A 113,993-nucleotide genomic window follows, 5' to 3' on the forward strand; every position below is an offset into this window, starting at 1 on the left:
TCTCGGTCATAATCAAGACTTACTGTTTGTTTCTACATGCAGACACCATGTTGTCTAACGTCTTCTGCTGCTCTGGAGGAGCTGTGTCAGGTCTGTGGAGATGATGATGACCTCTGATGATGTCATCAGGGTTAAGCCAGGAGTACAAACTGATTGTGTCACTTTAAACAAGACTAGGTCAAAACTTGATATATGTCTGGACCTATTGTTAAATCCTGAGAGAGAGGATGACACACAGCAGAGGGCCACAGGCTGGATTCGAACCAGGGCCGTCGCAGCAAGGACTAAAAGTCCAAATGTCACGTGCTCCACCAGGTGAATCAAGAGGCCTGAGACAGACTGTCTTTGTTATTCAGTCTCTGACACAGAGCACAGCCTCCGTCTGGATCCACGATAGTTTATTCTTTATTTACTTCAACTCCAGAACGTCATAGACTTTTATTAGAGGCAGGTCTTTATCTATAACTCCCTCTGTTTGATATGTAGAGTTGGTCATAGCAGTTACTACAAAGTCTCATTACTGATGACTTCTCTCTCTCCCTCCCTCTCTCCTGTTCTCTCTGCTCAGTGTGTCTTATGTTTAGTTATTCCTCTAATGATACATGTAATGAAAGTAGTTTATTTGCTGTAATGGAGGCGAGGCTCCATCTCAGAGAAAATGAAGGTAGAGGGAGAATGGGCAACGACATGCAACAAAGGTCTCCAGTCAGACTTGAACCTGAGATACAGCCGTTCATGGCCCTCGGCCACTTGGGTCCTCTTGGAGCACTCGCAGACCTCAGCTGGTCTGTAAGTTAGATTCTTTTTTTTTAATATACTAGTGGGTACACCACTGTTCTAAAGAAACTGTCCTCCTGTAAGAAACCAGCCCACAGGTCGTCTGTACAGCAGGTTATTATGACCCATAGTTAGGTTTTGTTGCTAGGCGACATCTAGCGGTCGTAATAATGATGACGGGAGCAAAGGGAAAAGTGCGGTGACGTAGTGTAAAGAGAGACAAAGTCCACGTCAGGAGGAGGTTGTGGTGGATGGATGAATATGAATATTATCCATGACTTTTCAACAAAGTTAACTACGTTGTTATTGTTGCCTGTTTATTATTGTATCCAAGACAACTGAGGTCCGGTACGCCTGCTGCAGTAGTGGTGCTATTTCAGGAGATGCTCCTACGGGAGGGTTGATGGATGTTCAGGTTCTACATACGCTTTGACTACGTCCCTTCTGCCAATGTTATTGTCACTTCAATCATTTTTGTGACTTTGAAATTTAGGAAAATGTCTAATATTTGATCTCTAATGTAATGAAAGCACATAACAAGTGCAGTCTTCCTCAGAAGAGTCACGTGATATTGCTAGGCCAAGGTCATTCGATCAGAGAGCAACAAGCACCACCGTGGGATTAGGGAGGCTGTTGAGATCGGAAAACCGACCCAAAGGACAGTGAACCGGGACGAGGGGGCATACATGCTGTCCCACACCTGGGCTGCTGTTCTGAAGGAGTGGCCGAACAGCAGGGGGCGTGGTCGTCCTGTCAAATCTGACAAATAAATAACCTTAAAGCACAAATAAATAAATGAGTCTATTTATTTAACTGTAAAACACCCAGGTGCAGAACACATTTAAAAATAACTGAAACTCTTTAGGTTCATTCCCCTGCAGAGTCAGTGAGGGGAGTCAGAGGAGCTGTGTGTTTAATATAGATATGGGTCAGGGGGGTTTATAGCGGGGGGTTCAGGGGTGTATAACAGGGTCGAGGGGGTGGAGCGCATTCTTAAGACGGAAACACACATTTACTGCTTCTATTTCCAGGTCACTATTTGCCATGTTAAAACCCAGTTCACTGCTCTAACACATGTACACCGATTATTTTTTTTGTATTTTACCAATGCACGCCAATATGACTTACAGCCAGACAAGCATGCTGTTACCCACTGCCTGCGGTCAGCCAGGAGAGAGCAGTCACCTAAACCAGCCTTTCAGTCCACACAGAGGCGACGTGTTATTCTGCCCTACCTGCCTGTCAGCCGGAGGCCGGGGCTGAACTGACCCACCTCCACTCACACAGGCTGTTCTTTAGCTATCATGTGCTAACTCAAGTGAAAACACCTTTGCCTGTCAGTCAGTCAGTCAGTCAGTTAGTCAGTCAGTCAGGCAGTCAGTCAGTCAACCAGTCAGTAAAGCAGTGGGTAAACTGAGCTAATCTGCTCATGAGGCAGCTAATCTGTGTAAACCATCTGTTTGCCAGCTATAAACAGTTAGAACAACCATGTGGCTGATCAGTGCGACAACCATGCGCTCATTACCTCATCATTTTATTTTCTATACTGATTAATCTCAATTTCATATGGATTGCAATGCAGTGAATGTGTTCCACTGTTATGAGCAGCATGTTCACCAACACGCAACAGCAATGATGCACGTGGAGCCTGTAAAGTCCTGAAAGATGATATCTGTCCTCCTGAATGGACAATGATGCAGGACACTAGTTCACCAAAGACCATGGAAACATGTCAAATTGAGAGATTAAAATCTGCAAGTTTTGCACTTATCTGACAAAAGGTGTGTAGATTCATGCACACACACACACACACACTCACACTCCTGCTCACTGCTCTAATCCTACAAGTATCAGTCCTCAATCCTCTATGGAAGAATATGAGTAATACACTGTGATGAGGTCACTTCATTTCATTCCTGAGGATAAACACTGAGTGTGTGTGTGTGCATCTACAAAAGTCTTGAAATAAGACTTAACCTGAGTGAACAGAGGTGAGTGGAACATTAAAGTCAGAGCTGTTAGCGTCCAGGAGGCTGGGCGCTCTGACCCTCTGACACAGGGACAGGCAGCAGCTCGGAGAAACTGAAGCTTAAACAGAATTAAGGACTTATCTCTTTCTGTTTGTCTTCCTGTGCTGCTCCTTCTCTCCTCAAGGCTAAATGCACTTCACCAAACGGAGTGTGTCAGCTCACAACATTGTTATTATTTTAAATACACCACATCTGTCCACATAAACCCAGTGTGGGAATAAGATGCTCAACACCAATCCTCCACAACTCTTCTTCTGCAGCTGATTTATCTGGAGTTATAATGAGGCTGCAAGGTTGGAAAACTACAAGTTAACAGTTGGAGGTGCAGGTGTTACTACAGGTGTAGATAACCGGAGAACACGTCACACTTTACGTTAAAATAATAAAAACAAAACATGCACATAACAGTGTTCAGTTCACTTACCTCACTCTGCTGCTGGACGCTGTTTGCGCCTCCGCACTGTCCCGCGGGAAGCTCGAGACCACCCAGAGGCAGGTGTAGATGGGCGGGGCTCTCTGTGTGTCGTGTTACAGCTGATTGACAATTTGATGTCCGCCTGTCAGCCAATAGCAAAGAGACCAGTGTCGCCACTAGAAAGTCCATTAGTCTGCATTTTTATTAAAACCATCAGTTACGTCATCACTGACTGCTCTGCCTCTTACATACATTTGTTCTTGTTGTTTTCCAAGTTTGTTTTTTCTAATCGTAAAAATAGGTGATTTTTTTTTTTTTCAGGGTTTTTCTTTGGTGAAACTGTTTTTCTTGTTTCACAGTTTTTCTCACCTGATTTCACAGGTGAGAAAAAACTAACTCTGGAAAACTTCACTTGCCTTTCAGGGCTTCTGTAGAAGTATTTAAATTTTTTTATCATTATTGTGATTCTCAGAGTTTTTTTTTTTTCTACATAATAACATAAAATACATTTACAATTTTACATTTGATGTAAAGATATTTTAAAGAAAATATCTTTAAAAATCACATTTAATTTGCAGGGTTGTTTAAAGCACCATTTTTATTTTCATTCTTTCTCCCCCCTTTTTTTCTGATCCACAGAAACTCAGACGTCATCAACAGAGAAGTCAGGGAAGAAGACCACACGTCACAAAAAAACGACTGTATCTGTTTATCATACTCATGTATAAAGAAAGTCATATTTACATCTGTACACAAGCACTAGAACTAATTCAAAAGAGACAAATATGTTTTCATGTACACAGCAGATCAAGAAGGAAACATCAAACTACCTGATGAGTCTGTGTCTGACATCATTTACACATCATTTATTATCATGTATTGATTATATTTATTATTATGATTGGAGTTTTCAGATGAGTGGCAAAGGACAAAACACAGTGTATAAAAAATAAAAAGGTCAAATATCTTTGCTGACCTGTGAGATTAAGTGAAGAACAACATTATACTTTATAACAGTAATAGATGATATGTAATAATATAATATGGTAATAACAGTAATTTACATGAACAAGAAAATCAGGTAATGTACTAAGGACAAAGAGAGGGTGGGTGGGTGGTTGGGGTGAATGAACTCATGATACACAGTTTTAGTGAAGGTCAGCGTCTATTTGTTGCCTCTAAACACAGGTTGCACATCTACCATCATTCACAGTGTAACATACAGCGCTATCGTAAAAGTTAACCAATGCAACAGTGGTTCAATTTTCAAATTCAAAACCATTGAATGTAGAATGTAATTTGAATGCTTGGAGTAATTATGCTAATAACTCAAAATTCACTTGTTAATTCACTTGTTAATGATTGGTGTATTCTCAAACATGACAAAAAGCAGCTTAAAACAAAAGTGGGAACAACCTCCACATTTGGCTGTTTTAGGAAAAATAAAGGTCCAGGTTTGACGTCGAACAGGTGATGTCCATTTCATCCAGGTTATCTAGTTGTGTGTGTGTGTGTGTGTGTGTGTGTGTGTGTGTGTGCGTGTTGGGGGGGGGGGGGGTGGGGGGGTCATAGTCATGTGACTTCTGTGATGGATCCTGGGCTCTAGAAAACCAAGAAAGAAAAACACCATTCAATTAAATCTCCATATTCTCCTCTTCTCCTGTATTTTATTTGAGTGTTGATCCATAAGAAGATATATTTGTGGTTTTACTACTTTACTACTTTAATTGACTCCCATCCCAATGGAATCTCACAGGAGCCTCCAGGGCATGACTGACAGTGGTGACTGCTTTGTTGTGACATCACAAAGTTCCAGAAGTGACTTACAGCTGGTTTTAAGGCTCAGTGTCTGAATACAGGCTGTGTGCATTTCTCTGTGGACTGAGGCTTTGATACTTTCACAGTATTAATATAGAACTTAGACCTGCTTTATAATCAAACTACACATGGACAGAGACCTTTAGACTGTATGGACCTTTAAAAAATTGCCTCTAAAATAGAATTTTTACTCTGCTGCAAAAAAAAATGCAAATACATAATAGCTTCCACATGTAGTTGGGTATATTGTATAATCATGCATGAAAAAAACAACTTACAGGTGTAAAAGTGAAGTTACCTGTGTAGCAACAAATTTGACACTGGTTGCCATGGTGTGATTCATCTGAAGTGACGCCTCATCAGTGTTAGCTGTCCCATCATCAGACGGACTCTGAGGAAGTCCAGGTCTCTTCTTGAAATACTGAACCACGAACACCACCTGCACAGACAGAAACAGTCACACACACACACAACGGACGAGTAAAGAACTGTATAAAACGGTGACTGGAGGGAGACAGGGTTTTATCATTTGTGTTTAGATTGTCTCCGTGATCCAGAGCGACGCAGTCAGTCGTGCATGACTTGTTACGTAAAAGAAGAATTCAAACTCATGTAGGCTGTGTGTGTCCTGCAGCTATTTAGTCCATTAGGCCGGCTGTCTATAAACCTACATTTATTTGGCCAACTGTAGACTTGACAATGTACAGCTGCAGAGTGGCTGTGTGACTCTGAAAAGATGCTCTGGATGTTTTTTAAAACTTCTTAAAAATATAAAGAATGAACGTAATTTATTTTAAAAGAAATAATCTCAATTAAGTTGAAGAAGTGATGAATTTGAGGAACAGGGAAGGCAAATGCAAAGAGTAATTGATCAGAATACTTGGTACTGACAACTTCTAAATTGATTATTAAAATGATTTATTGATTTTACTAAAAAAGAACTTGTTATATACCATTATTTCATCATATTAAATGAATTTCCCAGTTGTGGGATAAATAAAGTTAATCTAATCTAATATTTGTTTTGAATACTGTGCCTTCCCTCTATGTGAAGTTTACAGTGGTTGTGATGTTACCATAATACATTACATTCACCTTCACATTTATATGGAAAAGTTTAGAGAGAGTCCATGAGACTGTTGTTGGCTGGACCGCAACAGCAGGGTCAGCAATATAATCTGACTGACTGACTGAGTGAGTGATCATATTTCCACTATTGCTCAGCTGAATGCCACATGACTAAGTTGGTGTCTCCCCATTGGCTGTTGTTCTTTCAAAATCAACTGGCGTAAACACTGGCGTTAACAGCCCGCAGTGTTGCCGGCTTACGGTGAGAACACGAGTTTACAGGTCACTGGAATGTTGTATTTCTTTTCATTATAAATTCATTTCTGATTCATTTTTAACAGAAAAAGTCACTAAAATGTCTCTGTCTTCACATGCAGCTGCTGAAAATGGTTAAAAAATATATTTTTCATGTCGGTGTCATATCCAGATTCAGTCTAGACATAGAAATTATAGTGGAAGGAGTCAGTTTGATGTGATGTTGCTGCTATGATGTCACTGTGACATCAACAGGTCTTTTCTCTGCCTGTTTCTGCTGAGAGATGAATCTCCTGTGAAAAATACGCAAAACATCAGTCTCTAGATCACATGACAACTGTGATGTGTGTCGCTCTAACCCACTAACATGGGCACTGAAATGAAACCTAGATGTTTCGCAGCCGCCATGAACACACCACACAGCTAGTGTGTTCCTGGCCTTCACTGTGCATGTTCTGACACTTAGCAGAACACAAATATGACACAATGATGTCAGTTGTTTACAGCAGTTTCACAACAGTTTTCAACTACGTCCTCAATTTCGTACATTCAACATAAGAGGTCCATGCAAATTTTCAGGTTTAACTGGGTCTTGTCTGACATATCTTTGCAAACATCACTGTGTCACATCACTGCCACGCTGACGGTGATAAACTACAGCAGAAGGTAACGGTATGCTGGATGTTGAGCCACCCTAAAAAGTAGAGTTGATCCTGACAAGCTGAGCCTCAGATGCTCTGATCGGTCACCACACCAAACCAGGCTGCAGAAGAGGGACCTCCCGAAAATGGCAAAATTGACTTAGGTAAGGTTAGGAGCATTTTAGCTCCTCCTGTTCCCTGGTCCTGAAGTCTGTGGTTCTTTGAATGTGTTTTTGGTAAGATGACTTAAATAAGGTCTGTGTTAACACATGATCAAGACATTTTCCTGTTTTATTCTACAACATAAAATACTCCAGTCCTGATTTCTTGAAGCTTTCACGTCTGTTAAAAAAGGCCGGTTGCTAACAAGTGTGTAAATGAGACTACAGAGGTTGTCAGGGACGTTAAACATCATCATCACGTTGAACATGAAAACTGATCTACTCACCAGTTCACCTTTACAGCCTCCAGTTTATACAAACTCTCACTAACTGTGTGAGAGGAAAGGCAGTGGCGTCTCATTACAGGAGATGTGAGGGAACCAGCAAACAAATGAACGTGAAACATGTGAGCTGGACAAATTGAGTAACGAGTAAAACGGCTACAGCTCATTAAATGAATAATTACTGACAAGAAAGACGGCGATAGCTCCCCCGATGACTTGTCCTGCTATGATGTCGCTCCAGTGGTTTCGGTATTCGGCCACTCTGTTGATGCCTGTCAGCACAGCCAGACCGACCAATGACATACTCAGGAGGGGGCCTGTCAGTCGACCTGCACTGGAACCAACGCATGATGTGATGTACATCTGCAGGGAAAGGTTATTCAGCGACAGTATGGCGAGGCATGTGCTGGTGATGAAACTGCTTTCTGCCTCCGCTACTTTAAAGTGAACCACTCACTGCCAGATAAACCGCCGTGTACAGACTCAGTGCAGCCTCTTTGGAGGGAAACGTCTTCCTGGCTCTCATGACGTCATCAGGGTCGCCGGTGCAAGCGTCTGATAGGCTGACAAAGTACGCGGTGTCCTGGCAGCTGAGGGCGGTGTAATTGGGCTGGCAAACAGACAGGAAGTAAGGAGCCAGACTTCCTGTGACCAGCTGACCTGCGTTGACGAAGATGTCAGTCGAAAACAGACCAAAGACGTAGACACCTGCAGAGACACACACAGGTTAGATGATTTAAAAGCAGCATGTTACTGTACACTGACATAGAAAGATTCAGATTTTAGTTGAAAGTGTATTTGAAATAAATCAGTCACATTAATGCAATTTAAATGTTAGCACTGAGGTCTCTGGTTCTGTAAATAAGATTTTAAACAACAATAGTAAACAACTATTTTCTATGTAAAGATAGAGAGGAGTTATGGCGTCCTGAGCAGAAAACTAAGCCACACCCCCTCTGTGTGTGATGTAATCTGAGCTTTTCTGGTCTGTGTTTTGGTAGCTGGCCTGGTAGCATGTGCAAGTTAGTGCACATACGTGTGTGTTAGTGCATGTGAGTGCATGTGAGTCCCTCTTCGTAAGCCATGGGTCCTCCCATGTTTAGAAACACACAGGCTCCGCCCACAGATGAGAAACAGTGCAGTACGCTGCGTTCAGATGAAAGTGACCTTTAAAATTTCCCCCACTGAAGAAGAAACCACGTTTTCCTTTAAAAAAGACTTCAGGCACAGAAACAGACGAGACCAGAGTGCAGCTGGACTGGACATGTGGACTACTGTCGGCCCGTGGACCATCAGAACATCTGTAAAGTCTTTACCGGCTCCATCAGTCTCATTCGTGCAGCCGACGACGCATTTGTTTTGGTCTGAGATGTTGTTGGTCTAGTGTGACATCTAGTGGCAGTGACAATGGATAACACAACCACATGACAGTAACACCTCAGAGTATTATCCCTGCACAGAACACATATAGTCTATACTGTGATCTTCTGCACATCAACACTTTTGTAAATAGTTTTTTTCATAGTTTTACTTTTTAATATGTGTATCTATGTATATTTATCTTTTTGACTGCTGCAGTATTTTACCTTTTTATTGTTATTTTCTGTTAATATGTTTATTGGATACTGCACCAAACACCAAGCCAAATATCTTGTAAGTAAAAACCTACCTGGCAATAAACCTTATTCTCTGATTCTGCCTCTGTGATGATGTCATCATCCCTTCCTCATGCTGCTGTAGCCTGACACCCATGTGTCATGCAGTATCCCCTTGCCTTCATATTTTTATAGGTAAATAAAAACATACTGTTTGTATTACAAGTATTCATAATTTGTTTCAGTGCTATCAACAATTTTAGCTATCAACAATAAATGCACATATAAATAATAAATTATAAGGAACATGGGGAAAACAACAACATGATTAACTGGACGGGGGAGAAGAGGTGAAATGCTGTGGAGCAAGTAGCACGATCTTATACATTACACCTTTAATATAGTGTTTCAGTGTTAGCATGAATCCTGACCTCACACAGAAAGTGACATTAACAACCTCAGTGACACAAAACAGAGGCTGTTGGTTGTGTTGATGTTACATATTGAAATTGCACTTGTTTAGTGCAGAAGCCCAGAAGTGGCATCATTTCAAAAAGTTGTTTTCACAGTTTTGTGATCATAACAAGAAAAGTATAGTGTTATTGTGTGTTCAAATAGGGTGTGAAGCAAAAGTCTGAGGCAGTATGACTGCATAAACTGTATATGAGAGAGAGAGAGAGAGAGAGAGAGATAGAGAGAGAGCGGGCTTCATTCAGTCTTTGTTAAGGACACGGCTCTTGAGAAGAGGCTGAGGTCCATACAAACGTCAAATTTACATGAAAATGTGCCTCTTCTGTTTAAACACACTTTTATAATGGCAACTTGTTTCAAATTGATTCCTGTTTACTCTTTAATGCGCTATATTTACTGTCCACCATTTTATTTCAGTGTTCTAATTGTGAGGGTGAAATTCTTGTTGTGATTCCCAAGTGAAATAAAAAAAAAAAGGAAACTAGGGAGCGTCTTCCGATGGGATCACACCAGCTCTTCAAACTTAGCCTTCATTTGTATCTCAGCTACACACCTGTAAAGTCTGGTGACTGTATCCTGCACAGTGGTGATGCGTTCACAGCAACAAAATCTGTCCACAGACACACAGACATATAAACAGCAATACACTCAGAACCACGTCTGTGGGAGATCCTGTTGTAGTAGGTGTCTCCAGGACCACATTTTGCCATGATGAAGGATGTACAACAATTGATTGTACAATAATTTGGAACTTGATTTGATTTACTTGTTTACCCATAAAATAAAGGCTGAACTGCCAACATCAGGTGTAGAGCGAGCTGGTCGGAGCCCAGCAGCCAGGCGGCTACAATCACCAAGACATGACATATATATTCAGTAGGTAGCACTTTTGATTTCACCACAAAACATCTAACATTAAGAATTAAAATGAAAAGAACAGCAAAAGGTTTTAGTTTATTAGAGCAAATGATCTATTAACTAACTAAATTACCAAGGAAACGGAAGGTCCTGCGCACCATAGGGTTCACGTAGCAACAGTCATCCATCACAACAATCTTGTCTTGGTCGTAAAGGCTGTTTGAGTGAAGTAGAAAGATAACCAGCTCTACAGACGAAATCTGCAACACATCATGAAAGAAGAAGAAAACAAGCAGGTGGAGGGATGTTAGTTTAGAGGTTATCTAAATGCTTGGATTTTATATAATGTGCAATCATCTGTCATGTAGTTTTCCATCTCCTCTCTCAGGCTTCTCTGTGGAGCTCTAGTAACAACAGGTCAGTGAGCCAATCAGAAGAGAGGAGGCTCTGAGCTTCTCTTCTCATTGGCTAACTGTTTACTGAGTGATCCAATAAAAATATAGCAGATTTCAGGTTAACACTCAGAGAAACCAAATCCTGCACAGTGACTGCTTTGTTGTGACATCACAAAGTTACAGAAGTCCTGACAGCTCGTTTTAAGGCTCAGAGGCCGGTTGCACAAAGCCCTCTTCAGATCCCTTAAGATTTTCCTTAAAGTCTGATTTAAGGTTTCCTTAAAATAAAAACAGTTGCACAAATCAACCTTAAGTCTCCTGCTTAAGGTTTCCTTAAAATGTTCACTAAAGTATTTCTCCTTATCTTAGTCTTATATTTAAGGAATCACTTAAAGTCAGTTAAACCATTGCACAAAAGACCTTAGCGACCTAAGGGAAAAGGGGTACAGTAAAGTTTATGGTCAGTTTATGATTTGCCCGACTGAAGTTGGATCATTCGACATTCCACAGCTTCATGATCACTCTATGGTTTTATGCCACAATGATCTTTCCAGTCAGGTGCAGTCAAGGTGTTTCATGTCCACAGATCAGCAGTGTTTGCCAGGTCACTCACAGGGTTTAAACACTGTGGCCGTCTGCTGAACACTGTGCTGAAGTTCCCATCAAAACAACAGGAGGATGACATGGCGGCGGCTTCTGCAAAAGTGATAACAGCTATAACAAGCCCTAATGGCAGCAAATCATTGGTCTCTATGGAAACTGTAGAATTTTACAGCTGTAAAATCTCTTTCACTGCTGCAAATGCCTTAATGATTTTCCTTAACTAAGGATATATTTTTGAGAAATTCTGTTCCCTTAATTAACACCCTCAGCTAAGGAAAAATTAAACCCCAAGTGTCATATTTAGGTAGAAAACTTGAGGTGTTCTGAGCAACCGGCCCCAGTTTCTGAATACAGGCTGTGAGCATTTCTCTGTGGACTGAGGCTTTGATACTTTCACAGTATTAATATAGAACCTAGACCTGCTTTATAATCAAACTACACATGGACCTTTAGACTATATGGACATTTAATATAAGACATTGATTACTGCAGCTTTAAGATCTTCATCTCAGTTTGTTCTTTTGCTGTTAACTGCAGTGTGATGCTTTAAACTCTCTCATACATATATGCAAGTTGCTTTTGTTGAAATTAAAATGTGCTCAGACTGTGTATATTCATGTACAGTGTTTTATTTACCATAGCAGCTGCAGTTGTCCTGTTCAGGGACCTGCCAGTCAAACTGAGCCTCCCTGCACCCCTGCAAGCCATCACATCTGTCACTCATATCTTTAACATCTGTCCTGTTACTTACCAGCACAACAGGCAGTCCACCCACCACAGAGTACAGTATGACAGGCTGTATGAGGCTGCCCTGTTCAGGTCCAGGATCTGGTTTGGCTAAAGTCGGGTCTCTGCAGATGAAGCCCTGCTGTGCTGGACTGAAAGTGTCTGTGAACTCGCAGTAGTAAGCCAGCATCACTGTAGCTGCCAGAATCACCACCTGGAAGTACAGCATGGTGGAGTCTCGGAGACTGTTACCACAGTGACGGGTATCTCAGTCGTACACAGTCCTGGATGCGGTTGCTTTAGAGATGAAGAGTCCGACTTACAATTTAAAATCACAGTTGTTCTTTCAAATCCTGTTTTGACACTTCCTGGTTTGTGTCACCAGGGTGAATAATCCAGTTGTACTGATTCTTGGTTAATGTCACCAAGATGCCTGATAATCCAGTTGTGCAGGTCTTCAGTGTAGATATGAAAGCACAGATGATGATAACCACAGTGACGATGATGACGATGACGTGCCCCTGAGAGACTGACTTACTTATTCTTCTTTGCCTTTGTTGTGATTGTGTGAGAGGGAAACCTTCCTTCCACTCCTGTGACTCTCCTGAATCATCTGATGGGGGTGAAGCAGGGATTCATTCTGATTCACTGAACAAATGTAAAGAGCCACTCAGTCTCAGTGGAGGCTCTGTATCCTGGACTCACTTTACAGGTTGGATCAGGGTCTGACCCAAAGGTATGTATTTGTAGAGCACACTCTCATTCAAAACCAAAACCATTCACAGGTTCCGTATTGAGACGACCAGTCAGAGCTATAGCGGCCAGAGGGAGAATAATAAAGTCAGTCCTACGTTGAGCTGGGGCCCCATTTACAAAACAGTGTGTAAAAATGTGGGTGTGCACAAAAGATGAAAATGGCATCAAAAAGTAATCAGACTCATAAAACTGTTGCCACACATGCCTCAATACAATGTCCCTTTACAAATCAAAATCAGCTTGATGCTGCAGCATCAGTATCTCTGAGTTTGTTTTGTTTGTATCGCTGTCTCCATCTTCCACATGAAATGCATGTAGATTGATACTCAAAAAAACAAATGAAAAATAATTAAGGACCTCTTCCATCCTGGAAACCACCTGTTCAACCTCCTGTCCTCTGGTAGACAGTACAAGGGCATCAAAAGCTGGACTAACAGACTTAAGAGCAGTTTCTTTCCCTGGACCATCAGAACTATTCACTGTTTATATCTATATCACTATTTTAATACTCACTGTAAATAATAGCTTACTCAGAAAAGCACTTTTCTATTTCTTTAAAAAGTATTTATTAATAATTTTTGAGTGCAATATCCTTTTACGTGTGATATTCTTTTTGTGTCCTTTTGTCTGTTTTCTTTTCTGTTTGCACTGATCAGAAGAAGCACTCCGAAGTTTGTTGTATATTTTGTACAATGACAATAAAGGCTTTCTATTCTATTGTCATGAGGGATTTGGTGACCCTTTAATTTACAGGCCATTAATTATATAGTAATTACATAGTAATTATGTAGTAATGTGAAGAAATGACCAAGAACGAACAGATAAATCAGTAGGAGTAGTATCTGTATCTGTACCAGTATAATTACTGGCAGTTACTGACATGAACACAAAGGCTGGGTCTGAGCTTGGCAGGAGTCTGGACTCACTCAGGACATTGTGGAGAGACACATGCAATGTAAGATGGAGGCCATCTTGGACAATACAAACCATCCTCTCCACAACATTCTGGCAGGACAGAGATATCTGAAATAATTGAAAACACACTAAAGTAAAAAATATCTTTATTGCTTTTTATTATTTGTCATATCATGTAGAAATGATGTTTATTATTCCAGTGAGTGGCCTGGTCTGTCGACAGGCTGAGTCCTCTGACCTCAACCTGCTCCAGAGAAGTGTAGCTGTGTAGCTCAGGTCACCTGCTGATATTCCTTATAATAAAGTGATTCTATAATATATTTGTAGAATATAATGATGTAATATATTATAAAAGAGCATTCAGCATGTTTTCTGAATGTTTCAACATTCACAAAAGAGGGACACCATTAACCAGATGGTGACACACTGAGTGTGTTAGCATGTGTGCAGAGCCACCACTTCATGTAAATAGATCCAGACAGTCGTCCAGCTCTTGCACACTGCTGGACTTGTCACCATGGCAACAGTCAGTCTTATGTTGCTCTCTCTTCCGCCTCCGTTTATACACACTTCTTTTGCTCTTCTCTTCCTTCTCTGTCACCAGTCTGTCAGGGGGATGTTGGAGTTCCTGTGAGCTGGGAGGATCTGGGAGTTGTAGTTTTTGTAGTTTCTCTGTGGTCAGAGCTGACTGGAGGTTCTGGTAAAACCTGGACGTGAACAAAAACAAAACAACACACTCATTCAGACATTCTGAGCTTTAAAATGAATTCTGATGCATAGATTAGTGAGAACATTTAACTGATGTAGTAACTAACAGCCACAGTTTTAACCAATAACTGAACAGGACAGAGCCAGTGAGCAGACTGACCTGTGGATCCGTCTGAGGTTCTCCTCCATCTTCTGATTGGCTGTCTGAGTTAGGAAACCGATGTACTCGTGTCCAGCCAGGAGCTTTCCTTTGTGGCTCAGAGGAACCTCCAGGCCATGGGTGCTACGGATTGCCTAGAGGGACAAAATACAGAAACAGCATAGATTTACACCTATTACATAATATATGTAGGCAAAAACTTGCTATTCCCTAAACCACTTACGGACTGTTCAAAAATGTCAGTAGTGTCTCAAACGTACCGTGATGATCTTTCCTGTCTTTCCGACAGTGAGACCAGAGTTCCTGAAGCCTGAGTTGATGGCCACTGAGTGCTGCAGGAGACAAAAACATTTAATGACCAAGTGGTCAGTTTATTTAATAACCTGTTTAGTACCTGAAAAAGACCTCATGTAAAGATCTAATGAGACAATATGAAAGTCATCTGCACAAAACACTGAACAAAAAACTTCCTTTAAGTGTTTCTAAGTTCCAGTATAGCCTGTAGTGTTTTGTGTATTATGATAATGTTGATTTGAAATTGAAATTGAAATTTAGCTGTACACTGAAGACAGATTCAGGTGTTATCTGAATCTTTATCTGAGTTTCCCAGAGCACACGGCAAATCAATAAAACAAGTTAAAATCAGTATTAACGAAAGAGTGGATGAAAATAAATTCCTGGGTGTTGTTATTGATCAAAACTAATGTTGAAAGCCACAAATAAAACTGTTGCAGTGTTGCAACACATTTCAAACCACATTTTAAATGTATTTATAAAGCACATTTAAAACAACAGCTGTTGACCAAAGTGCTGTACAATCAATATCATAAAAACAACACAGCAAGAACACAAACTGGTGCAAACAGACAGAAATGACAACTCTCATACTGAGTCAAAGGACAAAGAATAAAAATGTGCTTTAAGACGTGATTTAAAAACAGGCAGTGAGGGGGACAGTCTGACATGTAGAGGCAGTTCGTCCCAGAGTTTGGGGGCTGCAACTGAAAAAGCCCGGTCTCTCCTGAGCTTTAGCCTGGATCTGGGCACAACTAAAAGCGACTGGTCAGCAGACCTGAGAGTGCGTAGAGGTACATGTGCCACTAAAAAATTCCGACAGGTAAAATGGAGCTAGCTCATGTTATGATTTATAAACTAAAGTTAAAATTTTCAAATCAATCCTGAAACGTACAGGGAGCCAGTGAAGGGAGGCCAGCACGGGGGAAATATGCTCTTGCCTGCCTGTTCCTGTTAAAAGACAAGCTGCTGCATTTTGGACCAACTGTAGTCATGAGAGGGAGTTCTGGTTAACACCAACATAAAGAGCATTACAGTAGTCAAGGTGGGACGAAATAAAAGCATGGATGACTCTTTCAAAATCATTAAAAGACAGGCAGGACTTGACCTTTGATAAAAGCTTCAGTTGGAAAAAGCTAGATTTCACAACTGAATTGACATGTTTGTCCAATTTAAAATCACTGTCCATAATCACACCCAGATTTCCAACAGTGGATTTTCCGTATGGATTTACAGAGCTCGGGTCTATGTGGGGGCCAACACAGGCACTACTGGGTCCGAATAACAGAATCTCTGTTTTTTTTTCATTAAAAATTAAATTGTTTAAGGCCATCCAAGCTTTAATGTCCTTAAGACAGTCCAACAGTAGCTGTAGGGTGCCGTTTTGTTTCAAGGGCAGATACATTTGTGTGTCATCCGCATAAAAATGAAATGCAATGCCATGTTTTCTAAGAATGGACCCCAGGGGGAGCATATAAAGAGAAAATAGGATAGGCCCAAGAATTGACCCCTGAGGCACTCCACAAGGTAAAGGCGCTGAGGAGGACACACAATCACCAAGGCTGACAAAACTTCTGTCAGACAAGTAAGACCTGAACCACTCCAGAGCAGTTCCTTTAATACCTACATAATGCTCTAGGCGAGTGATAAGGATACTGTGATCCACTGTATTGAAAGCAGCTGAGAGGTCTAAAAGCATAAGAATAGCAGAATCCCCTGAGTCAGTGGCTAATAAAAGATCATTAAAAACGTATAAAAGCGCAGATTCAGTGCTGTGAAAGGCTTTTAAACCAGACTGGAACACCTCAAGAATACCATGTAAGTTTAAGAGGGACTGCAATTGAGTAAGCACAATTTTTTCCAGGATTTTTGAAAGAAAGGGAAGTTTTGAAATGGGTCTAAAATTTGAGAGGACTGAGATGTCCAGATTAGGTTTTTTGATCAGTGGCTGCACAACTACATGCTTAAAATTAGCTGGTACAACACCTGAAGCCAGACTGCTGTTTAAAATTGTTTGGATATTAGGTCCAATAGTCTCACAGATCTCTTTAAAAAAGCGAGAGGGAACAGCGTCTGTGGGACAAGTAGAGGGTTTCATATGACCAATAATCTCCATTTGATGTTTAATGTAACATAAAGAGGGGAGGTGTAATAAGATGATAATAATAATAATCAGACATCTGGCTGCTGAAGTGTAAACTCTTTGATGCAAGAAATCACTAAATTCATATTATTCTATTTTCAAAAAAAATCCATTAGTTCTATTGTCTTCTGGATTTGATTTTCCACTAACATTGTTACATTGTTGTCATTAATGGTTAGTTGTTGACTATGATCATCAGGGACTTGACAACTCATTAGTAGTGGTTTCTATCAGTGGAACATGAATGACATGCTGTTTATGTGTCAGTTGCACAGCATTAACAATCAGCATATGACAACTACACCAAGAGCGGCAAACACTCTGCCCCTTCAGTCTCTGCAAGTTTATGTTCATACAGGGCTGAAATGAATGGAGAGCAAAGCGTCACTCGAGCCCCGAAGATATATGATAGCTGACCATGCTATTTATGCAGTTTTAACCTGCATCATGTCTCTGTCAGAGTCAGCCCTGCTGAGTATTAAAGACGCTAAATGTAGCACTTTTAATAAACAGTTGTTTTTCATAGCAGCTAGTCAAAATTAAACTGTACAAAAACCAGCAGGTCAGAGCTGCGCGTCATATTGACGTCTTCACAACACTGTAACAACACATGCAGTGTCTTTCTCACCATAAGCTGTGCATCTTCCAGCCTCCGACACTGAACATGGAGCACGAAGGGTTCAAACTTCAACACAGCATCTCTGCTGGACTTGGCCAGACCAGACACCTGAAGAACGAACACAGTGTACTCCGATTATTATTAAATCCATATTATTGTTACTTGGACCATCAGCAGTACAGAAGTCTGTCATATCTCACCAGGTCATCAGATGTGCATTTTTGGTGTGAGACGAACAGCCAAGTACAGTTCTGTTTCTGGACATCACTCTCTGGAGCCTACAGGGAAACAGACAGGGAACATATGTGAAAAGATGATTTCAAGTTAACACTTCAATTTGGCTGGTTTATTCGTGCACGGAGGACAGATCTGATGCAGGATAAATCAAGTCTCTCTCCGAATGACAGAACTTGAGCTGCTCGTATCGTATGTTGTTCTGGGTGTTGTAACTAACATCTGTTAACCTCGACACCTTTACCTCTGTGTTTCACTTTTATTGCTTACCTCCTCCTAAAAGGGGGTGCATCACTAAATCTCTGCGGGATGTAGATAAACTCATAAACAACAATATAACCATAAAATCCAGATGTGTAATGGATCCCTTGACATCCTGCTCACCCCAAATGGCAGCAGCTTACCTAAGGTTCACATTCTTAACATCCTTAAACCAAAGTTACCAACATGCAAAACAAATACAACCTTACAACACGTTACAGCTGAAAGGCTCTGGTGATAATCAATATAGTATGTGAAACCCTGCCTCTAATGAAGCTCTCACACACTGAAGAAATTCCAGCTGTTAGCTTGTTGGGACCATCTGCTAACAGAGGACTAGCCCGCAGTAAAGCCTCTCTCACCCCGTCGATGAGGATGATTCTCCCGGAGCAGGAGCTGGTGGTGAAGTACTCCTCACAGCTGTTTAGGAGAGACACTACATGTTCAATGTCCTGGTCCACACTGCCCTTCTTACTTAGGTCCAGCTTGTTAAGACACTGCTTCTTCCACTGAGTGAACGTTTTCTCCATGACCGTGAGCTTTTCCTTACAGCGAGCTGACGGAGCGACAAATTGTTCAAACGCTCAGGACGTCAGAGTCACGGAGGGAACATTTAAACGCATTTTTAATTCATTAAAACCGTCTAAAAGCAGCTATCTAAAACGTTAGATAGCTGCTAGCTGTGGTGATGGTTTTCTTCTTCTTCTGCTTGTTTTGGTTTGATTGACAGTTAGCAACCGGTTTGCAGGTGCATTACCGCCACCTAGCGGACTGGAGGGCGTTCTTCTTTAGGTAAAATGGCGGCCGACATACTTGGAGATACGAGCCAACAGCGCACACTGCCACCCGCTGTATCGGAGGAAATACTAAGTTGAAAATGTTCCTGGTGTTATATTTTACTCACAAACATTGCAACTCTTTCATTGAGTTGCAGCACAAACTAATGCACAGTGAGGAAAAGGGGATACAAATGATGGATAAGTTAATAGTGTAACTGTCAAAGTTACATTTAGTTGGTCGTACCAGTGGCTGCCCAGGCCTCTATCAGAGTCTGAGAATCCCAGCTGCTCACTCCATGTAGTTCTCCAGTGACCTACTTTTAGTAAAGCAAGATGGTCTATTTGTGTGTGGTACCTGCTTCAACCCGATGCAGAGGGTCGATATGATGCTCTGTCACTCAGCGGAGACTCTCAGTAAAGTTAAGACCGCAGATGGTGTTTGTCTGAATCTTGGTAAATCAGAGAGAGGAAGAAGAAGAGGAAGAGGAATAGAGCGAGAGTGAGAGCGAGAGAGGGAGCATTATCCCCTATTGGTCTGGCATGGTTTGCTGGCCCAGAATCTATAAGTGACAACTGAGCAGGAAAACAGTGGAAGCAGATCAGAATCCAGTGACACAGTGGAGGATCAGGATCTACCATGAAGACACTATGAGGATCAGACCACAGGTCAGTCTCACTCTTCTTTTTGCTCTATTTACATGTCGTAGTGACCTATTAGACCAGTATAAGCTTCAGATCACTGGCATAACAAACAAGTGGCAGTAAGATAGTGAAGTAAGTGTGTGTGTGTGTGTGTGTGTGTGTGTGTGTGTGTGGGGGGGGGGGGGGGGGGGTCACATCACACAGGGGGTCAAATAGGAGTCAGGTGTTGGGAAGAAAAGCAGGACGATGGAACAAGGCTGGAGGGAGTTTTTCCTCTCATGGTCTCTCAGTTATCGTGGGAGATTGTTGAAGAATATTATAAATGCAGCCGCCCACACTGCATCCGACAACACAACCCCCAGCACTATTAATACACACAACATTCCTGTGTTGGAGCCTCAACAGAAGAAACACGCAGAGAGATTACAAGCAGTCCCAGTGACAGTGGTTTATACCTCACCTCTACCATGTGGCATCAGAGGTGACATTTACACTCTAAAGACTGATACTCAGATTGATTTACCTGCCATGGTGATTTCTAATAATCACTTTGATAAAGACTTGTTTTTGAGGGCTGATATTTGTAGGCAGAAGGAGCCAATACTCCACAGTTACAGCAGATATTTTTTGTCTGTTGTCATTTTTAAATTAGAAAAGTTTAAGGTAAAAAGAAAAAGTGGTTACAGTAAGATTCTTCATTAGAATCACATCAGGTTAAAGGATGAGACTAATAGGCTACTTCTTGTACATTTTTGTTATTTTTATCAAATCCAATGAAAAGACCCAAACATTTACAGACCAATAGTTTCTGACCACCCTGTCTAATCCTGTGTAAATCTTTGAAATAGCTCACAAATACAGTGTGTAGTTTCATTTTAAAGGCTCAGCCATTTTCTAAAACGGCCAGTCACTCTAGGTGACTGCAAATGTGACTCCAACAGGAGGAAAATGTGCATTTATTGGGGACTATTTTCAGCAGTGGATTAATCCATATGTGGTGCTCTGGTGGCAGCAGGACAGTGACTGTGGGAGTTAATCAATATAAACTACAGTGTGTGTATTCAGGGTAAATGAAGGAACATGTCATCCAGCAGCGGTGTGGATACACACACAATAGTTGCTAATAGGATCCATTTATTGTTGGTTTTCTCTTCAAGGGCCTCCCACGAGAAATCTGATGAAGAAAAGAATCAAACTGCATAATGTTCTTAAATGTCAGAAGCTCAGAGCTAAAATGAAAGTGCAACATAAACATAATATTGTGGTTATGTAGTGATTATGGGTGGGCATCATTACTGATTTACTTGGATGGAGTATGTTGAATACTAGTACTCAAACTGCACTTGTGTGTTAATTTAAACAGAGCTTTTCTGCGATAAAGCAGCACTGGTGTCTAACACAAACCCATTTCCATCTGTTGTTTGACAACTGACCTTGTTTACAACGTTTAAAAGAAAGAGGATATTCAATGTAGTTGTGTCTTTTCACTGACAGTGTGGTTCATATCTTCCAGCTGGTGTAAAGTCTGTCGCTTTGTTGCCAGAGGGGATTTATTCATATTTGATGAATAACTAAATATAATTAGGAAGTGTCCTCCCCCTCCTCACACATACACGGACATTGGTCAGCACTTCACCAGGCAGTTGTGCCTAATTTTAATTCTGCATCAACACAGGAGTCACCATTCCATTCCGTGTTAAATAGCATTTGAATTATTTCAAGACTTTACATCAACTCAACTAATACTTACATTAGCTTCAGAAAGTATTCAGACCTCTTCACTTTGAGATTATTGCCCATCCATCTGTATTTAGAAATGTATGCAAATTAATTTTATTTATTTATTCACAAAAGTATTAGACCTTTAATTCTAGTCCTGGGGCGTTTGAGTGTCCAGACACATCTCAAGGATAATTAAAGCAGGATTAAAGCAGAGGATGGTGAGGAGGGTGAAGGGGTCTGAATACTTGTTGAGGTAACTGTCACAGGTACCTGTGCAGCACCTGTAGCAACATGAGCCTGCAAACTAAAAAAGACTTAGTCCAAATAATGATAAGTGTTGACCTGTTTATATAACAAGCAGTAGGGAAGAAGGGAGTGTGTGTAGCTGAAATATGATGACAGTGGTGGACAATGATACTCTCATTTCTAAGCTATACATTTCCGACTGTCCTGTAAGAAACAAGCCCACATGTCCTCTGTGCAGCTGGTTATTATGACCCATAGTTAGGTTTTGTTGCTAGGTGACATCTAGTGGTTGTAGTAATGATGACAGGAGCAAAGGGAAAAGTGCAGTGATGTAGTATTAAGAGAGACAAAGTCCACGTGAGGAGGAGGTTGTGGTGGATGGATAATTATATGATACAGGAGAGCGGTGTTCGATGTGAAACTAGCTGTTCATATTGTAACCATGACAACAAAGACTGTGTAATGTTGAGGAAGTACTTATTTTAACCCAAATCATGATCTTTTCCTAAACCAAACCAAGCCGTGACAGTTTTTTGAGTTTTTTTCATTGTGTAGTTAATATATATATATATATATATGTATATATATATATATTGTATATTTAATTGATATTGATCAAAGAAAATACAGCAGCACAAAAAATTGAATTTAAATGACAGAAGTACAACAGGTGAAAAAAAAATGAATGAAAATGTAAAAAGAAAATTTATTTTAAAAGAAAAAACTAAAAAAGCAGCCATGGTAGGTACGCCTCTAGGTACAGTCCGCGTGTTTATTATTGTAACCATGACAACCAAGGTCTGGTATGCCTGCCGCCTTAGGGGCGCTATTTCAGGACACACTCCTTTGGGTCGTATCAGAGGGTTGACGAACTATCAAATAAATCTAAACTTTTTAAAATTAGAAATGAAAACACCATAAATGAGGCTAATCACGTGTAAGTATTTAGCCGTCAGTCATCATACTGTCCCTCACTCAGACACTGAACGGAGAGGGGAACTGAGCGATCATCAGTTGTATGGCAGCAGTCTGTCAACACGACAGCATGCTGGAGGCAGTGGCCCGAGGCTTTAACATGGCACACTGTTTCATGCCTGAGTCCTGAGCCTGTGTGTCCCATATATTATCAAGAGTAGCCTATATGGCTCTGCTGTGCTGGAGGGGGCGTTCACACACACTCATGCGCGCTCCCAATGTGGAAAATAGGTTTTTAGCACACTCATGACGTCACAACCATCGATCGGTTTCTGTTTTCCTCCATGGTCGAGGATTAAAAAGATGAATCACTCCGTAGGTGAAATCCAGACCCTAAATGGCGGGTTGTAAGGGCGGGTGTTAAAGGGACAACACTACCACTACTACTACTACTACCATCAATAATTAATTAACAATAACAATAATAATAGCCTACTAACAACAACAACAACAACAATAATAATATTATTGTTATTATAATGAACGACAATAATTGTTATTATTGTTTAGTAATAATATTAGTGGCTGTACAAGAATTTTAACCCAAAAAGATAACACACACAAAATTACACTAAGGTTTGATACCCAGCCCTGATCTACACTGTGGTAACTTGTGATGAGGGATCACAACTATACATCACTAAATTTTAAAAGGTCACAAGGCAAAAGGGTTGGGGGCCACTGCTTTATATAATAGTACCAAGAGTACACTTTATGTCATGCAGCATGGGGATACTAATGTTTGCCCACATAGACCTGGCAGCGTTTATCACTGCAGATACTACAGTTGTATTTGCAGACATTTTGAGGAACGTGCCACCTCTGCCAGCCCAAAGCAATAGCGGTGAATGGGGATTTGGTATGTGATGCTCAAAAACTTTCAAAAACGTTTTTTTTTCTCTAAATGTTTCAAATGTTTTTATAGATAAATCACAGACCCCTCAGTTTGTCATTTACATTAACTGCAGTGAAAAACAGCTCTTAATTATAACGGTTCGCAACGAGGTCTGAATGTAAGAATAATGTAAACTGAAGCCACAGTATATTTGTATGGGTAAATAGGTGCAGAGTGAGACCTCGTTAAGTTCATCTCTCCACCACAGCCTGGCACCTGCTGATTTATGTCAAATTAGCAGACGTTAGTCTGGAAAGACCGGATGTTGTTATTATATTTGTAGTATAATATTACCATCAAAATAAAGGCGAAACACCTGTAGAAATAATAGCCATAGAATAGCCAATGTTTGCACAGAGATGGTAAAATTTGCGTGGAAATGGTGATTTGATAGGAAAAATAAGTGCCGAGTGCTGAGAAATAGTTAATTGGGTTTATTTTGAAAGTGTAACAGGAAATGAGTTTCTATATTTCGGCTAGCTTAACGACGTCACCTGCTGCAGCAGAGCAAAGCTGGTGGAGCCAGAGTGGAGGAGCGTAATTGAGGTACCCGGGGTGACCGGAGTGAAGCCTCTCCTCTGAACACCGTGCGAATGACAGGATGAATTTTCATGTCAGCAGACAGGACGAACAGATCTGGGGGAGCCGGTGTCAGTTCTGCGCTGACACATTTTTTTGAGGCCCCAAAAACCGTATATTAAAGGGGCTACAACGGACAAATCAAACTGACGGACACCGACACTTCCAGCTCAACTCATCGAGCGATGGAGGTCCGCCGATAAGGGTCTGGGGGAACCGGACTCGGTTGGAATTCCGCCAAAATTACGACGGGAATCAAGTACAGCTCCCTGTCTCCCGGCAACGGGAGAGACCACCAGCCGCTCGTGATGTCTCGTGCCAAGGAGCGGCTGAAAGGCGGGAAGGAGACCAAGGACAGCGTCACTCTGCTGCCGTGCTTTTATTTTGTAGAGGTGAATATCTATCTATCTATCTATCTATCTATCTATCTATCTATCTATCTATCTATCTATCTATCTATCTCTAGCCTGACAGTATCTGCCTGTAACACTATGTTGCAGAGGTGTGTGGTAATTGGAGCAGTCTGGTTGACAGGCTGCTGTTTGGTTCAGGTTGACTAATGTATTGGTTGACTGACTGGTCAGCTGGTTATCCACTGACTGACTGACCCACTGGCTGACTGGTGGCAGACTGAGTGACAGACCCTGATATCAGTGCTCTCATTCAGTCAGGTTGTGTGTGTTTTTGATGCAGCTGGTTTTTAGAGGGGTGGTTTGTGCTGACAGATGATGGTCACGCTCTTCCTCAGGAACATGTAGTTAGAACTATTTGTGGAGGGCCAGAGGGCCGAGCAACCACCTGAATACCACAATCAGTTTAAGCTAATAATGTACATAAATATTAGGTTATGATTGTGGATATTTAATGTTGAGATGCCAGTCCGCAATGAGCCAGACGTATGCAGTTTGATAGCAGTGATACTGACAATCTGTATTCTCCTCATCCCTGTTTACCCAGTTGTTTTTGTAGCCGGTGACACTGCAGTCTCCACAGGATATTATGATTCCATGTGCATACAGCAGTTTTGTGTGGCAGGATGCAAAGATTGATACAGCTTGTTATTTCAAGCAGCTTAATATCATTCGTGTATCATCAGTCCACACACCTTGGCTGAAGACGGTCACTTATAGACAGCTGGCCAGATAAGGACATGTACTTCAGTTTCATGCCACACTAACACGATTTAGATACAATATCCATCCACTCATCATATGAAGAGCCTAACAGCCACAGTGTAGTCTGTGCCTGACAGATCACTGTGTTCCACTGAGTCTCTCACACTAATTGTTCCTTGCTCCAGGACTAAAGCTCATAGAGATGCTGCATTTAGTTCATCCGCCCCCAGACTGTGGAACAACCTTTCTGTAGGCCTGAGGATGTGCAACATTTAAATATATTGTCATTATTGGTAATAATAATTGTATTAGTAGTAGTAGTGGCTCATTAGGGCAATGTTTGTTTGGATATAAGCTACATTTCTGGTACTGTGAGGATTTTATATTACCATATGAACACATTACGGCATTCTCACTGACAGGCCAGGATGAATAAAAGATTTGAGATTGTGCAGCATTTCCTCAGTTAACCTTACACTTCACATTTAAATGAGTGTTGACCTAATCTGTATGCACTTCTCACTGTATATAAAGACATACAGTAACTCAGTGGCAGCCATGCACCACTCGAAATCCCTCACCTGATGATGCAGACAAACCTAGACTGAGCAGAAGCTGGTGTCTGACTTCCATAAGGTTTAAATGGTGTGAATGATCAAAACCTTTGGGTCTGTATTGAGGCTTGCTTGCTACAGCTCAGCCTCTGCTTGCATCATCAGAGCTGGAGCAGATTTATAGAGTCTTACTATGACCAAAGGAGTGTGCTGAAACATTTAGTGACAGTTTGTGCTGTCACAAATGACAGTACCTTTACATACTTACAAACATAGGTCTAATGCTGCTCAGTGCTAGTGATGCTTCACTACTTTTTTTTTAAGTGATAAAGAGTCGGTCATGTAGAGAGCTAATAAAATCAAATGAAACAGTCAAAGTCATATTGACATTTAAGGTGTATTGATTGATTTCCAAATGTCAATCATGCATTGAGTAATACGCAGGAAAACATTCTACTTTAAAAGATCGTGAATTAGTAAAGATTAAAAGACAGAAAACATCGTTTCATTCATCATTCACTCTTCTGACAGTTTCTTTATCTGTGATGCATTTACACAGAAATATGACAAAGTCAGTCTGCTACACTTCTGGAGATGAAAGCTAGCTTAGCTATGTTTTCATAGCCTAGCCTGTTAGCTTAGCTTGACCTCTGCCTGCACTGCAGCCTCTCTTCTGAATGGATGTTTCCAATGTGGCGTCATTTGTTCCACACGAATCAGTAAATAAATCATTCAAAACACAAACTACTTGTGTTCATTCCCCTGCTGCCTAATGCTACACTAATTACAACCTGCTACATCCATGGTATGGTCTAATATTACTGAGGTGGATGTTTGTCGTCATATTCTCAACATGATCAAACTGTTCATAAAGTCAGTCTAACATCTGATCATGTGATCATAGATGACTGATATGGAAACTTAACATAACCTTAGAAGCGAGCCGCAACTTCATGGTGCGCTCCAGTACGTAAACAAATAGTACTACACCTCCGCTTACAAATAATTGAATTACCATTTAGCCTAGAGTAATGTGACCAGAATTTCCTTAACAACTTGTCTAATAACCAAGTAAAAACTGTACACCAGCCATTTAGTCATTTCCATAATGGTGGTGGACAGCACAAAAAAAGAACTGAAGCAGCAGAGCTCAAGTTATACTGACTTTGACCTCCTAATCTGGATGTGCAGACAAAACCTGATCCCATCCACAGGACATGAGGGGTCACTGAGCGGTGGTAAATCTAAGAGTAAAAAACAAATTAAAACCTTTCATAGTGAAAATGTTGCCGCTTCACTTTCCTAACACCAAAAATACTCTGTAACAAAAGATGACACATTACAAGCAGCACCAATGGTAAGAAATGGTATACATTTCCTGTTTCCTAAGTAGGTGTGGTCATGATTGATTGTTCATGTCAAAACATAACAACAGTACAACACTAGATGCAGTTTGAATCTACACCTGCTGTTGCTGCTTGTTTTTATCTGCTACTTTATATCTGATCAACCTGAAACAAGATCATATCAGTCTGATACTCTCTGTTTTCCCTCCAAAAACATGTTGCTGAGACAGAGACAGGTCTTCAATAAAGTCAAATTTCTCCTGATCCGTCTGAACATTTTAATGTCAGAATGTTCTGAAGATCTGCGACTTGTGAAAATTTGATTCAATATTTACTTTAGTGACTGTGGGGTGAAATATTGATAATCTGGGATCAGGTTCACTTTTCTCATTGGAGTGAACTGACTCAGACCTGCTGCTGGTCTCCTAAAGGGGCGGGAGGTGGAGAAAACATGGGACACAGATACAGGAAATGATTGTAAGTGTGCTGTCTCCTTTCTAGCTGCCTCTGATAACACTATTTACCAGAAATCAATTCTTCTTCACTGCTCTATAACAGTAGTTGCCAGTGACTGCACAACACAACTTCCTGTGCAGGCTACTGTTTTAGAGTGGTGGAAAGAAATGAATTGTGGCTCTGAAACAAATTTATAAAGTGGTATTGGATCACTGTGTAGACTCACATACTTGCTTATAGCCGATACAGTATGTTAGGCAGTATTAGAGGTATTTCCCATACTAGTATTGTTATTGGGATACCTCTGTATAACCTATGGGAGATTGTGGACTGATGTGTTAGTCAGCGGTCTCTACCACCATCATCAAAACACCAACTGAAGGAATATCTTTAGGAAGAATGGTGTTCATCCTCCAGTGTTCAGAAACTTGGAGAATCTATGCCAAGGAGCAGTGAAGCTGTTCTGGTTGCACGTATATATGTGTGTATGTGTGTTGCATTGTTGGTGATATAGTAAATTTTGTGAAATCTCAATGAAGAAACCATTTACAGACAAACAACCAAATGGAAATGTCTGTGTTAGCTTAACTCCAGTGAGTTAAATACTCAGCAAACAGGGAATCAACAATCCAGTAAATCCAGTGTTTCTTTAAAGCAGTTCTACTCCACTATGGTCTAACCAGAGATATGACAGGGAAAGCTATCTCTATACAAAAGGTATGGCAAATCTCTTAGGGCTGACACATTTATATTGTCTCACGGTGTATATAGTCATGTGGCTTAATTCTCATGCCAGATAAGCTCTGCGTCTTTCAAAATCCACACCATAGTTTGTGATACAGGTTTTTTTGTTATCAGTTGGCCTCGAAGCCCAAGACTTGACAAAACTCCTCCAAAGGCGTAATGGAATGGAAATCAAAGATCGCAAGGCAACATTTAACTAACAACAGGAATGAGAGGTCGCTCTGAACATTGCTGCAATATGTCTCTTAAAATGACCCCAGAGCTCTTTATCTTTGCTTTAGAGACAGTTTAATATCAGATGAGGAGTTTGTGTAAATCCTTCTGTTACTTCAGCACCACGGACAGCGTCTTGGTTTCATCAGCACACAGCACAGTGAGGTGGTGGGCTGGAGAGGGAGGATGCCAGGTTTATAACAGTTTGTGCATTTTTATCTTCTTGTTAACAAAGGGGTTATCACAAACTGTGTTGACTGTGTCTCCCCAACCATTTCCTCATCCAGGACTTCTTTAGCCTTCTGCTTATGTTTTTTTTTTTAACATTACAGCAAGTTGTTGCATCGCAGTCTCCATTTTGTTTACATCTTCTTCCCCATGAGATCACGTGAGATGAGATTATGTGAGGTGATGCATCGCTCCCGGATTGCTCCCTCTGGCGTGATCATCTTAATAATGTCCTGTAGTGTGTGAGGCACCATTATTTTCAAAAGCCTTTAGACACAACTTTTACTGATTTGATGTTTTTCTTAAAATGTTGCTGTGTTAACTGTAAACAGTGCGCATGATTAAGGATAGTTTCAGCTTGGCCTTCTTTTTCCAAAATCAACACTATTGTGAAATGTGGCGAGAAAACTAATCAGTAGTTACTGTGTTAGTGTTGGATGATGGGGTTGAAAACACTATCATAATTACTACTCGTTTCTCCTTTATCTTCCTGACAGCGCTGCTCTGTGTTGGCAACATTTTCTATCTCGCACAGTCACACCATCCTACCCACTAACTGGCTGCTAGGCAACATGGCCCTCTGAATGGGGTGTATTTTTATATCTGTGTGTTCAGGGCTAGAAACGTTAAGAGGAGAGAAACATCCCTACTGCAGCCTGGTTCCCGGTGTGTGCACAGTGGCCATCATCATCACGATGTGTTCACTTCATCAGATATGCAGATATAGTACACCCTGGATGTTTAAAGGAGAGCTACAGTATGATGTAATGTATTACATAAAGCATTGACTGGATTCAAGTCAATGATGATACAGTCTAAACGTGTGTGTTTATACCCGTGCATAGTCTGCTGTGTTGTAGCTGGAACAGACCCTGGTCTAGTTCTGGGGAAGTAACGCAATACAGGTGGCTAATAGTGTTTTCACACTGGTCTAACGTAATATCTGTAGTGGGAGTACTACATTATTACTGTGAGAGTGGCATCGCTGATGTGGCAGAATATTTCGCTGACAGTGGACAATGGCAGCTTGGAAACAAACCTCTTTGTCTTTATTTCAAAAGCCCCAGATAGATGCAACTGAAAACACAATTAAAGATACAACAGCCTTCTGAGAATAATTAACTTTTACCTTAGCCAGAAATTTTCTACGAATAAGTCCCATCCTGGGAGTGAAGAACTTTTATCTAGGGCTGAGCGATATGACTTCAAATCAGTGTCACAAATGTTTCAAACTTTTACCTCGACTATAATATAATGAACACTTTGGAGCTTATTGTCTCTGTCTTTACTGAGCCATGCACTCTTCATATTCAGCAATGTGATTGCGTTCCAAGTGATTAAACAAATCGGTGGCGTTACCTACCTGTCTGGTAGTCGTCACTGATATTACCCAATCAGGAGGCAAGGCAGGTCTCAGTCATTGTTTCCAAAAGTCCGCCCGGACTAAAATGCATCTCCGGGCTTTTTCAAACTAAAAGTGTTTCCAAAAGTCTCAGTTTAATGGGCTTGAAAACTGTGGAGTAGTGTGGACTGTAGCCTGAGGCTCAGTTTTTGCTCTCTGGTTGTCCATATCACCAGCTTTGCCTCGAGTGCACGTGGACTAACATTAGTTGGATGGGGCGGAGACATGAACACGAGGTAGTATTTCTTTAAGGGGACACTTCATGAAAGCACACATTGGGGAAAGTATTAACCAAATTAAGTCGGTTTTGATACTTGTTCGGTTGATTGCCCACATTTATCGCAATAAAGCTGTGTGGTTGAGCGTGATGATCGTCTCTTTAAAGAAACTGTCAGTAGTAAAGAAAAAGAGTAGGCCTACATAGAAATAAACTTTGTTCTGCTAATACCTCTGGACTGTATGTGTGTGTCCTCATGATTAGACCTTTGAGTCTGAGAGAATATTTTTCAGTATTCATCTGGATTGAAGGTGCAAGCATTCAGGGTCAGAGTTAAAGAATTTACATCAATGTTATCCATGTGTCGATACTGCCTAGCAGACAACATGCTAACCTTGACAACCCTCCTGTTTTTCTAACCTTAGTTTATAGCTATACTTACATGCTTGCTAATAGAGGGTCTGCGACAGCGTTGTGGTAAGAACATAAACTAACTTATCAGAGTGAACTTGGATGCATCAGTTTTGGACAAAATTGTGCAGAGGTGTTTATACCTCCATGCTATGTGTATACCCACAGTAGATTCTCCTTATTTTGAAGTAGACATGTATGAAACTGTCCATTAGGAAATCACCTGCTTCCAGGCCCAGGGAAATGTGCTTCTAACTGGAGATCTGAATGAAAGAACAGGAACTGAACCTGGTGTCATCATCCCAGGAGGCAACAACCATATGTTTGGTCAGCCTTTCCCTGTTAACTACACAAACCATCACCCATCGACACAACCTCTGAAATAAATCTAGGTGGCGCTATAAGGAAGTGAAGTATGCTGTCCACTCAGTCATGGCTCAGTCTTTTGGGATAAACACTCGACACAATCTCATCAGAAAAACAGTTACAAATGCCTGACACCCACTGATAAGTGATAATTAACATTCAAAAAAGAGCAATCACATTTAAAAGCAACTTAAATTCAGCCCCCAGACCCCCTCCATCACCCTCCAAACGCAAGAGCTCAGCCCAGAAAAGAGTCCCCTATGTCAGTTGGTGCCGAGGCTAATGGCCTACTATCGAGCACACTCCAGTGTGACCAGTCTCACAACAACACTGCTTTCCCAACACCAATCAGAGTAAACCAAATTATCACGTAGTGTCAAGAAACCTTTCTTTACTGGAAATTAAACAGACATTACCCTGCCTGCGCCCCTGGTGCAATAGAGCAGGTCATTATCCTGCCTCCTGCACCCTCGACCCAGGTGCCACCCATCCATTAAACCACAGGGTATTTCCAGTAGGTGAGACACGGACAGTCTCCTGTCGTGTGCTATGTTTATGAAAGAGCAACTCCAGAAAATGTCCGGAGAATCAGGTCTGGACAGTGTGAGGAGTTCATATGAGAAAACAGTTTATGTAACACACTGTGCAGCACGACTGAGCTGAGAGTGGCACGTTCAGTCATCTGTAAGTAAATCTACAAAATGCAAAAAAACGACTTATTTGGTCAGTGTTCACTTCTGCAGGAGGAGTCACTATTAAAGATTGAATTGTCCATGTATTGAACACCTCAATTGCTTTATTTTGAATGAATATATAGAGCAGCGTAATGATGTTGAGTCACAGGCTGACATGTAATGGTTTTATTTGTGTGGATACATTTCTATGACCTTATTCATTAAGAAGCACAGAAAATGGTTCAGTAAAATTTCTCACCTATTGTGGAGCCTGTGTAAACATGGTCATTCGTGGTCAACAAGATTGAAAGGGCCTCAGATCCATCATTGACCTTGATAACACACTGAGGAAGTCTGCTGCATTAATGGTCTTCTGTCGGCTGGTACACATCTGTTTAACATGAAATAACTGAAGCTGTGAAAAGCAGAGCTGCAGCGCTGCCTCTCTTCCAGAGTAGCTTCCCACTAGCTTTCAGTTTTCATTGGATTTTGACAAAAAAGGTTTCTTGTCTTGTCTTTCTGTAAAACGTAGTAATGTGGTTTTCTGACCATATTTCAAAGGAAGTGATCTATGATAGAGCCAGACAGTAAGATTTGAACTCCAGATTGTTTTGAATCAACACAGAGAACAAAGTCTGATGTTATTTGTTGTCTCTAATGTTATTTCAACAGCTACATCTCCGAAGACTTTTGCATATGCATATTATCAAAACCCTAATTGGTATTTATTTAACTTTAAATTCTGCAAATCCCCCCTCCCTCCTCGTTCTCAGCTCAACTGAACAAAGTTACTCTGTGTACACAGGGAGACAACAAAAGACAATCCAGTCCATGGATGTTTTGATGGTCCAGCAGTGGACTAGGATTTGAGCCAGTAGTCTTCAGTCCAGTCCACCTGTGCTCTGGTCTCATCTCTTCCTGTGTCCGAGGCCTTTAAAACATGGTTTCTTCTTCAGTGGAGGAAATTCTGGAGGGTCACTTTCACCTGAACGCTGCGTACTGCACTGTAATCTCACCTGTGGGCGGAGCCTGTGTGTTTATAAATATGTGGGGGAGCGACGGTTAAGCAGGAGGGACTCACATGCACTAACATGCACAAGTACGTGCACTAACATCCACGCGCCACCAAAACAAAGACCAGAGAAACTTTGGCCATGTTCACACCTGCATTAACATCCCTCTCAGGTGATCAGCTCGGAGTTCAGGTGTGAACTAGGGCTGAGTTCCTTATCTTCTGTATTATTCAACAAACACAAGCAATAAATCATTCTATATTATGACTAACACAATATTAGATAGATTACACATGAACCGTTCTTTCCTGTAGGCCAGGCCTATGTGTCATGATGAAATTAGATGATGCATGAATTGATATGAATGACATATTTTTAAATAACTACTTGAATCACAGTCGTATATTGACTGATTTGTTTAACTTACAGCTTTGTAAGCATGTAAAATTGTCCGTTATGCAGACATGGTTCTCTTCATGGAGATCCCAGCTGGTCGAAGGGTCATAATCTTCATTAATGAAATACACCGTAAGACTCTGATAGGGCTCGGCTGTACAGCTTGACCACATCTCAGTTCTAGTAGCGAAAAACTCTGCTGCGACTCTCAACTTGTATTTTTATATAGCTAAAAAATACAGCTAAATACATGTGGGATCGCATGCTGTACCGCTTATCCAGTGTATTTATCAAAGCCGTAAACCCAGGCTTGGTCACAGAGCTGAGAAGCATCGTATCTTTATATCCCCGTGCCGTTTTGAATTATGTTCATTTGGAGTTATGCAACGTCTTCCTTTTTTAAGCAATCCTCCTGTACTTGATTAATCACATGATTTGTTTCATCTCTCACCTGAAGTAAATACAGAAATTACTTCTGCTCACAGGGATTTATCAAAGTCACTGATTAGAATGGAGGATGCAATTTATGAAAATAAAAAATCAATACCAATGTACATAAGTAATCAGACCCTATTAAATGCGTGGATTCTTCTTTCTTCTTGTGAGAATGAGAAAAAGTTAAAGCTTGTGTTGCAGTAATGGATGAATTGTTAGGAATTCATGTGCAGACGTTCATTGTCCCAGAAGATGAATCCTAATGACGGCCACCAGCAGTTTGACATTTATGCTGTCTCTACTGGATGGATTGCCATGAAATTTGGAACAGACATGATCCCCAAAGGATCACTTCAGATTAAGTCATTCAAAGGTCAAAGTTGTGATTTGTGGTTTATGATCAAATACCTGTCAAACTTATTACACTCCCATCATCCTCAGCTGCACTTTAAGTTTAGGGCTAATTTGCAAATGTTAGCATGCTAACACACTAAACTAAGATGCTGAACCTGGTAAACATACTAGCTATACAACAGCTTGTTAACATGATTACTATTGTTACAGCAGAAATGGGACCTATCTGGTCGTCACAGCTCCACGCCTGCTGCAAAGTTGGAAAAATCTTTATTCCACACGAGCCTCTAGCACTAACTTTATTTTCTTTGCTAAAATATATTACTAAACATGACAAGACATGGTATGTTCCACAGCTTAACTGAAGCAAATGTGCAATGTGCATGTGTACACATGAAATATAACCTTAAGTCAAATTTGATAAAAATAATACTTATCCATTATGATTATTTTACTTTTGATATTCTAAAATCCAAAATGGTACAACTCAAAATTTACATCTTTAAGGAATATTATCAGAAAACATTAAGAAAAATAATCTAATGCATGTCTCATACAGCTGTGAACATGTTAGCATGCTGACGTCAGCATTTAGGTCAAGTACAAAAAGTACAACCTTCTACAACTGCCAGTGTGACTCTTGACTCTTAGTCTTGTTATAGCATTACAAATGTACATCCTTGTACATCCCCGTGTGGTCATCTGGTCAGAGGTTAAGAATTAGTAAATGTGGATTTCTAGGGATCACAAGAAACGTATAGCAAGATAACAACCCTGGTGGATAACCCTGGCTCGCAGGCTGTGCAAATAAGAGACGATAACAGGTCTTTACATAACTCTCTCAGTCAGAAATGTGGGCGCCTCAGGCGATTAGTCAGATCATGTAGTTGATCATTTGAGCAGCAGGGAAGTGAAGCTTGATACAGTCTTCAACTCCACAAACAGCCACATTTAGGCAATATCCATCATGTTGCCATTTGTAATCCTGCTAGTACTTGGCAATAAAGTGCAAATAACATTCTACTGAGGATTGTTATGTTGCATCTGCAGGGGTCCAGGGAAGAGTTTGGTAGAAGTCAGTAATGATTCAGCTCTCAGTACTGGCAGTCAGGGCTGCAGCTAACACTTATTTTCTTTATCGGTTAACATAGCAATTCTTTTTTTTTTTTTTCATTTTAAAATGGTTTAATCTATCAGAAAGGTTTTGCCTCAGCTGACATCCAACATTAACATCACTTGTTTTGTCCAACCAACACTTCAAAATGATGTAACGTATCCAAAAATAACAATTTGTCACATTTAAGCAGCTGGACCTAGAAAATTCATTTTTGGTTGATAATTGACTTAAAACCTAAATTGCTGCTGATTGATTTTCTTTTTATCAAATAATCAATTCATCGACTGATCTTTTGAGTTCTACTTGCAGTTCACGTAACTAATACTTTTCACGGGTAACGGGGACAATTATTTTGCTGCATTTCAAGCATCAAATTAACAATAATTGCATTATTGCCTTGAGGTTGTCACACAAGGTGAGGAAGTAGTAATTAACTTTTGTGTGAACTAACCACTTTAGGATAAAATTACAACACTGTGAAATGGCAGCAATGTTAGTGAGATACTGTGTGCAAGCATGAACATGTATATGTATATGTATATATGTATATATGTATATGTATATATATATGTATATATATATATGTATATGTATATATATATGTATATGTATATGTATATGTATATGTAATCTTTGATCCAGACAATTCAAAAAAGGCAAAAATGAGCTGAATAGAGCTATCTAGTTTTCTGCCCAACAGGATGTCACAATAAAAGTTTTTGCTTGCCATGGCATCATGTTGACCAGGTCCTGTCCTGCAGATGCTCTAACTCTGAAATATGTGACAGAGACAGTGTATTGCATTTCCTGTGGCTGCTTCAAAACTGCTGTGTCCCAATTCAGCAGATGTGATCTACAGTGGCGTGGCCCTTCGTAGACATCGTAGGCCGCGATGGCTGAACTGGAATGAGACGGTCTGGTCTATGGAGGATTTCTGCTTTGGATCAGCAGCTGTGCCCATCCTTACCGTTGTGTGACACAGCACAGCTGCTGTTACCTAGCAACTTTTGCAACATGTAACTTTCCTTTTTACAAAAACAGGAGGTTTTAAGATCCTTGGTTTTAACAGTTGTATGGTTAGCTGTTGAACTGAGCTCAAACACAATACTTACATTTAAAAGTGTAATCCTTGGGCTGCCATGTTTTCAGACATATTTCTATTACCAGCACGCAATGAATCTTGGGATATGTTGAGCCATGAAGGATCCATCTGTTGGAACCTTAGTTGTCCAGGAAAAGAAAATCCTCCATAGACCAGGACATTAATTGGGTAATCCTGCTGACTTTGGTGATCCTCTGACTTTTCCTGTAGTGTTGTTATGGTGTCAAAGCTAACACCATTATGAGGACGCACCTCATGGTGTGACCACATACCCATAGAACTAATGATGTTCAGCTTCAGCTACAGCTGGACTGTGTGTAACAAACACAAGGTGATACTATAAAGTAAAATAGTAAACTCACATAATCAGTACACCTGCTAAACATCAATTTAGGTATGTTATTGTGAGCATGTTAGCATGCTGACATTAGCATTTAGCTCCAAACACTGCTGTGTCTAAGTACAGCCTCACAGAGCTGCTGGCGTCCAGACTTCAGTACTCAGGGATCTTGGAGAACTTACTTGAATAGCTGTTTTATTTTGATATGATTTTATTTAGCTCATCCCTAACCTTACCATGCCTTAGTGTAGGTAGATGTTCTTCCTGTGTCCGTTGTTTTTAAATGTACATGTCTGCATTCAAAAAGGTCTTTCTGGCTTTGACATCGTCTAATGGGTCCTAGGGCTGGGTGTTGTCCAGAACATGTCCATTGCATGTCCAGTGTTGAAGACTGTCAGGCTCCAGAAGCTAACACTAAATATCAGGTGATGTTCATGTGTTTATGTTCAGACATTTGACTTTTTTCTATACCTGTTGCTAAGGTATAGAAAGAAACATTAGTATCAGCATCAGTGAACGCCAGGTATGGTATCAGCCCTTGTATTGACCAACCTTTGTATTTACTGCAGTGTTTCCCTGGTGATGTGTGTTAGTACAGTTACAGTTTGTACAGTTTGCTGATGTCATCTGTCTTGTTCTTTACTCTTCACTGCAGCTCCCTATCCTGGCCTCCTCTGTCGTCAGTCTGTACTTTCTGGAGCTGACAGATATTTTCCAACCGGTGCATTCTGGGTACAGTTGTAATGACCGCAGTCTGTCTCTGCCCTACATCCTGCCTAGACAGGAAGTCTGCCCGCTACCTCTGCTCTTCAGTTTGGCCTTCGCTGCTCCCACCGTCACTGTAAGTAAACCTCCAGCTCCTTCACACTGGACCCTCACAGATACAGTGTTTAGACCCATTCACTATTTGCAACGTATTGCTTTTTAGATTTAACTGAAAATTGATTAAATTGCCATTTTTGCTCATCAATCTACAACCAATAACCCATAACAGTTCATAAAACATTGGGTGGAGAGCAGTTGCTTCTCTCTCTCTCTCTCTCTCTGTCTCAATTCAATTCAATATGCTTTATTGACATGAATGTAAGGTGGACAATATTGCCCAAGCGTTACAGACAATATAACAATGACATCAGGAAAAATACATATATACACACACAAATAGATAGATACTCTATTTAGCCCTTAGGGGAAATTCATGTGTCCAGTAGCTCATTAGTAAATGGACTTGAACTTATATAGCACTTTTCTGCTATATTCCACTCTACCTCCTGAGCCACAGCTGTTCTTTAACAGCCTTGGACACACACCATCCTGGCCTGTTGCCTCTTGAGCTCCACCTTCACCTCCTCCGCTGTAAAGGACAGCAGACTTGACTTCAGTGTGGAGGGAGTTGCAGCTGCAGCGTCAGGTTGTGGAGGAGATGCTGTAGGAGAAGCTGCAGCTGAAGCAGTGGGAGAGTCCTCCTTCTCCTGCTTTAATCTCCTCTTCAGCTCATGTTGCACACACCTGAGCTTCTCCCTGTCTCCATCCCTGAAGGCCTCCTTTTTCTGCTTGAGGAGGGTCTTGATGTTACTGGTGATCCAGGGTTTGTTGTTTGGAAAGCAGTGTACAGTCCTTGCTGGTATCACAGTGTCCATACAAAAGTTAATATAGTCTGTGGTACATTCACCCATTTTATCAAGGTCAGGGTCCTTTGCTGTTATCATTTCCCTGTGACTCCAACAGGACATTCCAATCCGTCCACTCAAAACAGTCTTTTAGAGACTCACTGGCCTCCGGGGTGCAGTTCCTGAATGAGCAGGTGGTTGCAGCCTGCCTCAGTACACAGGGCTTGTAGGAAAGCTGAAGAAAAACCAGATTATGATCTGATCTGCCAAGTGGTGGTAGAGCTGAAGCAGTGTAGGCCTCCTTGACGTTTGCATACAACAGATCAAGTGTCTTATTTTCCCTTGTGGGACAGTCAACATACTGAGTGAAGCCAGTCAGGTGAGAGGTGAGAGTGTCATGGTTAAAATCCCCCGATATTGCAATGAATGCATCAGGGTGCTGGGTCTGTACTCTCAACAGTCTCGTGAATGACCTCACACGTGACTGCAGGCTCTGCTCGTGCTCGATGTGTGAGAACTCCCTCTGTACATAGTACGGTCTAAGACCAACTGCCAACAGTTCAATATCCCGTATACATATAATATATTAAGTAAAATAAAAATGAATAAGTTAAAAGAACAAAAACAGTAATCATTGTTGTAATCGTTGTATTATAGGTCTACTAAAGTAATTATTTTCTCTCTCTCTCTCTCTCTCTCTCTCTCTCTCTCTCGCTCTCTTTCTCTCTCTCTCTCTCTCTGTATTAATCGATGTTTCAATGGGAAAACCTTCTTCCCACAAACAGAAGTTGTTTCCTACACGTTACAGATTTAGAAATGTGCCCATAATGCAGTGGGAGTGTGACCATGCTGAGAGAAGCACAGCTGCTTCCATGCTACATGAACATTTAGTTGGAAGAGGGTGATAAGAATTTCTTTTAAACTAACTGCTGTTAGTTGAATGAACTGTGGTGCAGCTCTGTTTAAAGGTGCTGTTGTGGTCAGTGACAGAGAGGCACGTCTCACTGGTTAATAAACCCAGGTTAGAATTTCCTCCTTCACAGACATCGTAGAAACTGGAATTCACTTCCTACTAATTTCATAAACTCTCTTAAGAAATGAGTTCATGAATTCTTCAATGTTAACTGCTAACACCCCGCAACCCAGTCTGGATTTTAGAGATGTAGCATCCATACCAATGTGACATCAGGTAATGATTGTACTGTATCAAGCTACAATGCTAGCACAACAGAAACCGACAGCTGGACCTGGTCCAGGTTCTCCTCTCAGGTCCAGCAGACTGATGGGGAGTTCCAGGTATTTAACCTCTGAACAGTGGACAGCAACGTCAAGTTCACTCAGGAGGATGTCAGAGGAAATAGTCTGTGCACATTGAAGATGACAGAAGCCTTAACATTGAAGTGCAGAGAAAACCCACACACACAGATCGCTATTTATTCTTTGATTCTCACCAACCACAAGCTGGGTGTATCAGACCCTCCTCCATCAGACTCTGAACTGGCCCCACATTTAAAACATGTGATTATACACTGAATCCCTGTAACACTGAGGTAGAAGCTTGTCCACCCTCAGGACAAAACACCAGAGCAGTGTAGTGTACGCAGTTCACTGCAGCGAGGAACGCACAGACCTGCACACAACAGGAAACAAACACAACGCAGGAGAGCCGGCTCCTCAGGGCAGGACTCAGCGGTCCAGCTGCATCTAAAGGACAAGGGACACTGGTCTGAGGACGGCAGGGTGAACACTTTGTCCGGAGACGGCAGATGGTTTGAAGGAAGAGTAAAAGAAGAAATCTACATCAAACTGGAACCAAACCGTCACTAAACAGAGGAAGTTTACCCCCCCCCCCCCAGACAACTTAACTCCCATTCACACCATGACTCAGGTCACACTAACGACTCACATGATGGATCCTGTAGGTGGGTAATGACTCAACAACCAGCTGAAGAAGACTTTAATGTCGGTGGTGAAACGTCTTCAAGAAACTCACGTCCAGCTCCTTTTGGCAGCAGAGCTCAGATAACACAGATCTTTCAGGCTGATGTCAATATTTGATCATTTAAAAGATGTGATTTAATTTCCCATGCAAATTACAGAAACTGACTTTCCTGTTAAGTAATCGTGTAAGAAGTGTAAATAAGAAATAAGATTACTCGTGAAGGTTGTGTTACACAGTTATTTATTTTCAAGTAAACACACTGTTTGTTTCTGAGAGTTGATGTATGTTTAACTTCTTTACTTGTGTTTTAACCTCATTTTGATGATTTTTCACATTTTGACATTGAATAAAGTTCATTCTTGTATGTTTGTTGACAAAAAAATCTTTACTCAAAAACTGGCTTTTTCTGATGCTTTCAACCCCATCTTACCTGACACAACCTCCCCTGCACGGGGAGTTTCACTGTCAGTTTTTTACATTTCATCTTGTATTTAGATTTTGTGTAAATAAACAAAACTAGCAGCCGTATCAGGAAGTAACAGTAAAAACTCCACTAACAGGTTTAATGCGTTCAGCTGATCAGTAAGGCAAATGTACGTGGTGACAAAAATCATTTTCAACCATCCTCTGTGTGTGTGTGTGTGTGTGTGTGTGTGTGTGTGTGTGTGTGTGTGTGTGTAGATTCTGATCGGAGAGGCCATTCTGTACTGCTATCTGTCCAGGAGGTCGTCAGCCACACAGACCGAAGCCAACATCAACGCTGCAGGCTGTAATTTCAACTCCTACATCCGCAGGGCTGTGCGCTTCATAGGTGGGAGGACACATTAATTAAAGCTGCAGCCGAGCCTGTGCATGTTTCTAGTGACTGTCACAAACAGAAACAAACTGATGAAAATGCTTTTACTTTAACATCACTCTAACGAATGGATTATTTTTTCTCAGGTGTCCACATCTTTGGCCTGTGTGTGACAGCACTGATAACTGACATCCTCCAGCTGTCCACCGGTCAACACACCCCCTACTGGCTGGATGTGTGCAAACCCAACCTGACCCACATCAACATGTCCAGCTGCGATGAAGCTTTTATTCTTGAGGATATCTGCTCCGGACAAGACATGGGCCTCATCAATGCTGGGAGGTAAGTCTTCCTCTTACTGAGTGAGTGTGGGAGAGTGTGTGAGTGAACTGTTGACTGTGTCAGAGGATGTGAGTGGGTGTGTTGAGTTTGTGTGTGTGTCTGTGGAACATTTTGTGATGTCTAGTTTTAGCACACGAGCTAAGATTGCCTGTAATCTCCTTGTGCTGTAGCTCAGTTCTAGACTGTTCTCCTCTCGCAACACATCGAATTCATCTGTTGCACAAAGAGGTTTACTTCTTGACTATCTTAAGCTTGACTGTGGTACAATGAATTCTGGGTAAATTAAGACTTTTTTTCAAAATAAAAAAGATGCTTGACTGAGGAACTGCATCAAAGATCCTCTATACAGAAGATAAGACATTACAGACAGCATGAAATGGCATGAAATGGGACACAGTTCCAACCCAGTACTAAGTCAGTCAACTATCAGTTTAATAGGTTAATACTCTCTGTTTTCCCTCCAAATAGTTAAATAATGACAACTTACAACAATAGCAGTTATTAAGCAATGAAACAAATTTAATTTAACTTATAAAGTTAGTAAGTCAATCCAAAAATAACTGGTCCATCTAAACATCTGGTTATCTGGAGGCAGGTCTCCACTAAAGTTCATTTTCTCCTGATCTGTTGATCTGAAAAATGTCATTTTGATGTCAGAATGTTCTGAAGACGTGGGGCTTGTGAGAACTGGGTCCAATATTTATTTCGGTGACTATGGATCGAAAGAATCTGTCATACTCTGTGATCTCGTTCACTTCTCTCACCGGAGTGAACAGACTCACCCTGGGGCCTGGTCTCCTGAAGGGGCGGGGAGGAGGGGAAACCCACGTGACACAGATACAGGAAAAGATTGGAAATGAAGAGTCTCGGTTTCTCTACTGTCTCTGACCGCATCCAAGTTCCATTTACCCCAGCAGAAAACATTCGTCTACTGGAAGGATTCAACAGTTACAAGGATGTTTTACTTGAAGAGTGAAAGAATAAAAGGAAAAATGTGCCCTCACCATGGGCTGCTTTCACACAGATACCTCAGACTGGTCTGTAGTGTTAGGTCCTCATGTTCATAGATCAGTCTAATGTTAGGCAGACTGTTTCACAGGAATAAAGACTGACTCATTTTAAGACACCTTACCTCCAGGCTAACTCAGGTCTAAGACTGTGGTTACCATGGTTACAATCAATGACACCTGTGCTGTGCAGCAGCAGCCAACAACAAGAAACAGAAAACGTGGCTCATCAATAATGGAGAGAGCAAAGAGAAGGAAAGGGTTTTTAGAGACTGCAGAGATTGAGTTTTTATTTTGATTGTTTTACTCTTTGCTGAATTTCCCAAGTGATACGTAGAATATTTTTATTTTATTTAAAAAAAAGTCTTAATTTACCCAGAATTCATTGTACCACAGTCTGGCTTAAGATAGTCAAGAAGTAAACCTCTGTGTGCAACAGATGAATTTAGACTCAGTCTCTCTGAAGTCTGACTGTTATATCAAAGACACTGGCTTTGTGAAACCAGCCCCATAACAATGTTTGCAAACCACAAATTATGAGCCATGTTGTCCTGTTTTATGTTGTTGAGTGCTACTGGTCAGTGCAGGTATCATTGATTGTTACCATGGTAACACTTGTCTGAGGCCTGAGTTAGCCTGGAGGTAAAGTGTCTAATGTTTTTGTCTTAAAATGCATCTTTATTTTTGGGAAAAAGTCTGACTGACATCAGACTGACCCATGAGCAGAATGAGGACTGGACCAACACTGCAGAGCAGTCTGAGACATCTGTGTAAACCAGCCCCTGGTGACAGTGAAGGTCATAACATATCATTCATGTCTTATGACGACTGTAACTCCCTGTATTCTGGAATCAGTCGCTCGTCCTTGTCTCGCCTGCAGCTGATCCAGGATCACATGACCTCTCCCCATTGGTTCCCTGTTCATTTTAGAAATGATTTCAAGGCTGTACTGTTTTTTTTTTTTTTAAAGCCCTCAGTGGATTATCCCCACCCCTACATCACAGACCTATTAAGCCCCTACACTTCATCCAGACCCCTCTGATCTCCCTCACGCTGACTTTAAACAAACAGGTGACTGCACGTTGTCAGTCACAACCCCCAGACCTGGCTTTTTCAATCAAATCTCAATCAAATCTCAGCTCAAAACATATTTATTCTCATTAGCGTTTGAGCCAAGATCAGCTGACTGCCTCATTGTGTTCACTCACTTGTTTGTTTAACTGTTGTTGTTGTTTGTTGATGTTTGATTGTATTTATTTCTCTTGCTCTATGCATACATTTGAATTGAATATGATTGTGATTAAAGCGTGTCCTGTGACCTGTGTGGAAGCATCTACAGCTGTTATTCCTCTCCACGTATTTGCTCCAGTGTTCTCTGTAAATTGTGACTCAAGATGCAGCAGGAGACTTTTCTTTTCTGTTGTTAAAATAACTTTGGTTTACTGCTGTTACAGCTTTAAAGCAACTTTTAATGATCTTTGCCACTGTCCTGAATTACTGGTGAGTGGTGAGTCTGAGCGATGACACTTTGTCACCAGTTGGACGCGCTCCAACGTGGACAGAATCTTTTGTAATTCATTTCAGACACAATGTGTACTTTTAAAAGTCACACTGTTGTCCAACTGGCACTTGTTATCATATCAGCTCTCACTCGTTTTGTTAATGTGCTCACATCAGTGCAGAAGAGTCACATGCACGGGGACCGTATTTCTCAGACTTGTAAGAATGACATACAGAAGTCTCTAAGGTGGTGTCAGCTTCTGCTCTGATGTCATATTATTATAAACACAGTCAGATACAACACCAGCACACTGTAACCAGTCACCATGAACATCGTAACAGTCACATGACCAGCGGATCTAAATCTAATTATGTCAGTACTGGTTGATGTTTTTCAGACTGATGCAGCAGAACGTCTCTTATTTTCTTTATTGTTGCTCATTAAATCATAGGTGAGGTCATCACAGGCAGCCAACGTCCTCCACACAACCTCACGCATTCCCACTTCAGGAAGTGCAGACAGGAAGTGAATGTAATGGAGTCAGAGCACTTCCTTGTTGCTGAAATGCATACGGTCACTAAAATGTAATCAGACGAGATGTCTGCATCTTCACTGTTGATGAAAGAGAAGAGAGAGGCTGGGAGATAAGGACAGTCTGGTCTGTCAGACTGCAGACAGCTGACCAATCACCCGGCAGTAAGCTTGTTGACCGAGTGATGAATCATAACGTGTTGGGAGAGACAGAGTTCTGTACAGAGAAGTCACCACTCAGCAGAAAGAAGTTCAAATCATATCAGAGACGAGCTGCAGCCGTGAAGCGATGTTGTGTCCTTCTTTATATAATCCAGAATTTGCAAGTATAATATTATTTGTCTCTGACTAGCCTTCAACATGTCCGTGCTTTCGCCATGTTGAGCACAACGGGACAGTCACAAGCACCACCGACCTGAGGCAGACACAGAGAGAGCATTACCACCCACGACGTCATGTCTTGCTGCAGAGAACACAATTGCAATTTTCATGGCATTAAATGACAGATATCTGAAACCAAAGTGCTGCACAATGCTACAACTCAAACTGTGGAAGCCTCAATTAAACCTGGTGAAACAGCGACAGGCTTCAGCAGCAACAGTACAGACTGTTCCGTGCTGTCCAACACACCCGAGCCGCTCCACACACACTCTTAGTCTGCAGTGAAATGCTCTGGAGCAGAGGCAGCCTTCAAAAATCTCTGGATATTTTGTCTTATTAAATCTCTCAGCACTATCTCCTCTGCAAAATTCAAATATTATTTTCATGCCTTTTATTGGCAGCGTTCTTTATGCAAATGTATAAACAGATCAAACAGACTGTTGCTTCTCTTTCTAACCAATATTTGCGAGTTGCAGTTGTGACATTGTTTTGCTTATGTCATCAGATGTGATTACAACCTATTCTGTTCAATTCAGTTCGATTCAAATTTATTTGTATAGCACCAAATCATAACACGCATTATCCCAAGACCAGGAAAAGCTATATACTGTAGTATTCAGTTCTGTCAGGCTGGTTGTAATGATACTAATAATTGTGATACAGGGAAGGTGTAATAGTCTTATTAATAATAACATCAGGAATTATTGCAGCACCGATTAATAAAAACAATAATAATAATAATGATGCTCAGAGGATCATGGGAGTCCCCCCAGCAGTCTAGATCTATAGCAGCATCACTAAGGGCTCGTTCAGGACTCTTTATCAAAGCTTTATCAAAGAGACGGTTTGAAGCCTGATCTTAAATGTAGAGAGGGATCTGCCTCCTGGACCCAGACTGGGAGCTGGTTCCACAGGAGAGCAGCCTGACAGCTGAAGGTTCTACCTCCCATTCTAGTCTTAGAACTCTAGCAACCACAGTAGGCCTGCATTTAGAGCGCAGTGTTCGGTTGGGATAATAGGGAACTATGAGCTCTTTAAGATATGATGGTGTCTGACCATTAATGTCTTTGTAGGTGAGGAAGAGGAATTTATAGGGAGCTGATGAAGCTAACACAGAGGAGATGTGATCTCTTCTTCTAGTTCCTGTCAGTACTCTGCTGCAGCAGTTTGCTTTTCACTGAGTTACCGGGACATCCTGATTATAAAGACTTACAGTACTCATGTCCTGGTCAAAAATGTCCCCAAGGTTCCTTACAGTAGCCCTGGAGGTCAAGGTAATGCCATCCAGAGTAAGTATATTATCAGATAATGTATTTCTGAGGTGTTTATGGTAGTTAGCTGAAGAACAAGAACTTCAGTTTTGTCTGAATTTAAAAGTAAAAGATTACAGGTCATCCAGGTCTTTATGTCTTTATGACACACCTCAAGTCAACCACCTGATTTGGCTTCATAGATAAATACAGCTGTGTGAATTTTGTTCATAGGACAACAAAGATAACTGCAAGAGACTTGACTCTTTGTCTTCCAGAATAACTTAGACCTCCAAGAGAAGAACGGTTTCTCTTATGTAAAGTTGTCCCGGACTCTGGAAACCAGAACTGAGACTCTCGCAGCTTCTTTCAGTCACGTCTTTCTGGAAGACGCCTTGTCGACGATGTAAAAGAGAAGCTGAAAAGGCAAAAGCAAACACCAGCAACATGGAGGAGGTTTTCAGATCCGTAGAGACAGATCTGTTCTGTTCTCCAACAACATGATGCTTCTTTATTGGTCCATGGGTTCACTTAAAATAGCTGCTAATTCAGCAAACTTTTAATGGAGCACTGACACTGATGTTTTTCATACGTTAAAAGGCTTAGAGGGGGAGAGTCATCTCAGTTTTGTTGGGGGGGGGGGGGGCACAGTATCAGACTTTGAAAACCCAACAACAAAAACACCACTACACCCCAACAAGTGTCACAGTGTCAGCGAAACTTTCACAAACGTGGATTCTGCAGAAACCTGGGACCAGATGCAGCGATGACACGTACACACAAAAAGCATGTGTACGCCATTTCCTGCACATACATCAGTATTTATAAAGACAGACACACTCATTCCTTTGACCATGTGAACACACAGTTTTCCAAAGTGATACAAGTTAACACATGATTTAACATAAAATAATAACCAACTTCACGGAGCTTCAGTCATTATCAGTATAAGCTTCACTGTTCACACAGTAAGAACAATTTTACATTTCATAAACAGAAATAATTGTATTTGTGCTCAATGTTTCCTTCAGCATCGTTTAATGTCCTTATTATTAATTGAGTCGTTCTGTAACTGTCTGATACTATTTGAATATTTACTGATGACAGTGTTGGAGCCTCGTTAAGACTCTGGTCCCAATGACAGAAGCTCAGAGTGAAACAGGACTTTACATCAGAGTGATTGTACTAAAGTAAACTGATGGAGGTTTTTACCTCAGTTTCACAATCAGTGAAATTCTTCTTCTTCCTCGTCTTTCTTCTCTGTGTCTGATCACTTGTGGCACAGACTGTTTTTATACCAACTGATGGATTAAGGTCTTCATCCACTTATGGCCAATTTGTGTGAGTGGAAATGAGGCTCGTTCAAATGTGCCCAATTCCTCAATGAGTGAGATTTAAGAAGCAGAACCATGTGTACACACAGCTTTATAATCCTGATGAAAAGAATGTGTATGAATATTTCTGGTTTTGTGTGTACACATTTCAGTATTGGAGATTCAATACTATCAGCAGTGTCAGTGCAAATTGCAAATGACACACCTGCTACAGACACACACACAGTATTGTACTGACACACACATACACTCACATACACACACCTACACACATACCCAAGTTTCTTTGAAAGTCACTTCCTTGTTGTACATGAATATTCAGTATTGTCCTCAGCTGTCTGAACATGGTAATTAGCTTCAAGAACACTCTGTCTTTCTTTTCTTTATAGGAAGTCTTTCCCCTCCCAGCATGCAACTCTGGCTGCCTTTGCTGCTGTCTACATCTCAGTAAGTGGTGAACGTGTACACTCGTGTGTAGAGTGAGACTTTTTGTAGCTTCAACCAGCATTAAAAGAGAACGGCCGGTCCACGTGACTCTGTGTGTTTCAGATGTACTTCAACACGGTGCTGACGGACTCGGCCAAGCTGCTGAAGCCTCTCCTGGTGTTCTCCTTCGTCATGTTGGCCATCCTGGCCGGGCTGACCAGGATCATCCAGTTCAGGAACCACCCTGTGGATGTGTACTGCGGATGGTTACTGGGAGCCGCCATCGCTGTTTATCTGGTAACAACCAATGAGTTACAACCATTTGAATGGATCCTTACAGGCCAGGTGCAGGTTCCTGGTGATGGACCAGACTTTTGCATGTTACGCACACATGTATTTAGTTTAGTAACCCTTACAATGGCACTTTTTCAGCGACATCCTGCTCGTCCTTCATTGCTGTTTTTGTCAACAACATGGTCACTTAAATTACTACTATCTACTAGAGTATCTACTACAGTGAAATGACCCCAGGACAGAAGAACATTTGAAAAACTGAGCACTTACTGTGTGTAGACTACAGAGCTCTGAGGTTGAGTGAGTACAATAAAGTAGAAACAAGTTCAGCTGTACATGCACACACATTACAGTCACACAATGGGAACAGTACAGAGCTATGGTGAGTGAAGGAATGAGTTTAAAGGTTTAAAGGGAACCTGTGATGCTTTTCCTTTCTTCTGTCATATACACACACATCTGACATTATATATGAGTAATATAATGAGTAAACGTCTGTTCGCTCAATCCTGAACACCAGGTTTCAACAGTGCTCTCAGCTGGCTCGACTGAGTATGCACCGTAGGAATGAATAGTTCGCCATCTTTGAACCACTAAGTAATACCTGGTCACTGTCCATAATACAATGAGCGGTGGTGAATCAGTGTCCTTCAGGTCCCCTGACCATCACACAACATGGCCCCGAGGCCACGCCTCCTACAGCCGTCGCTGCTTCACTCCTCTGTTGCATGTTTGTAATACTCTGGGAAAGTCTGAATCTGAGGGTGTATTTACTCTTCAAGTCAACTTTTTCTATGTTTGCTCACTTATATTATAGCCACTTATTAAAAGGCGAAATGCAGGCTCAGTTTAACTAGTGGTTTGATTTCATCAGTGGGTTAACTGGAAATTTAATTCTAAGCATTTCAGTTACAATGATTCAGAATAGTCATTGAACTGTTGAACCCGTAGCATTTTTCCACTGCATTGCACTGACTCTACTCCACTCAACTTGCTTTTGGTACCAGGTTCTTCTTTTTCCACTGATAGTACCCCCTCAATGCAGCGTTGTTACTATAGCGACAACACACAAAGCCATCGACTCATTTTCAAGGTGACACACATGAACAATGATAGATAGATAGATAGATAGATAGATAGATAGATAGATAGATAGATAGATAGATAGATAGATAGATAGATAGATAGATAGATAGATAGTACACTGGCCACCACTGATGATAAAACATGCAGCATTTCACTGCAGAGGTCAAAGAACCTGAGCCTCCTGAGGAAAAAGAGCCGGCTCTGCCCCTTCAGGTAGATGGCATCTGTCTTTATGGACCGGTCCAGTTTACTGTCCAGGTGCACACCTAGGTATTTATAAGTGTGCACCACCTCAATGTCCTTCCCCTCAAATGTTGACTGGCTGAAGGATGGGCGTAGACCTCCGACAGTCCGCGACCATTTCCTTGGTCTTGGAGGTGTTCAGAAGGAGGCAGTTCTTGTCGCTCCATTCACTGAAAGCCATCGTCAGATCCCTGTTCTCCTCTTCCTGCCTGTTCCTGATACGCACCACAATAGCTGTGTCAATAGAGAAAAAGGGAAACCAAACAGAGAAACCTCTGCACTTCCTCATTGACCACGGTGTGGTTTTGCATCAGTAACCAACAGAAATGTAAGAGGCTACACTCTGCGGTTTGTTCAGAAAGTCCCGTCTCTCTGAGCGATCCGCAGTGTTTTCATGTCACCTTTTGGTGTCGCTTCAGCTCGCATGGTGCCACAGCGGAGGTGATACCAAAAAAAGTACAGGTTCCAGGTTTCTATTCACAACTCCGGCCGATAGAAAACTAAAAAAGACGAGTGGAGCCGGTACCATGTGGAAAAGGGCTCTGTGTCTGAGCTGTCAGGGTGAACTGATGATACAACGTGTTAGGTTTTTGTTTTCTAGGTCAGGAAGTAAAATTTCTTAACTCCTCCTGCAAGTTGCTGCAGAATAGACTTTATTTAAATGTAATACTGTTATTGCAGCTGTGTGGTTCAGTCCAACATACAGGCTAAAAGAGACATAGACGTTCAGCTCTCATGTTGAAAGTGGTGGATACTCACTCAGTATAAAACCTCCCACACACCTTCATCCTCCCCTCTACACACTCAGATAGACCCACACATCCACCATGCACACACACGCACACATGCATGAACACACACACACACACACACACACACACCTCCTCAGCTGCCTACACTTGTTGTTCTGCCGTCTCCTGCAGGGAGAAACGTTGGCTCCAGATATGAGGTTGTGCTCCGGAACATCAGTGCCACATCAGCTGATTAAGAGTTACCGGTTTAAACTTAACACATTTCACTGGTGGACGTCTTTTATCTTTATGCAAAATAGATAATTATTGATGTTGGAAAATGATCTCGGTGATTAACTTAAGTTGCAAGCTTGTTATCCTTTATGTGCTCTACAGTGTGCAGACTTGATGATTACCCACATTTGTTCTCTAGGCGATAGTTTTGTTCAGTGCAGGATTCATTTGGCTATTTTGAGATGCTTTGGTTGGCTTTGTACCATCGATCAACGGAGAGGAAGTGAAAAGAAAAGAAGCTAAACTGAGTCTGATTGGCAGCCTCCACATGTTTTGTGTGGTGCTGCTCTGGGTCAGGAGATCTGCACAAAACAGAAACTTACTTACTTACATACTTTTCCTGTTCGATACTTTTCTGTTCATAATATATAAAGTTTACCATTTCAACGCTGTTTGTATATTGTTGGTTGTGTTACAGGATTATTATCACTGAACCATTAAATTCTGTTCGGGATCGTCACTAGACAACGTTTCAGAGATCACACATCCGGCCTCCGTTCAGCCACAAGCTGCTCGTACCAGTCAACCTGCTTACACCTCAAGAAGAAGAAAAGCCAGAGTCAAGCTGGAGCTCTTAAGCAGCTCATAGGTCTTTCCATCTAGGTAAAGCCAGACCAGTATTGGCTCCACGGTCGGACTGATCCACTGGCACCAGCTGCCCGTATGGCACAGATGGAGCCGGTAAACACGGAAAAACTTTATGGATGTTTTGAAGGTCTACCACCAGGTGGTAGTCCCCATGTCCGGTCCACCTGTGCTCTGATCTGGCAAATTCTGGCAAAGTACTTTCACCTGTGTGGCTTGGTTCTCTGCCCGAGACGCCTTTACTCCAATATATCTGTAGAGAATAGTTGTTTGGTGCTGTATTGTCATTGAAAATCTCATTTACAGAACCTTTAAATTGCAAGTAAAACTTTAATGTTAAACCTGGTCGAGGCGGATTCTTATGCTGGTAGGTAGGTCAATGTATAACAATGCATCTAATTTTATAAACGTCCTATCTTGAGTCGTTAGAAACTATGGCTGAGAAGCAAATACACGTGGAGGTGTACAAATACCTCAAACTGCACCTAAACTGTGTTTTCAGCTCATCTCCCTCTTCACCGCGACGGTCCGGTACAATGCTAACGCTGCACCAATTCCTCCTGTTCCACCTCCTTCTCTCATCACCCGACTGCCCCACCCATCCCCACATCTGTCCCCACCCACTCCTCACCTCAGCTCTCCCCACCTGCACCTCATTCCCCGACAAAGGCTCGCTCTGCTTATACCAGTTCACTTCCTGCGCTCCTCGTCGGATCGTCTGCTTTTGTTCCAGCTCCTGTTCTCTTGTGTTTCCCTTGTGATCCCGCTCCAGTCTGTGTTTTTCCTGCAGTTGTTCCTGTTTGCCAGCTTGTCATCTCATCTGCTTCTGAACCTGATTTCTTTCATATCATGGCACCTTCACCACATCGGCATGTCTTGGTTTGGATTCCTGCCTGTGCTGCTGCCATTGTGATAGTGTCTTAATGTCAGTGGCCATCTGTACATCTTTCGCTCTTACGTTTAGAAATTACTGATGATAAATAATGATTTAAATTCCATCCTTCAGGGAACCAAGTGCAGTACCATTTGGTGACATGGCTGCCTCCTGAAACTGGATTTGTCTCTGTTTTATTCTTCTGTCTTTGCAGCATGCCCTTCTGTGTCTCACTATGTGTGTGTGTGTGTGTGTGTGTGTGTGTGTGTGTTTGTATGCAGGGTGTGTATGCAGTGGGGAATTTCCAGCCTAGTGAAGATCGGTCTAGAAGTCGACCATCTCCCCCCATCCTGAGAGAGCCCCCCCTCTCCTCCCTGCCCAATGTCAGCCAAGCAGCAGTTAGCAACAGCCACCAAGGTAAAACCAGCTTCCTCACCCTGACATCTACCAGAATACACTTCCATGAAAAATGCAACACAAAAATAAACCTAATTATATAATTACCAGCGGATCTTGTGTGTCTGCTTTACTCAGTTCCAGTTCCAGTCACACTGTTCCAGCAGCGCAGGGACTTTGAACAAGGTGAAATGCAATAACAACAAAATCAGGGGAATTCATCTGAAACCAGCTGAGCACAGAGGACAAGATGTAAAACTATAAATGTCTTAATTGAAAGGGGTAAAACATGATGATCATTCTTTCTGACTCAACTTTAAAAAACTGGGTGTCTGTCACAAATTGAACATGCAGTACATGTCAAATAGCCTCCATTAGCGTTGCTTTAGAGTCTTACCCAATTGCTTATATCAGATGCTGTAATTTGTGGAACCTACCTTTATTTATCAGATTATATTATCTGTTCTGTTACATTATATACACTCTACAGTAGTGTAGCTGTAGTCTCTGGCTATGTCCACACTACTACGTTTTCATTTTAAAAAACGATCTCTGTCCACACAAATATTTTAGCTCCATATCAGAAATAATCTCTGTAAACAGGAAGCAGGTTGTCTACTCTGCAGTTGATTAGTCGCACAAAATCCTCTTAACGAGGAACAACAAAGACAGCTGCAGTGTTAAAATGCAGAATGTAAGGGAACATCAGCTGCTAGCAAAGACAAGGTCAGTAACACTGTAATTCATTATCATGTTGTATTCACCACTGGTAGTCCAGGCTGATGAGAGCCAATCAGGAGAGACCGTGGGAGTCTACGTCATCGCTTCCAAATGTCTCAGTTTCAAAATAAAGTTTTCAGAATAAAACAGGTGCAGCAGCATTTCAGAAAGTTTTGAAGAAACGTAGCAAAAGTGATGCGTTGTAAAACTAAAAGGTAGTAGTGTGGACACGTTGATCCACTGAGCTCTTGTCTTGGAACCTCCTGCTCAGTTCTGCTGGTCTGATGTCTGATCTTCATGTTTTGACTCTTTGTTGTTCATTTTTAGTAATAAAACCACTTTGAATAAGTAACTGATCTTCATCACTCCCTTTTTTAATTTGACAGTTTGACCTCTCCTTTTCCTCCTCTGATAGGCCACCACACCCTGGCTCCGAGCCAACCGGAGCCCATTATCACCAGGACCTCCTCCCACGTCTTGTCCCCTGACCAGACGGGGCCCATCCTGACACGGAGCTCCTCCTACCGAGAGCCCTCTCTCACCAACCTGAAGAGAGCTAGTGCTGAGGTGGAGGTGATAACTCCATCTAGTCCCCTAGGCAACCGTGACAACATGATGACCTTCAGCAGCAGCACGCTGCCAAGGTAGAAGCTTACCCATAATACATCATGTTTAACTGTCACATGCTAATCAAATGTTAAATGTAATCCCAGTAATAACAAAGTTTTAAACTGCAAAAACTGCCTCAGGAATTAAATAGATCATTATTCTTTCTGTACATGTTTAAAAACTCAGACACTGATTTTTCTGGGACATACCAGAATGTCAGTTCCCGATATTGAAATCTAATACTAATATCAGTTAATTAGTAGCTGGCCTAGCTAGCTACTAATTGTTTCAGCATGGAGGGACCTACACTTGAAGAAGCAGCCAGAGGCCTGTTCAAGCAGATCTAAAGCCAACACAAGATTTATCTGGCAGGTCGTTTGTGTGACTCTTTCTCTTCTTTCTCAGAGCAGAATGTTTTTAATGTGAATCTTAAATCTTAAACTTTTTTGATGTTGTTGCAAGAGACAACTAAGACACTCTCCTGATCACTGTTGGGCTGTGTCTAAACCAAAACAACTTCATTTTAAAATGGCGTTTTCAAACGAAGACAATCTTTGTCGGGGCGACTGTCATGGCTCCGTATCAGAAACGATCTGCGTTCAAACTATCACACCTCAAAACGCAGTTGTAGCATTAAAATACAGAATGTAACTGAACAGCAGCTGCTAGCAAAGACAACAAGGTCAGTAACACTGTAATTCATTATCATGTTGTATTCACCACTGGGAGTCCAGGCTGATGAGAGCCAATCAGGAGAGACCGCGGGTGTCTACGTCATCGATTCCAAAGGTGTGTGCTGGTGCCGACACTCGGACAACGTAGCAACAGAGAATTTTAGAACTAAAACGTAGCAGTGTGGACGTAGCCTTGGGCTGTCATCGGATGTAGCTTTGGCTATGGCTACGTAGTGTTAGGTTAGCTAACACGAGCTAAACCTCAGCCAGTCTCTTGACCTGTAAAAGAGCTGGAGGCATGAGAGGGTTTTTCAGAAGTGGTTAAATGACAGCTGTTGAAGTGAAAATGTGTGTATGTGGGAGGTAGAGAGCAGATGAACAGAGTGGAGCCTGAGACTGTGCTGCAGGAGAAGTTCACTAACTTCTTGATGAGTTTATGTGAATGTTTTAGAGGAGAATAGTAAAACAGAAGAGGAATCATGTGCCTCAGGGTACGAGCACATTAAAACCTAACTGATGACGATCGTGAGTCTGTTCATTCAGCAGCAGTATCCCACACAGTGTCTGAGGGACTAGAGGGACGACCACAGAAACAGCTCAATTAATCTACATGATGCAACCATTTATCAATTATTTACATAATAATCTGTGATACATATGTTTAAATAATCATATGACTAACAGTTGATTGTCTGACTGATGCATTTTTATTGAAATATAAAAAGCTCCATTCTTCTTCTTCTTCTCCCTGTCCCCTCAGTCTGAGGTAGAAACACTGAGAGAAGTGTGTGTTTATCTGAGGAAGTAGAAGTGACTGCTCCCAGTTTAAAGACACAGGGTCTAAGAGGCGTGACAGAAATCATTCATTGATTAATGATTGAATTGTTCTGTTGTTAACTATTTGCCATCACACCAAAAAAGGAGAGTTGCTGAGGTTGCTTTCATGAGGAAATGCCAGGTGTTGGTGGGTGTATGCCCAGATCATGTGGTCTCTGTGGTTCTGTTTGGATCCTCATCTCATTATTATTGACGTCAGGTTGTCAGGTTGTACGTCGTCTCATTCTTGTGAACGCGATATCTCAGTAACGCCTTGAGGGAATTTCTCCAATTTTGCTACAAACATTCACCTGGCCTGATGAATTGATTTAACTTTGGTGGTCATTTTTGGCCATAACTCAAGAATTCACTCACTGATTGTGACACAATTAAACACAAATGTTTATAAGGATAAAATGAAGTAAGGGCATGTTATATATGTTCTGATCTGTTTCTGAAAGAGACTGCAGGAGGTGATGTGATCCGTCATGACTGATGATGAAGTCCAGATCCCAGTTTGTGTGACTGTCCTCAAAACTGCCACGTGTCATTCAGAATGAATGCACTGAGCTGCACTGATTCACCAGAATAGAGCTAATGATAAGTGTTAGCTGCTGGCTCTGCACAGACAGTAACAACCTAAAACACATACAGATTCTTTTCACAGGAAACTGAAAAAAACTTCTTTGCTCTCAAATTGAATTATTAATGCACAGAATTAACCATAACATAACTTTAACAACAATTACCATGTTTAATGAATCAAAGGGAAACAGGAGTGTTGTCTGAGATTTTGTCAAGACTTCAAATTACCAATTTGTGTGCACAACTGATTCATTTGAGAATACAATTACTTAATCTCAGAGCACAAATCAGAGGTTTGTACAGTCAGTTTATTAATCTGAGACAGCAGTTTATCGACTCCTGCCGGGCTCCATGCTAATCCCCTGTTGTGATTCTATCTAATGAGATTTCTGTGGTTAGTATACTGGCTCACTGATCTGCATGAAGAAAATCTTTTGTATCTCATTCATACGTTTTCTTTCCCTCTTCCTCCAGGTCCCACGGAGGCTCCTCATTGGACGAGGGTCGCATTCCTCGGCGTCACGCCTCCATCCACGCCTCGATGGACTCCACTCGATCCAAGCAGCTGCTCAGCCAGTGGAAGAATAAGAACGACAACAGGAAGCTGTCCCTGCAGGTGATGGATGGAATAAGACCAGCCTCCTCCTCTTCTCCCCAGAGGAACATGGAGCTGCGCTGCTCCTCCGAACCGTCCGCCATGGGCTTGGAGGCGGAGCTCCGCGGTGGAATTCACCCGCCTTCAATGAGTGCCCAGGAGGCAGAGCTGCGTGCCGGGGCCCACATCCCGGCTCAATACATGAAGCTAGCAGCTAGCTCTGTTCCTATGGCCAATCATAATCACATGGCTCATAATGGCAGCACTGGATTGGCTGGCGGGGCCAGAGTGTCTATCCAATCCCGGCCAGGATCCTCCCAGCTGGTTCATATCCCTGAGGAGGAGAACCCCACCAGCAAGGACCAGGAGAGTGAGTCAGAGGACAGCATTATGGACGGGGGTGGGTCAGTGAGGGAGAAGTGGCTGAGAGTGGCTGAGAAGACCACCATCCCCTGCAGACCCCTCAGTGCTGGAGGACAGCCGCGGCTCATGCAGGTTCATCTTTCTCTTTCTTTACCCACTTAAAGTCACACAGCCCTAGGACAGCGCCTTGAGGAAGCCCTGTGATTGATCCGGTGGTTCACTGTGTCAGAAGAAAGAGAACAGAGGACAGAGGACAGGGAGTTTATTTAGACCAGTACAACAATCTTAACTGACGGTTGCTATTTGTGGAGCCTTTAACCACAGTCCACAACCTTCATCAGCTGATGGAGTTTACTCAGTTGTCTGAGACTGAGACTCCAGAGCTGACACCAAAACTAGAGCGTACAGAGCATATTCAAGCACAGTTATTCGTTTAGGTGTTTTTCTCCCATAATGCATAGTGAAGGTAAACGACCCCAATGTACAGTGTGGTTCACATGTGTTTGTAATGTATTTGTTATATTGTTGTTATTAGAGATGCAATAATTTTGATGTTCTTGGGTTTTCTTGGCAGTTTTCATCGTGTTTCCGGTTCAGTGTTAGTGTCACAAAAAACTAGCGTCCTAGAAATGTGGTCCTGAAAGTCCTGAAACTGCAACCAGCCACTCGACTGATTGGCCAGTCACACTAACAACTGGCCTTTTCTGATCAATAGCCAATCGATCAGTGCATCTCTAGTTCTTCTACATGTTTTTTTTCCTGTGAACACAGAAGTTTATTTTGAAAAACATTGAATCTATGTAACAAAGGTAAAGTGCAGTAAAAAGGAGTAGACATCAGAAAGTGTAAGACAGCTCAGTGACGAGGACGAACAGGGAGAGTAGGTTATATCAGGAGTTTAGCTCTAGTCCAGAGGCAGCGAGGTTTGTTAAGGGATTTAAATGTCTAATAATTTTGAGCTTATTTTCTGTATGTGCTAACTTTCTGATGATAAAACACAGTTTAATGTATTTTTCCTTCTGTTTATTTCATTTCTGTTTCACTCTTACGTCGGTGTGTCAGACCGTCAGTCCAGGCTGTTTTTGACTGGAACACTGCAGCGATAAAAAATGATTTGAAAAGACTTTAATGCTTTGAGTGTTCTCATAAGGGTGGAAGACCCACAGACTAAACATGAAGCTAAACTCCACTCAGAGTGAAGAAAAGAGTCGTGGTTGTAGCTGAGGAAACACTTAGTGACTCTTTCACACTGACATGGAGGGAAAACTGCAGGATAATAGAAAACAGAATTGTGCTTGAATTATTATTGCAGAGGCATGAATTATACACAAGTTGTATTTGATTGATTAATCAAATACAACTTACGGCACTGATTCATCAGTACTACACATGTAGATGTGAATGGATCCTCGTATGAACTAACGTTACTGGCATTTCCCTCGTCTGACTGACAGGAAGTGATGCGCTACCTAACAGGATGTGATGTGCTTAAACTAACTTTATCCAACATTTTATAAACCTACAATACAATACAATACAAAGGCATTGCAAAGCAGTAAAGAACTTCACAGAATTACAATTTCTAGACAGCACAATGCTCAAACCAGAAACAGAAATGCATTCAAATCTGTGTAGCAGCGTAACACAGCACTGAGTAAGATCTTAAAAAGGCGTTTACATGGCTACATGAATGGACACATGGACTTGCTAGCTTTTTTTTTTTGAAGTGGTGCAAGAAAACCAGGAGCTTTTAGTATCTCAAAATGTTACCAGATCTTTGAACTCTTTCAACAGTTAGTCATGTGATACGAGCAGGAAGTTATTACAATCACTGTAAAATTGTTTCATTTCAATACAGGTGATGTGTTTTGTGGACTGATAGTGATTTAGCAATGCTCACATGTTCCAGTTTTTCTCCTCTTCCAGGTTATAGCCTTATCCAAACAGCAGGGTCTGCTTTACTCCCCCCGCTCGGAGGACGGCGGCAGCACTGTCAGCTGCACTGGATCCATCAGATACCGAGCCCTGATGGACCAGGACCCATCGCCACCCGCTTCCACCACCGGAGCTGTGGGAGGAGGTCTGTATTACTAACAGGGATATATACTGAATAAGATCCATGTAGTATATGTACATACACAGATAAAGACCCCTCTGATGAAATCCAAGTTTTTAACCTTGTTAACGTCCATATGATGTTTGTATATACGATACAAGATGAGTGAAATGTGTTTCCAGAGTGTGTTTTTCCTGTGATTTTCCCAGAATCAGATAACTGATGGATATATGTTTTACTCTGTGCCTCCAGCTCTGTTCCACATGTAGGAGTATTTATTTAAGCTTCACACAAAGACTGGAAGTTGGAAAAGAAGCTGTTTTAGTTCTATACTTTGTTCCCAGCATTAGACTCAGTGACTCTGCTGCTTAGTGGCACATCATGGAAGATGATTATTGTCAGTTCACAAGATAATTAGTCATTGGTCTTTGTTCTTTCAGGAGGAGGTTTGGAGAGAACTGGCAGTATAGTCCGTGTTGAAGCCCACCCAGAGTCCAGATCCAACAAGCCAGTGGTGAAACCTCCCAGCACTGACGGCAGTGGCTCCTGGCGATGGAAACCTCCGGAGCAACGACCGTCTCTGCGACAGTCGGCCTTCACCCTCAACGACCTGAACAGACACACGGACAGCTGTGATTCGCTGAGGGATGGGGGGTCAGTGGATGGACGGAGGAGTGTGACAGGGACTGAAACTGAGAGTGAAGGGGGAGGAGATGGAGGGATGGGAGGAATGGGGGGAGGAGGAGGTGTATATACAAACCACCCACATGTTGTACACCCTGTGCACCCCTTACATCCAAATAACCCCAACAACTTCCAGCACCCCAACTTTTATCCCAACAACCCCAATATCCCCAACTTTAACAACGCTCACCCCAACTATAACCCCATTTCAAGCAACTCCAACATGCCATTCACCCCCACTGCCACCTTTGCCCCTCCTTTCCACCCCCACCCTCAGGCGATCACCACGATCAGGGTCACCCCGGTGGAAGGGACAGCTGCCAGCAGCGACGGCGGCTCCGACTGCCAGTCTGTGGCGTCGTCAAGCCGGGAGTCCACCCTGAGGAGGAAGAGCGGCTCCAACATGGTACACATCCCCGATCGAGGGCCCACACCGGACCTCCATAACAACCACCGCATCTGTGACGACAGCAACCTCGACAACGAGAGCAGCAGCCGCTTCCATGAAAACCTGAGAAATTTTCAAGAACACCCCATCCACCCCAGCCACCCCAACCACCCCAACAGGCAGCTGCAGGGGATGTATGGCCGTCCCGGCCCTACCCCTCCCCCTACCTTACCCCGCCCCATCCTGACTCACACTCCACCTCCTACTCTGGGGTTGGCCTATAAAGAATGACACGCTCCGTACTGAGTTCATCGATCTACACCCATGATAACACCCATGATAAAAATTTGTCCTACTCGACCAATACAAAACAATGCAGTGGAGAAGTCTGGACTGGAAATTGTGTTAAAGCTGTTCCCCACCCAGGGTCGGCCAAAAACTCCTTAGTCCCACCCACAACCTCTCACCTAGCCAGTCAGAGCGCTCTAAATGGCCAACTGTGTTCCTGCCAGCTCTCCAGCTGGTTTAGTACCAAACTGAATAAGTGTTGTGTCTTGGAGATGTACTGTAGGCTTATAAAAACCTATGGCAATAGGTCAAGATCCACTTTGGTTCACAAGCCATAGAAAGTACAAACACAATTAGTCCAGCAGGGCAATAAGAAAGGACTATAGTCCAGGAGCGAGTTTGATTCAACATTTTTCCTGTTTTTTTATTTATTTATTTATTTATGTTGGACTGCTGGATAAAGCAGCAGACAGTTTTTTGTATATGTAAAAAATCGAGTGCCCTTCTTCACGGGCACGAGGATAACGGGCTAAATAAACTGCTGATCCTTTGACACGCTCAGAAGTGGAGACTCCAGCCTCCTCAGTCTGCCCCTCAGCTCCCTGCCAGTGAGGATGGATTCAGCTTAATGACTGTGCTCCCCTTCTCCTCTGACCCCAGGTCAGCCACGAACGGGATTACATTTCTATCACTAACATTCTACATATATTCTCAGCTCTCATCCTGTTGTCCAACACAGGTAACGTATTGTTATATAAACTTTTCTAGTGTAACCACATGCCATTAGATGGAAACTGCATTCAAAGCCCATAACTGTGCTGTGTTTGTACATATGAGAGTGGAAATGAAACCCACAGTCTTAATTGTGTCTGGGCTATAAGGGGCAATAACAGTATCTCTTATTTTCATGGTGGTAATGTGTTTGTGTTGGGACATACATTGTGCTTCAATATGCTACAACAAGCGCTCTATTTCTAACATGCTGTGTTTTAATGATGTGCAGTAATCCAATGATCCTTACTGTGTAGTAGCTGTGCTGTACACTGACACATGCAGCATGTGAGTCATATGAAAGTTTTCGGTTTATTTCACCAGCTCATCTTGTCTCACAGAAGTATGGGTGTAATTCTGACGCAGTATTCAGGCCACTGTTGAGAAAAAAAATCGAATCTAATATTTCAGGAATACAGTTGAGATATTTTGAGAAAAAAAAATTGCTGTTATCAGGTAAAGCAGCTGAACAAGTTCATATTATTTGATGAGAATAGTTGCAACATTACAAAAAGGGCAAAATATTAGATCATAAAATGTTTTTTATCAATAAAGGTAAAATATTACAGCTGTTTGCCTGATATGTGATAGACTGGTGACCCGTGCATCACCTGTAACCTGCCTGTCGCCAAACGTCAGAGCTTGGTTCCAGCTACTCGAAGCATATGGCATGGAAGTATGGAAGGACAATATTACAAGAATATAGACATCATTTTACACAGTACACAGAGAAAGTTTCCATTTTGAAGAAGGAAAAATATGAAACAAATAACAGATAGTAAAGTGTAATTTTTACAATACAGTATACTATTATATGTTCAAAAAGTAATAAGTTAAATATTACAAGAATAAAGTGTAATTTTACAAGAATTTATAATGCAATAGCTTTTTTTATTTGTGTGATTTAAGGAAGGAAGGAAGCATCACATCTTTCCAAAAAGATGCTATAATATTACAGATAATATAATCTTACAAGAAAAAAGTCAAAGCGTCGCAAGAAAAAAGAATTAAGTTATAGTTAAGAAAGAAAGTCATCCCATTTCAAGAAAAAATCATTATGAAAAAACAGTATTTCAAGAAATGCTAGAAATGTTTTGAGAACAACAAAATGTTCAGTCTAGTATCTTTATTTTTTCTAAATTCTCTGATAATAAGATGCATATTTTTATCATCTGCTCCTCAATGACCCTCACATATTTAAGGTTAGGAACCAGAAGTCGGTTCAAAATCGGAAGCAGTTCCAAAATGAAAAGAACGAGGTACCCATAAAAAAATAATCAGTTAGGTTAATAAAGTGCTCTATATTCTATATCTATTAAATACTTTTAATCCACATGTCTATGGAACATACATTTTTATTGTAGTAAATTATAGTAAATAAATACTATTTACTTTTTAAATGTTCAGTTAATACTTAAAAGTAAAGATATTTTTGTTATGTACAAATTTGAACTATTTTTTTTTTTACTTTTTGGAATCAAAAACGGGGAATTGATAAGAACCAGAATCATAATCAATAAAATTTAAGTAGTTTGAAATAATCTTTATTCAGTCAGTCATTACACATAATACAGTAAATATAAACAATATAAACAGCAAAAAAAACAAATGCAACAGTCTATGTATTCATTAGTGATTGAACAGGCTCAGGCCTCCTACATTCTTATCAATTTAAGCTGCCCAGCAAAAAAGAAAAGAAAAATTCTGTAAACCACTCCTTTGAAAACCAAAAGCAAGTTACACTTTTTAAAAGTTAAATTTAAATTCAAACAATATCCAACTCTACACCTATTCACTACAAGAGAATGTTGATATAAAATATTAATAATTTTACATTTTTTATGACACAATCTTACTTTTTTTCAACTTAATTTTTATAACATTGTGACTTGTTAGATTTCAACTCTACTTGAATGTTACAGTTTCATGAAATTACAACTTAATTCATGTACGATTATAACTTTTTCCTTGTATAATAATTCTTCTTATAATGATTGATTAGAGTGATTCTTTTTTTTCTCAATTTATCTTCAAAATCATTTTCTCCATTAACAGTGGCTCTAATGCTTTTACACTCCACTGTACTGTCGTAAAATCCCCACTACCTTTGCTATAGTAGTATTTTGCATGTGTGGTTGAATTCATCAGGTATTAAACATTCTTACATTTCCACTCCAGTGATGTTGGAGGAGAAAAAAAAATCTAAGATCTTTATAATTGACCAATTATCAGACACAACACAGCATATGGACTCTTCAGCAGACATTATTTCTCCTTTTCTTAGCCCAGTGTTTACATTCTTTCTTTAACTTAGTGCCCAAGTGCCATCAGAAGAGAAGTCATGTGGCTGTGGGCTAGTCACATACATATACTGTTAACGCAGACTTTCAGAGAGCTGCCTGAGAACACGACGATCGTCACGTTCGGATCACGTAGAATTTAATGAAGCACAATTATTGCAGCTAAATGACGGTGCCCAGATCATAACACAACACGGTCGATATTATGGCTGTTGCTGTGTACGAGCGCCCACTTCTGGTCAGATGTCGCTTTGCTTATTGCAGTTGTAGGTGCAGAGCTGGAGATGATGATGATGCTGCTAATTGCCTTGTAAAGCTACCAGTATGTTGACGTGTTTTCATTCTAACATTTATTATAGGGAGTTCAGTATTTTAATGAAACAGGCTGATATATCAAGAGAATATGGTTGAATGTGACAAATGATTTTTAATTTCTCTCAACCCTTTTACATGTGTTGGTATTTGTTTTTCTACCGAACAATGAAGAGTGGACATGGTTAAATAAGATGGAGGAAGGAAGTACCGCTATTTGTTAACCAGGAACATGGACTGTGTCTGACGAACAGGATTCAAGAAGGTTTCTGTGCATGTTCTGGTTCTGTGCTGTGAATGTCAGCAGGATGTTTGTAGAGAAGAGGCAGTAGGTGGAGTGAATGTGCAGTGGTGTGACGCTGTGGAGGGTTACCTGTTAATGAGTGTTGCAGGAATGAGTCCTAAAACCCGTAAATGAGTTAGCAGTTTGCACTCCCGGTTCCCTCATCCCAAAGTCTGTGGGTTTTATTGATTATAGCAGCAAAGTCACTTCAATTCAAGGACCAGCTGTGGTTTTATTTGTACAAGGTTTATGTATGTCACTAAGGACAATCCATTGTGCTTGTCCAGTCTAACAAATACCTGAATATCAAATAACAGTCTATGTGGGACCAGTGCTGAATGTTCAACAACCCTTCAGCTAGGACAGAGCAATTCATAATTTTCTAAGCAACAATGTCGTTTGACTCTATGCCCCAGTCGGACAACCACATCAGGACCTCTACGGGCCTCCACCAGAGTTTCCTCCCTGCCCAGGCATAGTTCATCATCTTTCAGATCCTTTGAGACACAAGTCCAGCTCAATGTGTTTTACAAAAAAAAGTCTCTTGGACCACAGAAGTCCACCATGATGAATTTGATTTAATGCGCATGATGTCAAAACAAAAAATGCTAGTATTTTTTTTGATTTTGGCTTTATCAATATCAGATTTGGTGAGGAGCCTTGTTGGCCAGAGATACATTTTTGTATTGTAGATGAGCAAGATTGGTCCAAAAACATGGCTGCCATCAACCAAAACGTTTTCACAAAGGGCGGAGCTTAGAGAATATTGGCCGTAATTCGAAACATTTGATCAAACATTCTGATCATCGTAAACCTTGGTACATGTCTTAAGACTTTGAGCAATCCTGATTTACCTCACAGGAGACACCCATCCCCTGGACATACGGCTGAGTTACATTCACATCCAATGAAGGGGGGACAGATGGCGGAACCTTGAGTGTGCAATGTTGAATTGCTTTAGGCTTTTTGATGATGAAACAAGTGTGCGATAGGTATCAATCAAATTAGGTGAAGTGACTTTGGCCTGAAAGCGGCTCGTTGCTGCTCGTTGCTTTAATTTCGAGTGATTGAGCTGCTTCCTTCTTTTGACCACAAAGTGTTACAACCATTATGTTGTCACTTGCAGTTATATTTTTAGTAAAGTTCACAAACAGAAAGTCTTTATTTAGCCATTTAATTTAATAGTCCACCCCTTAACCAAAGCTGCTTAACCTGCCCAAACTATTTTCAGATACTTTCTCACATGAAGAACTGTAAATATAATATTTTCATAAGTCATTTGATGTTTTCATACAGATCTGTGATTACATTTAAGACAATGAGAAGGACCTGTGTATGTTGTAAGTGATGAAGGTGGTGGATGCACCATTTCCAGACCTTTCCTCTCAAAACATAGGTGAGGATGTTGGAGAATTACCGTGTTGTTATTACTTCACTGCTTGAGCTAAAGGTTCCTTAAGGTCCAGCAAATGGCAGTAAGCCTGACACAGAGTGCTTGCAAGACATTACACTGGCCCATTCTCCCAAAGATGCTGCCAGCCCAATGTTTGTTCCTTGGTAAGCTTGGTATGGAAAATTCATACCTAACTGTCCTATAGTAGTGGATGCCTGCATCAAGAAGCTACATTTGAATGATGAGGCTCAGAGCTGCTTCTTTAGTGTGACGCTGGTGTTTGTGGACACACCTGGGCTGGCCTTATTCAACCCACAGTTTCCAACTAATTTGGAGGGAAGCATCTACTTCTGGGTCTGGGTGCCGTATCCTCTCAGTTGCATCTGGATCACATGGGATGCACGGTGGCGTTTGCATCTATGACACTGACAGCAGTTGAGAAAGATGCTCTTGTAGGAGTCTGGGCAGTGGAGAAATGGAGGACACTGTTTACCGCCCATCAGGCCCTTACAACACTCGTGTATGGATGCAGGATGGTCTTCTCTCTTTCACTTGTGATGTTGTGTATGGTGCTGGATCATGGAATCACGCAGCAGATTGCTGCACCCAACCCCCCTTTCACCATGGATACAGCACCTGAGCTAGTGGCTTTGCTGTCGATGGCCTCAGTCTCAGAGTCTGTGGGTGAGTTTGAAGGTGCTTCCTCCTCCTGCCCTGATCTTGCCTCTTCATGTCAAAACTGTGAAGCCAGTGTTGCGGCCTTGACGTAAAGATAAGGCATGAACTGTGTGAAATTCAGTTTGGTGTTTCGTGGGTCGCACTTGGTTGTGCTTGTCTCTTTGCTCTAGCACATGAAAGGCCATCAGGGCATAGTGGACACAAAACAGTGCTTGTTCTATCGGCACTGGTTTCCTGGTATGAATGCAAAGGTTTCTGAGGCACCACTGCCACCTGTACCTCTATCTGAGACCCAGTGAAACTGCAACATGCAGGTTTGCAATCGCTTTCACTGATTACTACTGAGAGTGGCAGAAGTTGCATTCACATCATCTGTCACACCTGAAACAGTACTTGAATTCCTCAGCAGTGTATACACACCTGGAGTTCTTGGTCACTCATAATGGACCACTATTTACAGCTGCTGCATTCTCCTCATTCCTCAAGGAAAGGGGTATGGCTCATATCCACTCCGCTGTGCACCATCCATCTGCCAATGGTGCAATAGAGGTTCAGAATCCTCAAAGTTTGCATCTAAACTGAAATCCTCCAAAACAAACCATGGAAAGGTTCAACAACAGATTTCCTCCAAGCATATCATGCTACACTGCACACCATGACCAGCATATCACCGTTTGAACTGATGCATGGCAGCAAGATAAGAACTAAGCTCAATGTTCTTCCTCCTCCGATGGTGACAGGACATGATAATAAGGTAATTGCAGGGTGCCCCTTCACTAACCCTACATGAAAACAGTACTGTGACACAAAATGGGGGCCTTGCACCCCTTCATACACAGAAGGGGGACAGAGTGGGCCAAAGGGGTATCAGAAATTCTCTGTACCCATCATGATCAAAAAGCAGCTGGGTCCTAGCACCTACATCCTGGATGGTGGAAAAACACAGCCTGCTTCCCAGTTGGCTTGGGAAGTAGACTTCCCAAACCCTTAGTACTGAAAGAACAGTTGAGCCTGGAACTGCTCAAGAAACCATAAGCCATCCTGCCAGAGCACACGACCCACCGGGCTGGCTCAAGGACTATGAGACTTGAAGAATAAGAACAAAGGCAACAAGATGCTACGTTCTGACTGTGATTTTACTGTTTAAAAGAATAAAAAAGGAAACTGTCCAAACACATGAGGTTGCGTCAGTGCAGCAACACAAACGGCTTGGTGTTTCTGCTCAGCTGTTATAAAGCAGACAATTTGTGTACTGGGGGGAGAGGAGGGATACGTGTCATACAGCCACTGTCTTTGGCGTTACTAACTTTTCAATTCAAGATTCTTCAAGAGGTTTGTCTCTTTCTATAATGTCTCTGAAAATGGGCAAAAGGCAGGAAGTGACATGGTGTTGTGGTTGCAATTGCTGTATTTCATGATGGAGTATGTGCCACGCTACAGTCTTTTAATGTAGAGCAGGTCTCAGCCGTACTCTTTGTAACATTGATTACAGACCACCATGATGGTGAGAGTGGAAAGAAAAACTTCCTTTAAGAGGCAGAAAGCTAGAGCAGAACCAGGATCATGTTGGGCAGCCTTCTGCCTCAACCGGTTGGGATAAGATAGAGAGACGGAGTTAGAGAGAGCAGGAAGAAGGAAAACAATTCAAGTTCCACATAGTGATGTGAAGTAATAATAATAATGATAATTGTAATAGCAGGTGTTGAGCAGGATCGAAGGGGCAGTAGATGGTTTTCACAGGAGGAGAGAGGAGGGAGACGAAGAGGCACAGCCTGGATGCTCATTTTCCTGAGGGACTTTCTTCTTATTCTATTTTCTAAAATAGTTAAACTGTGTTTAACATAAATACTGAGATACAGTAAAAAGAGTTAATCTCATATATAAATAAGTGACACCCATGTTCAGTCTGGGAGACAGAGAGGTGTATTTTGGTACAATAGATGTGGAATATGGTTTCTAATCAAACACAAGAAATGCAAACTAGTTTTGTGTAAAGGGGGTCAGTGGAGTGTTACTTCAGTTAAATACGCCGCCCATAAACAGATATTTTAAAGAGAATGTCTTCGTCTTGTGTGCAAGATCAACACAGAAATCTGTTTCGATGGAAAAGATAAAACTGACTGATCCTTGTTGGTGTAGTGGAAATGATTTGTGTTTGCAAGGAAACGTTTGGATTATATCTTATTAACAAAGGTGTACAATCAACAGTCACAGTGCTGGAAAAACATTAGAGAATGATCATGTTCATAATTTATGTCGTTATTGATAAATGTCTCTAATCTGATTCAGTATTTTTAGTTTTCTGTTATCCTATAACTTAAAATCATAGTTTTACTACATGTTTTTAATTAATTTAATGGTGGCTGAAAATGATGGGAAGTGCAACTTGGATGAAAGAGGATTATGTGATTTTTGAAATCCCTCTGAGAACTAGACTGAATCCCCAAATATATCACACAAGGCCTGCGTCTGTGCTGAAGTACAGTTAGAGTAAGAAGAGATGCAGCACGTCCAAGCAGATTTTTGGACACCAACATGGAGTCATGCCAAACTACAAGTACAGTTATTACATCGACACTCCCCTTTAATGTGACCATGATGTCATGTGAGCCCAACAATTAGCATTTAACTGGCAGAATGTCACTGTGCCTGATCATTAGCATCGTAAAAGAAGGGCCCACAAGCTGAAATCAGGGCCTGAACCTGAGTTAGTGATAAGAAACCGTCCTGTTATTCGGCTCTTGACTGTGTTGTAACGAGATGTTTTAATCTGCAAATCTGGAAGTAATATATGAAGTGCTATATGGAAGTAAATATAACATGAAAATCAAATTATATTCAGACATTTTGGACAGTTTCTCCACTGATACAAATTTGCGATGGTGCTGAATTAAAGAGCTGATTTTTGTGATATGCTAAAGCAACAGTTCATCTCACAGTGCTGTTAGCTACTCGCTAAGGCTAAAGTCCATCTCACAGTGCTGTTAGCTACTCGCTAAAGCAACAGTTCATCTCACAGTGCTGTTAGCTACTCGCTAAGGCTAAAGGCCATCTCACAGTACTGTTAACTACTTGTTAAAACTAAAGTCCATCTCACAGTGCTGTTAGCTACTCGCTAAAGCAACAGTTCATCTCACAGTGCTGTTAGCTACTCGCTAAAGCTAAAGGCCATCTCACAGTGCTGTTAGCCTCTTGTTAAAACTAAAGTCCATCTCACAGTGCTGTTAGCTACTCGCTAAAGCAACAGTTCATCTCACAGTGCTGTTAGCTACTCGCTAAAGCTACAGTCCATCTCACAGTATTGTTAGCTAGCTGCATCGTTAACTTCAGCTTGTAAACCCTGAAACACTCAAGCAAGACTTGTTTGTGGCCTTAACAAGCAAATTTCATTTTATCTCTTGATATTATCACATATATGAAATGGGTTTAGGACTGGTACTGGTTATAAACTAGTTAAAATGTGGGTAACTGTTTACTAGCTTACTTGCATACAAAGGCTAGGCTACCGGGGTTGGTATTGTCTGTTATGCTAGCAGCTAAATAGCTAACCTTCATACTACCTATTGTTACACAATTAATGACCTGCTGGTTACAACCAATATGTTCATAGATAAAACCAGCTGGTGAAAGTTTGTCATAAAAATATCAGATAGACTGAATGTGAATGATCAGATTACTATTTAATACCTTTGTCATATGTATAGTAATCAATGTAATTTCGTCTTTCTCTTTTATTAAATCTCTATTGATATGATACAGTATATAGATATTTTTGATCCGTGTATGTGAAAGAGATCTTTTTATATCTGCTTGTCAAAGTTGTTGGTAATTGCCATGGAAACCATCTACAATCATATGGCTGGTATATCTTACAGTTCGGCCAAGAAGGAAGACACTTTCTACTGCGAGTCAGTTAATAAAGCAGCTGGTGGGGTTCAGTTCATTTTCTATTACTTTCTGTGGCCTCACAGCGGACAGGTACAGATCAGCTCCAACAACTCACCAGTGCAACAGACAGCAGTTTGGTTTTTCTCAGACAAAGGACTAAGAAGTGGTTGTGAACAATGTGATTGCTTGATCAAACTTGGAAATATTTTAAGGAATAGTTATGTATTTAGGAAAATACACTTATTTCCTGTCTGTCAGGGGTAATATGTGAAGATTGAATCTCTTCTGTGCATTAAACAGAGAGCAGAAGTCAAGTCATGGTTAGCATAGCTTAGGCTAACGACTGGAAGGAGGGAGCAACAGCTCTGTCTAGTAAACAAAAAGACACCAATACCTCTTCAGCAGACCACATGGTTAGTTTTTAGTGCTGTAACATGCTTCAACAGTTATCATGGACACAAATTAGTGTATTTTCCACAATGCTGCACTGTTTCTTCAATATCTTAAGGGACAGAGGAAGAAGTCCAATAAGATCCTAATTGAGCAGTTAAAAATACAGAAGTGATTTAATGATAAAGTCTTATTGGACACTCGATGTAGGGTTAGGTTTGCTTGTTTTTTTTCCTATCAGATTTGTAATCAGTTGAAGACATGACCTACTAGCTGTTTATAATGATCGACAACAGTAATGGTTTTCTGTTTCTATTGCTGTAAATAGACATTTGTATCTTTATACTCATCAGTATATCTTATATGTGAGCCCAGACTGATCCGTGGGAAATGTTAATGTGACATAGACTATTAGACATTTTCAGCGAGGCCTGCAGTCAGTCCACCTACAATCAAAATGTTATCAGACAACAGTGTTAAGTCTGAAGCCGTCTGATTTTACACTATGGCCAAGAGGACTGAGTCTCTTCTGTAATTACACTGAAACTCCATTTCTAGGTTTCAGTGGATTGAATCCAGGCCTCACATCTGTTTGGTACAAGACTTACTTACATTTTGATAGAAAGTGATTATAAAAAACTGCTGTCATGTGAAAACCTTGGACTCTTGTTAAAGCGACACTATATAACTTTATGTAACTTTTTTGTAACTTCTGAGTAGAAGCAACAGCGACCTCTGCAGCCACAGATGCTAACTGCAGGACGCCATCTTGCTCTGTGTCAGAGTGGTGGAAGGTACAGGAAGCAGGGTACCTCAAACAGCCAAGAGAACACATAGCCTATCACCCACTCACACAACAAACACAAAATCATCATCTCACTACAAATCAGCAATTGCACTGTCCAGCCAGTCAGCAGAAGATAAGGTTTTGTAGCAGTCACCCTCCGAACATTAGGCAGTGTTAGGAGTTGTGTTACCAGTTGAGTAAAGCGGATGCAGCTTCGTGCAGCTGCTGCATGTCCTGCTTCGTTTTCTGTTACTTCCCTCTGTTGGCTGTCTGACCCTCTGTCAGTTTTCTCTTCCTACTTGTAAGGGTCAATGCTGCGGTAGGAGCTGGTTCCTCCATCTCCCCCAACATTGTGGTCTCCTTATTTTTTATGTTTTATGGTGACTGGCAAACTTGACACTTTATTTTTATTGCTTGGGAATCCAACACCAAATAATTGTCTTTAAAAGTTACATAGTCTCGCTTTTACACGTTGTTTCATAATCCATGATTTCTTTAATACTGTTTATTTGTATAAATGCATACCTGGTCATCCTGAAAGCAACAACTCCTCTTTAGTCCTGTACAGTTTTTTAAGTTTTTTTTTTCTGGAGATGTTTTCACAGTGAAAGTTGGACCTCAGTTAGAAACCTGTCAAAGTTGCTGATAGTTGCAGGAAACATTGATTCACTAACTCCATTTTGAAAGTGTATTTTGTCAGCGTTACATTTTAACGCCTCTACGTGAATGTTGACTGGTTTGCAACTGCTTTTCTGCCGTTCAGCTTCACTGTCGCTGAAATCTGCCAGAAATGAGTCAGTGGTCATGACAGTTTTCTGTGAATGTTGTTGTTCTCTGCAGCTATCAGTGGATTAAGACATGAGAGACACATGAAAACATCAGAATATTTCAAAACCATAAGACAAGGGTAAAAAGCAGGGGGGGAAATGTTATGTGATGGTGACAGAGATTATCACAAGATATATTCAGTGTGTATTTATGAAGTTCAGTATCTGTGCAGTCACTCTCAGTGGCAATGTTTACATGTACACATATTGTATTCCATTTTACAGTACATTGATTTCACTGATTGCTTATTTACAACATGTCAGAGAAGCGTTTATGGTGCTTCTACACACCAAACTAAATGAGTTTGGTGTGTTTTCATAATCTCCAATTCTTTTGTCCATCTCAATTTGACTGATGTTTTTTCAGTTTTATCTCCTTTATTTCTTGTTAGCTAGCTAATGCTAATGCTAGTTATCATGCAAGTAACAAATGTGGGATCTGAGACCTTATGTCAAATGATGTGCACATGTAAAAAATAGCCACTGAGACTGAGTCATCTCATCTATTGTGTGACTGTAACACTTCACATGAAAACACAGTCCGCTCCCTTTTCCTTCTCCACACACTGGACATGTGTTGACGACAGAACCGCTGGACTAAACACACTCTTCGGTGTTGACTTGGATTATTTCAGTGTGCCATAATATCTAATACAGTAGGACTATGTTGACGGATGACTACAGTGTGGATGAGACTGAACCGTTACATTTGGACTGACTCTGCGACAGCGTACTGAAAACGACAGACATCCTAAAGTTCCTGTTTTCCAGTGGTGTCTCTGTAACAAAAATAAAAGTTTGATATCAAGTTTACACGTCTGACTCAGTTTGTGCTCGTGTTCATTTTTTTGTCAGCTAATTCCACATTTAGTCTTAGTTCTGTTAGTGTTTGTTGTATTTAACTAAAACTCTGGACAAAGCACTTTTTTTAAGTCACCAAAAGATTAGTTCACCAAAAAAGCTGTGGACCTTTCAGTCCTGACCATGGATGAGCATTTAAGTCAAACTGCTTTCCATCTAATTTAGGCTGAAGGAAAATTAGAATGAAATAAAGTACAGACAGAATGCCCTGCACTCTTGTGAGAGGATGTTTATCAAGTACATCCAGAGACACAAGAGTGCAGGGCTCAGTAGCATGATGTTAATGTGTTGAGTGGAAGTACTACAATATTAGTTTATATATTATATTAGTTTAATTATCCTCCAAAAATACATTGTGGAATTTTTTTTTTTTTTTAAACTTACTGTAATAATGGTGTTGATGCTACATGGGCCTTTTTTTACAAAACAATCCCAGTTCATATGTTGTATCACAGTGGAAGCAGCACAGTCTCTTGTATCGGGAAGACACCACACTTTCTGCAGCAGAGAGATCACTCCAGCCTCAGCTGCATCGTTGACCATCATCCATTTTGCCTCCACCTGTTGTCTGTACTTTCCTTCTGTTTATTGGTGGTTGGTGTGCCACCTAGTGGTAGCAACGTCCGGTTAAAGTGCGGCGTCTTCTGGATGCATACATACTCAAGCTCACACTTACATGAGATAGATAGATAGATAGATAGATAGATAGATAGATAGATATAGATAGATAGATAGATAGATAGATAGATAGATAGATAGATAGATCTCTGTTCTGCAGCACAGTGAGATGAGACATTTGCTGCACCTATTTAAAAGCATTTTAACTTTTAAACACAACTGGGATTGTGCATTTATGAAGGCGTGGAGAGAAAAGATGATCAGAGACACTGATCGTTCAGTGACAACACCGAATTCATTTTTTCCTGCAGTGACAGTGGAGTGGACTAAAACACAGCGGCCAATGTGGCTAAGCTGGTAAATATAAACAATGCAATTTTATAGAATTAGAAAATTACAATTACAATATGAAAAAGATATGAACTATTGGCAAGGTCTGTGCGTCTGCCTGCATGAGCGTGATGCCAGAATACCTGCTGTCTAACTCCTAAGTCCTCAAAATCAAACACTTGTTTCTTGTTGCCAAAGTGATATGGAGCAACTTTTTTTATCAAGTTTCCAAATCAGAAAAAAGCACCAAGACGAAGAGAGGAACGCAAGTATCATGAGGAACAAATCAGACTGTTAGCATATAGCATATAGCATAGCATATTGAGTGACAGTGATGAAGCCAAGTTCTAACCTTAAAAGGTGATTGAAATGTGCATCACTGTAGATCAGTAGAGGGAGGGAGAAACACGAGGATGTTTACTGAGGCTGAGCTCATGCTGACCTTCACTGTGGCCGGGAGCAGAACTACAGCATCAGGAAACAGAGTCTAGTTTCTCCATTTACCACAGTTCACCTCCTGTCTCTGCCTCTCTCCTTCAGTCTTTACCTGTTCTCCTCAGCGCTGCTGTAGACCTGCAATCTCAACTGAGTTTCCATGGCAATAACATGATGAGAGCAGAGACCCGACAGACTGGGGGTGGGGCAGATCGAGAGCAGAGAGAGAGAGAGATTTCTGAGCGGAAATGTAATATCTGTGTGTTTACGTAGTGTGTGTCTTTCTATGGCATGTGGTCCATGTTACTTTGTGTGTATGTGTTTACATACACACTGAAGACAAAGCTTTGATTGTGGCCGGGTACAAATTCAAATTCATTCATTCATGGCATCTATGCCAGAGAGCTCAGTATGTAGCACACACACACACGCACACAGACACACACACACATTGGACGGGAAGCATGTGATCCAGTAGGATACAGGACAGCAGACCAACCAATCAGTGTTCAGCCCTGAAAGCTGACTGCAGAAGATGATGTACTGTCTGGCAGTGGTGTGCACAGACTCTCTGAGGGCCAAGGGGCCAAAATGAAAAAGGGCCCCCATTATTCTTATGTGACAAACCAGTTTATTTCCCTTAAACCTGTAAAAAGCTTTTTTTTTGGCCACATGAGGGCAGTGCAACAAGCTGTAAACACTTTAAGTAGAGTATTATGACCTGACTGATGTTTGTGTCGACCTGCCCAACATCCACTCTGCCTTTAGCTCTGGTAGCTCAGCCTCTGTGCAACAATACAAACAGATCACCAACAGGCAGCGAAACGCCGTAGAACTGTCCGTTCTCTCACACGTATCCGGCTTTACTCGCTTTTTGTCAGAGACGTACACAACTCACAACACTTGGATGCCGGAGTGTCCATTCGGTACGCTGTCCCGAAGTCCCTCCTACTGCATCAATCTAGCTCCAGGTGCTTGATCACGCAGCTGCCCACCTTAGCCACAAGAGGGCGCCTGCGCAACAATCTGCTGCCTTTCGAGCTACACCTGTCACCTGACCCTGCAGTTGTGTGTGTCTTCTCCAGCAAAACTGGGCCGACAGTGTAAAAGCAGTGAGTCGCCTTTTTTAGCAGGTTTTTTTTCCAGATCCTGCTTATACTCATATACTGTATGAGTGACCTGAATGATTGATGAATGATGTTTTACACCTGGACAATAAACAGTATGTGCTTATGTCCCCTTTTGGCCACAGAGCCCTCCGCCCCCACGTGCGCACATGTGCTGGTGAGGGAACGGTGTTGTACACGGATCACAAGAGGAAGGAAATACAGAAAGGCTCCGGTCTCCACAGCTCTGCCCATGAGATTGTGGGCCCCTGGGACCCTTGCTCCACTGCTTTTGACATCCGCTGTTCCTCCTCATGAGTCTGTATTTCTGCTTGAATCATTACTTGCCTCTTCCTTGCACTTGCACGTGTGCGGACACACTGCTGGAAGTGTGCAGATCCGAGGCCTTAGTTACCGATCGTGTCTCGCAGTTTCAGCAAAATCTAGTCTGTAACTAACTTCTAGTTAATCCTTTCTATGAAAGCATTCCTGGACAATTTCCTTCCCTCTTATAGAGGTACATGATCACCACTGGTGGATGATCCCCCCAGGTCACACAAGGATACTGGTGATCATGTTCTAGTCAAGTGAAGGTAAGAATAAAGAAGTGTATCAGCTGAGTGGAACTGTCCCCTGTAGTCAGTTACAAACACTCCACCTGTGTGTAGGAGAAAAAACAAAAACCAAACGTACTGGAAAAATTCACTAATACATTGCAGGAAGAAAAAGGAGTATCAAGGCAATGAGTGTCTGTCTTTCCACCGTTGGTGCTGGTCGTGGGTTTCACATTGATGGCAAGATTTCCAGTAGGTAGAGACATCTGGAAAGATTCAACCACAGTCACAGTCCATGTTACAACACACTGAATGATTACTGAGAGTAGAACTGTTGATGTTACTGTACTCAGTCCTGCTCCTCAGTGCACCAGACTTTCCTGAACGCTTCATATTTCTGCTACCAATCAAATATTAGTGTAGGCAACATCACTGTTGTACCTGATTTCATATGTTCACAGACACAGGATTGGACATAACCAGGAAGGAAACAGAAAAGCAGCTGAAGGAAAAAAACAGAGGTTTTATTTGAAACTATGAAGTTCTAAATTAGAAGTGCATCTTCACAAAAAAGAATATTCATTTTCCAGGAGAGTTGCTCAAAAAAGAGAAAAATCCTGGGAAAAATTGGGATGGATGGCAGCCCTACACAGTGATTGTGGTTGGAGCTGGGATGGTGGAAGATGTAGCAAACTATTTAAAAGTGTTGATTTGGAGTATCCAAAATCTGAATCAAATATCTGGAGAACACAATCAAATCAGAGATGGACTTGTTTTAGTTCATGCTCAAATAGAATTGATCATAACATTCAGGCAGTTTTTACATTTCCTGAGAGAATGTTTGCACGCATACCTTCATGGAGAACGCTTGAGAACCTGAATTAACTTTACAGGTAGAACAAAGTTGAGTGAGTGAACATCTCAGTTCTTTGGAGCCTCATCGGTCATACTGAACATTTTGAGCTCATTTTACAGACATAAATCAGCCCTGAGCCTGGAACTGGACCAAAAGACATTTTGAATCTTATGCTCTGGATTTAGTTTGATCGGGGTTCAGGTGATAATTCTTTTTTAAAAAATAGTGAAAAGACTGAAATATATGCCATGATATACCATAACATCACACCTCAACATTGTTATTTTGGACACACATTACTGTTGTAAAATATGCTAAAATATATCTTTAGTTTAAACGACTTTTTATACAAAGAAGGATATTTACTGAAACAGCTGAAATAAGGTTGTTCAATCTTCACTCTCAACTCTGTCTCTGGGAGTTCACACTGAACTGAAACTGTCGCACCGGCTGGATTTTATTTTTGAAAGACTGAAGACTGAATAAGATACAAACCTGAAACACACTGTCGGCGCCATGTTGAGGAGTTGATGTAATTGAAAAAAGTTGAATTACTCAATGAGGACCTCTGCTGGTCAAAGTTAGAGATAGTGCTGTGTTGTAAAATGTTTCACAACCAACCAACCAACAAGCAAGCAAAATGAATGAATTGCTAGATGAATGAATGAATACATAAATGAATAAAACTGTTGCAGTGCAAACTCCAAGTAACTGAAAAACAATACAGTCAATACTTTACATTGTGGATTAGGATCTGGTAACAAAGAGCATTATGACCCCAGCAAACTTAATGAGGAACTCAGAGCCATCATCATCACTCTGAGACTGTCACACTCACACCTGTCCCACTGGAAACAATGGCAGGTAGGAACCATAAATACTCCAATTATTTCCAGCCCTGTGTTATAAATAAGCAACTTAAAGGTTTTATATATATAAAATAAATAATACAAAGTCCTAAATTAATATTGCACAATTTAATAAGCAACATTAAGTAGTTTGGCAAACCTGCTGTTATGGCTCAGCAACAACAATGGGAGACACATGGGTATACTGCAATCAATGAAGTCATTTGTTTCTAATAAGGTTATCCAAACAAACAGAAAGAAGTCGATGGGAGGAATCTGTGAAGTCAGCGATGTCGGGAGTGGCTGAGAGGAAAAACCCAGACACTGCAGAGCGGTGTGGTGAGGAGATCCGATTTAGTTTATTACTGAGGAAGTGAAAACAGTGCAGTTAATGTTCGGGGTTGACTGAGGTTTTGTAATAAATTACGAGCCAGAGTCCATGTATCTAGTAAAAGTCTGGACTGGCTTCTTATGAAGACTGGAGCCTTCAGTCGGCTTTAATATGCTGACAGGCTACAGACACACAAACACACCGCAACATCTGAATTCTTCCATCTGAATAAATATTGTGAACAATATGTCATATGTAATGTAATGTAATTAGAAGGTAGATATAAGTTTGATATATAAACGTTTGGTTGGTCTGGTCCAAGTATTCTTTCAGTAACTGAGAGAAATGCAAAAATGTTGCAACCCTCCCCAGTCTCCCCCATTCTCTCTGCATCCATGGAAATCATGGGACATGTAGTGGATGGATACTAACTAAATAATCATTTTATTATTATGAGAAATGTCCTTCAAGCCAAAGGTTGTTAAAGGCACAAAGTTAGCAGCAAGGAGCTGCTGAGAGCTGATCCCAGCTCTGTCAGTGTGTCCCTGTTTACATCACCTGCTCTACAAGTGAAGTGAAGCAGCTGATGGCACAGAGCTGCAAGAGTCAGAGCTGCTCTGATCTGAAGATCTCATCCTCTTTGTTGTTTTGCACTTTGAAAGACTTTGGCACCTTCTGTTGTTTTGCCACTGAAGCAGGACGGGGTGAAGCTCCAAAGAATGTTGGACCCTACATTTCCCATAATGCAACTAAGTAGCATTTTTTTTTAAACCCTGTGTAGACCTTAGGTTGTAACACAGACTTCCTGTAAGAAAACACTCATCATGACTATTAAACTGACCTTTGAGTAAAATCACTGACTTCCTCTCTGCAGCACTGAGAGTAAGAACGTGTATTAGTAACTAGAATCAGCTCCTGGGTCGTATCCCTCCTCCATTCAGACTAGCTTCAGGTTACTTCCCTGTTTATCCCGAGTCAGAGAAAATATGAACCATCTGTGTGACATTTTGCTATGCTGTGAAGTCTTGAGGTATGGCTAAAAAGTGTTTTCTGAGGTCATTGTGACCTTTGACCTTTGATCACCAAAATCTAATCAGTTCATGCTTGAGTCCTAGTGAATGTTTGTGCCAAATCTGAGATGAGACGGACGGATGGACAACCTGAGAACCTGAGACTGTCGCCGGTGTGGAGGCATAAAAAGACCGGAGTCACTGTTGTGTTGTCACAAACCTTTTATTGCAGCTCCCAGAACAGATCACTTACAGAAAACTGTGATACTTCAAATCTCATCATCATTATCATCAGCACTTCACAATAATTTAATCACCATCATCAGCGTCTACAGGACAGTAGTAGATCTGCAGACCCCCACACACTTCACTGCCTGTATCACAACCTCTCCATGTACACGTCTTCTGATCAGAGATTAGTCATGAACGCATGAAATCATTTTCACTGGGCTGCGGCTGCTGCTGCTGCGTGGTCTCTGTTTGAATTGTATTGCTTTTCCTGGTTCTTATAGAATATAATGTTGTCCTGAAGTAGCACAGCCCCTTCAACCTGCCTGTCACAAAACAGCTTATGGCTTCGTAAAAAAGCTTTTAAAGCATTTTCAGAAAAATTAGGTTCTTTACTTTAATCCAAGTTCTTTTTAAAAATGTTCCTCTTAAAAATCTAGAAGCTCTCTCTTTGTAAAGAATGAAATCTTCAATGTCAAAAACAGTTCACATTGACTTACAAAGTGTTAGGAAGTAGAAAAGGCCAACTAGTGTTACACAGAGAAAAGACGAGACATCCTACAGAAGAACGGCTACTGCACCACGGGGACACGTCCCGTCCCTACAGACGACCTGCACTTACAGACTGTGAGGACTAGAGACAGAGCGGGACTGTGACACCAACACAAAGACTTAAAACTGAGGAATGTTTCTCTAATCTTCCTCCCACTCTAGTGTTGTTTTGTTGTAATTCACTCCTACAAAAATCACTTCTACATGTCGTTCAGTCCCGACACCAGCTTAAAGTCACAGTTACATCTCATCCAACACAAGGTGATAGAAGGAGGATGATCAGCTGCAGATCTGTTTATCAGCAACAAAGAAGATACAAAAACTTCTCCTTTGGCTTCTCAAAGTTGAGTTATGTGATGGAATAACTTTATGCTCTGATCTGCTTTAAAAAAAAAAAACTCATCAAGACAAAGTCTGACGTTACAAAGGAAACTGAGAAAGAAACATGTCAGCGAGTTTCCCTTTAACAAAGTTTATAAAACACACAATGAACAGAAGGAATGAGGCAGTGACGTTTGACCGCTGATCTGTTAACCCTCTGTGAGCCAGAGGTATTTTACACTCAACCTGCTGTTAAAGGAAACAGGATCTGGCTCACACAGGTTTAAAAAGCTTCAGTCCAGCCTTCCTGCCTGAATCAGCCTCCATGTGGAGCTGGTGTGTTTGGAAGAACCATCCTGACACGACTGTGTGACAGCATGTCCTCATTCACATCACAGTTCAAACACAGAGCTCAAGTTCAATAACAACTTCACTTAAACCTTATTTGATAGCCTGCTCAGATCTTATTCTGTCTGTTATTCATATCTAGAAATATGAAAAAAAAAAAAAAAAGCTATATAGAACCCTGACCATAACCCCCCACCCAACCCACCCCCCCCAAACACACACACACTCACACACACACACGGGGACGTGTGTGAAAAAAATAACACAAGAAAATAAAGTTAAACCAAAACTACATCATGACATTAACTGCTCACAGAAAAGTTTGATTAGCAAGAGATTTGTCAATGCACTCATCATAAGGAACACACACACACACACACACACACACACACACACGCACACACACTCTCTCTCTCTCTCTCCAAGTTCACGTGCTAGCATATGGCTCATCCTGGAGTCGACACATACTGAGTGGTAAATAAACTGGCTGAAGGGGGGATGGGGGGGGTGAGGAGAGGTGAGGTGAGGTGGGGGTGACAGACTTCACAACAGCTTTGCATAGAATCTACAACAGTAACCAGAGACACAGAGACACAGCTGACTGGAGCTGGTTTTCTAAACTCTGAATTTAAATCACGAGGGGGGGGGGGGGGGGGGGCGGGGCGGGCAGCTTTACAGAAATGGGAAATGTTGTTGTTGCCAGCAGCTGAGAAATTATGGTTGTGTTGTCTCAGACCTTAAATCTGTGAAGCTCCTGAACCTGAAGTCACTGTTCTGATACTCACAAAAGAGTTGTGGCCACATTTGAACTTTGACCTCATTGTGCTTGGCAACAGAATCTATTTAACCATGTTACTGGGTGATGTCAGAATAAAGTTGAAGGCGTGTTTACTGTCACAGCAACTGGCTCTGGTAGACCTGTAGCATACACAGACTTCACATGGCCACACACACATAGAAATGGACCACCCTGAACAATAATAGAAACGGGTGCTCTACTGGAGGAGAAGGAGAGGAAGAGGAAGAAGACTGAAGAAGGAGGAGGAGGAGAAGAATACTGAAGAAAAACTAAAGAAAACAAAAACATGAAGGGTAAAAACAGGAGTACCGTATTAGTAAACAGCTCTCTCTTTCTCATTATCTCACACGTTGACACTAAAAGGAAAACGTAAAGGAAGGAGTGAAAACAGATGGGGGAGGGGGAGACAGATGGGTGGGTTGGGTAGAGAGGGGTTGTCATAACGACTCAATTGTTTCTCTGGAGGTGGAGAGATGCATCATCGCTCTGAGCACGCTCAGATGGTGCTGATGCAACGTCAATGGGTCCCTGCTCCGTCACCACGACAACCGCAGCAGCCTCTACGTTTCTGTGGGGAGCACAAACAGGACGATGCGGATGTGAACTTGTATCTGATCACGCTGCAGTGGACTGGAAGACAAACTCTTCCCCTTCAGTTTGTATATGTTTGACATGTGGAACAGATGTTACACTGAGCGGTTCTTCTGGACCAATGGCTACCGTTGTTCTGATTCTGATAACAGAATCTGACTCTGCCTGAAATACTTGATCAGCGAGTACACGAGTCTATACAGATAAAACTACAAAGATGCAGATAAAACAACTGTTTTTCTTCTTCACTGCTCTAAAAACCGACACAGGATGTTGCTGTGCAGCTACTGACAACTACTGTTATAGAGCGGTGAAGAAGAACTGATTTCTGAACATTAGCTGTTGGCAGAGGCACATCTTGTAAACAGGCCAGACAGGAAACTTCTTGGGGCCCCACTGAGAAGGGGCCCACGAAGGCTTTCTATTTACGGTTTGAAGATTCTACTAACGTGAATATTTGGAATAAAAAATGTTTCGATTTCGTACATTCTTTGGCGATTGATGGATCGATAGATAGATAGATACTTTATTTATCCCCTAGGGGAAATTCACGTGTCCATTAGCTCATTGTTGATAATAATAAAAACAGTCAATATTAAATAAACAATAATAATTAAATTAGTCCACTTCCTTTAGCCGAGTTGTTTTATAGCCTGATGGCAGTGTTAGATTATGGTGTCAGATTATTTATTACATAACGGTGATGGACAGTGTTTGGAGGGGCCCCCAGATAATTATTTGCCTAGGGCCCCAACAGACTCTAGGATCACCACTGGTTATTGGCTGAGGTCACTAACGGGCAGACCGTGGTCCAGGTCCAGACCCAGATGCTGTCGTGTCAAGACCTGTATCTATAAACTATATATTATTGAGGTTTAGGACATTTGGATTGATGAAGTGTTTCTGTTTTAGCAGCTGCAGTAGGAGGCTGCAGAATGAACACTGTGAGCAGACCACTTTATTGCTATAAACTAATTATTTAACCAGCCTTTGTATAGGACTAATTCTGTCCCAAGCTGTTCGATCCATATAAGACGTTTCCACTGTAAAAAGAGATTCTATGGCAAAATACTACATTGTAGATCTAAACTTGGACAATCAGCTTCCTCCTTAAAGGACTGTCAACTCTGGAACACATCACCAACTGAAATCAAATCACCTCCAGACAGATTCCTGTTTTTGTCTCTTTTTAGACTCAGCATCTGTACGGTATATTTTTAGCTAACAGTAGGATATTTTCAATTGTGTTGATAATATGTTCTGCTATTGACTGGTTTAATTACATTTAATTACATGTAAAAGCCCAACTGGGGACAGGAGTCGAGAATTAGCAACAGCTATAAACTCTTTGTGCAGCTCATTATTTTTGTGCAATGTTTTAAAACTATGTTAAAATACATGGCTCCTATCAAATAAATAGATAAACTAAAACTAATTCATGTATCTGTTCATGTTCTACAAAGAGTTTATCCTGAGTCATGTCACACTTTAATGACAGATGTGTTTTAAGCTGTAGCTGTGTGTTCAGATCAACCTCATGTTGGATGGAACAAATATTTACCTGTGGGCTCATCCTGAATCTGTTCCTCTGTCTCAACAAACTCCGCTTCTGCTGCAAACACACATACACATCAGTAAGTTGGTTTGGGTTTTTATAAATCATGTGTATGTGTGTGTGTGTTCATGTGTGTGTGTGGACTCCTACCTTCCTCTGCTGCCTCCTCTACCTCCTCTGCTACTTCCTCTGTCTCTGTGGGGAAAAAAAAACAGAAGGCATGAACACACAGACACAGAAATCCCCCGTGGATCCTCAGCTCCAGTGCTGCATGCTAACAGCTAGGTAGTTAATCATAGTACGTTTCAGCTTATTCTATTTTCTTATTCTAAAGTCCAACTCCTCTGAATAGTGCTACTTGGACTGATAGCGCATAAAGCAGTGAGTACTAAATGTTTTTATTGTGCACCATGTAAGGAGTGTGCTGATGTTTAAGCGCTCCTGATGGTTCAGTCATCAGTGCACTGATGCAGCAGGATTTCTCCTGGAGCCCCTGATGGTCAATCTGACTACAGCTCTGTTGTCAATGTGTTTGTGAGAGGGAGAGAGAATCAGAAGTTCTCACATTATAAACTGTCCAAACCATGAGTGTCAGCACTTGAAGCTTTAGAGTGAGTTGCTGTACGTGGATCTTGTGACCATTTGACAGACCCAGACGACACCAGATATCACTGCTAAACCTCTTCCTTCTCACCTGGGACTGTTTGCTCCTCCACCTCTTCTGGAGCAGCCTCTGTGTCTGCTGCTTCTGCCTCTGTAGCCTCCTCCTCTGCCTCCTCCTCTGCCTCCTCCTCTGCCTCCTCCACCTCTTCCTCCACTTCTTCCTCCACTGCCTCTTCCACTGCCTCCTCCACTGCCTCCTCCACTGCCTCCTCCACTGCCTCCTCCACTGCCTCCTCCACTGCTTCTTCTGAAGAAGCTGCCTCCTCCTCTGCAGTGGGCTCGTCAGCAGGTGCTACCTCCTCAGCAGCTTCTTCAGTAGCTGCCTCCTCTTCAGCGGGCTCCTCAGCAGGTTCCTCTGCAGGAGCTTCCTCCTCCTCCACAGCTTCTTCTGAAGGAGCTCCCTCCTCCTCTACAGCGGGTTCCTCTGAAGGAGCTGCCTCCTCTTCTTCAGCCATCTCCTCCATGGCCTCTTCAGCAGGTGCTGCCTCCTCTTCTTCTGCTACCTCCTCAACAGCTTCTTCAGTAGCTGCCTCCTCAGCAGGTTCATCTGAAGGAGCTGCCTCCTGTTCTTCAGCAGGAGCACTCTCCTCCTCTACAGCCTCGTCCATCTCCTCTGCAGCTGCCTCCTCCTCGGCTTCCTCTACTGCAGGTTCCTCCGCGGCCTCCTCAACAGCCTCCTCCTCCACAGCCTGCTCTGTTGTCATCTCCTCCACCTCCTCCACAGCCTCTTCAGCTGCTGCCTCCTCTGCAGGCTCATCTGCAATCATCTCCTCTGCAGCCTCCTCAGCTGCTGGCTCCTCCAGTGGAGCAGCCTGAATGAAACAAACAAAGGTTATAAAAAGATAGAAGATATTTGCAGCTGAAACAGACAATCTTCCAGCTTTGATGTGCTCTTCTTTTTAGAGCCCAAGCTACAAGCTGTAATGATTCTGTGTGGACAGTCTGGTTAGATTTAGATTTCACCACTTTACACCTCTCAGAAATAAAATCTGCCTAAATCCTGGACCTGCAGAGACCTGCAGTGCACTGTGGTCCAGGTACCTGACCCTAGTTAGGTGTGTTATCCATCTACCACTAGCATCTTGACAGAGACTGGTGATGGTGGCTAATGATCTTCCATAATCCTGTTTCACTTTGGACTATTTGATGTACTTATAATCAGTTATAATGAAGTTACCACATTTTGTTCATTACAAAAGTTGAATTGAAACTGTAAATAAATAAATAAATAAATAAATATGTCATCAGTCAGTGTTCACATGTAAATCCCCAGAAAACTACAGAAGCTATAAAAAGAAGAACGACAGGTTTCACCCTCGTCACCAGCAGGAGGTGCAGGTTTCCCATTTAATAGCTATTGTTTTCTTTGTGGGAGGAGGTGCTGACTGCAGCAAGTCTACACTCCTACACAGGTGGAACAAATGTAGACTGACCAGGAAGATGACGAGTATTTGATTTGTTTAAATGCACCTGCTCATTAATCTTATTTTGATCCTGCACAGCTGACTTTTTCTGACTTTTCTAACTCCTCCACACACCAAGATGGAGACATTTCAGTCTGAGAGTAAAGTGTTTATGAAATCAGTAACAATCTGTACCTCCTCCACAGGAGCCTCCTCTACAGGGGCATCCTCCTCCTCCTCTTCTACAAGAGGCTCCTCCTCCAGCACCTCTGGATCCTCCTCAATCACCTGAGAAGGAAAACACCACCCACATGTCATCAACAGGTTCACACATGTATTACTTTAGAGCTGATTAGGACTAAAGGGCAATTTCAACATTCAGAAGACACTCATGCTGTGTGTGTGTGTGTGTGTGTGTGTGTGTGTACACTGTACAAACCTCAGGAGTCTCCACAGCCTCTGGTTCTGGTTCAGGCTCTGGTTCAGGTTCTGGTTCAGGCTCAGACTCAACCACCTCCGGCTCAGCTGCTACCTCAGGTTCAGGTTCTAAGAGGAGGAGAGGCAGAGGGTTGTAGATTCTCCTTCACACTCACACACCACTTTGGCAGTGACCACTTACACTGAGCACTGTACTGAGTCCTGCTGGTGTCCGTTAGTGATGTCCTTGTGTTTTATGTTTAACATCATAAGTGATCGGTCACTGTTGAGAGTGAAACAGGCCAAACACTGATGTCCTTTAGTTCTAACTGACCTGCTGCCATCACGGTCAGGCCAGGAACACATGCCGCTGCGGAATGTCTTGGTTTTCATTTGGACGCACATGTTAACGGGTTAGAGAAACACCATTTTAGCAGCTGCATGAGGAGACAGTGGCCCTTTAGAAACATCCTCTGTCAAAAATAAATCTCTCTCTCTCTACATAGAGTTTGCAGTTTACTGGATTGTTGGATTTCTTTATTATGAATTAATTTCTGATTAATTTTTAACAGAAAACGTCACTAAAATGTCTCTGTCTCCACATGCAGCTGCTGAAGTGGTTAAAAAACATTATATTTTTTCATGTCTGTGTCATATTCAGATTCAGTCTAGACAGAGACAGCTACAGTGGAAGAAGTCAGTTTTATGTAAATGTTGCTGGTGTGATGTCACTGTGACATCAACTGGACTTTTCTCTGTCTGTTCTTGCTGCGAGCCGCATCACGCAAGAAAAAAAGATGAGACACAGAATCTCTAGAGCACATGATGCAGCCGTGAGGCGAGAGACGCAGGCAGTGTGTCGCTCTAACCCCTTAACATGGACCAAGACGTTCACACACCACACAGCCAGTGTTTTCCTGGCCTCTGGAAGTCAGTCGCTGCCGTGTATCGACACTTTTAAATGTGACTTATCTGACTGGAATGACACAGAATTCAATACTCTGCATCGAGTATCTGCTGACATTGATGCGTTCACACTCAGGTACCTGGTGGTGGAGCAGAAGTGTCCTCAGCTACAGCAGCTTCAACCACGTCCTCCACAGGCTCAGGATCAGGCTCAATGACAGCTGAGGGGAGAGGATGAGGAAGAGGAAGAGGATGAGGATGATGAAAGAGAAATATGCATGAGAACTTTAAAAAGAACCTGATTTTAAAAAAGAAGCAGTTTAACTTTGAGAAACTCATGAGTGTGTTACATGCTCAACTGGCCAACATATGATCCACTAGGCAGAATTATACTGAACAAAAATATAAACGCAACACTTTTGTTTTTCCTCTCATTTTTCATGAGTTGAAATACAGACGTCACCTTTCTCCAAGATGTGTTTCATAAAAGACATTAGACACTGAACTATGGATTTCTAGGGTTGGGTTCTGATCCACCCCTAAAGAGATGCACATGTGCAGCCCAAGTCATGATAAATCCATACTTCAATACCTAATAAATGTCTTTCAAAATAAAACTGCACATTTTAAACTTGTGACCAGCCCAAGGCACACCTGCAGGAATCATTTGAGAATAACCTTTAAGATTTTTTTTGTCTTACTGTTTATCTCGTATTTACATGTAAAGTAATATTTTCATTAAACGTTTGCAGTGGTGTGCATCTTTATTAAACATACATCAGTCTCTGATATCAGTTAACATCCCATTTCAAGAGCACTGTTATCTTCCCCATTTATTGGCTGGTCATACATTTCAATGATTATCTAACGACAGCAAAATAGCAGAGAAGGAACAAACAGTAAATGATCGCAGCTTTGATAACCAGCTGAATGGAACAATAAAGAAGTTATCATCAAACAGCATTTCATTCATATCAAAACAACATTATTAAATAGAGAGCACATTTGTCACATGGCTTGGCTGATATTATAACAGAGGGATTTTTTAATATGTTTTTTTAATAATACGTAATTACAGTTTATTATAGTATTTTATGTTTCCGTGTTTTTCTTATAACTTGTGATGATGATGTTGCACTGATGCACTTGATGAATGTAATTTCTTTGTTGTGAAGCTCTTTAAAGCATTTCCTGAAATGAAAGGTCATGGCATAAGGTCATGCATGCTTTTATTTTCTCTTGCCTTGACTATTGTAATGCACTTTATGCTGCATCAGTCAGAGCTCCCTTCACCCAGTACAACAGGTAGAGACCGCTGCTGCACGGATGTTAACCAGCAGCAAGCCATACGAACACATCCCTCCTGTACCTGCAGACTTCCAGCATTACATGGCCTCACTCCAAACTATATCACGGACTTATCAACCCCATGTGTGTCTGGTGTTCACTTAGATGGGGGAGGGAGCTCTGCTGGTTATTCCAGGTCTCGGCTGGTGACTAAAGGTGACAGGGCCTTTGCTGTTAGAGCCCCAAACTGTAGAACAGTCTACCCACTGAGATCAGACAGGCTACATCATTATTGTCTTTGCAAAATTCTTCTTAAAACATTCTTTTATTGGAAAGCTTTTATGAATGTCTGACATGTTTCTCTTCCCACGATACGGACAATTTATATTTTCGTGTAACTTACTTCTGTTTTATGATGTTTGTTTTTCTTTTGTTTATAATTGTCCTTTTTCTTTCCGTCAAGCACTTTGTAACCTTGTTAAGAAAAGTGCGACATAAATAAAGTTTATTATTACTATCATCATCTACAAGTTTATTATTATTATAATTTTGTATTTTATATGTTTCAGGTGTGAGTGATACTGTCACTAAACAGCAGTTTCAAGTTTATTTTGTCACATACCAAGGTTTACTGTAGAGTAAACAAAGCAGTGAAAAAAAATGATGATAAATATCACATATGGGGGAAATATTGTGATATTATCGAACATCAGCTGAAGCCTATTTCCGGTATCTGGAGTAAAGCTTCCAGACAGTTATCAATGACAAACACCAACCAATGAGATCAGTGTACTCCGAGGATCTCTCACCAAACTACACCGGTGTTCCCTCCTCCCGATTATCTACCATCAACATCTTTCTGTGATGACACTGGAGGGAAAGTAAGTGTGTGTGTGTGCGTGTGTGTATAATAAACATGTGTTACCCTCTGGTGTGGGTTCAGGGTCAGCAGCCTCTACCGGGGCAGCAGCTTCTTCACTACGGGTGGAGACGACGACGGCTTTCTCTTTCAGTCCTACATGAGATGATGCACATGAAAGTAGTGTAGACACAGGACAGGTACTGTACATTTGTGTGTGTGTGTGTGTGTGTGTGTGTGTGTGTGTGTGTGTGTGTGTGTGTGTGTGTGTGTGTGTGTGAAGCACATATTTAGTGACTGGGGTTTTAAATGTCTGTCAGATTTATGGACAAATGTATAAAATGTAAATATAGTCAAGCTAGTGTTGCTGGACAGTAGGGGGGTGGGTGTGTGTGTGTGTGTGTGTGTGTGTGTGTGTGTGTGTGTGTGACCAGCTTGTGTAAGTTAAAGTGTGTGATGTCTGATCATAGCACATTCACATAAAACAAACACTCAAACATCTGAAAGAGGCATGGGGGTTTTCTTTTGCTGACTCTGAAGTTTAATTTATAAGAAACACAGGGATTAATGGGACAAATCATTGTGCAGTAATCTGTGTTATCCCAAGATGTTGGTCTGAAAACAGAGACCAGTAGAACGATCTCACACACGTTTTCTGATGATTGACTTTACTTCACTTTAAAAAAAAAGACAAATGAATCCAGAAACTTTATTGACAAAAGAAAAAACATTTAGTTTCTAACAGTGGAGAGTGATGGACACCTGATTCATTTCTATCTAGTCAAATCTAAAACATTATAACACTGACGTATCTCACACTTTATCAACACTACTCTGCAGCTTTAATCCTCCCGTTTCTATTACTACACTGTTCCAATCATCAGCTCCCTCATCCACGTCAAAAAAAAAAAAAAAAAAGAAGAAAAAAAGAAAGGCTGGCTACTGGCTATGATATCTATACCAGTCAGATTTCCAGCACATCACTGTTACAGCACACCGACACTGGGGTCTGCTCACTATGTGAACTTGGTTCTTCAGGTCCCTGGGGCCCCCTGCGCCTTCTTTTTGCTAGTAGCATGGGCATAGAGGTAACTAGCTAGCTAACTCACTCTTAAACATGGCGTGTTATGACGCATTAAATCAACTTAATGAATAATGTCACTGGAAAATGACCTTTGAGCAACTATTTTACTGTCCTGTTGCAGCTGCTGTTAATGAGAGTCTGTAAGTCTTTCTTGACAACCGCTCAGCCAATCCAGTTCAAACTTGCCAGGTGTGTTGCTGAGGACATCACTGATGGCTGATGGATCAGTTTATGTGAGGGTTAGGGTCTTGACAACCACTAATCCAAAAAACCGCATGGAGTTTGAAGTTGATCAGAAAAGCGGTTGTCAAGAAAATCCAAGGACAGAGGGAGATTTCTCCATTTACAGTTGAAGTCAGAAGTTGACTGTACCTTGAAACAGCTTGGAAATTTCCAGCAAATGATGTCATGGCTTTAGAAGCTTCTGATAGGCTAACTGGTGTAATCTGAGCTCAGTGGAGGTTAACCTGTGGAAGTCTTTTTAAGTCTACCATCAAACGCACTTCCTCTGTGATTGACAACATGGAAAAATCTAAAGAAATCAGTCAAGACCTCAAAAACAAAAACTGAAACCTCCTCTGGTTCATCCTTGGGAGCGATTTCCTAACACCTTTAGTTGGGGAATAATGGTTCCTATTTACAAACTCAATGCAACATTCTGTGACGTCGGGTTAGGGTCTCGACAACTGCTCATCTAAAAAACTTGAGTCGACACTTGCTCAGCAACACACCCACTAAGTGTGAAGTGGATGGGATCAGCGGACAGACTTTTCTATTCATTAGTAAGATAATATTCAAGGTGACAGATTAGCTGATTAGCAGGCCACAAAGGGCCATTTATCCAAGACACAGTATTGGTGCAGGAGCAAAATAAGATTTTGAGGCATTGTTTTGATAAATATCAACATTACATTTTCTGTATTTTTACAATCATTTGACAACTTCTCAGACGTTGCAGGACTAACCAAAAATAAATAAGTCTGAAACTGGATGAATTTGGTTTGAATTAGTAACTGAAGTAAAATAAGTAAAATAAGTAAACTAAGAAAGAAGATTCTGAGTGTGATTGTAGCCTTGGCGGCACTAACATAACGTTGACTTGAAATCCTCACTTCTCACCTCATTTCTTTCCTCTATCAGATTTCTCAGCTTTGCTTTTCTTCTTCTTCTCTTTGGCAGACTCTTTCCCTCTCCCCTTTTCCTCATGTGCCTTCTTTCCCTCCCCCTCAACCTTTTTCTCTGGCTTCTCCTCTTTCTCTCCTCGTTTCTTTGATTTCTCGTCATCCTCCTCCTCCTCCTCCTCGCACTCTTCCTTTTTCTCATCCTGCTGTTTTGCCCTTTCCTTCCGGAGTTTTTGGATGGCCTTCTCCATCTCTTCCTTCTCTATCTTCTCCTCCTCCTCCTTCAGCCTGGAAGCCACTCTTTCCTTCACTCTGCCCATTATTTCCTTCCTCCCCAGCTCCAGCTCCTTCTCCTCTTCCTCTTTGGCCAGGAGCTGTCTGACCTCAGCCAGAGCCAGCTTGGCGAGCTTCTTGGCCTCTACACGTTCATGGATGATGGCGAGCTGCTGCTTCAGAGCTTCCCGGAGCTTCCTGCCCGCGTCCTTTGGAGATGTTTCTGGGATGGATGATCAACAACACTGTTTGGGGTCTCAACACTCATTCAATGAGCTGTTAGGGGATAAAAACCATGCTCAAACTCACGCTGTTATGGGACATATCCACACACCAGGCATGTGCATGTCTGGATGACTTTACACAGCAAGATCAGGTCCATGCCACACCCCCTCTTAGTTCCTCCATGCTGTTTGTAGACTTTATACGCAACACTGGTATGTTATACTAAAACATTATTACGCCTGGAAACATTTCTGTTGTATTGTGAGTATTTGCAGTTCATGTTCTGTATATAGATGAAGATGTTCTCTGAATTTGTTTGTGTTTTGTCTGTTTGCGTGTGTTCTGAAGTTGCAGTGCTTTGGGTTCTCTGGGCCACTGTAGTACACACACATTTCTTTAAAACTACACTACTTTACATGGTTTCACACGAGTTTGACTGAGCAATGCAGGCAAGGAATTAGGCCAAAAATCTCAAAATCTTAACCCATTTAAAAAACATGTTAATAACTCAGTACTCCGTTTATCAAAATTAATCTGTCAAATAAACACCTACTCAATGTGAGTAGCTGACACAAACACTTGCACAGCACAGCCTCATGCATGTGGCTGCCTGACGGTACCTCTCTTAGCTCCTCCCCTGGCTGCATCTCCAGGCTTTTCATCTGACATCACACAGAACAAGACACCAGTTAAAACACTGTGTTCATCACTCCCACCATCCAGTATCAGTCACACAGCTCCTTCCATACACAGTCAAGTCCAACAGAGATGCTGCATGAAGCCAAACTCAAACACAGCAGAAGCACAATGTTGCTGTACAAGAACGTCACTACACATCAACACCAGTTGAAACTCAAGTTGAGCTGTGAAGAATCGAACTTTTTCCTCAGCCTGGTCATAGCAGGAAAAGCACAGGTGAAATTAATTCCACTAGCGATGGCTCAGATCCATAAGTGTCCCAGTGAGAAAGCATGCACAATACCTGGACCTAGCTAACCTAAATGGAATGCAGTCATTTAAAAAGATCCATATTTTACTCTTCTTCTGTGTTTTATTTGAAGTGTTGATCCATAAGAAGATATATTTGTGGTTTTAACAACCAAAAACCATCTCTGTAGTTTTACATCTCCTCTCTCAGGCTTCTCTCTGGACATTTAATAACATCATGTCAGAGAGCCAATCTTCTGACTGGGCACTTCTTGTCCCGGCTGAGAGCGGTGACTGCTTTGTTGTGACATTACAAAGTTCCAGAAGTCCTGACGGCTGGTTTTAAGGCTCAGTTTCTCAATACAGGCTGTGTGCATTTCTCTGTGGACTGAGGCTTTGATACTTTCACAGTATTAATATAGAACCTAGACCTGATCTATAATCAAACAACACATGGACATCTGCCTTTAGACTATATTGATCTGTAGAGTAACACATTTGCATGTGCAGCTCAGCCACTGTAGCCAACGCCTGCAAACAAATAGTGTTTTGGTTCCATTGTCACATCTACCCAGCAGGACGCCTGCCACACAGGGCTGCTTCGCAAGATGCATAATGGTAAACTTGGGGGATGTTGAGGAATAAAACACATTCCAACATTAACAATAAAATTTCTCTGTTGTATAAAACGATGAAGCTGCTGCTTTGTCCATTTTTTGGTTTTTTTTGATTAACAAAATTCATTATTTGTATAAATTGGGAAAAAAAATGTCTCTATGGCTTTACAATAATCACAAAACTGGAAGTCATCATTTGGTCAGTGTTGAGTTCACCGCCACATCATGTTGAAAATGAGGCAGGAGTGAATGATCTTCTCTGGCCCAGTAACCCAGAGAGCCACAAAACCAGATCTACAGTAAATCATAGACCACATTGTTTCAAAAGGCGTGCTTCTGATTTCTTTTAGCTTGTGTCAGCACAGAAAAGTCTGAGTTCAGACAGACAGAGAAAAAGTCCAGTTGCTGCCAGAGACTGATTGAAAAAGATATTTGAAGTTGCTTGAAATGCAGGGACAACTGGTAGCAAACTGAGTATCAGACAATAGCAGACGTTGGCCCATTTACTTCAGTTAAAGAAGCTGTGGAGTTCTTCGTCTTGTGATTGTTTGTTGTCAGTTTATAGATTAATTCTCTTTACAAACCATTCCTTGAGCTACTCCACCCCAAACCCGGCGAGCCTGTTTCCAAATCGGGCATCATCCATTTTCATAATAGCCGTTAAGTGCACTGCAAACCTGTCGACACACACACATACACTCTCATGTGCACAGGGAAACACACCTGCAGTTGATTTCAGCTGTCTAAACTTGTAGCAGCAGTGAATCAAACAATCACCTGTCTCAGCCCTGTGATATCAATTCCTCTCACCTCCGACCCACAACACACACAAACTGGAATGGCCACATTGCACAGCCGAAATCCCTCAAGCCTGAATTAAACAAACAGGTTTTAAGCCTCGTGACTGACAACTCCTGCAGGTGTGAGACATTTGTGTTCATTTATTATTATATGTTTAAAGGAAAATGACAAACAGATACAGAGAAAATCGACCACATGAAGCTCAGCTCGAGCACAGGAACAAGAACCTGAAGGCAGAAGATCATCGACACGGGCTCATGTCTGCTCATTAAGTAAAAAGAGTCCAACAAACGTTCAGTGCCTTTTAAAGTTGATGAAGTCAAGACCCTATGTCTCTATTAACATGCAGTCTGTATCCGAGTATTTAAGTATAACTGTATACTTATTTTATATATGCAGTTATTGAAAATGTATCGGTGACTTCGCACTGTTTGCATTTTATCTTTTAAGACATGTAGATGAGTCTGCATACCTTTACATTTCCTTCATACAAACCAATAAATCAATCAATAACCTGGTTAGGACGGGGTTTTACTTTCACATCCGGATCTTAAAACATAAGGAAGGCAGACATGTTCATCATGGTGCGTCTCAGGTGGAGGGAAGCAAAGCAGCATACTGCTAACATGTGCAAGGGGAGGCCCATGTCACAGCTGAAGGCTTCTTTTTAGCAGCCTTGCTAACGAGGCTACCGTCACTCACACTGCAAGAGGGCCAGACGTTCCCTAAAACTGATGCAGACATGGAAACAAAGATCTGTGTACAGTATAATGGCTGTCCGCAAACATGGATGTATTCACACTTTTATCGGCTTGTGCAGTCTGCGTGTGAAGTAATGTAATCATGTGCTTTACGCAGACCTGCACAGGACCTAACTGACACGGGCAGATAATGAAATTTTCATAACACCAACCGTATGTGGGCACAGAAAGTATCGCCACATCACTGTCAGGGTGCAGGTCACATACATTTCATATCAAATGCTTGTGTCAAGCGAGCGACTGAACACACCAGCCAAATAAAACCACATGCTATATGTCCACAGTCACTGTAGATTATATACAGCCAAAAGTAGCCATCGTGAAGCTGGCTGCTGTCAGCTGCTAGCTAACTGAGCTTAGCATAAAGGCTGGAACTGGGGCATAACCACCTCCCAGCACATTTAAAGCTCAGTTCTACAGGGGCACTGTGCTGATCTGTTTCCTGACCAGGACCACTTGTGAAGAAACTTATTCCAGGTTATTTTTGTCACTTTGATTTCACTGTCATGTTGTGATTTTTTTGTGCAAAAAAACTAAAAAAAAAGTCTTCTCTAACTCTAACAAGCAAAATGTCAAACCTTTCTTTTGAGAATGTAAAACAGAGCTGTTGGAGAACCAGTGTCAATCAATATTACTGTTGACTCTCTCAGCCCTGCTGCTGTATGACTGTTTCTCATCTTTCCTTTGCTGAGGAAGTCGTCTTTAGCTTTCTGACATGGAACAGGAAGAGGTAGGCCAGATTAATGTTTCTTGGGAATGTGACTGAGCTGTACCGATGCACTAATGATCTGACTCAGATCCAAGCAAGTTCACTTAGTAGTCTGGATCTTTCGACAGGATTACAGTTGCAATGCATTTTGAGTGCATGAATGTTTTTCCTTATCCAGATACTTATTGCATGTTACCACCAGGAAAGAATGAAGTCCAACACAAAACCAAGAGCCTTAAACTTGACAGGTTTTAAAAAAAGTACAAATTCATGCTTTAAGTCCGAGAGTCCAGAGTAAGTGTTTTCAGTCTTTATGGCATGCAGCAATTGGAAAAGACTAAATGTCATAAAGGGACAACTAAGTCCAAGTGCAACTCTTCTTTGCATTGTGTTGTTCAGTTTTGCCGGCAGCTGCCATCATGTTTGTGCAGAAAATTATGTATTAATAGATTCTAAAAAAGGTTTAAGAGAGGATTATAAAAGTGTTCCTGAGTATCACGTCCATGTCACAGCAGAGTATATGACATCATAGAAAACTCCAACAGGATTTCACTTCCAAAACTCTGCTGAGTGAAGCCTGTTTGTGGATTACAGGAGGTGAAACCTGGGAAAGGTGGGGCCACAGAAATATTCACATCCAAAACCTGCAAAAGGAGAGAAAATGCTGCAGAAGAGTATTTTCACTTCCTGAAATTGTAGCTCAGGCTGTTGGACACTGAGGCCCTTCGGTTGAAAACTGCATTAGAGAATAATCGGCTGCCGTAGTTAGCCTGAGGCTATTGATTATGGAGGCCGACTATGACAATCTTCTGCCCCTGATTCCCATCATCCTTTGCTCCTCTTCTTCTGACTCCCCTCTCATCCTCCTCGTCGTCATCCTCTTCATGCACTCCCACGACTTCTCCCGAGATGCCAAGCTCCTCATCCTCCACGGGCTCCAGAGGGTTTATCAGACCATACAGGAAACTGACGAAACTGTTAAACCAATCAGAGCCACCCTCCTCCACTTCTTCTAACCAATCCAGAACCTCGGATTCACCCTGACCATCGCCCTCACTGGTCAAGCCTATGTAAACAAGAGCGGGGGGAGGGAAGGGGGAGGCATGGGAGGATGGAGGGGGAGATTGGGAAGACAGTGTGTGGAAATGGAACACGAGCAGTGTGAGGAAAGGAAGTGTGAAAAAGCTAATAAAAAAAGTATGAGGAAAGAAAGGTGAAATCATATGAAGAAAACAAGATGTAATGCAAGAATGAAACAGGGTTAAGAGCAGAGGAGACAAGAGAGGGAGGGAAGGAAACAAGAGGAGAAGGTAAGAGAAGTTTTAAGCGTAGATTAGGCAGCAAGGGTTCTAGTCAGACTCTATCAACAGCAGTTGGAGCTGGGCTGTCTACTCATGATCAACAACATGACTTCAGCCTTTAGACAGTGATGACCCTGAACCACATTGCATGGCTGAATTTCTAAATCACCAAATCAGTGTTGTCCTGAGCTCTTTGCACTGTGGACCAGTCAGAGAGTTCAGTTCAAACTGCTCATCATGTGTAGACAGCCTCTATACACAGAAAGACAGAAAAAAAAAAAGAGGAAAAACTGAAGCGGTTTCCATATTTGAAACTCCTCCTGTGTTTTATTTGAAGTGTTGATCCATAAGAAGATATATTTGTGGTTCAAAAACCATCTCAGTGTAGTTTTCATTTCCTCTCTCAGGCTTCTCTCTGGAGCTCTAGTAACAGGTAAGTGAGTCAATCAGAAGAGAGGAGGCTCTGAGCCTCCTCTCTTCTGATTGGTTGACTTATTTCTGAGTGATCTGAAAAAATTAAAACACTCAGATAAACTATACCGTGCAAGGTTGGATGGTGGGTCCAGGTGGGCGGGGCTTGGGGCGGGGCTGAGAGCGATGACTGCTTTGTTGTGACATCACAAAGTTCCAGAAGTCCTGACAGCTGGTTTTAAGGTTCAGGTTCTGAATATAGGCTGTGTACATTTCTCTGTGGACTGAGGCTTTGATACTTTCACAGTATTAATATAGAACCTAGACCTGATCTATAATTAAACAACACATAGACATCTACCTTTATACTATATGGAGATTTAGTGTTGACACTAGAAAAGTTCATTGAGCAAAATGAAAGAAGCATTAGATAGGCTGGGTGGTATCTAAAATTTAATATCACAATATTATCACTGTGGTGGTAGCTTCATAATAATTTTGTTGTTGTATTTTATGCTTCAGTTTTTTTGTTTTTTTTAAGATAATACATAATGGCAAAAGAAGGGTTTATAAATCTGACATGAAAAATATTGTATATGGTGAGATTATCAAATATTGGTCCAAACTGAATGTTGGACTTAAGGAAATTTGAACTCGGATATCAGCAGTGGTGCAAGTCTTATGTGGTTGATTTGCCATTTAATATTAGAATATCTAGACTGGTACATTAGTTCATTACCTTTTAAAAATCATACTTTCAGATAAAAGCTTGTGTTTAGCACAGATAAAACTGGGGCTGCATAATTAATAGCAATATGATCGAACTCCCAATATGGCCAAGTGTAATATCCAAATCACAGGAGCTGCAATTTTTTTGATAAAGGTAAAATGTGTCACATTGTTGTGCATTGTCAGCACTATAAGCGTTATGGTGCTACAGAGACACCCCGGCCTACAAATCATATTCTCCAGACGTAAAGGAACATGTTCGTTTAGTACAACACCAACAAAAAAAAAAAAAAAGGAAATATAAAAACAACCATTCCAACTGAAATCACAATATCTGCCAATATAATTTCAATCTGATTGTTTTGCATATCGTGAAGCCCTAGATAAAACTATACTATAATATCAAAGGATTGATAACATCCTCTGTCAAACAAAAATGCAGGTAGGGACGTGAGAATATCCACTGGATGTCATGTTTAAGAAGGCAAATGTTACAACTTTATCCATTGAGTCATAATTATGTCATGACTTAAGACCATGGGAGGACATCCTTACTCCACCGTACAGAGGGTGAGTGGAGACAGCAATAAAAACTGGAGTAGGTGTATTTTTGTAATAGTGGTAAACGACTCAAAGTGTGTTGAAGATGTTTGGAGGTCGCATTGCTTTACATTGTGAAGCAAAATGACAGCTTGTACAGCACTCTAACATGGATAGATTTATGTCTGCATAACCTCATGAGCTTCTTTGGTTGTACACAAAACAAGTAAAGACACAGTGTTACAGAGAGGTGGGCTGGAACACAAGGATCAAATACAGGGCAAGAGAAGTACAGCGTATGTAGGACAGCATGCACTATGCCAGGAAGAAAACAAAGTTCAGCTAGCAGCTTGTTAGTAAAACTAATTTGAGTGAATTAATGTGAAGTACAGAGACATGGATGGTGGAAAGGCTGAAGGTGGGCAGGGCAAAGATAGAAGCACCTCTCTGAAGGATGAACTCAGCTCCAAGAGTCAAAATACTTTACAACGGAAACAGAGCAAAGATATGTTCTTTTCCTTGATGCTGCTATTATGAGTGAACGCTGCAACACAGCAGCTTCTCCTGTTGGTTCACAAGAGGAGTCTGCCATCCGAAGATTGAGATGAAGACAAACAGCGTCTTCTGATCCCGACAGGCCTCCGTGTAAAATAGTCAACAAAGACAAACTTTAACTTGTGCCAGTCTGATTTTAGAGCCAGAGAAAAGCCAGCTGTTAAATGGGCTCTCAGGTGCTGCATAGACCTCATCATACCAAGGTCAACATCTGGACTCTTCTATTTGAGCACATCTGGGGTACAAGATGTCAGCACTACTGTAAATACATTAGGGCTGCTTGATTATGGCAAAAATCATGACGACCATTATTTTGATCAATATTAATTTAACACAATTACTCGTTGATTTTGGAAACACTTTGCATTTAGTGAACTTTATAAAAAAAAAAAAAACTAAAAAAAAAACCTTTAATAAGAACTCTAAATACAATTAAGCAGAAAAACAAAACATAAAAAACTGATTTGTGGTCGTACTCCGTCTTTAATGTTTGAGCATCACACAGGAGAGACGCTCCAGAAAACTGAACCACTACTACACAGAGCTTGAAGTCAGCTCAATGGTAGCAGGAGAGCAGAAGAAAACTTCCAAAGGAAATCAATGTAGTGGTGCAAGTAAAGAGGGTCAGTTCACTTTACCTATGGTTAAAGATTTATTAAACAACCTGTGATCCTGATGAACTGTATTAATTCCATCATTAACAGGAGGTTAGTTAGAGCCCTGATCCAGAGCACCTACCTGGGACTGAAGCTTCAGGGACTTTGAGAATCTTAGATTAATATTAAAAAATAAATAAATAAAAAAAACATTCTCCTTTGATGTAGGAACATTTAAAGAGACACTAAACCTTGGAGAGGTACCTCAGTCCGGAGTGTTTGGGGAGCTCGGCATTTTTTTTGCCGTGTCATTGATGATGTTTCTATGGTAACGATCAGCTGTATATGAATGTGAGCCATGCAAAAGAAACCCAAATGCCACTTATCACACTTATCATGATAAACAAGCATAAAAACACACATGATCAGTGGTCTGCAGAAATGAATCAGACTGTGTCATGACTGTGGGAAACCAGGTCCCTGATGACACAGTAAAGGTTTTCAGATGTTTGTCAGTGGAGTCCTATCATTTTCTGCAGGACACTGATAGGTAACATTAGTAAAGTAGAGATGAATCAACTTGCCTAGCAGAACTTTAGCGTCCTCCACATCAAAGTCACCATCTCCATCTGTGTCGTAGGCCACCAGTTTACCTGCAGCAGCAAGACACACGCAGAGCTCTTACAGAGTCACCAACACACACTGTTTATAACTGTACATCTACACACATCATTCAGCACAGACAGAAAAAGGATGAGGCTCTTCAAGTCTATCCCAATACAATATTCACATATGTCTATGTACATTCAAACTGTTGATGACTGTAGTTGTCTCTCATGTTCATCCCTTTTAGATGCAGTTCCAATGGAAGCGATTGGGGACAAGATCTACAGTCCTTGTTTTGCATAAAAACAATTTGTTGTCACTTGTTTTTGTCCCAATTTTTTATCTATACAGTTGAATATTGGCCCAAACCGAAAAAATACATACTGTCCCATTAAGGCTGATATGAAGCCTAAGTAGCTTTAGAAAAATTAGTATTTACATAGAATCCATTTTTATTCAGAGCCGTGGTTGCATCAGTATGAACAGGAGGAATGACTACAGTGCCACATTTTGACATGTTTCAAGACAGACTTGAAAAAATGTGAAACCATCCCTTAAAAGAAATTCACCTAGCCTGTGGGAGACCAGGTCTGAACTTTGACCTGGAGCTTGTGGCTCTTTGATGGTTTTTACCCAAATTAAGTTGGAAACTTCAGCCAAACTCACAGTCAACCAACTGCTTGATGAATTTCTTTAAACACGGAGGAATAAGGGAAACAATAAGGCTACGTCCACATTATTACTTTTAAAATGCATCTCTTTTGCTACGTTTTCACCTCCCGTCCTCACTACTCCACAGTTTTCAGCCCCTAAAACAGACTTTCAGAAACTCTGCTAGACCCGTTTTATTTTGAAAACTATGGGGTTGTGTTTGATTTTGAAAACTCGGTTTGTGTTGTGAAACTGAGACCTTTGGAAACGATGACATAGACTCCCACGGTCTCTCCTGATTGGCTCTCATCGGCCTTGACTACCAGTGGTGAATACAACATGATAATGAATCAGAGTGTAACTGACCTTGTCTTTGCTAGCAGCTGTCATTCACTTTAACACTGCAGCTGTCTTTGCTGTTCCACGTTCAAAGTATTTTCTACAACTAACCAACTGCAGAGTAGACAAACTACTTCCTGTTTACACTGGCTCACACACGCCTACGTACATGAATGGTCATGTATGCATGTGTTTTCAGGTGTGTTAGTCTGGACTGAGATTATCTCTGATCTGGAGTTAAAATGGTCATCTGGACAGAGATCAATGTTTTGAAAACACCATTTTGAAATGAAAACGTATAAGTGTGGACGTAGCCTAAGACTAGATGGATAAACAGGAAGTGGCAGGAGTCAGTGGTGAAAGGGGCAATACAACACAGTAGTAACACCATGATGCTGGAGTGGCAATGATATTTGAGGGAAAAGAGGCAGCTGACTGTGTTATTGTGATGAACTCTACTTGGTGTTCTAAGTCTAGAGTGGTGGTTTAACTGGGTCACTGGTAGCACTGGGTGATAAAACGATAGCAATAATTATTGCAGAATTAGTTTCCTCGATAGAAACATTAAAAATGTTCGATAAATGTTCAATATAATTAATTTCCATGCTAATAGCACGCCCACAAATGAAGTACGGACAGCCAAACATGTCGCAAGAATAGAGGTGTTAGGCACTGTGCAGGTAAAGATGCACGGTGAAAGGTAGGCTTGTGGACCCTTGACGAGCGCCAGGCCAGCACCCAGTGCAAATCTTCTATTTTTTTTTTTTTTTTTTTTTTTGCATTCTGATCATGTTACATGTGTGCTGTATCACACTGCAGAACTTCATTTTCTATTCACTTTATGAGTAAAAAGGACTAGAAATGATTTTGGATTTTAATCATGCATATTTTATCATATACATATGTACCTCAGAGTTTTTAAATGTTCTGCTGCTTGGCAAGCGTTTGTCATGTTCTGACTAAAAGCTGTTTAAAACCACAATTGACTGTCTGATTTGTTCAACTTTCACTCAGAAGTAAAAATCAGCCTTTAAACCTGAAAGAAATAACGTGGACTTTATCATGATAAATATCGCAGCCACAGTGGAGAGATAGGACAGGAGTTAGACAGAGACCTGAGATCTGACCCAGCTGAGACCAGAGAAAGAGTTCTTCAGATCAGAGCAGTGGAGTGGGTTATTCACTGAACAGGGAGGATGACAGCCTGATGGCCCCTTCTATTTCCTTTAATGTAAGTAAACTAAGTTTCAAATAAACATTGTCATGGTGACTTATGATGAGTTTCATCCATTAAAATTTAGGTCATTATAAATAGAATAAATTGACTTTGTTTACCACATATTCTATTACAACACAAATAGAAATATGTTAAAAGCTTTAATGTGTATCTGTCCTATTTTTCAGAAGGACCAGAAAACAAACAGGTCTGTATGCAGCATCTTCTACTGATGAATTTCTCTGCAGAATTTAAAGCCTCAGCTCTTTCAGACTCAGGTCTCTGAGAGGAGTGTGTGGGGGAAATGTCTGAAAAGCACTACAATAACAACACATGACAACAATCATTCATGTTAACACTGGGTGCAAGAGAAATGTGCGTCTGATTTTTACCTTGCAAGGCCTCAGACAGGTTAATTTGTAAGCCCTTAGCCTTGTCTGCATGCAAAACACAAAACATACATGTTGGAACAACAGCAAGAGTAAAGATAAAACAGATTCATAATTCATACATTAATATAACAGATACACAGAAGGTTCAACATGAATCATGAGGGATGCAGATTAGTGACGAAGACATGCAGCGAACAGGAAACTTCAACTGTTAACAGGCAGGCATTGTGGTCCCCATGCTACAGACCAATGACTGCATCAGTCTGAAGCAATGGCTGTATATAAAGATGGACGACATGACAGCTCCCCAAAAATGAAGCCTGGCTGCATAACAAGTCATAAGCCCCGCCCCCTCAATGTTGCGTGGTTGGTAAAGTTTTCCCAAACATGGTTTCTGTCAGTTTAGGTTATTCTTCATCATCTGCCTGATAAGTTTAGTTTTAATTAGTTATTTGATGATGTGCGTGTGTCATGACTGACAGCTGTGACTGACCCCCAACAAGGAAATAGTAGAGGAAACACTGCAGTGGGAGGAACTGGAGACACGTCATCCATCTTTATATACAATCATTGGTCAGTAGCCAGTTGTTTGGTGCATTAAATGTATGTCGTTCATGGTGCTGTAGTAAATGTAATCATCCTACTGTTACTATCAACTGTGACAGACGTATGGTACACAAACTATAATGTGTATATGCTCTGAGTTTATCAAAGGTCTTACTACATAATCAGAGGCAGGACAACACTGGTAATATTTATATTAAATGCAATTATTTTTTTATCCCATTATCTCAAGATAAAGCTTGTTACCCAAAGATAACGAGACATTATCAGGAGAAAACGATTCTTTGTTATCCTGAGACAACAAGATATGTTTAGGAGAAAATGATTTAGACTGAACCTCATACACTAAGTCACAGTAACACTGCTCCTTAGCAACAATCCATAGTAACTCGTTAGCTGACGAGGACTGATCTGAACATGATTTTGTATGAAAAAGGCAGAGTGTGATTTCTGCTCGATTGAAATATTCTCTGATGCGTTGTGTGTAGTGTGTATAAGTATTGTGATAAGATAATTGTCTCATTATCTCAGGAATACAAATAATTGCTCATTATCTCGGGATAAGCTTTGTTATCTTGAGATAACGGGATAAAAAATATTTGTAAGTACGGCCTGTCTCGGCTTCCGTAAAATTTTGCTTTTACAAGATTTGACTGATTCTGATATGCTTCCTTTTTCCTTCAGTATCTGGTTTAAAGTGAGTGTTGATCAGAAAATGGAACAATTAAAGGAGGACAGAGGACTGAGGTTGACTCATGTCAGGTTAGTAATGACTGCTGATGTGACTGTAGTGTTGTGAGTGATGAATATCAGGGTCAGACTGGTTCTTATTCAGGGCTGGAGTTTGTTTTAGATGACAGGTGTTGTGTTTGCGGGCAGGTGATATATGAGCATGATGAAGTCACACCTTTCCAGCCAGGTGCATGAGATAGTAGATACACATAGAACACAGAGAGAACCCATTGAGCTGCTGTTTAAACCAGAGGGATGTGTGTGTACTCACCCAGAACTCCCTGATAGTCAACCAGGTCAAAGTAGACCACGGCTACAGAGGTCCAGACACCCAGCAGGGCCAGGACGATGAACCAGGTGAAGAAGCTGCTGCTGGACCCGGAGTCGGCCTTCTTCCCATTCTTACTGGCCGATTGGGTTTTAGCTCCATCTGCAAAACGACAACAGAACATGGTGTCAAAGAGTGGATTTGACATGTTTCACTCAAGGCACAGTAATACCAGTTAAACCATCCCATCCACACACATTTTAAACCTAACAGAGCTCTTCATCCAGAACTTAAGACTGGCTTCAGACAGATGTAAATACACCGCACAACTGGGGGCAACATAAATTATAATGAGCCAGCTCCATTCAGACAGTTTCTAATGGAACACTTAACCATGCAAGTTGGGTTAGCAGCCAGATGTCGAGCTGTTACAGTGACTGTTGCCAGAGCTGAAGAGTCAACTGTGTCATTTAGACGGATCATTCTGGATTGTTCTGGTTTCAGCTGGGCTCTATCTGCTCCCATCACTCCCACATTATCACATCACCCCTCCTCACTTTCATTTCAGATCCACTCCCACCTCCCACAAGGACTCTGAGTAGAGACCCAGCTTAGAGAAATGGACAGATCTATACAAACTACACAGGAGCATTGAGACACTGAGATGTTATCATTTAGATTTTTTGCTATAGAAATTTGACAAATCTGTGAGTAATCATGTGTCCTCTGTTGTATCTGCTCTAATCCCTCAGACCTGGCTCTGAGCAGAGACATTCAACAAGCTATTCCGGGGGTGCCGATGACATCCCACAATGCATGATGGGAGAAAATAGTGGCAGAGAGAATGAACAGGTGTTAAAGTCCACTTCATGGTGCAAGGTCAAATCTCAGACACACACTCAAAAGAGCACAGTTCAAAGTACTCACACAGACAATTTCAATAGACCTTGTAAGCACTCACCAAGAAATACATGTAGTGTTAACTCTGAACACATGCATGATCAAATCCATTGATACCCTCAATATTCAATATGGAGACCAGAGTTTGATCAGAGTCCTCCTGTTTGTTTTCTGACCCAGAGTCAGCTGAGAGAATAAAACATCAGCTTCGTCTCAGTGTTTCAGCATTTGGTCTGTCAAAGCACAGATCCTGAAGGCAAGGGAATATGACATGTTGCATTAACCCTGTTCAGGATTAATCTGAAGTGACCATCAATCTGGGTCAAAGACACAGCAACATGTACTAATTCAAGCTAAAATGCTGAGATGACATGTCTAGCAAGCTCTTAGAATCTCTTACAAACCAGCATTGCTACACATCTCCATAAAAATACTGCAACAATATTATGCGTTTATAATTCAGGATGTGTTTACGCACAACTGACAGAACACCCACTAACAAGACAGAAGATGAACAAGCAATGTTGAGATCATTTCTCTGGGACAAAAACACTGGAGCTTCTGGAAGCTGTAACTGTTCTGAGATCAGTAAGACATCGACTTTTAGCCTGATCCAGCTCTCAGTCCTTCACCCTGCAGCCCCACAACACTCCCACACAATGACCTCCCACACTGCTTTGTCCCTTGCAGCCCTGGAACAGACACTTCCTCACCTTGAGTTTCTCCGGCAACGACCGTGGGGATCGCTGTGATGACAGCGGGGGTGGCAGACTCCACCAGGGTCGCTGGATCACCCATCCCTGCCGACCGACAGCCCGGCTTCAACAACTAACCAAACAACAAGTGAACGGGCCACAAAGACAGCATGCAGTCCCAGCTGAGAGACGAGAGCAGCTCGTTTTTCCTCTGTCTCCGTCTGTCCCTCCCCTCTCTGTCTAACCACTGGCTCTCCTCTTCCTGCTCATCTGTCCGTCATCCTCCCTGTCACTTTTTTTTTTCTATGAGCCCAATATGGCTCTGGAGGGCAGAGACAGCTATTTTTAATGCTGTTAGAGCAGCTGGCCCTGACACAGAGCACAGAGAGAGAGAGGAGCAGAGCCATCAACATCACTGCCAGCCTGCCTCGAAGCCCCGCCCCCTTTCCATGGCCTGATCTGGGGTATTATAAAGTCATGTTTTTCTATAATGTCCTTTACAGTTCTGTGTCAACAAGAACATGGTTCAACCTTCAGTGTGTATTTGCTGGGTTCATGTCAGGAGTCTCTGCAGTTTTTATATTAAAGTATCAAAGCAGGATGGAGACAGTGAGGTTGGACCATGTTAACAGAGAACAGTGAAGAGGGAAGCTACACTACTTCACTAGAGCAAAGATAAACTCCATGAAAGGATCTGGGTCAGATCAGATTTCTTTGTGTCCATGTGTCACGGGAACTGGTGGATTTTTGTTTTTTTAATTAGAAGAAGTGTGTGAAGTTGAGCCAAACACTGAAGCCACTTCAAAATAAAAAGGAAGTAAACAGTGAAGTTTGAATATTACCACTGACTAAAAAATGATCTTCTGTCACAGGCACTAATGTATCCATTGTCTGTATCACTAACTGTATGGAATAAGTGTGTTTTGGTTTCCTACCTTTATAATTGTGTTAGCTTGCACATCAGTAGCTACTGTGGCTTAACCACAGAGCTGACATGATTAGCTGCTGTCATTTCCATGTTTGATGTTCTGCTTATTTCATTTACAAATATTATTTCCATTTAGCTCAGGATTGATTAGATCATAAGAATGGAATTAAAGAATTAATAAGTTACTGCAGCTTGATACATTTCATTTTTATAGCCTCAGAGACGCCATGTTTGATCATTAATATCTTTTCATGAACTCACCGAACTTTGTTAGACGGAAGACAAACGTGTTCTCAGTATGACTGAACCATTAAAAGTTTCTGCTTCGTACCATTTTATTTTTAGTCCCCACGTTTGGAAAAAAGGTGCAAATGAAAATGACAGGGATCATTTTTTCAGTCCCTCTCTGTCAAATCAAGTTGTTTGACACGGTTTGAAGCAAAGGATCCGTGTGTGTTGTTCAGATATTTGTCAAAGTACTTTGTGATTAGAACAGGAGCGAGGACTGTTTTGTTTTTTATATCACAGTATTACAAATTTAAAAAGGGACACTCAACTCAAACATGAGTCCACATCTTTCCACTGACTCAGAACAGGGATGAAATGAGCTACAGTCCTGACCTACATGTGTTCTGGAGCAGCCCGCTTCATAATGTAGGTTAATTAGTAAATGTAATGTGATTCATGCTCAGAGTCAGTAACAGCCAGGCTGTCGTTCTGAGCTGTGACTGAACTGATCTGAGCAAGAAGAATATTTACAGTCGTTTTAGAATTTCAATTTTTCACAGCTGAAGTAAAGAGGATCATTTGTGATGTGAGAGACCACAGAGAAACCGGTCAGGCTGAGACTCACATGACACTAAAGAATTTACATCTTTGAAGAAACTGACAAAACTTTTTACATCTTAACCCACACGAAGAATGTGACTCACAATGTAACTAACAATGAACACTAGGAACCAGATCTCTGTCTCTATGGATCACACTATCTGAAAAACTAAGTTCAAACAGTTTAAAAATAAAACAAACTGTCTAACACGCTCCATCAGAGTTAATACAGAAACTGGAAAATGCAGAAAATACAGCTTCAAGTTGTATAATATACATATATTTAAGTATTTCAGTGAGAGTAATTACTTCTTTTTCAATCAAACAAACTCATCTAAACAGTTATTACAGCGTTCTGTTGGAATATAAACGATGGTGTTGGTGTCCATATGTTGAAATAAGCTGACAGAAGGAGGAGAGAGAACCACGGGAGATTAAGTCCTTACAATAAAAACGTCATGTCAGGAAACCGTTTGAGCAGCATGTTCAAGGCGGGAATCAGAGTATTCCAGTATCATAACCTGGTCTAACAGTGTTAGTGTAACCGGACACACGTTTTAATAGTCAGATAATAATCTACATTTAAACAGCAAAAACGCACAAACAGTTTGATAATGTCAGGCAGGAAATCCAAAATCATTTCCAAGCAATGTATCATCATCGACCTCCAACATGCCTCCTCATTTGAAACAGTACGCTCGCGTTAATGTTCTCCTGACATGTTCAGGAGAACATTGTTAACAGTTGCTTGGAAAATTCATATTTTAAAAGGATCAATATTACCGTTTTTTTTTCTCCCTGTAACGTAGCAGAGTTAACAGTGTTACTTCTTTCTCAGCCTCACACTCAAACTGTTTTCTGATGCAACACAATTTAAATAACCAGATGAATATCATAAAGATGCATTGAATAGTTAATTAATGGCTTGAAGTGACAATGACTAGTCAACCAGGAAAGTCTTTGGGGGGGGTGGGGATGGGGGGGGGTGTTACTGTCACTACAAACTAAGCCACAGGCTGATCCTGCGGCTACAGTCAATACCTGTCAAGTGACATATCTGCTACGGAAAGAAAGTCAGGTTTACACGTCACTGTTGATGGAATTAGAGACATTTTAATAAAAAAGTAGGAGAGTTAATAAGAAAGGTCGAGCACTGCTCTTCTTCTCCTCACAACTGACAAACTGAACTGAGGTCAACAACAGCAAAAAACTTCAATACATAAAACTGAACCATCTCAAAGCTACTGCTGTGTTCAAGGATCCACTAATAAGACGAGTCCACCAAGGAGGACCAGTCACACATCAACAAACCTTCAATCCTGCACAGTCTGATATCAACACAAACAACAACATCTACACACACAAAAGAAATGAAATCCATGCAGTAACAAACCACTCTGTTCTTGTGTAGACTCCATTCTCTTCACACACACACACACACACACAGGGTCTGCAGGTCGAACAGCTTCTTTCCAAACAAATGGAAACTCTCTGTGCTCAGTAAGTCGCTGCTCTTTAGTCTTATGTAAGGGCTGCACTACACCGCCTTCACACTTACTCTTCCCTCAGGCTTTTACTGTGCATGCGTGCTCATGTGTGTACACACACGTGCAGGTTTGTATGGTTATGAGAATGTTCTAGTTGCACACACACCCTCTAACCTTTGACACTGCTCAATTAATGGTGACCTCTGACCCCTCCAACTTTAAATTTCTGACCGTGAGGACCAGCTCAGCAGAATTCATCACCCAAACATCCACCTAGAGGCCAACTCCCGCCGCTACTTCGTACAGCATGTCACTGACAGTGGACCTGTCTGACTCAGCCTCGTGGCGCCAGTATCTGTAATGGTGCTCAGTACATTCCAGTGATGGAGGCTGTGATCCAGGCGCGACAGAAAAGGCAGGAAACAAATCCCGTGCCGGGCTTTGTTGTCAGAAATCCCCAAAAAGTCTCTCGTATTAGCCAAAGCTGCTGTTTGTTGAGCTAGCGTCAAGCTAATTAGATTATATCACAGGCGCACTACAAACAACCTGGTCTCTCTCTCACACACACACACACACACACACACACACACACACACACACACACACACACATACACACACACACACCTGTTTCAACAGCAGGAACGACACTTCCAACTTTATAACAAACTGTAGTCGACTACTAGTCTTTAACAGAGACAGAAAATACTGCTCTCCGATTGGCTGGCTGGTATGCATTAAAACTGTAGCCTATATTAAGGTTGCTCCTTTATGGCAAAAATTAATAATCACAATTGTTTTGATCAATATTGAGATCAAGATTATTTAACAGGATTACTCTTTGACTTTGGAAACGGCACACATTTACTGACCTTTAAAATGTCTCTAACAGTGGAATGTCTTGAAGTTTAAATACAATTCAACAGAAAAATTAATTTTAAAAAAGATAAATAAATATCTTAATATATACAAATAAATAAAATATTTATCTCCATTATCTTGTTTTCAGAATCGTTGGAAGATAAAATCATAATGGTAAAATAAAAGCGTATATAGACTCCTCAAACACACCCAGTCAGCAGTTTGATTACCATGCTATCATTCAGACTATATTACGCTCTCTGTTATGTTAAAGGTTAATTTTGCTGCTTGCACAAGCTAGGGTTTAAATGAATTAATACAACTTGTCTGATGAAGGAGTATTTGTAGGTATGGGAGGCAGCAATGTGATTATAGCATCTGTTCATTTGTAGAAAAATGAGACAGTCCAGGTGAAAACTCTCAGTCCATTAATCTTAGTGTCCCCAGGTTGATTTGTATGTTCATTAAAACCAAAAAAAGGACCCGGGCATGACTACATTATCTTACATATCTGCTGCATCATTAAATTAGACACTGAGGTATTTTTAACCTTTGGTCCAGACGACCAGAGGAAGCAGTGAGAGTGCCACCATGTTTTCTTCTTTTAAATGAATCTGAATTCTTCTCCTAATCACATAAAGGGGTTTTAAATGGTTGAGCCAGAACTGAAATAAACACACAGCATTGCACTTCCATGCAGGTTACACGATGATGTTTAGTTTGCTGAGAGAAAACACTGCAAATACAAAGGATGCAAAACAGCGTCACAGGCACGGCTGTTACCCTTCTGTTCCTTCAGCAACTCCCAGCCCTCTGGAGAGGGTGGTGGGGGTGGTGGTGGGAAGAGGCTGAGGCGCTGACATGATACACAACACAGACAGGTAAAAAGATCACATGACAAACAAGGTAGGAAAAAGATTCAAATAAAGTGCAGATCTATCAACAGAAATGAACCAACAATAATAACATGATCCATGATTCAATCAGCCACATGTTCAACACATCTGGAGAGATTTCAGACTGAATGCCTCAAAGCTGACAGCTTCAAAAACAACTGGCAAACAATTCACTGTTTAGACTCAACTGTTAGAGCCAGAATCAATATTTGATAAGCAGCCATGAATGTTTGATCACATGATCTAACTCAAATAAACACAAAGTGCTCAGGCTCTCTCTGTTGTGATTAACCGACCACAAAATAAGTTTGCTTTTCACCAAATGGCAACAAATCTTTGGCTGAAATTAAAAAAAAAAAAATGGAGGAAGACAAAGTTCCTGTACAGGTGTTGAAGGTAAAGGTGTGTCCCACAGTCCACTCTGTGTCCCTCAAACCTGGACCTGTTCTGATCTACTGCACTTCTGACCCACTTTGCTGCACTATCACAGACAGTGTACTACAAACATCCATCATGGCTCCTTGTAGATATACACACGTCTGAAATAACGCATTATTAACCACTTGTCCACAGAGCTCCGTCATTGCTTCTATGACAATATAAGTTTATTTTGAGAATGATAAACTCAGTCCTCCTCCACACACCAGATTCTCTTTACTCGCTGTGCGCTTCATTGTAATCACCAGCACACACTGCTGAACATATGTACACACATAGTAGATTGTGGTGGGCGGGGTCAGGGGGGAAAAGCCACGAAAAACCTGAACATTTTGTTCCCTGGACTTTTCTACCAGACACCCAGCCCTTTGATCTGCTGCTTACGAACACGACGCACATCAAAAGGTGCAAACTGCGCTCATTTAGAAAAACTGCACATATTTTAAAGCTGCGTTTATTTATTTATTTTTTAAATGGGCGCCCTCCCTTCCCCCTCAGCTCTCCATTCATTCATCTGGGAGTGAGTGCAACGTGCTGCAACTCAGCATCAACAAAAACATGAAAATACGTTTATACATCAACCACATTAATGTAATGTTTTAGGCTGTTATGTAAGGTAGCTGTGGGATCTGGTTCACACCAGAGTTACTATAGGGGGATCTGGGTAGTCCTGCGCAGGCGGTAGAGGACACAGTGTACTCACAGTGTGAGACTCGTGCTTCTTATAGTTTGTTTCAACATTCATATACAACATACAAAACTGTTTTATTCAGCTACAGAACAGGAAGAAATAACACGTTAATTAAATCCAAGCTGCACTTTCACCTGGAGCTTCACGGCTGTGTGTGGTTGGTTTATTATATTAAAGCAGAGGGGATTGTGGGAGTAAAAGGTGAATCAGTGAGTCTGTGTATCAGCTTGTCTCTGGACTCAGGTGGTGAAATTAAACATTAAAGAAGGGACGCAGTAGCAGGACGCTTGAATGGAGCAGCGCGTACCCGCAGCTACATAACAACAAAGCGTACGGGGTACAAATTGAGACCCTGGGTCCACGTAGAAACCCCCACCCACAGCCTCTCATACTGACACGTGAGCATTTAGTTGAGTGACTGGACTAAATGGGGGGGGCGGGGTGCACACTCATACTGACGATGCTGGTACACCTCAGCGTCTGCAGGCAGAGAACGACCAGGCCTCTGAAGTAGGACTTTGGAAAACAGCTATAAACGGGCTAACGTTATCTCTCGCGTGCCAACCGGTGTTCCGCTGTAATCCCCGGGGCTGGAGTCGCTTTGGTCAACAGGCCGGACACAGGATTAACAGCTGGTGTAACCGGCAAATGTGGCGCAACAGAACCGGGTAACGACTAAAACACAACGACCAGTGATGTACAACGTTACCAGGTGTTAATATAGAGTCATATTGATGAGATGGAGGCAGACCTCAGTGGTAAACGTTGGAAACCGTGTGTAAGAGGCCGACAGAGACAGTGTTGACGTGTAAACGCAGTGATAGTGTGATTAAAGTATCCTCCATTCTCCAGTTTAAACTGACTCGCGCTGAGCAGCTAACACATCGACACAATTTTCTGAAGCTAGATTAAGAGCAACACCAGGACTAGGACCAGGAACCTGAATTAAGTAGCAGCTACAGACCTGATTAAGTTAGAGAGGCCTGACAGCGAAAGGCTGCAGCGCATTATCCCTCTACTGTGACCCGGGACAGAGTGAAAGAGAAGCAGCGACGCACCTTTGGATTTCTGCACTTTCGCGCCTTTCTTTGAAGCCATGGTGAGTCCGGCTGTCCGGGGCTGGTGGACCTCTGAGCAGAGAGTAGTTGGTAGTGGAGCGGACAGGGTCTGCGCCTCTGAGGGTAGAAAGAAATCAAAATTTCTCTTACTGCCTCATAAAAGCCAGAACCATAGAAACCACGTCCCCTTTACGACTGACGGGGTTTTCAGCCAATGACGGGCTCGCTACACAAAAATAGGCGGTGCGGGAGGACATTCGGACCAACGAGATTAGAGAGGTGTTGGGCTTATTCAACCGTGTGGCCCTTCTTTTAGCTTGTCCCCGCCCCCGCGCTCCTTTGGAACGTGGCAAGATGGTAGATCCCGTGGCATCGCGTTGTTTCCACACGACACATCTGAATATAGCAACAAAGAGACAACGACAGCAAAGATTCATGGTTACAAAGAGAGTATACTACAGTCAGAGTGATTACAACCTACAGCACTGAAGACATTAAAATGTGATTTTAATCAATTTTATTTGATGTGCTATTTTTCTGTTGGGAGCTTATAGTGAGGATATATCTATAACACAACTTTTCATTGTGCTGTATATTTACAAACTCCTTAAATTGGAAAGTATTTAGTGTCTACACTATAGCCACAGACCTTTATTGAGGGCCAAGAAATTGACAGAGTAACACCCACTCGATTTTGGTGGGTAAAAAATTATGAAAAATGTTGGGAGGAACAAATTGATTGTTTGAAAGAAATGAAATCTGTAGTAATTATTGGGAAAATGGTTCCACAAGTCAATAAATCTTGTCCTTATACTACAGCTTAATATATTCATACCTTAGCTACTGCAATATTGTATGGGCCAGTACTTATCCCACATATCTCCATAAAATCCATATAATCAGAAAAAGTTTGTCAGACTCGCCACATTTGCAAAGTCAAGGGAGCTGGGAGATGTTTTCAACAGTATTTCTATAATAATTCCTATACATTCTTACTCAAGGAAAGAGGGCGGTATTCAATTAAATATAGAGGTGCACAACTGTGCAACACCTGGTGGGTTTCCTACCTCTTTTTTCACCAGTTTTTCTCTATTTTATTGCTACTTTCCATTCCCTTTCTTTGAGACACATTTTTTAACAAATAAAATATCTATTTGCTCATATGTGATCAGTTTGTGTGGGTGTGTTAATGTTGTTAAATGAGACTGGGACATTGGAATTCGCTAAATGTTTTTTCAAATGCTTTTCCTGCCCACAACCACAAAAACACTGATGCCTGGATCTGACCCACTCGAAGCTAATGGCTAATACCCAAACCTAATCATTGCTAACCCAGCTTAATGCTTACAGCCTGTGATGGTGGTGCAGTCTGGTCCAG

General features: G+C 41.4%; 4 protein-coding genes across 9 annotated transcripts; 1 reads left to right on the forward strand and 3 right to left on the reverse strand.

The window, feature by feature from the left end:
* Positions 1–3,116: 3,116 nt before the first annotated feature.
* On the reverse strand, positions 3,117–12,790 carry LOC130178671 (phospholipid phosphatase-related protein type 5-like). The gene is made up of 7 exons (XM_056391096.1): positions 12,123–12,790; positions 10,507–10,633; positions 7,907–8,157; positions 7,636–7,812; positions 5,339–5,479; positions 3,232–3,323; positions 3,117–3,141 (listed from the first exon to the last, which is right to left on the reverse strand). Exons 1-7 carry the CDS (start codon positions 12,324–12,326, stop codon positions 3,117–3,119), a joined length of 1,017 nt encoding a protein of 338 aa, XP_056247071.1. The 5' UTR covers positions 12,327–12,790.
* A 1,107-nt stretch (positions 12,791–13,897) lies between these two features.
* tyw3 (tRNA-yW synthesizing protein 3 homolog (S. cerevisiae)) lies at positions 13,898–18,898 on the reverse strand. Its single transcript, XM_056390436.1, has 6 exons — positions 18,550–18,898; positions 17,893–17,970; positions 17,702–17,800; positions 14,897–14,968; positions 14,637–14,770; positions 13,898–14,475 (listed from the first exon to the last, which is right to left on the reverse strand). The coding sequence occupies exons 1-6, from the start codon at positions 18,715–18,717 to the stop codon at positions 14,229–14,231; spliced, it is 798 nt and encodes a 265-aa protein (XP_056246411.1). The 5' UTR covers positions 18,718–18,898; the 3' UTR covers positions 13,898–14,228.
* A 107-nt stretch (positions 18,899–19,005) lies between these two features.
* On the forward strand, positions 19,006–72,346 carry LOC130179103 (phospholipid phosphatase-related protein type 4-like). 3 transcript variants are annotated; one of them, XM_056391850.1, is made up of 12 exons: positions 19,006–19,632; positions 37,164–37,349; positions 40,742–40,871; positions 41,003–41,198; positions 47,592–47,649; positions 47,752–47,925; positions 52,017–52,152; positions 52,270–52,317; positions 53,267–53,495; positions 56,010–56,625; positions 58,420–58,573; positions 58,990–72,346. In XM_056391850.1, exons 1-12 carry the CDS (start codon positions 19,615–19,617, stop codon positions 59,910–59,912), a joined length of 2,868 nt encoding a protein of 955 aa, XP_056247825.1. In that variant the 5' UTR covers positions 19,006–19,614; the 3' UTR covers positions 59,913–72,346. The 3 variants fall into 3 exon arrangements, with proteins under 3 accessions (XP_056247825.1, XP_056247823.1, XP_056247824.1); XM_056391848.1 differs by lacking the exon at positions 19,006–19,632 and adding an exon at positions 23,935–24,417; XM_056391849.1 differs by lacking the exons at positions 19,006–19,632; positions 52,270–52,317 and adding an exon at positions 23,935–24,417.
* Positions 72,347–78,691: 6,345 nt separating this feature from the next.
* On the reverse strand, positions 78,692–113,086 carry asph (aspartate beta-hydroxylase). 4 transcript variants are annotated; one of them, XM_056391042.1, is made up of 12 exons: positions 112,616–113,086; positions 103,838–103,996; positions 102,271–102,315; positions 99,651–99,719; positions 88,483–88,572; positions 86,411–86,491; positions 85,387–85,493; positions 85,143–85,235; positions 83,576–84,356; positions 83,032–83,076; positions 82,888–82,938; positions 78,692–81,303 (listed from the first exon to the last, which is right to left on the reverse strand). In XM_056391042.1, exons 1-12 carry the CDS (start codon positions 112,653–112,655, stop codon positions 81,296–81,298), a joined length of 1,569 nt encoding a protein of 522 aa, XP_056247017.1. In that variant the 5' UTR covers positions 112,656–113,086; the 3' UTR covers positions 78,692–81,295. The 4 variants fall into 4 exon arrangements, with proteins under 4 accessions (XP_056247017.1, XP_056247016.1, XP_056247015.1 ...); XM_056391041.1 differs by lacking the exon at positions 112,616–113,086 and adding an exon at positions 105,448–105,774 and having other exon boundaries at positions 82,888–82,935; XM_056391040.1 differs by lacking the exon at positions 112,616–113,086 and adding an exon at positions 105,448–105,768.
* Between the last annotated feature and the right edge of the window lie 907 nt (positions 113,087–113,993).

This window comes from Seriola aureovittata, chromosome 12, assembly GCF_021018895.1.
Source record: "Seriola aureovittata isolate HTS-2021-v1 ecotype China chromosome 12, ASM2101889v1, whole genome shotgun sequence".
Taxonomy (NCBI): Eukaryota; Metazoa; Chordata; class Actinopteri; order Carangiformes; family Carangidae; genus Seriola; species Seriola aureovittata.

Excerpts from the sequence above, each read along its gene's own strand:
- asph (XM_056391040.1), bottom strand. The coding sequence starts at position 105,532 with ATGGGTGATCCAGCGACCCTGGTGGAGTCTGCCACCCCCGCTGTCATC. Across the intron at positions 99,720-102,270 it reads CCTGTCTGAGGCCTTGCAAG|GTAAACTGGTGGCCTACGAC; the intron begins GTAAAAATCAGA and ends TTGCTGCTGCAG. Across the intron at positions 82,939-83,031 it reads AGAGGAGGCAGCAGAGGAAG|CAGAAGCGGAGTTTGTTGAG; the intron begins GTAGGAGTCCAC and ends GTGTGTTTGCAG.
- tyw3 (XM_056390436.1), bottom strand. The coding sequence starts at position 18,717 with ATGGAGAAAACGTTCACTCAGTGGAAGAAGCAGTGTCTTAACAAGCTG. Across the intron at positions 17,971-18,549 it reads GAATCATCCTCATCGACGGG|GCTCCAGAGAGTGATGTCCA; the intron begins GTGAGAGAGGCT and ends GTTTCCCTGTAG. Across the intron at positions 14,969-17,701 it reads TGGAAGATGCACAGCTTATG|CACTCAGTGGCCATCAACTC; the intron begins GTGAGAAAGACA and ends TGTCTCCTGCAG.
- LOC130178671 (XM_056391096.1), bottom strand. The coding sequence starts at position 12,326 with ATGCTGTACTTCCAGGTGGTGATTCTGGCAGCTACAGTGATGCTGGCT. Across the intron at positions 7,813-7,906 it reads ACACGGCGGTTTATCTGGCA|ATGTACATCACATCATGCGT; the intron begins GTGAGTGGTTCA and ends CTTTCCCTGCAG. Across the intron at positions 3,324-5,338 it reads TCAAATTTGTTGCTACACAG|AGAGCCCCGCCCATCTACAC; the intron begins GTAACTTCACTT and ends CACGACACACAG.
- LOC130179103 (XM_056391848.1), top strand. The coding sequence starts at position 24,334 with ATGTCTCGTGCCAAGGAGCGGCTGAAAGGCGGGAAGGAGACCAAGGAC. Across the intron at positions 53,496-56,009 it reads AGCAGCAGCACGCTGCCAAG|GTCCCACGGAGGCTCCTCAT; the intron begins GTAGAAGCTTAC and ends CTCTTCCTCCAG. Across the intron at positions 58,574-58,989 it reads CACCGGAGCTGTGGGAGGAG|GAGGAGGTTTGGAGAGAACT; the intron begins GTCTGTATTACT and ends TTGTTCTTTCAG.